The sequence below is a fragment of the Xiphophorus hellerii genome, chromosome 2 (assembly GCF_003331165.1).
Source record: "Xiphophorus hellerii strain 12219 chromosome 2, Xiphophorus_hellerii-4.1, whole genome shotgun sequence".
Taxonomy (NCBI): Eukaryota; Metazoa; Chordata; class Actinopteri; order Cyprinodontiformes; family Poeciliidae; genus Xiphophorus; species Xiphophorus hellerii.
The window spans coordinates 31,261,399-31,405,577 of record NC_045673.1 but is presented as its reverse complement, the minus strand read 5'-3'; the positions used below and the strand labels follow the sequence as shown (position 1 = coordinate 31,405,577).

Here is a 144,179-nt window from a genome sequence, read left to right as displayed (position 1 = left end):
TTCAAGTCCTCCATATGATTAATATAGCCCAATGCCCTTGACTTCAGTGCACGCTCAAACTGGGGGTGAGACATCCGGCAGGTGGCCATTATACCGGTGACTGGGTGCTTGTATGGTTGTCGTACATGGACATGTGGTGATTCCACATAGAACTGCACGAATGTGAGCTTTCCCTCAGCACTGATGAGGTTAAGCAGCGCTTGGTGGATGCTCAACTCCAGGTGGTCCAGATTACTCTGGTAATTGGTGGCCTCGTGGATCCCCAAGACAGAGTACAGGGATCCACGAGGGCCTACCAACTCCTGAAGTCCAAACCTGGAGAAGAGCAGGTGGATATCTCGGTCACATGCTGTAATGCTACAGGCAGTGTGGACCGAGAGACTGGCTACACTATGTGGAGCAACAAACTCAGTGACATCCAAGACATCCTCATCCTTATGACCAAACGCCGTGATGTAAAGAGCAGGCTTCAAAATATCTGTCTCACTTATGCTCTTCATGGCTTTGTCTAATATGTGAAGTATGTAAAACATGTCTCTCTTGAGCACATGGTATTTGCTTGTGTCAGTAGAAATTTGTTTTTGGAGAGTGGGCCTGCCTTTGTCCTTCGGTGATGCACCCTGAAGCTCCCTCTGAAATTCACTGACAATACAGTTAAACATCTCACATGCATAGGTTTCGAAAAGATACCTCTTCTTGAGGCGAGTGTCAGGGTCAGTCAGTGATTGGGGGGTGAAAATAATTGATAAGTGGTAACCACCATCAATGTATGCGATCGTGTACCCAAGGCTGTTTCGCAACGCGCTCAAACCAGCTGGGGTACACTCTTTCAGGTCCACATGCTTTTTGAGAAACATATAACAGTCTTTCAGCATGTGGACCTGAACCTTCGGAAGGAGCAGGTAGTGGAATGGAGCTACGAGTGCCGTCGCATGCTCCAGCTCCACCACTAACCCGTCAGTATCAAACCTGAAGAAGAGATCCTCTTCAGGTTCGCTGACAAAAGTGGGATGAAACGACATCCGGATGTCGGCTGCCAAAAACTCAGACACTGTGGAATACTCGGAAACAGCCTCGCTGAGTGTTCCGGAATTCAGACAGCCAACCTCAGCAATATCACACAGTGAGCTTGCCATCTTCACTTATCAAGTGCCGGAGTGGAAATGAGCAAAAAGGTGAGTGGATGAAAGGTAAGTGAATGTATGTGTAATGTTGTGCAAGATGTTGTTGCTTGTGTGCCTTTTTGTAAAATGAACAAGGTAAATGTATGTGTAATGTAAATGTATGTGGAATATAAATGTATGTGTAATATAACTGTATGTCAAAACTAGTTAAAGCTGTTTTCTTGAGAGCTGTAATGTTCTATGGAAGAGCTGAGTGAATATGCATGTGCACAGGTCGGCTGCTGGATGGCAAATGACACTTTACAATGTGTAGATGTACTTGTGCAAAACACAGACTTCACTGAATGATGTGCACAGTACAGCAGTTAAGTTGTAAATGAAACAGATAACTGAGTGTACTCATAATTAGTAAGTGCAAAGTTATATTACTTACACAAGTTAACAAAGTAATGTAATATGTTGAAATTAAACATGCCCTTTACAAGTTAATAGATATATATTACTTTTTCTCTCTCTACATATGCAAAGTGTTGGACATGTCCAAAATGTCCAAATATTGTCCCCTTACCCAAAATTACTTACTTATGCTAAACCTGAACCCTGGGTCCAACATGTCCAACATGTCCATATGTCCTAAATGTCCAAAAATGTCCAAATATTGTCCCCATCCCTAAATTTGTCACTTATGCTAAACCTGAACCCTGGGTCCAACATGTCCAACATGTCCCCATGTCCAAAATGTCCAAAATGTCCAAAATGTCCAAAAATTGTCCCCATCCCAAAATTAGTCACTTATGCTAAACCTGAACCCTGGGTCCAACATGTCCCCACGTCCAAAATGTCCAAAATGTCCAACATGTCCCCATGTCCAAAATGTCCAAAATGTCCAAAAATTGTCCCTATCCCAAAATTAGTCACTTATGCTAAACCTGAACCCTGGGTCCAAAATGTCCAACATGTCCCCGATGTACAACATGTCCCCATGTCCAAAGATGTCAACTTACCCAAGATTCTTCACTTACCCTAACCAAACCCGGGTTAGAAAGTCTCCCAAAAACCTCTCCGCGGACCACTCTCCAAGCACTCGGGACACTCCAAAACACACTCTGGTAAGGTTCCCACAAGTACCCCAAACTACAACACTTGGAGCAATTTTTACACTTTTTGCAAACTACACCAACCTTGGCAAATGACATGTCTGCGGACTCGGGGGGACCGGGTGAGCACGGAAAACCGACTCCCAGCTCGATCCGACGCTCCTATCGAAACTTGAAAAATCAATGGGAGTCTATGGCAGCTATAGGAAGGGGAGGGGCCAGGGCCACCAAACTCGGTGGACACCTGGAGGGGGTCGACACATGTATACACACCAGGTTTGGTCAGCTTGCCGCTTATACTTTGGAAGTTATCGAGCTTGTCCGAACTCGTCCGATGAATGGGAGTCAATGGCAGCTATGTCTTAGGAAGGGGCCACAGCCACCAAACTTGCAGGGTACGTGGGTCCCCTCAGACGATCTCTCGAGGCCAAGTATGGGCCCCATACCTCAAATACTTTTTGAGTTATCGAGCTTGTCCGAACGCGTTTTCTGGTTTTCATCCTATATCCTAACCCTAACCCTTACCCTAACCCCTTACCCTAACCCTTACCCTAACCCTTACCCTAACCCTAACCCTAACCCTTACCCTTACCCTACCCCTACCCTACCCTACCCTACCCTACCCTAACCCTTACCCTAACCCTTACCCTAACCCTACCCTACCCTACCCTTACCCTAACCCTAACCCTAACCCTAGACGATCTCTCGAGGCCAAGTATGGGCCCCATACCTCAAATACTTTTTGAGTTATCGAGCTTGTCCGAACGCGTTTTCTGGTTTTCATCCTATATCCTAACCCTAACCCTACCCTACCCTACCCTACCCTACCCTACCCTACCCTACCCCTTACCCTAACCCTTACCCTAACCCTTACCCTACCCTTACCCTAACCCTTACCCCTAACCCCTAACCCTAACCCTTACCCTAACCCTAACCCTTACCCTAACCCTCCTAGCGAAACTTGAAAAATCAATGGGAGTCTATGGCAGCTATAGGAAGGGGAGGGGCCAGGGCCACCAAACTCGGTGGAGACCTGGAGGGGGTCGAGACATGTATACACACCGAGTTTGGTGACATGTCATCCTACGGTTCGGAAGTTATGGAGCTTGATCACTTTTTTTTTTGTATGGGTGTCTATGGCAGCTATGTCAACGGAAGGAGCCACAACCACCAAACTTACAGGGTACGTGGACATGTTCCCAAGGACTCTCGAGGCCAAGTATGGGCCCCCTACCTCAAATACTTTTTGACTTATTGAGCTTGATCACACTCATTTTCTGGTTTTCATCCTATATCCTACCCTTACCCTAGATTCTTCACTTAACCTAACCTCACCCAAGATTCTTCACTTACCCTAACCAAACACAAGATTCTTCACTTAACCTAACCTCACAGGAGTAAGAACGTCTCACAAAAACCTCTCCCAGGAACACTCTCCAGGCACTCGGGACACTCCAAAACACACTCTGGTAAGGTTCCCCCAAGTACATATTTTCACAACACTTTGTGCAATTTTCAGGATTTTCACCAACACTGGCCGCACTCAGGGCTACGCCCTGAGCACGGACGAGGCACCTGCCGCACTCAGGGCTACGCCCTGAGCACGGACGAGGCACCTGCCGCACTCAGGGCTTCGCCCTGAGCACGGAAGACACTCCAACAACTCCAATTTTACTTCACCCAGGAACACTCTCCAGGCACTCGGGACACTCCAAAACACACTCTGGTAAGGTTCCCACAAGTACCTATTTTCACAACACTTAGTGCGATTTTCACCATTTTCACACATCCACCAACCCTGGCATATCACACATCCCCGCACTCAGGGCTACGCCCTGAGCACGGAAAACCGACTCCCAGCTCGATCCGACGCTCCTAGCGAAACTTGAAAAATCAATGGGAGTCTATGGCAGCTATAGGAAGGGGAGGGGCCAGGGCCACCAAACTCGGTGGAGACCTGGAGGGGGTCGAGACATGTATACACACCGAGTTTGGTCAGGATGGCACGTGTACTTTTTGACTTACAGAGCTTGCTCACTTTTTTTTTTATATGGGTGTCAATGGCAGCTATGTCAACGGAATGAGCTACAGCCACCAAACTTACAGGGAACCTGGGTCCCCTCCATGGGTCTCTCGAGGCCAAGTATGGGCCCCATACCTCTTTTAGTTTTTGACTTATTGAGCTTGCTCATCCGACTTTTCTGGTTTTCATCCTATATCCTAACCCTAACCCTTACCCTAACCCTAACCCTTACCCTTACCCTAACCCTAACCCTTACCCTAACCCTTACCCTAACCCTAACCCTACCCTAACCCTTACCCTAACCTCTCCCAGGAACACTCTCCAGGCACTCGGGACACTCCAAAACACACTCTGGTAAGGTTCCCACAAGTACCTATTTTCACAACACTTTGGGCAATTTTCAGGATTTTCACCAACACTGGCCGCACTCAGGGCTACGCCCTGAGCACGGACGAGGCACCTGCCGCACTCAGGGCTTCGCCCTGAGCACGGAAGACACTCCAACAACTCCAATTTTACTACACCCAGGAACACTCTCCAGGCACTCGGGACACTCCAAAACACACTCTGGTAAGGTTCCCCCAAGTACATATTTTCACAACACTTTGGGCAATTTTCAGGATTTTCACCAACACTGGCCGCACTCAGGGCTACGCCCTGAGCACGGACGAGGCACCTGCCGCACTCAGGGCTACGCCCTGAGCACGGACGAGGCACCTGCCGCACTCAGGGCTTCGCCCTGAGCACGGAAGACACTCCAACAACTCCAATTTTACTTCACCCAGGAACACTCTCCACGCACTCGGGACACTCCAAAACACACTCTGGTAAGGTTCCCACAAGTACCTATTTTCACAACACTTAGTGCGATTTTTCACCATTTTCACACATCCACCAACCCTGGCATATCACACATCCCCGCACTCAGGGCTACGCCCTGAGCACGGAAAAACCGACTCCCAGCTCGATCCGACGCTCCTAGCGAAACTTGAAAAATCAATGGGAGTCTATGGCAGCTATAGGAAGGGGAGGGGCCAGGGCCACCAAACTCGGTGGAGACCTGGAGGGGGTCGAGACATGTATACACACCGAGTTTGCTCAGCTTGCCGCTTATACTTTGGAAGTTATCGAGCTTGTCCGAACTCGTCCGATGAATGGGAGTCAATGGCAGCTATGTCTTAGGAAGGGGCCACAGCCACCAAACTTGCAGGGTACGTGGGTCCCCTCAGACGATCTCTCGAGGCCAAGTATGGGCCCCATAAGTATTTTACTTTTTGAGTTATCGAGCTTGTCCGAACGCGTTTTCTGGTTTTCATCCTATATCCTAACCCTAACCCCTAACCCTAACCCTAACCCTAACCCTAACCCTAACCCTAACCCCTTACCCTAACCCTAACCCTTACCCTAACCCTAACCCTTACCCTAACCCTAACCCTAACCCTAACCCTAACCCTTACCCTAACCCCTTACCCTAACCCTTACCCTAACCCTTACCCTAACCCTAACCCTAACCCTTACCCTTACCCTACCCCTACCCTACCCTACCCTACCCTACCCTAACCCTTACCCTAACCCTTACCCTAACCCTACCCTACCCTACCCTTACCCTAACCCTAACCCTAACCCTAGAGACGATCTCTCGAGGCCAAGTATGGGCCCCATACCTCAAATACTTTTTGAGTTATCGAGCTTGTCCGAACGCGTTTTCTGGTTTTCATCCTATATCCTAACCCTAACCCTACCCTACCCTACCCTACCCTACCCTACCCTACCCTACCCCTTACCCTAACCCTTACCCTAACCCTTACCCTACCCTTACCCTAACCCTTACCCCTAACCCCTAACCCTAACCCTTACCCTAACCCTAACCCTTACCCCTAACCCTCCTAGCGAAACTTGAAAAATCAATGGGAGTCTATGGCAGCTATAGGAAGGGGAGGGGCCAGGGCCACCAAACTCGGTGGAGACCTGGAGGGGGTCGAGACATGTATACACACCGAGTTTGGTGACATGTCATCCTACGGTTCGGAAGTTATGGAGCTTGATCACTTTTTTTTTTGTATGGGTGTCTATGGCAGCTATGTCAACGGAAGGAGCCACAACCACCAAACTTACAGGGTACGTGGACATGTTCCCAAGGACTCTCGAGGCCAAGTATGGGCCCCCTACCTCAAATACTTTTTGACTTATTGAGCTTGATCACACTCATTTTCTGGTTTTCATCCTATATCCTACCCTTACCCTAGATTCTTCACTTAACCTAACCTCACCCAAGATTCTTCACTTACCCTAACCAAACACAAGATTCTTCACTTAACCTAACCTCACAGGAGTAAGAACGTCTCACAAAAACCTCTCCCAGGAACACTCTCCAGGCACTCGGGACACTCCAAAACACACTCTGGTAAGGTTCCCCCAAGTACATATTTTCACAACACTTTGTGCAATTTTCAGGATTTTCACCAACACTGGCCGCACTCAGGGCTACGCCCTGAGCACGGACGAGGCACCTGCCGCACTCAGGGCTACGCCCTGAGCACGGACGAGGCACCTGCCGCACTCAGGGCTTCGCCCTGAGCACGGAAGACACTCCAACAACTCCAATTTTACTTCACCCAGGAACACTCTCCAGGCACTCGGGACACTCCAAAACACACTCTGGTAAGGTTCCCACAAGTACCTATTTTCACAACACTTAGTGCGATTTTCACCATTTTCACACATCCACCAACCCTGGCATATCACACATCCCCGCACTCAGGCTACGCCCTGAGCACGGAAAAACCGACTCCCAGCTCGATCCGACGCTCCTAGCGAAACTTGAAAAATCAATGGGAGTCTATGGCAGCTATAGGAAGGGGAGGGGCCAGGGCCACCAAACTCGGTGGAGACCTGGAGGGGGTCGAGACATGTATACACACCGAGTTTGGTCAGGATGGCACGTGTACTTTTTGACTTACAGAGCTTGCTCACTTTTTTTTTTATATGGGTGTCAATGGCAGCTATGTCAACGGAATGAGCTACAGCCACCAAACTTACAGGGAACCTGGGTCCCCTCCATGGGTCTCTCGAGGCCAAGTATGGGCCCCATACCTCTTTTAGTTTTTGACTTATTGAGCTTGCTCATCCGACTTTTCTGGTTTTCATCCTATATCCTAACCCTAACCCTTACCCTAACCCTAACCCTTACCCTTACCCTAACCCTAACCCTTACCCTAACCCTTACCCTAACCCTAACCCTACCCTAACCCTTACCCTAACCTCTCCCAGGAACACTCTCCAGGCACTCGGGACACTCCAAAACACACTCTGGTAAGGTTCCCACAAGTACCTATTTTCACAACACTTTGGGCAATTTTCAGGATTTTCACCAACACTGGCCGCACTCAGGGCTACGCCCTGAGCACGGACGAGGCACCTGCCGCACTCAGGGCTTCGCCCTGAGCACGGAAGACACTCCAACAACTCCAATTTTACTACACCCAGGAACACTCTCCAGGCACTCGGGACACTCCAAAACACACTCTGGTAAGGTTCCCCCAAGTACATATTTTCACAACACTTTGGGCAATTTTCAGGATTTTCACCAACACTGGCCGCACTCAGGGCTACGCCCTGAGCACGGACGAGGCACCTGCCGCACTCAGGGCTACGCCCTGAGCACGGACGAGGCACCTGCCGCACTCAGGGCTTCGCCCTGAGCACGGAAGACACTCCAACAACTCCAATTTTACTTCACCCAGGAACACTCTCCACGCACTCGGGACACTCCAAAACACACTCTGGTAAGGTTCCCACAAGTACCTATTTTCACAACACTTAGTGCGATTTTCACCATTTTCACACATCCACCAACCCTGGCATATCACACATCCCCGCACTCAGGGCTACGCCCTGAGCACGGAAAACCGACTCCCAGCTCGATCCGACGCTCCTAGCGAAACTTGAAAAATCAATGGGAGTCTATGGCAGCTATAGGAAGGGGAGGGGCCAGGGCCACCAAACTCGGTGGAGACCTGGAGGGGGTCGAGACATGTATACACACCGAGTTTGCTCAGCTTGCCGCTTATACTTTGGAAGTTATCGAGCTTGTCCGAACTCGTCCGATGAATGGGAGTCAATGGCAGCTATGTCTTAGGAAGGGGCCACAGCCACCAAACTTGCAGGGTACGTGGGTCCCCTCAGACGATCTCTCGAGGCCAAGTATGGGCCCCATAAGTATTTTACTTTTTGAGTTATCGAGCTTGTCCGAACGCGTTTTCTGGTTTTCATCCTATATCCTAACCCTAACCCTAACCCTAACCTACCCTTAACCCTAACCCTAACCCTACCCTACCCTACCCTAACCCCTACCCTAACCCTAACCCTAACCCTAACCCTAACCCTAACCCTACCCTAACCCTAACCCCTAACCCTAACCTAACCCTAACCCTAACCCTAACCCTAACCCTAACCCTAACCCTAACCCTAACCCTAACCCTAACCCTTACCCTACCCTAACCCTAACCCTAACCCTAACCCTTACCCTAACCCTTACCCTAACCCTAACCCTAACACTCTCCACGCACTCGGGACACTCCAAAACACACTCTGGTAAGGTTCCCACAAGTACCTATTTTCACAACACTTAGTGCGATTTTCACCATTTTCACACATCCACCAACCCTGGCATATCACACATCCCCGCACTCAGGGCTACGCCCTGAGCACGGAAAACCGACTCCCAGCTCGATCCGACGCTCCTAGCGAAACTTGAAAAATCAATGGGAGTCTATGGCAGCTATAGGAAGGGGAGGGGCCAGGGCCACCAAACTCGGTGGAGACCTGGAGGGGGTCGAGACATGTATACACACCGAGTTTGGGGAGGATGGCACTTACGGCTTGGGAGCTAAATACGATGAGACGATTTTTCAAATGAATGGGAGTCAATGGCAGCTATGTCAAGGGAATGAGCTACAGCCACCAAACTTACAGGGTACCTGGGCACCCTCCATGGGTCTCTCGAGGCCAAGTATGGGCCCCATACCTCTTTTACTTTTTCAGCCAAATACGATGAGACGACGACTTTTCTGGTTTTCATCCTATATCCCTAGCAAAAGATAACCGTTGGACTCTTTGGTTGTGTCTTTTGAAGACACATAAGCCCCCACGCCACGACAAGGCAGAGTCCATGTGGGGGAAGTTTTTTTTGGGTTTTTTTAGGGTTTTTTTGTTTTTTTGGATTTTTACATTTTATATTTTTTTTGGTTTTTTTTATTTTACGTAAGCTTCTATCTGAAGCAACAAACTAGATTTGAAACAGCATGCAATCTTTCAAGAAACATTAACAAAACACTCACAAATGGTAGAACAAAATAGTTGTAGTAAACAATAACCCACTAATAATCATGCATCATGAGACGCTCTCTTTTCTTTCTGAATGCTTCAGAATTTCGCACAGCAATATCCTGTTCGTGGCATTTTTTCACATACATCTTGTATGCTTCCCTGGAGCTGACATTTTTGTCAAGATTTATGTTTTCTTCCTCAGCAGCAGACCATGTTTGCCAAACTCCAGCTGGATGGGTGCGAGGTTTAGATCTTGCCATTGGCTGAACACCATCTTGGTCTTCAACTTCCTGAACATCTTCGAATGGCTGCTCCTCCACAACCTGCTCTGGTTTTTCACCACACTCTTGGGAGTGACTGGCACTTGTACCCTGTATGGGATGTCCTCCTTCAACTTCCATACGAGGAAGTTAAACACTTTGGGGAGGTTGAACTTTGATTGTATCTGCCACCTTTGGAGAAGTGCCTGACTTACGGTAGGACTGAGGTCTCCCAGCAGAGTTCTCAGTTGGCTGTAATCGACATAGTCCCCCATTCATGATCATGCCGACACAGCTCACGAAAGTCAAGACATTGAGTTGCAGCGTTCCTTTGACTCTCGAAGGAATCCTTTGGAGCACCTTGTCCATCCACAACATACCATGGTCGCGGTATTTCTCCAGATTCCTTGAGTAACTCAAGGAACGACGCTCTATCTCTGTGCAGACCTGAAGGGTGGCTGTTGCGACCTTTGAAAGTTGCACGTTATGGCCCTCAGACTCCAAAACGTAATAATCTCGGGTGTTCCAGAACATTTTTTTGGAGCCACGGATATCGCGGAACTTTATAGCTGGAAAGAACCGCAATCCCTCGCTGAGGAATCCCTCGACCAGGCACTTCTTGACATCCCTTTCGTTCTCCACCATCATCTGACGTGCTCGTCCGAACGTAAGTGGTGCCGGAAAGCTGTCTTTCGTGCTGAGATCTTCACAAAAAACCTCAAGGTCGATGGAACCAGAGAGTCGACCTGGTGGACGTTCACCTTTCAGGTCAGCAAAGGGGATGTCTGAGTTCCTTCGAAAGATGTCACACAGCAGAAGGTGCACAGCCCTGACACCTAGAAGAGCTGGAGTGGCATCTAGGGCCTGGCAAAAGGGAAAGATACGTTCCAGCCGCAATGTCTGGAGTTCGTTACGTGTCCAATGTTGTAACGGAGGAGGTACCTCGCCAGCACTTGCAGCTGAGTGTGGAGCCAACCCTATAAACCCTCGGGTTGTGAGTGAGGCTGTGTGGGTTCACAGTGTTGGTGCCAAGGCTCACACTCAGCTGGAAGTCGGAGGGTGAGAGGGGATGCCCATAGAACAGCTCTTCCAATGCTAACTCAAGCTGGAAGGATTTCCAGCAGGGGTCATACTTTGCAACACCCTCGTTTTTTATAGAAATGTCCCTGAGTTGCTTCACAAAGTGACCAAGGACATTTTGTAGTGTTGATTGGAGGCCGTATTCGAGACCCGTGTCCTTGAAAGGGAGAACCAATGCGTTCTCCTGGAAAAGCTTGTACACTTCCTTCATGCAGAAGCCATCCACGGGATCGATCTCGGATGGAATTTCGCCACTCTCGAATCTACGGACATGCTCTATCCTTAGGCCGAGTTGGGTGACTAATTTCTCTTTCAAGTCCTCCATATGATTAATATAGCCCAATGCCCTTGACTTCAGTGCACGCTCAAACTGGGGGTGAGACATCCGGCAGGTGGCCATTATACCGGTGACTGGGTGCTTGTATGGTTGTCGTACATGGACATGTGGTGATTCCACATAGAACTGCACGAATGTGAGCTTTCCCTCAGCACTGATGAGGTTAAGCAGCGCTTGGTGGATGCTCAACTCCAGGTGGTCCAGATTACTCTGGTAATTGGTGGCCTCGTGGATCCCCAAGACAGAGTACAGGGATCCACGAGGGCCTACCAACTCCTGAAGTCCAAACCTGGAGAAGAGCAGGTGGATATCTCGGTCACATGCTGTAATGCTACAGGCAGTGTGGACCGAGAGACTGGCTACACTATGTGGAGCAACAAACTCAGTGACATCCAAGACATCCTCATCCTTATGACCAAACGCCGTGATGTAAAGAGCAGGCTTCAAAATATCTGTCTCACTTATGCTCTTCATGGCTTTGTCTAATATGTGAAGTATGTAAAACATGTCTCTCTTGAGCACATGGTATTTGCTTGTGTCAGTAGAAATTTGTTTTTGGAGAGTGGGCCTGCCTTTGTCCTTCGGTGATGCACCCTGAAGCTCCCTCTGAAATTCACTGACAATACAGTTAAACATCTCACATGCATAGGTTTCGAAAAGATACCTCTTCTTGAGGCGAGTGTCAGGGTCAGTCAGTGATTGGGGGGTGAAAATAATTGATAAGTGGTAACCACCATCAATGTATGCGATCGTGTACCCAAGGCTGTTTCGCAACGCGCTCAAACCAGCTGGGGTACACTCTTTCAGGTCCACATGCTTTTTGAGAAACATATAACAGTCTTTCAGCATGTGGACCTGAACCTTCGGAAGGAGCAGGTAGTGGAATGGAGCTACGAGTTGCCGTCGCATGCTCCAGCTCCACCACTAACCCGTCAGTATCAAACCTGAAGAAGAGATCCTCTTCAGGTTCGCTGACAAAAGTGGGATGAAACGACATCCGGATGTCGGCTGCCAAAAACTCAGACACTGTGGAATACTCGGAAACAGCCTCGCTGAGTGTTCCGGAATTCAGACAGCCAACCTCAGCAATATCACACAGTGAGCTTGCCATCTTCACTTATCAAGTGCCGGAGTGGAAATGAGCAAAAAGGTGAGTGGATGAAAGGTAAGTGAATGTATGTGTAATGTTGTGCAAGATGTTGTTTGCTTGTGTGCCTTTTTGTAAAATGAACAAGGTAAATGTATGTGTAATGTAAATGTATGTGGAATATAAATGTATGTGTAATATAACTGTATGTCAAAACTAGTTAAAGCTGTTTTCTTGAGAGCTGTAATGTTCTATGGAAGAGCTGAGTGAATATGCATGTGCACAGGTCGGCTGCTGGATGGCAAATGACACTTTACAATGTGTAGATGTACTTGTGCAAAACACAGACTTCACTGAATGATGTGCACAGTACAGCAGTTAAGTTGTAAATGAAACAGATAACTGAGTGTACTCATAATTAGTAAGTGCAAAGTTATATTACTTACACAAGTTAACAAAGTAATGTAATATGTTGAAATTAAACATGCCCTTTACAAGTTAATAGATATATATTACTTTTTCTCTCTCTACATATGCAAAGTGTTGGACATGTCCAAAATGTCCAAATATTGTCCCCTTACCCAAAATTACTTACTTATGCTAAACCTGAACCCTGGGTCCAACATGTCCAACATGTCCATATGTCCTAAATGTCCAAAAATGTCCAAATATTGTCCCCATCCCTAAATTTGTCACTTATGCTAAACCTGAACCCTGGGTCCAACATGTCCAACATGTCCCCATGTCCAAAATGTCCAAAATGTCCAAAATGTCCAAAAATTGTCCCCATCCCAAAATTAGTCACTTATGCTAAACCTGAACCCTGGGTCCAACATGTCCCCACGTCCAAAATGTCCAAAATGTCCAACATGTCCCCATGTCCAAAATGTCCAAAATGTCCAAAAATTGTCCCTATCCCAAAATTAGTCACTTATGCTAAACCTGAACCCTGGGTCCAAAATGTCCAACATGTCCCCGATGTACAACATGTCCCCATGTCCAAAGATGTCAACTTACCCAAGATTCTTCACTTACCCTAACCAAACCCGGGTTAGAAAGTCTCCCAAAAACCTCTCCGCGGACCACTCTCCAAGCACTCGGGACACTCCAAAACACACTCTGGTAAGGTTCCCACAAGTACCCCAAACTACAACACTTGGAGCAATTTTTACACTTTTTGCAAACTACACCAACCTTGGCAAATGACATGTCTGCGGACTCGGGGGGACCGGGTGAGCACGGAAAACCGACTCCCAGCTCGATCCGACGCTCCTATCGAAACTTGAAAAATCAATGGGAGTCTATGGCAGCTATAGGAAGGGGAGGGGCCAGGGCCACCAAACTCGGTGGACACCTGGAGGGGGTCGACACATGTATACACACCAGGTTTGGTCAGCTTGCCGCTTATACTTTGGAAGTTATCGAGCTTGTCCGAACTCGTCCGATGAATGGGAGTCAATGGCAGCTATGTCTTAGGAAGGGGCCACAGCCACCAAACTTGCAGGGTACGTGGGTCCCCTCAGACGATCTCTCGAGGCCAAGTATGGGCCCCATACCTCAAATACTTTTTGAGTTATCGAGCTTGTCCGAACGCGTTTTCTGGTTTTCATCCTATATCCTAACCCTAACCCTTACCCTAACCCCTTACCCTAACCCTTACCCTAACCCTTACCCTAACCCTAACCCTAACCCTTACCCTTACCCTACCCCTACCCTACCCTACCCTACCCTACCCTAACCCTTACCCTAACCCTTACCCTAACCCTACCCTACCCTACCCTTACCCTAACCCTAACCCTAACCCTAGACGATCTCTCGAGGCCAAGTATGGGCCCCATACCTCAAATACTTTTTGAGTTATCGAGCTTGTCCGAACGCGTTTTCTGGTTTCATCCTATATCCTAACCCTAACCCTACCCTACCCTACCCTACCCTACCCTACCCTACCCTACCCCTTACCCTAACCCTTACCCTAACCCTTACCCTACCCTTACCCTAACCCTTACCCCTAACCCCTAACCCTAACCCTTACCCTAACCCTAACCCTTACCCTAACCCTCCTAGCGAAACTTGAAAAATCAATGGGAGTCTATGGCAGCTATAGGAAGGGGAGGGGCCAGGGCCACCAAACTCGGTGGAGACCTGGAGGGGGTCGAGACATGTATACACACCGAGTTTGGTGACATGTCATCCTACGGTTCGGAAGTTATGGAGCTTGATCACTTTTTTTTTTGTATGGGTGTCTATGGCAGCTATGTCAACGGAAGGAGCCACAACCACCAAACTTACAGGGTACGTGGACATGTTCCCAAGGACTCTCGAGGCCAAGTATGGGCCCCCTACCTCAAATACTTTTTGACTTATTGAGCTTGATCACACTCATTTTCTGGTTTTCATCCTATATCCTACCCTTACCCTAGATTCTTCACTTAACCTAACCTCACCCAAGATTCTTCACTTACCCTAACCAAACACAAGATTCTTCACTTAACCTAACCTCACAGGAGTAAGAACGTCTCACAAAAACCTCTCCCAGGAACACTCTCCAGGCACTCGGGACACTCCAAAACACACTCTGGTAAGGTTCCCCCCCAAGTACATATTTTCACAACACTTTGTGCAATTTTCAGGATTTTCACCAACACTGGCCGCACTCAGGGCTACGCCCTGAGCACGGACGAGGCACCTGCCGCACTCAGGGCTACGCCCTGAGCACGGACGAGGCACCTGCCGCACTCAGGGCTTCGCCCTGAGCCCGGAAGACACTCCAACAACTCCAATTTTACTTCACCCAGGAACACTCTCCAGGCACTCGGGACACTCCAAAACACACTCTGGTAAGGTTCCCACAAGTACCTATTTTCACAACACTTAGTGCGATTTTCACCATTTTCACACATCCACCAACCCTGGCATATCACACATCCCCGCACTCAGGGCTACGCCCTGAGCACGGAAAACCGACTCCCAGCTCGATCCGACGCTCCTAGCGAAACTTGAAAAATCAATGGGAGTCTATGGCAGCTATAGGAAGGGGAGGGGCCAGGGCCACCAAACTCGGTGGAGACCTGGAGGGGGTCGAGACATGTATACACACCGAGTTTGGTCAGGATGGCACGTGTACTTTTTGACTTACAGAGCTTGCTCACTTTTTTTTTATATGGGTGTCAATGGCAGCTATGTCAACGGAATGAGCTACAGCCACCCAACTTACAGGGAACCTGGGTCCCCTCCATGGGTCTCTCGAGGCCAAGTATGGGCCCCATACCTCTTTTAGTTTTTGACTTATTGAGCTTGCTCATCCGACTTTTCTGGTTTTCATCCTATATCCTAACCCTAACCCTTACCCTAACCCTAACCGTACCCTTACCCTAACCCTAACCCTTACCCCTAACCCCTTACCCTAACCCTAACCCTACCCCTAACCCTTACCCTAACCTCTCCCAGGAACACTCTCCAGGCACTCGGGACACTCCAAACACACTCTGGTAAGGTTCCCACAAGTACCTATTTTCACAACACTTTGGGCAATTTTCAGGATTTTCACCAACACTGGCCGCACTCAGGGCTACGCCCTCTGAGCACGGACGAGGCACCTGCCGCACTCAGGGCTTCGCCCTGAGCACGGAAGACACTCCAACAACTCCAATTTTACTACACCCAGGAACACTCTCCAGGCACTCGGGACACTCCAAAACACACTCTGGTAAGGTTCCCCCAAGTACATATTTTCACAACACTTTGGGCAATTTTCAGGATTTTCACCAACACTGGCCGCACTCAGGGCTACGCCCTGAGCACGGACGAGGCACCTGCCGCACTCAGGGCTACGCCCTGAGCACGGACGAGGCACCTGCCGCACTCAGGGCTCGCCCTGAGCACGGAAGACACTCCAACAACTCCAATTTTACTTCACCCAGGAACACTCTCCACGCACTCGGGACACTCCAAAACACACTCTGGTAAGGTTCCCACAAGTACCTATTTTCACAACACTTAGTGCGATTTTCACCATTTTCACACATCCACCAACCTGGCATATCACACATCCCCGCACTCAGGGCTACGCCCTGAGCACGGAAAACCGACTCCCAGCTCGATCCGACGCTCCTAGCGAAACTTGAAAAAATCAATGGGAGTCTATGGCAGCTATAGGAAGGGGAGGGGCCAGGGCCCCAAACTCGGTGGAGACCTGGAGGGGGTCGAGACATGTATACACACCGAGTTTGCTCAGCTTGCCGCTTATACTTTGGAAGTTATCGAGCTTGTCCGAACTCGTCCGATGAATGGGAGTCAATGGCAGCTATGTCTTAGGAAGGGGCCACAGCCACCAAACTTGCAGGGTACGTGGGTCCCTCAGACGATCTCTCGAGGCCAAGTATGGGCCCCATAAGTATTTACTTTTTGAGTTATCGAGCTTGTCCGAACGGTTTCTGGGTTCATCCTATCCTAACCCTAACCCTAACCCTAACCTAACCTAACCCTAACCCAAACCCTAACCGACCCGAACCGAACCCGGACCCGAACCGAACCCGACCCGAACACCCGAACCGAACCCGAACCCGGACCCGAACCCTACCCGAACCCGTACCACTAACCCGTACCTAACCCCCAACTAACCCTACCCCTACCCACCTACCCTACCGACCTACCCTAACCCTTACCCTAACCCTTACCCTAACCCTACCCTACCCTACCCTTACCCTAACCCTAACCCTAACCCTAGACGATCTCTCGAGGCCAAGTAGGGCCCCATACCTCAAATACTTTTTGAGTTATCGAGTTGTCCGAACGCGTTTCTGGTTTTCATCCTATATCCTAACCCTAACCCACCCTACCCCCCTACCCGACACCCCCATACCCCTTACCCTAACCCTTACCCTAACCCTTACCCTACCCTTACCCTAACCCTTACCCCTAACCCCTAACCCTAACCCTTACCCTAACCCTAACCCTACCCTAACCCTCCTAGCGAAACTTGAAAAATCAATGGGAGTCTATGGCAGCTATAGGAAGGGGAGGGGCCAGGGCCACCAAACTCGGTGGAGACCTGGAGGGGGTCGAGACATGTATACACACCGAGTTTGGTGACATGTCATCCTACGGTTCGGAAGTTATGGAGCTTGATCACTTTTTTTTTTGTATGGGTGTCTATGGCAGCTATGTCAACGGAAGGAGCCACAACCACCAAACTTACAGGGTACGTGGACATGTTCCCAAGGACTCTCGAGGCCAAGTATGGGCCCCCTACCTCAAATACTTTTGACTTATTGAGCTTGATCACACTCATTTTTGGTTTCATCCTATATCCTACCTTACCCTAGATTCTTCACTTAACCACCTCACCAAGATTCTTCACTTACCCTAACCAAACACAAGATTTTCACTTAACCTAACCTCACAGGAGTAAGAACGTCTCACAAAAAACCTCTCCCAGGAACACTCTCCAGGCACTCGGGACACTCCAAAACACACTTGGTAAGGTTCCCCAAGTACATATTTTCACAACACTTTGTGCAATTTTCAGGATTTTCACCAACACTGGCCGCACTCAGGGCTACGCCCTGAGCACGGACGAGGCACCTGCCGCACTCAGGGCTACGCCCTGCGCACGGACGAGGCACCTGCCGCACTCAGGGCTTCGCCCTGAGCACGGAAGACACTCTCCAACAACTCCAATTTTTACTTCACCCAGGAACACTCTCCAGGCACTCGGGACACTCCAAAACACACTCTGGTAAGGTTCCCACAAGTACCTATTTCACAACACTTAGTGCGATTTTCACCATTTTCACACATCCACCAACCCTGGCATATCACACATCCCGCACTCAGGGCTACGCCCTGAGCACGGAAAACCGACTCCCAGTCGATCGACGACGCTCCTAGCGAAACTTGAAAAAATCAATGGGAGTCTATGGCAGCTATAGGAAGGGAGGGGCCAGGGCCACCAAACTCGGTGGAGACCTGGAGGGGGTCGAGACATGTATACACACCGAGTTTGGTCAGGATGGCACGTGTACTTTTTGACTTACAGAGCTTGCTCACTTTTTTTTTTATATGGGTGTCAATGGCAGCTATGTCAACGGAATGAGCTACAGCCACCAAACTTACAGGGAACCTGGGTCCCCTCCATGGTCTCTCGAGGCCAAGTATGGGCCCCATACCTCTTTAGTTTTTGACTTATTGAGCTTGCTCATCCGACTTTTCTGGTTTCATCCTATATATAACCTAACCCTACCGACCCTAACCCCTTACACCCCCTAACCCGAACCCTTACCCTAACCCTTAACCCTAACCCTAACCCTAACCCTTACCCTAACCTCTCCCAGGAACACTCTCCAGGCACTCGGGACACTCCAAAACACTCTGGTAAGGTTCCCACAAGTACCATTTTCACAACACTTTGGGCAATTTCAGGATTTTCACCAACACTGGCCGCACTCAGGGCTACGCCTGAGCACGGACGAGGCACCTGCCGCACTCAGGGCTTCGCCCTGAGCACGGAAGACACTCCAACAACTCCAATTTTACTACACCCAGGAACCACTCTCCAGGCACTCGGGACATCCAAAACACACTCTGGTAAGGTTCCCCCAAGTACATATTTTCACAACACTTGGGCAATTTTCAGGATTTTCACCAACACTGGCGCACTCAGGGCTACGCCTGAGCACGGACGAGGCACCTGCCGCACTCAGGGCTACGCCTGAGCACGGACGAGGCACCTGCCGCACTCAGGGCTTCGCCCTGAGCACGGAAGACACTCCAACAAACTCCAATTTTACTTCACCCAGGAACACTCTCCACGCACTCGGGACACTCCAAAACACACTCTGGTAAGGTTCCCACAAGTACCTATTTTCACAACACTTAGTGCGTTTTCACCATTTTCACACATCCACCAACCTGGCATATCACACATCCCCGCACTCAGGGCTACGCCTGAGCACGGAAACCGACTCCCAGCTCGATCCGACGCTCCTAGCGAAACTTGAAAAATCAATGGGAGTCTATGGCAGCTATAGGAAGGGGAGGGGCCAGGGCCACCAAACTCGGTGGAGACCTGGAGGGGGTCGAGACATGTATAACACCGAGTTTGCTCAGCTTGCCGCTTATACTTTGGAAGTTATCGAGCTTGTCCGAACTCGTCCGATGAATGGGAGTCAATGGCAGCTATGTCTTAGGAAGGGGCCACAGCCACCAAACTTGCAGGGTACGTGGGTCCCCTCAGACGATCTCTCGAGCCAAGTATGGGCCCCATAAGTATTTTACTTTTTGAGTTATCGAGCTTGTCCGAACGCGTTTCTGGTTTTCATCCTATATCCTAACCCTAACCCTAACCCTAAACCCTAACCTTACCCTAACCCTAACCCTAACCCTACCCTAACCCTAACCCTAACCCTGATTGGAGGCCGTATTCGAGACCCGTGTCCTGAAAGGGAGAACCAATGCGTTCTCCTGGAAAAGCTTGTACACTTCCTTCATGCAGAAGCCATCCACGGGATCGATCTCGGATGGAATTTCGCCACTCTCGAATCTACGGACATGCTCTATCCTTAGGCCGAGTTGGGTGACTAATTTCTCTTTCAAGTCCTCCATATGATTAATATAGCCCAATGCCCTTGACTTCAAGTGCACGCTCAAACTGGGGTGAGACATCCGGCAGGTGGCCATTATACCGGTGACTGGGTGCTTGTATGGTTGTCGTACATGGACATGTGGTGATTCCACATAGACTGCACGAATGTGAGCTTTCCCTCAGCACTGATGAGGTTAAGCAGCGCTTGGTGGATGCTCAAACTCCAGGTGGTCCAGATTACTCTGGTAATTGGTGGCCTCGTGGATCCCAAGACAGAGTACAGGGATCACGAGGGCCTACCAACTCCTGAAGTCCAAACCTGGAAGAGGCAGGTGGATATCTCGGTCACATGCTGTAATGCTACAGGCAGTGTGGACCGAGAGACTGGCTACACTATGTGGAGCAACAAACTCAGTGACATCCAAGACATCCGAATCCTTATGACCAAACGCCGTGATGTAAAGAGCAGGCTTCAAAATATCTGTCTCACTTATGCTCTTCATGGCTTTGTCTAATATGTGAAGTATGTAAAACATGTCTCTCTTGAGCACATGGTATTTGCTGTGTCAGTAGAAATTTGTTTTTGGAGAGTGGGCCTGCCTTTGTCCTTCGGTGATGCACCCTGAAGCTCCCTCTGAAATTCACTGACAATACAGTTAAACATCTCACATGCATAGGTTTCGAAAAGATACCTCTTCTTGAGGCGAGTGTCAGGGTCAGTCAGTGATTGGGGGGTGAAAATAATTGATAAGTGGTAACCACCATCAATGTATGCGATCGTTGTACCCAAGGCTGTTTCGCAACGCGCTCAAACCAGCTGGGGTACACTCTTTCAGGTCCACATGCTTTTGAGAAACATATAACAGTCTTTCAGCATGTGGACCTGAACCTTCGGAAGGAGCAGGTAGTGGAATGGAGCTACGAGTGCCGTCGCATGCTCCAGCTCCACCACAACCCGTCAGTATCAAAACCTGAAGAAGAGATCCTCTTCAGGTTCGCTGACAAAAGTGGGATGAAACGACATCCGGATGTCGGCTGCCAAAAACTCAGACACTGTGGAATACTCGGAAACAGCCTCGCTGAGTGTTCCGGAATTCAGACAGCCAACTCAGCAATATCACACAGTGAGCTTGCCATCTTCACTATCAAGTGCCGGAGTGGAAATGAGCAAAAAGGTGAGTGGGATGAAAGGTAAGTGAATGTATGGTAATGTTGTGCAAGATGTGTTTGCTTGTGTGCCTTTTTGTAAAATGAACAAGGTAAATGTATGTGTAATGTAAATGTATGTGGAAATAAATTATGTGTAATATAACTGTATGTCAAAACTAGTTAAAGCTGTTTTCTTGAGAGCTTGTAATGTTCTATGGAAGAGCTGAGTGAATATGCATGTGCACAGGTCGGCTGCTGGATGGCAAATGACACTTTACAATGTGTAGATGTACTTGTGCAAAACACAGACTTCACTGAATGATGTGCACAGTACAGCAGTAAGTTGTAAATGAAACAGATAACTGAGTGTACTCATAATTAGTAGTGCAAAGTTATTATTACTTAACAAGTTAACAAAGTAATGTAATATGTTGAAATTAAACATGCCCTTTACAAGTTAATAGATATATTACTTTTTCTCTCTCTACATATGCAAAGTGTTGGACATGTCCAAAATGTCCAAATATTGTCCCTTACCCAAAAAACTTACTTATGCTAAACTGAACCTGGGTCAACATGTCCAACATGTCCATATGTCCTAAATGTCCAAAAATGTCCAAATTGTCCCATCCCTAAATTGTCACTTATGCTAAACCTGAACCCTGGGTCCAACATGTCCAACATGTCCCCATGTCCAAAATGTCCAAAATGTCCAAAATGTCCAAAAATTGTCCCCATCCCAAAATTAGTCACTTATGCTAAAACCTGAACCCTGGGTCCAACATGTCCCCACGTCCAAAATGTCCAAAATGTCCAACATGTCCCCATGTCCAAAATGTCCAAAATGTCCAAAAATTGTCCTATCCCAAAATTAGTCACTTATGCTAAACCTGAACCTGGGTCAAAATGTCCAACATGTCCCCGATGTACAACATGTCCCCATGTCCAAAGATGTCAACTTACCCAAGATCTTCACTTACTAACCAAACCGGTTAGAAAGTCTCCCAAAAACCTCTCGCGGACCACTCTCCAAGCATCGGGACATCCAAAACACACTCTGTTATCTCAGAGAGAGTGAAAAAGTGACAATATGTGAATTTTCAGCACTACACTCAATTTTCAGCCTTATTAGCTTTGGAACAGCATAGAAATGCTGAGATGCAGTAGTTCTGGTGGTTTGAAGCTGGAACCAAGTCTAAATTTTGAGTTTCATGAGTATTGAATGTAAAAGACCAAAAACGCTTTATCTCAGCGAGAGATGTGAAAAAGTGACAATATGTGAATTTTCAGTACTGCGTTCAATTTTCAGCCTTATAAGCTTTGGAACAGCATAGAAATGCTGAGATGCAGTAGTTCTGGTGGTTTGAAGCTGGAACCAAGTCTAAATTTTGAGTTTCATGAGTTTTGAATGTTAGAGACCAAAAACGCTTTATCTCAGCGAGAGATGTGAAAAAGTGACAATATGTGAATTTTCAGCACTGCGTTCAATTTTCAGCCTTATTAGCTTTGGAACAGCATAGAAATGCTGAGATGCAGTAGTTCTGGTGGTTTGAAGCTGGAACCAAGTCTAAATTATGAGTTTCATGAGTTTTGAATGTAAAAGACAAAAAAGGCTTTATCTCAGCGAGAGAAGTGAAAAAGTGACAATATGTGAATTTTCAGCACTGCGTTCAATTTTCAGCCTTATTACCTTTGGAACAGCATAGAAATGCTGAGATGCAGTAGTTCTGGTGGTTTGAAGCTGGAACCAAGTCTAAATTTTGAGTTTCATGAGTTTTGAATGTAAAAGACAAAAAACGCTTTATCTCAGCGAGAGAAGTGAAAAAGTGACAATATGTGATTCTTCAGCACTACACTCAATTTTCAGCCTTATTACCTTTGGAACAGCATAGAAATGCTGAGATGCAGTAGTTCTGGTGGTTTGAAGCTGGAACCAAGTCTAAATTTTGAGTTTCATGAGTTTTGAATGTTAGAGACCAAAAAAGCTTTTTCTCGACGAGAGAAATGAAAAAGTGACAATATGTGATTTTTAAGCGCTACGCTCAATTTTCAGCCTTACTGGCTTTGGAACAGCATAGAAATGCTGAGATGCAGTAGTTCTGGTGGTTTGAAGCTGGAACCAAGTCTAAATTTTGAGTTTCATGAGTTTTGAATGTAAAAGACCAAAAACGCTTTATCTCAGCGAGAGAAGTGAAAAAGTGACAATATGTGAATTTTCAGCACTGCGTTCAATTTTCAGACTTATAAGCTTTGGAACAGCATAGAAATGCTGAGATGCAGTAGTTCTGGTGGTTTGAAGCTGGAACCAAGTCTAAATTATGAGTTTCATGAGTTTTGAATGTTAGAGACCAAAAACGCTTTATCTCAGCGAGAGAAGTGAAAAAGTGACAATATGTGATTTTTCAGCACTACACTCAATTTTCATCCTTATTACCTTTGGAACAGCATAGAAATGCTGAGATGCAGTAGTTCTGGTGGTTTGAAGCTGGAACCAAGTCTAAATTTTGAGTTTCATGAGTTTTGAATGTTAGAGACCAAAAAAGCGTTTTCTCGACGAGAGAAATGAAAAAGTGACAATATGTGATTTTTCAGCGCTACGCTCAATTTTCAGCCTTACTGGCTTTGGAACAGCATAGAAATGCTGAGATGCAGTAGTTCTGGTGGTTTGAAGCTGGAACCAAGTCTAAATTTTGAGTTTCATGAGTTTTGAATGTTAGAGACCAAAAAAGCATTTTCTCGGCGAGAAAAATAAAAAAGTGACAATATGTGAATTTTCAGCACTACGCTCAATTTTCAGCCTTATTAGCTTTGGAACAGCATAGAAATGCTGAGATGCAGTAGTTCTGGTGGTTTGAAGCTGGAACCAAGTCTAAATTTTGAGTTTCATGAGTTTTGAATGTAAAAGACCAAAAACGCTTTAACTCAGCGAGAGAAGTGAAAAAGTGACAATATGTGAATTTTCAGCACTGCGTTCAATTTTCAGACTTATAAGCTTTGGAACAGCATAGAAATGCTGAGATGCAGTAGTTCTGGTGGTTTGAAGCTGGAACCAGGTCTAAATTTTGAGTTTCATGAGTTTTGAATGTTAGAGACCAAAAAAGCGTTTTCACAGCGAGAGAAGTGAAAAAGTGACAATATGTGAATTTTCAGCACTGCGTTCAATTTTCAGCCTTATTAGCTTTGGAACAGCATAGAAATGCTGAGATGCAGTAGTTCTGGTGGTTTGAAGCTGGAACCAAGTCTAAATTTTGAGTTTCATGAGTTTTGAATGTTAGAGACCAAAAAAGCGTTTTCTCGACGAGAGAAATGAAAAAGTGACAATATGTGAATTTTCAGCACTGCGTTCAATTTTCAGCCTTATTAGCTTTGGAACAGCATAGAAATGCTGAGATGCAGTAGTTCTGGTGGTTTGAAGCTGGAACCAAGTCTAAATTATGAGTTTCATGAGTTTTGAATGTAAAAGACAAAAAAGGCTTTATCTCAGCGAGAGAAGTGAAAAAGTGACAATATGTGAATTTTCAGCACTACACTCAATTTTCAGCCTTATTAGCTTTGGAACAGCATAGAAATGCTGAGATGCAGTAGTTCTGGTGGTTTGAAGCTGGAACCAAGTCTAAATTTTGAGTTTCATGAGTTTTGAATGTTAGAGACCAAAAACGCTTTATCTCAGCGAGAGATGTGAAAAAGTGACAATATGTGAATTTTCAGCACTGCGTTCAATTTTCAGCCTTATTAGCTTTGGAACAGCATAGGAATGCTGAGATGCAGTAGTTCTGGTGGTTTGAAGCTGGAACCAAGTCTAAATTATGAGTTTCATGAGTTTTGAATGTAAAAGACAAAAAAGGCTTTATCTCAGCGAGAGAAGTGAAAAAGTGACAATATGTGAATTTTCAGCACTGCGTTCAATTTTCAGCCTTATTAGCTTTGGAACAGCATAGAAATGCTGAGATGCAGTAGTTCTGGTGGTTTGAAGCTGGAACCAAGTCTAAATTTTGAGTTTCATGAGTTTTGAATGTTAGAGACCAAAAAAGCGTTTTCTCGACGAGAGAAATGAAAAAGTGACAATATGTGATTTTTAAGCGCTACGCTCAATTTTCAGCTTTACTGGCTTTGGAACAGCATAGAAATGCTGAGATGCAGTAGTTCTGGTGGTTTGAAGCTGGAACCAAGTCTAAATTTTGAGTTTCATGAGTTTTGAATGTTAGAGACCAAAAAAGCATTTTCTCGGCGAGAAAAATAAAAAAGTGACAATATGTGAATTTTCAGCACTACGCTCAATTTTCAGCCTTATTAGCTTTGGAACAGCATAGAAATGCTGAGATGCAGTAGTTCTGGTGGTTTGAAGCTGGAACCAAGTCTAAATTTTGAGTTTCATGAGTATTGAATGTAAAAGACCAAAAACGCTTTATCTCAGCGAGAGATGTGAAAAAGTGACAATATGTGAATTTTCAGTACTGCGTTCAATTTTCAGCCTTATAAGCTTTGGAACAGCATAGAAATGCTGAGATGCAGTAGTTCTGGTGGTTTGAAGCTGGAACCAAGTCTAAATTATGAGTTTCATGAGTTTTGAATGTAAAAGACAAAAAACGCTTTATCTCAGCGAGAGAAGTGAAAAAGTGACAATATGTGAATTTTCAGCACTGCGTTCAATTTTCAGCCTTATTAGCTTTGGAACAGCATAGAAATGCTGAGATGCAGTAGTTCTGGTGGTTTGAAGCTGGAACCAAGTTTAATTTTGAGTTTCATGAGTTTTGAATGTAAAAGACAAAAAACGCTTTATCTCAGCGAGAGAAGTGAAAAAGTGACAATATGTGATTTTTCAGCACTACACTCAATTTTCATCCTTATTACCTTTGGAACAGCATAGAAATGCTGAGATGCAGTAGTTCTGGTGGTCTGAAGCTGGAACCAAGTCTAAATTTTGAGTTTCATGAGTTTTGAATGTAAAAGACCAAAAACGCTTTAACTCAGCGAGAGAAGTGAAAAAGTGACAATATGTGAATTTTCAGCACTGCGTTCAATTTTCAGACTTATAAGCTTTGGAACAGCATAGAAATGCTGAGATGCAGTAGTTCTGGTGGTTTGAAGCTGGAACCAGGTCTAAATTTTGAGTTTCATGAGTTTTGAATGTTAGAGACCAAAAAATCGTTTTCACAGCGAGAGAAGTGAAAAAGTGACAATATGTGAATTTTCAGCACTGCGTTCAATTTTCAGCCTTATAAGCTTTGGAACAGCATAGAAATGCTGAGATGCAGTAGTTCTGGTGGTTTGAAGCTGGAACCAAGTCTAAATTTTGAGTTTCATGAGTTTTGAATGTTAGAGACCAAAAACGCGTTTTCTCGACGAGAGAAATGAAAAAGTGACAATATGTGAATTTTCAGCACTGCGTTCAATTTTCAGCCTTATTAGCTTTGGAACAGCATAGAAATGCTGAGATGCAGTAGTTCTGGTGGTTTGAAGCTGGAACCAAGTCTAAATTATGAGTTTCATGAGTTTTGAATGTAAAAGACAAAAAAGGCTTTATCTGAGCGAGAGAAGTGAAAAAGTGACAATATGTGAATTTGCAGCACTGCGTTCAATTTTCAGCCTTATTAGCTTTGGAACAGCATAGAAATGCTGAGATGCAGTAGTTCTGGTGGTTTGAAGCTGGAACCAAATCTAAATTTTGAGTTTCATGAGTTTTGAATGTAAAAGACCAAAAAAGCGTTTTCACAGCGAGAGAAGTGAAAAAGTGACAATATGTGAATTTTCAGCACTGCGTTCAATTTTCAGCCTTAATAGCTCTGGAACAGCATAGAAATGCTGAGGTCCCTAAATTTAATTTCATTTGGTCAACAAAGCCCTCACACATCCATGCTTCTCGGCCTAGACGCCGAGAAGGCATTCGATCGGGTGGATTGGTTGTTCCTGAAGCAGGTTCTATTGAAGATGGGCTTTAATGAAAACTTTATCAGTTGGTTTGGGGTGCTGTACTCCAGTCCAACCTCTAGAGTATGCGCTAATGGTTATATGTCAGAAAGTTTCCCCTTAAAAAGAGGATCTCATCAGGGTTGCTGCCTTTCACCGATCCTGTTTGCTATCAGTATAGAACCACTAGCAGGATTAGTAAGAACAGACTCATCAATTCTAGGCATATCAGATAAAATCAGGACTCACAAACTATCACTGTATGCTGATGACATCATTCTGTATATAAGAGACCCAATAACTTCTATACCAAATATTTTAAAATGTTTGAAGGACTTTGGTGTGGTCTCAGGATATAAAGTTAATGAATCAAAGTCAGAGGCCATGATGCTAAGAGGCTCCTGGCCCGCAGAACTATCCAAATCAGTGAATTTCAACTGGTTACCTAACGGATTTCGATATTTGGGAATCAATATTACCACGGATGTTTCCAAATTATATAAGGCAAATTTTGGGAAGCTATTGGACCAAATTCAAAAAGACTTAGTTAGATGGGATATTTTACCGCTTTCCTTTATTGGAAGGATTGAATCAATCAGAATGAATATTCTCCCTAGATTGTTGTTCCTATTTGCGTTCCAACGACAAAATTAAATAAAATGCAAAAAATGATTTGTACATTTATTTGGCAGAAGAGAAAGGCCAGAATAAAACTTACTCAATTGACCAGTGGTAAACCTTATGGAGGTCTTAATGTACCAAATTTATGGATGAAAAGCACTCAAAGGACTTTAAACATGATTAGAAAAAATATGAAAGCTCCTCAATCTATATCCAGAGATTCAAAAATTTTGGATATAATAGACTTTAAACCAGGACGACACGATCCAGGATTTCGAACCTGGCAAAGCAAGAACTTAATTTTTATTGATGACTTGTTTGAAGGGGAGATTCTGAAATCTTTTAGCCAGATTAAGGAGAAGTATGGATTGAGCACATCTGATTTTTATAGATATTTACAGTTGCGAAGTTACCTGATGTCCCACACCAAATGGTCCCTTCTTAAGTCACGACCTACTGATTTAGAATTATTCTTTATAAAGATCACCAAAGAAAAAAAATCTAATAATACTGTGTCGAATTTATACAAATGCTTACAATCATGTCTGTCGACGGGATCTCCTGGGATAAAAGAAAGATGGGAACTAAAAATGAATGTTGTGATTGAAGATGAAGAGTGGGAGCAAGTGTGTGTAACTGGACATAAACTAACAGTCCAACATGGAAAGAATTTTATTGGAAAATAATCGTTAGATATTTCAAAACTCCATATATTATTTCCAAATTTGATCAAGCTAAATCAAATTTGTGCTGGAGACAGTGCGGACTAGTTGGAGATCACACTCATGTCTTTTGGGATTGCCCAAAGATTAAGAAATTTGGGGAGGGAATTAGAGAGGAAATTTCAAATATTTTGCACACTTATATTGATTGGAACCCCCGGATCTTTGTTCTGGGAATTCCCCCAAATAATTTAAGTAAAGAAGAACAGTACTTGTTTGGAATCCTTGTTCTCATAGCCAAAAAAATGATAACAGTATGTTGGTATAAACTTTTACCCCCTACTGTAAATCAATGGAAAGAGAAACTAGTGAACGTTTATACGATGGAGAAAATAACAGCAAAATTAAACTTGTCCACTGACTTATTTAAGAAAAGATGGAACCCTTTGAAGACATATTTCCAATTAATATTGTAGTAAGTAAGATAAATGTAAACACACAGGCACATATTTTATAGGTAGATTTAACACATATCTCCGTTATGATAAAGACAAAAGTCACTCGAGTAAGATTTTTCCTTTATTTCATCCCCCATGTAAAAAATCCTGGATTTCAGCTCGCCGACTTGTTTGGTTGTTGTTGTTCAACTGTTTGTCTGGTTGTATTGGAAATTGTTGTTTCTGACTTATTGTATTAATCATTGATTTTGAATATTGATCTGATAAAATAAAGTCTTTGTTCAAAAAAAAAAACAGAAATGCTGAGATGCAGTAGTTCTGGTGGTTTGAAGCTGGAACCAAGTCTAAATTTTGAGTTTCATGAGTTTTGAATGTTAGAGACCAAAAAAGCGTTTTCTCGGCGAGAGAAGTGAAAAAGTGACAATATGTGAATTTTCAGCACTACACTCAATTTTCAGCCTTATTAGCTTTGGAACAGCATAGAAATGCTGAGATGCAGTAGTTCTGGTGGTTTGAAGCTGGGACCAAGTATAAATTTTGAGTTTCATGAATTTTGAATGTTAGAGACCAAAAACGCTTTATCTCAGCGAGAGAAGTGAAAAAGTGACAATATGTGAATTTTCGGCACTGCGTTCAATTTTCAGCCTTATTAGCTTTGGAACAGCATAGAAATGCCGAGAAGCAGTAGTTCTGGTTGTTTGAAGCTGGAACCAAGTCTAAATTTTGAGTTTCATGAGCTTTGAAAGTTTACCGGTAGTCTCTCTGGCCTCCTCTTGTAGTTGAAAGATGTTACAAGCTTTTGACTATCGCCTGTACATTTGACAGAAGTTTTATAGTCCTTGTGTTTGCTGCCTCTAGGTTTGTCTCTTTGGATTTACGAGTAGAATCAGTTCCGCTGTTTCTCCTCTTGTGGATCCTACCTGCAAGTTACCTTCCTGCCCTGCCGTTCCGCATTTCTCCAGCCTGCTCCATCAGACCCATGGCTCTCTGTGTCACCACCCTCCTGGCACTGGTCTAAGGAACCACCATCAATTATTCTCCACACAGGACTGGCCATCTTTTCCTTCATGCCTCACTCTGAATCATTCTAAAATAAGCTCTGTCTTATTTCATCCCTGATCATTTGTTAACTCCACTCATTCCAGACGCCACCAATCACGTGACCTTTCCCATTGTCCAGAAGGATCAAGGTCTGTCAGTAGTTTATTTCTTTGAAAATAAAACCAATTCTTTAATTGGACTCTGATTCTGCATGTGGGTCAGAAGGTTAAATCCAAACATGTCATTATTATGCTATAGCCATTAGTTGAAAATGGTCTCATTATCGTTTATGAAAATAACTTCTCTGACAATTTTTTATCCAGCAAAACTTATTGTGACAGTCATCAATATAAATTTTGCTGGACAATAAATTGTTCCAGAAGTTATTTCCATAAACGATAATGTTTTAAAACCATTGTAAACTAATATGGTGACTACAGCATAATGATGCTAAAACACATTCCCAAAGATCAATAAACTTTAAATTCTAATGTATATTTAATACTAAAACCGGAATACATTTTAAATGTCCAAGATATATTCAAATGTCTTCTTCCTGTTAGGACCAGAAGAAGAGGACTTCTTCCCTTGGTCCTCCACTCAGCAGCTTCTTCTCAGTTGGATTTTTTTTGTCAACACAACAGTATAGTAAATGTTGATGAAAATAATTCATCTTTATTTGTGTATGAGTAGTGGGAGAGTTTCATCAGGTGTCCCACAACAGCTTGATGGAATCAGACACCGGTACTGTCAGTAATGAGCCTAATGGGTTGCCGGTGTGTCGCTACGACTCACTCATCTGAGGCGCCATTGCTGGGGGAGATTTGAGATCAAACAGCCTAAAAATGGCCTCACCTGTTAAGTTTGAGTCACTATGTCACACTGAGCCAATGGACAAGAGAGGAGACGCAGAGAACTTCTCCTGCTGAGCAGATTTGAGAGAAGAAAATGAGGATTTAACTCAACCATCCTGATGAGAAGCTGCTTTCAGACCCAGATGAACTCCGTTCATCCATTCCTGGTTCCCTTCATTCATCCATCCTGGTTCCCTCCCTTCATCCATTAATTATTATTTTTTTCTCTCCATTCATCATCCTGGTTCCCTTCATTCATCCATCCAGCCATCCTGGTTAATGTTTCCTTTCTGGCTTTATTTGATCATGTAGAGCTGTTGGTGTGATTTTATGCATTTGATTGTTTGAATAAATTCTGGTTGATTGTGAAGTTGTACAGTGACTATTGTCTTTGTGGTTTCACTTTTACACATGACATTATCGGACCTGGGGGAGACGAGATAACTAGCAATAGGTAGAAAAATGTCTCGTTTTCAACAACGGGTAGTACCGACAGATAGCCGTAGCTATCTATCCGTGTTACAAGAAGAAAATCTGACGAGGTAGCACAGATAGTCAGAATACCGGGTCTGCCTGTACAGGGCATGTTGTGTCACCGGCCCATGGTGAGGAGGAGGGGGGCGTATCTATGCCCTATAGATGATCAAATTATGGGCAAGAATATTTTTTCCCCAACATACACTTGTCTGTGAATAAAAATGTAGGTCTGATGTTGAAGTTTCTATTTATTTTTCATAACTGTCCTCGCAATAGTGGAAAAAGCCTCCTCGCCTCTAAACACAGAAATACGTCTGCTGAAGAGAAAACTTCTGACTTTGACTTGATCAGGGTGACCCAGTGCTGAACTAAATGTGTGTCAGAAGGCCTGCTTGTGCCCCTCAACAATAATATTTAGCTAAATATAATTTAGCTAAACTAGTCTGGTTGCCCTCTGTCTCATGACCCTGAGGATTCTCAGTTCCTCTGCCTGAAAAAAACAACCTCCAAAAGGACATTCAAGGGAATCAAGGATAAAAGGGGCGTATTACACCTCACTGAAACATTTGAAATCTGTTTCTGCAAAAAAGTAACTGCCAGTATCTCTTCTTTTGTTTTAAATCTTGCTCTATTTTTATCATTTGCCTTACTGTTACGTATTTGTCTTTATAGTCTTAGCCCTATGTTTTGTATCTTTATTTCCTACCTATGTTGCAATGTTCCTTGTATCTCAATGAGTCTTTGTATACTGTTTGTTTAATAATAATAACAATAATAAAGGACAAAAGGGGCAGGGACTCAAGCAGGGACAGATCTAGAAAAATATTTATAGGGTGGCAAGAGGGGAGCAAGGATTTTTCAGGGGTGGCAGCATTTAGCTTACACAGACCTATCACTGAAATTACACCTCACTGAAACATTTGAAATCTGTTTATGTGTGGCAGTATGCCCTGTGGGCTTTGAACGCACCACACAAGTGCCTGAATTTAATTGGTTGTGGCGCTGTCTGTATATAAAGGGCCCTCCCTCACCTGGTAGACATCATGTTTTCCTTCCGGTTCAGACCTCGCTGTTTGCTAGCGCTGCACGCCAGCCGCATAGCCTACTAATGCGCGCTTGAATGATGCGCTTAACGACACTCTAATCACTGGTCGAGCCTTCTTGTGGTAAGAAGCTTCTCACACCCTTAATATCTATTAGCCTAGCATTAGCTCAGCTTTACCTGTATACCCAGGCGGTCCGTACAAGCTGCCCGATTCTCCTCCCTGCCAGAGGCACTACATAGAGCTCAGTGGTAAGTGAAAAGCTCATTTTTTCGTATGCTTCCAGATTCTATTTTGACATGTATGTTTGATAGACGCTGCTGTTTGTCCTTGGCCGGCTGCTTGCCGGTTGTCCTGTTGTTCCTGGCTGACGGTCCGCCTGATACTTTGGTTATCCATCGTCGGCTGCCTACCAGTCGCCCTGGTTTTGGCCGGTTGCTCACCGCAGTGAAGTTAGTTTCAAGTTGGATATTCGATATTCGAGCTCCGCGGAGTAAGCGGCGTTTAGCTCAAGGTTGATCCGATTTATGAACGCTACTGTCGGCCAGCGGTTCTCCACCGCTCCCGGCCGCAGCGCCCGAAGGTTCACTTAGGGACTATCAACAAATTACCGAACCAAACATTCCTGTCAAAGAAATGTTAATAAATGCCTTGAATTGTAAGCAACTAACTAATTGTCAGTGCTAATTCATGCTTTTACATGAGCCAAAATAGCATCTATAAAATTTTAAAGTCATATACAATATTTTCAATAATTTTAATATTAAATAATATAATGTTTTCTTCAATAGCTTCCAGGTCATTTGACCTATTGACTCAAAATCACTTTGAAATAATTATACTAGTCTCTTTAGATGAGGCACAGTCATTTGTTTTCCATTTTAAATCATTTTCCATTTTTTAGGAATTTTTTTCTTCAAAATTGAGTGTTTTTCTTCAATAGCTTCCAGGTCATGTGACCTATTGACTCAAAATCACTTTGAAATAATTATACTAGTCTCTTTAGATGAGGCACAGTCATTTGTTTTCCATTTTAAATCATTTTCAATTTTTAAAGAATTTATTTCATCAAAATTGAGAGTTTTTCTTCAATAGCTTCCAGGTCATGTGACCTATTGACTCAAAATCACTTTGAAATAATTCTAATAGTCTCTTTAGATGAGGCACAGTCATTTGTTTTCCATTTTAAATCATTTTCAATTTTTAATTAATTTATTTCATCAAAATTAAGTGTTTTTCTTCAATAGCTTCCAGGTCATGTGACCTATTGACTCAAAATCACTTTGAAATAATTCTAATAGTCTCTTTAGATGAGGCACAGTCATTTGTTTTCCATTTTTAGCCATTTTCCATTTTTTAGGAATTTTTTTCTTCAAAATTGAGGGTTTTTCTTCAATAGCTTCCAGGTCATGTGACCTATTGACTCAAAATCACTTTGGAATAATTCTAATAGTCTCTTTAGATGAGGCACAGTCATTTGTTTTCCATTTTAAATCATTTTCAATTTTTAATTAATTTTTTTCATCAAAATTGAGTGTTTTTCTTCAATAGCTACCAGGTCATGTGACCTATTGACTCAAAATCACTTTGAAATAATTTTAATAGTCTCTTTAGATGAGGCACAGTCATTTGTTTTCCATTTTAAATCATTTTCAATTTTTAAAGAATTTATTTCATCAAAATTGAGAGTTTTTCTTCAATAGCTTCCAGGTCATGTGACCTATTGACTCAAAATCACTTTGGAATAATTATACTAGTCCCTATAGATGAGGCACAGACATTTATTTATGTTTTATGTTTTTATTTTATAATTTTTAGGAATCTTTTCCTTAAAGTTTAAGATTGTTGCTCAATAGCTTTCAGATAACGTCATAAAATTACTTATCAATTTGAAATGATTCCAGTACACTTTATACATCACACATAGCATCAATGCCACACAAACATATTACATTTTCATTTTCCACAGATATTTTCAAAACGTATTTCGAACAATAATGAACACAGTTTCTAGTTTTCAGATTAACTACACAATACACATTTCCAACTGCCTGTTTTTTTCTTTTGAAATTCTGTGCTCTTCATATTTATGCACAGGGCATGGTACCATCGGTCACAGTTGTCACACTGGATCTGTTCACAAATACAAGAAAATATACATGTTTAGCAGTATTGAACTTACTCATCTCCTGTCACACAGTTTGGTGTTTAATTGCTTGTCATTTATTATATAAAACATTTCATGGCTCCCAAGAGTCATTTCCTGTGTCTAATTCTGAATTTTACATTGACAACTCTTGATTTCTCACCCAGTCTGTCATTCCAGGGCCAGACCCCGGGGCTTTGTATGCAGCGCACATCGCACACCAACAGTGGTCATCAAATACTGTAATCAAGAAGAATATACAGCATATTCAAACAAGATAGATCGATATATATATATATAACAAAATAGCTAATTATTTCAGAAAATTAATTTAAAATTATTAATACTTGGAGATTATATAAAATACATTTGTAAACTAAAGTAAATTTTCTAAATTATCAATGTTGCATATCGTTTAGATATCTTTGTCTGTTTGGATTGGCACTGTTGGTGGTTTATATTTTGTGAAATGGAATTTGCATTTTGTAATTTTTTTTTTTTTTTATTGACCTCACGGGCTGCAGGAGCTAATGAGGGCAGACTCTATATAAGTTGAAAGAGTCATTGAAACAGTGAATTAATTGAACTGTCAAGATGTGCTTGTCACAAAGAAATCAAAACTTAGTGTTCCCCAGCGAAAGCAGCGAGGTCTGTTTAGTTTTGTTATCTTTATTGGTTAAGTTCATGTTTTGTATTACAATGTTTGTATATGTTTTAGTTTTCACATTTATTGAGGTTATTGTGGTGACTTTGATGATGGTGGTTGATCTTAATCAAATAAAATAAAAAACCTTAAATTCACCAGTCAAGACTGGTTCAGTAATGTAAGAGCTGGGGAGATTCTGCAATATATATGTGTGTATGTTTATGTATTGTAAGTCGAAATGCACATGGTATACCTGATGCATCAAGGATTTGAAGAGCGAGAGTTCTTCTTTCACTTTTCATTGCCTTTTTTGTTGTGTCAAAATCTACATCTGGCATCAGAGGGAAGGCTTCCATCAGTGCTTTTGCCATCTAAAGAAAAAAAAAGTTTTTAAAGACTTTTTTTATGGCATTATAATGCATCAGACTTAAAACATTCATGTGGACATATATAGTGTACCCACATATACTAAAACAGGTATGTTTGTTAGTACAGATACCTGTAGTGAAACATCTAAATGTTTCAACATTTAGAAGATGATGAAAGAACTGTAATTACAAATACTGTGTGGCATGTTGCACTGACCCCAGTTATGGGCTACTGTTGGGGGAGTCTGTATTCCTCCAAGTGAATACACACTCTTTCCACAATTCCGAAAGCCCATTTTAACTAACCAGAGAGACTGTATTTGATGATAGACAACTTTTCTCTATAATAATTACACAGTATCCACACTTGTATAACAAAAAACATGAACTCATTAATTTACTTTGACTACAATAACTCCACAGCTGCTTCCGTCTTGTTGAATAGGGTGGCGCATTGTCCCCCCTTTCCATTGGATCCCAACCCAGTCTGTTTTTCCATGGCATGTCCTTCTCATTTTGAAGTATTCTCTGGATAACAAACAAAATGATTTGTGTAAGAGCAATTGTATTCTGTAATTCCACTCATAAGACAACTCACGCTTTCCTCTTATCAGTTTCTGTTAACAATGTTAAGTTTATTGAAATTAATATTTACATAAACATTTAAATTAATAGAAATATTTTTTACATAATATATTTTGAAAAAATTTTATGGATAATATATTTCAATAATATATTCAGAAATCTGAATGTCACATACATTCAGATTTTTAACTCAATCTCTATGTGGTCACTTTGCAAATTTATTAATTTTTAATACATTTTAAAAATTTATTAGAGCTTTATTTACTGTATTCTTTTAGCTGCCTTTTGGGAGTCCACAAGCTCAGATGATACTTGTGCAGGATCTATTAGGAATACAGTTCTGGCTTCTGCATTGATGTACTAAAACAGATCAACAAAGTAAAGGGGCATAACAAAGAAAAATTTCATTAAAACTAATGTGAATATGTCATGCTCTATCCAAACCATAAAATGAAAAAATATTGATTATAGACAAAAAATCACAAACCAGCAACTTCCAGTGATTGTTGTTCACAAGGACAAATGACAGAACTGCTTCATAGTTGTCAAAGTTTACCTGAAATGGCATTAAAAATGTTCAAAAATTAAATGTTAACATAAAGACAAACTTTAAGCACATGTCTCGCAATTAATCTTTTCCCACATGTCAGTATTTACTTTTACTGACAATTTTGCTTTTCAATGAGAAGGTGTTTTAAAATTTATAATTAATTTAGATCGCAAACAAATGTCTGTGCCTCATCTAAAGAGACTATTAGAATTATTTCAAAGTGATTTTGACTCAATAGGTCACATGACCTGGAAGCTATTGAATAAAAACCCTCAATTTTGAAGAAAAAAATTCCTAAAAAATGGAAAATGGCTAAAAATGGAAAACAAATGACTGTGCCTCATCTATACAGACTGGTAGAACAATTTCAAAGTGATTTTGACTCAATAGGTCACATGACCTGGAAGCTATTGAAGAAAAACACTCAATTTTGATGAAAAAAATTAATTAAAAATTGAAAATGATTTAAAATGGAAAACAAATGACTGTGCCTCATCTAAAGAGACTAGTATAATTATTCCAAAGTGATTTTGAGTCAATAGGTCACATGACCTGGAAGCTATTGAAGAAAACATTATATTTCTTTGACAGGAATGTTAGGTTCAGTAATTTGTTGATAGTCCCTAAGTGAACCTTCGGGCGCTGCGGCCGGGAGCGGTGGAGAACCGCTGGCCGAGAGTAGCGTTCCGAAATCGGATCAACTTTCAGCTAAACGTCGGTTACTCCGCGGAGCTCGGGCCGGGAGCGGTGGAGAACCGCTGGCCGACAGTAGCGTTCATAAATCGGATCAACCTTGAGCTAAACGCCGCTTACTCCGCGGAGCTCGAATATCGAATATCCAACTTGAAACTAACTTCACTGCGGTTTCATGCTCGCCGTCCTGGTCGGCGTAAGCTGGCTCCTGTCCCTCGTCCAGCGTGGCTGATTCGGGCTGGTTTGTGACCAGCTGGTTCTGATCCTTCTGGTGCTGCTCTGGGCGGCGTCTGCTGCGGCGTGGCGGTTCGACCCAGGACAGGGTCTTAGTTTGGACTATTGCTATAGGCTTGATTTGTCATGAACTGAACTGTATAATTATGAAATGTATGTAATATGAATGTCTCCTTTATTTTGACAGGAACGGCCGGCTCGTGGTGTTGGTGGTGGACTTTCTGGGTGGTGGTACTCTTTCTGGTTTGGTGCATGATTTTCTTTTGTTCTTTTTGTTTGTTTTTTGCTGTGTTTCTTTTGTAGGTAACCTCCCTGATTTGCACTGCCATCTTCGAGTTGAGCCATAACTGTGGTTTTAAATTGGTATATTTCTGATTAACAATTGTGTAATAAATAAAATTAATGAATTGGGTGAGATTGTCTTAAGCCTCTCTGTAGCGGGCCTGTGTGCCTTATGGGTAACTTTTTAAGTAGAATTATTGCAACCTTACATTTATTAAATTAATGGTCGTAAATTCAAGTTGCCCATTTGAATCACACTGGTACTGTCACATATGCAAAAAAAGTTACTGCCAGTATTGAATAAGAATTCACTGAATTCATATGTATTACAGGATTGGACAGCGCATATTAATTGCTATGTGATGCATTGTGTCCATCATGTGCGCCATCATTTATTATCAGATATATCTATTAAATACGATTTAAAATAAAGCTGAGTAAACTAATGTTTGCTACATAAATTCTCCTTCATACAAATCTATAAACGGTTTCTGTTAGTTCTGTCAAGATGCAAGAAAGAGCAAATTTCTTTACTATTGCTCAATCGTTTTATTTTAACTATGCTGTAGGAGCCGTAGTTTGATGACTGTTATAAATATCGCCAGAACAGAGGTAATTAGTTCAGTTTCTGTCGCTTGTTTAACTTTTAAGAATTGCAGCAGTGCGCCACAATAGAGGCGCAATTAAGCTGATAAACAGGTGAACAACAAAACTAGACAAAACCACTTCTATTCAGCTGGTTCTCGTTCTCTGTGTCGGCATTACAGTTGCCATGGCAACCGACAGCTCAATGAGCAGATAAAGCGGAGATTACGTTCAATCCTATCAGGGGAATCAATTGCTGGGTGACGCGCATGACGTGCGAAATTCAGATGGAGGGCCGGAAGGGGATTTCTCTGGTTCAAAACAAAGTAAAATAAGATAAGAGATAAGATAGATCTTTATTGTCATTGTCACAAGGACAACGAAATTTAAAAGGTGCCATCAGACAGTGCATATGCTTAAAAACAAAAAATAACTCTCACAACTCACACACAATGTAAGAATTAACAAATAACTGGTAAAAAAAAAACTAATAAATAAGAACAGTCACATTCTCACATACATCATTTATGATGATTAATGGTTGTTTTTGATTGCATTTAGTTTTGTTATTGCTATCGGGTAAAAACCGTCTCTGAGACGGTTGGTTCTTGTTCTGATTGCTCTGTATCTTCTGCCTGAAGGCAGCAGTGTGAACAGAGAATGTCCGGGGTGAGAAGTGTCCTTTGTGATGTGTTGTGCTTTTCTTAGACAGCGGTCGCTGTGCAGGTCCTCCAGTGAGGGGAGAGGGCAGCCAGTGATTCTTTTGGGCTGTATTCACAACCCTTTGGAGAGCTTTCCTTTGAGCTGTAGTGCTGCTGTTATACCATACGCAGATACAGTAAGTCAGTATGTTCTCTGTGGAGCACTTGTAGAAGGACACCAGCAGCTTCTCCTTGATGTTGTTCCTCCTGAGAACCCTCAGGAAGTACAGTCTTTGCTGGGCCTTTTTTATCAGCTCGAAGGTGTTCGTGTTCCATGTGAGGCCCTGCTCAATGTGGACCCCCAGGAAACAGAAATCAGCTACCCTCTCCACACATTTTCCCCCAATGGTTAGTGGTGTAATGTCCGTTTTATTCCTCCTGTAATCTATTATGAGTTCTTTTGTCTTTGAGTTGTTGAGGAGCAGATTGTTCTCCCTGCACCACTGCAACAGCCGCCTCACCTCACCCCTGTAGGCGGACTCGTCGCCTCCTGAGATGAGCCCCACCACTGTGGTGTCATCAGCAAACTTGATGATGGTGTTGCTGTGGTGGGCAGAGGTGCAGTCGTATGTGTACAGACAATAGAGCAGGGGGCTCAGCACACAGCCCTGTGGAGAGCCAGTACTAAGGCTGAGGGCAGTGGATGTATGTTTTCCCACCCTAACTCTCTGCTGTCGGTTGGTCAGTAAGCTCAGAATCCACATGCAGGTGGAGTGAGGGAGACCCAGGTCGAGTTGACCACGAAATTGACCACGACGAGTACGCTAATGGCCTAAATAGGCTGAAACAGATGAGGCATCTCGAAAAAATATGCGTATATTTAGGATATGATCCGTATTATCTCGGTAAAAAAAAAAAGACTTATTTTATAATCTTGAGGATTTACCTGCATCAAGGCGATCTACATAACTAACTATCTGGAGCTGCAGACCTCATATTATACAACGAGCCAGGATAAAGTTTTCAAAAACCTGGAGAATACAATTATTTAGTTTCATTTTGGGTCAACCATTTAAGATCAAAAGAAGCATTAAATGACTGTCAACTTGTTTCTGACGGGTGAGTAGTGAATTGTGTTATTTTAAGTAATTAGTCTATGATAACGACGCTAACAACAAACTAACCCATGTTATTTCTATGAGCTTAGACAGGCACGTGCAGGGGAAGTGCGGGCGAGGGGGGCTTGAGCCCCTGCCCTTTTTATCCTTTTTATCCTAGTGCCCTTTTTGAGTTTTTTTTTTTTTTCAAAAAAAAAATTTTTATTTTTATTTTTAATCTGTATATCAGAAGGCCTGTTTCTGCCCCTTAGCAATAATATTTAGCTAAATATAATAATTTAGTAAAAATAAACTAGTCTGCCTGCCCTCAGTCTAATAATGACTCTCAGAGCCTCCATGTTGTTCAGACACCGGGTCTGTTGAGAATTTGTTTTGGGTTTAAGCAGGATTTGCTTAGGACTTATTATTTGGGATATTATAATTTAATATAAGTAACAATTTTAGTTGCAGTTGTTTCATAAATCTAGTTAGCATTTGATAGTATCTGGTTCAAAACTAACTATTGTGGACCTTTAACAGAATGGACTCTATATCCCATGATGCTTTAGAACTAGTAGAAGAAGAACTTGAGGTTAGAGGAAGAAGTGAACTTAGGACCCTTGGTTTCCGAGAAAAGAGCTATGTTAGCTGAATGCCTACACTCTGTCGTATATCATTATGTATGATTCGTTCATCTTTTTTTTATTCACTAAAGTTAATCTGAATAATCCATCTGACTCCTTTTCGTCTTTGAATTAGTCGAATATACAACAGGGTCCATGGTGAGGAGGAGGTGGCTCTGTGTCCTCTATCAAATTATGGGCAAGAATATTTTTTCATACACTGGTTTGTGAATAAAAACGTAGGTCTGATGTTGACGTTAGAAAAACTGTTTCTATTTATATTTTTATAATAGTCCTTGCAAAACCTGCCTCGCCCCTAAACACAAATGCTGCAGAGAAAACTTCTGACTGTGCTTCTCCTTAACGTTTCTACCAGGCGGTTTAAAGCTGCTGCTGACAGGATCTGGGCTGGAGGTTCACGGCTGTAAATAGAACTTATTGCAGAACCTCAAGTGTTAAAGGAAGATTCGGCCCAGAGCATTTAGAGTTCACAAAATAAACATCAGAGAAAATATTGTAGCAATAATTAGAACCGCAGCAAAAAGCCAAACATGCCACAATGAAATGAATCAAAATGTCCCCAAAGCATTGGGGGACAGATAGGGGCCACCGGGGGATTCCAGATAGATTCCAGAGATGCGCATCGCAGCAGCTGTTCATGCAGGGCCGGCCCAAGGTAAATATGGGGCCTTAGACAGAACCAGCCTCCCTCCGGAACCCGTCTTACTAAGAACCTCAGCATCGCTGTGAGAGGGAGACCAGGTTTATTGGCAGAGTTTAAAATCAATTATTGGTTATTTGCTGTGATGCATTTGTGACCAAACACAAAGATTACACCATATTGTAGCCATGGTAACACAACAATCAAACTATCAAGATGATTCTTTAAACTTTTACAAAGTAAACTTCCTAATTAAATCCTAAATGTACTATTTATTTTTCTCAGCTGATGCATTAAATAATCTAAACCAGATTACCAGATTAAACCATTTCTAGGGGCCCCTGAGTGTGTGGAGGCCCCTGAATGTCTGGAGGCCCCTGAGTGTGTGGAGGCCCCTGAATGTCTGGAGGCCCCTGAATTGCCCCTACCAGCAGTTACTGAGTTTTCTTTGCCTTAATATCCCAGTCTTATAATTCTAGGTCTTAGAGGTGCTAACATCAAACTATTATATAGAGTTAACTCCTTTGAGTTTTTTGATCTATAAATCAGTCTGCAGCCAGGTTGTTATAGAGGTTAAATAGATATTATTAGGGCTTCATTAGTAAAATGGCAGCAATTTTGCTTATTTCATAACTTTATAACCAGAGACCTACTCTCCTCTGGTCTGTTTAACAGCTACAGTCTCAGATCAGCTCAGCCCTCCAGGACTGTCAGCAGCAGAAACAGCAACTTTATACTTGTTGGGGAAAATATACACTATATTTGCTTTGCATTTCCCCGCATGATGGCAGTGATATAGTAGGATCCAATTAGATTCTTGATTAATATGGGTTGTTGCTATGTTGTACGGAGTTTTTGTTCAATGTGCCCCTTTTTTAAATTTGAGCCCCTGCCTCTCCATAGGTCTCTGCATGGCCCTGAGCTTAGATCTCCTGGTATTTATTTAGCTTATGTAAACCTAAATTCATACTGGAGTTGTATGTTAATGATGAGTCGTTGTAGGACACTGGATTCAGGTCCAGTGTAGGTCAACGATTAGCAGCGATCTACAGAAACCTCATGTTCGTGTCTAGCCATGAATATAGCTTGTGTATGGCTGGGTAGGTTATTTTTAGTTTTAGTTTTTTTTTTTTTTTTTTTTGGCATGAAAGTCCCACTGAATAAACATTTTTAGCTGTAGATTTTTGATCCACTTTTCTCCTCTTTTTTCAGTAAGTTTTTAAAATTTAACTCCCTTGTGACCAACTACCTTCGAAACACGAAAATAATGTTTATCTTTCTCTCTATTAGAACGGTTGGAACAACCGTACAGGACACAGACTTTAGGCATTTTGATGCTGGATCAACACAAATAAATGGGCTGCATTTAGTTCCGGCCCTCCATCTACATTGGGTGACGTCAGTGCTACATAATCTGAAACCCAGCAATTCCAAAAACAAACATTTCCCACACAAAAAAGTACGCAAAAACACCAAAACAGAACAGTCTGTTACATTATGTTGTCAGGCTTGATGTTTATATTGTGATTATTAATATATTTTCGCCTGAACACAGCGGCAGTTGATTAACTGATTTAAACATCTGCTCTACTGATGACTGATGCCTTGGTGTGTGGGTTGTCCCACAAACTTTTTCCTCACTTGTTAAATGTGAAACCTTTTAACCTTATTATCTATGGCTGTCATAGAACCCTATGACAGCCATAGATATTGCGTCCTTTTTTCAGATTCTTTGCATGATTGTAGTATTTTTCTGACCACCGATATTCCTGACTCAATGGATAGCAATGGCGCGTGTGTGGCGCACGATAAATCACGTAATGGTAAATGGACTGAACTTATATAGCGCTTTTCCAGTCATTTTTGACCACTCAAAGCGCTTTACACTAGAGTCACATTCACCCAGTCGCACTCACAAGCACACACACATTTATACACCGATACGCAGATCGGTAGGCAATTTGTCCATTCCAGTAATATACATCCATCCATATATATAAATGCTGCTGCTTCAGTGCTCTGTCCTTCTCTCTCACATGCCACTTAGCAGTAGGTGTCAGGTTACATTGTGTTGCATTCTATGTTGTCGGGAAAAATAGATTCATGCGCTTACTGTCCGATTTGCCATAACTATTTATTATGCTTTGGTTGTTTTTTTCTTTGGCTAAATGTGGATTGTATAGCTTATTTCGTCTAAGTTTATATTTAGAGTTTCAAATCTTCTATCTTAAAGTCGTGGTTTGTGTTTCCATTTTTAAGTGGCTGTTTGGTTTCCTTGTGCGCATGCGCATCGGAGGAATTTCCTGCCTGTTCGAAACCAGGGGAGGGAAAGCAGTTATTTCGTGTAGCCGTAAGTTGTCCTTTTTTTATTGTCATTGTAGTTTCCAGGGTTTCAGGGAAACATAAAGTTTACATGGAAACATATTCTAAAATGGTTTAATACTGGATAAGCTTACACATTCGTCAACGAGCGTGGGTGAGACCAAACTCGGTTTAAAAATCATCATGTTTTGCTTTGCAAGAGTTACCGATAAGCCAGCATTGGATAATAACCGTACTTCATTTAGTTTATTATTTTTGACAAACTATTCTTACTTACGGCCCTAGATTTCTTTTCTGATTCAAAATGCGGCTTTAATGGGGATTTGTTGGGTCTTTTTAGTCTCGGATTTCACTGCTTCAATAATAGGCATATTTACATTGAAACGTGTTCCAATCTGTATGTGATAATTTACCGAAGCCAACTGTATCGTTTTTGCAGTTTAGTGACGTTTTGTCACTAAACATGACTAAACGCCGTGTTTACTTTTAGAGAACATTATGAGCCAGCAGCAATTCAGGGGAAAAGCTCTGGAGAAGCTTAAAGCAAGGATAGCTTCTAAAAACAAGATAAGTGAACTTTCTGTTTACTGCAGAACATCTTACAGCGGTAAAGCTAGCCGCCTTTTCGAAAATGACAGTAAAGTCAGACCGCACTCGACTTTCACGTGCGCGACGGTGTTATAGATTAACTTGTGGCTAAATTAACTGGTTGAAACCTATGCGCACCGCAGATGTTTCTAAATTGTAGGTGGCTGTGTTGATGCCGGTTGAAAAATACTACTTGTGTGACAAAACCGTCTTCAAAACTTTACTATAAATCCCATTTGAAGCAAATATGTTTAATGTTGCACGTGAAAATTATGTTTCAAAACAAGTTTCTACAGAGCAGCATTCAGTGCGCTTCGAAAACACCGCATTGGAGCAAAACCAGATCAATGAGTAACACGACAATTCCATTCACATTCAGGTTCACCAGAATAAATTAATTTCATCTCATGAACAGCCACAATGTAAACCTAAGTGGAAGGTTTCTGCTTTTTGTAACCAGCACTGATCAGAAAAACATTGGAATTGACTCTCAAGTATCTGTAATGTGAGTTACTTAACACTTCTAGCCTAGTGTTTTTGGCTCAGATCCTGCAATGCAACCTCACTGTTTCTGAACTTTTTTTTTTAGCGACACTACCCACAGGAAGTGTCGCTAAACAATGAGGTTGGTGTCATCATATTTAATAAAATTTAAATGACATACCTGATGGTGTTGCTTGTGGCGTTTATGTGTCCAAATAGAGAGAGGAATATAAAGTAATGTCGATAAGTTATACTGTAATAAAATCTAATCTAAATGATATCAAGTTAACAGCCAATGTTGTAGTTGGTGGTGATATCCAAATTGACAAAACAAAATTATAATAATAAACATTGTCAGATACCAACAGATTATGAGCCATATCTACAGTATTTGTCTGTGTTCTCTACTGGGAAACAGTTTGCAGGCTAGTGACGAGGGGAAATAAACTTAAAAACAAAACGAGCCGCATTAAGACCTGAATTAACTAGTGACAGTCAAACGGGGTCCTCAAAGCAGATGTTTGTAAAAATTTAGGTGGCTGTGTCGTTTCCTGATCAAAACGCGACAAACGTAAATAAACGGATTAGAAAATGTCTATGATCTCTTCAAAACAATAATAATTCTTTGTATGTGAAGGAATATTCAAGAATATATTGAAATATCATTAAAATATACTACACTTCAAGAGGAGACTGTGCTAAACTATAAGAATTTGTACCCAGCATTGTTGGAGTACTGACGATTATTTTACATCTTCTCGGTCTTATATTGACTGACATGTTCTGCAAAGATGTCAATAAATCTAAACAGTTCTGATATCATGAAAACTAATTCCTGGCTCATTTAATGGAAACCATATTATTTCGTTTACACCTTAACTGGGCTGCAGACGCAAAGCTGTGCAATTTAGTAATTTTACAATATCCTTACAGTGAAGAAGGTCTTGGAAATAAGCTGGGGCTATGCCATTTATAGCTTTAAAAACCAATAGGAGAATTTTAAAATAAATCCGATAAGAAACTGGCAGGCAATGCAGAGAAGCCAATATTGGTGCTACATGCTCTCGTTTTTTGGGTTTCAGCTAAGAGTATAGCTATTGGATTAGTGAAGCTATTGGATCAGTGAAGGCATTAATGGCTTGGACAATGCCTATACAAGACAAATTACACAAATATTGGCCCAAAATATGGGATGGCTGATGTATCAGTTGACCTCTACTGATCTCCAGGTTTTATTTTATCGAACTTGTTCTACCTCAACGGAGCAGTTGTGGATGGCAAGTAAAAGAAGCCTCTTTTTGCCCTCCAGCAATGTGCGCATGCATAAAATTTCTGGATGTAAACAATAACATTTAATGTTTCCACAATATATGTATAAATGTGTGTGTGTATTTCTACATAAAAGACCTTTAGTTTTAGTATTGTGTGGATAATGCTAATATAATGTTTGCTCTGGATGAGAAATTTCTTTATTTTTTTTGTGGTTTTCATCCCAGGTCACCATAACATCATGATCGTGTATGTTATGTCAGAGGGGTCGGGGCCAGGCTCCCAGGTACCATCACACCTGACCAGGATTCCCATGGCTCTTCTCTGCCCAAACACTAACTGCAACAACAAAACAGTCAAGGTTTGTTTGAGTCACCATTTGACTTATTTTCTACCTCCACTAGCAGTGAAAACCTCAGAAGTTGATTAAGATTTACTTTCCTGGTCACTGCTTTAGAGCTGGGTTATGTAATCGTTTTAAAAGATGTTGTTGTTTTTTTTTTACATATCTGTTAAAATTGTCTGAGAGTATATTATAAGACCCATAATCCAGTTCTTCTGCCTTTTCCCAATGCTAACTACAGAAATAAACAACTTTGGTCAGAAATAACCAGTCAGAGCCTAGAGCAGGGGTGTCAAACTCCAGTCCTCGAGGGCCGCAGTCCTGCAACTTTTAGATGTGCCTCTGCTGCACCACACCTGAACAGAATAATTAGGTCATTAAGGCTCTGGAGAACTGATCTACACAAGCAGGAGGTAATGAAGCCATTTCATTCCAGTGTTTTGTACCTGTGGCACATCTAAAAACTGCAGGACTGCGGCCCTCGAGGCCTGGAGTTTGACACCCCTGGCCTAGAGGAAGGTCTTAACTCTGTCAACCAAGCTCTTGTACACGCTGCTCACACTCTCCCCTTGATCTCTGCTAACTATCTAAAGGTGCTAGTTGGCATTCTATATTCTGCCACCAGGAATTATCAGTTTAGTTAGAATTACCAATGATGATGACCGATAAAGGATTTTCCTGAAATGTTTAAGTTGTTTGCATTTAGCAGCGTGTACATGAGGTTGAATGTCAGCACAAAGACCATCCTCCTGGCTCTGATTGGTTGTTTTGACCAGCAGTGGTGCCTTTCTTCAGACATCAATAGTATCACTGGGGGGAGGTGGAGGAGATTGATCTTTTCACAGGTTATCTGTATCATACATGTGAAATTTTTTTTATTATAAAAATTATCCCAGCTTTTAGCTGTCCCAGTGAAGTAATCACATTGAGGGGAAGTAAGTTTCAGGCTATGAGTTGGAAAATTCAACCCAAAGCTTCCACATACAAATAGCACAAAGTCACTGCTAGTTTTGGGATTTGAAGGATAATGGGCTCTAAAGTGTATTAAGGTTTGAACCGACAGCGCTGTGGTATGTTGTTCTGATCTGTGCATGTTTTCTTCTTTCTTGATTAAAATGCGGAGTTGATAACACTAAAGCAAGAGAATGATTGCTGTCTCTCTCTTATTTCATTTCCACAAGCTACCTGACATCCCTGCATGTTTCTCTGATGTTAATACCAGCTGACAAGTTCTAACTGGAGTTTCTGACTAGCTCTAGTAAGAACCAATCATGTTTGAGTATTTATTATAGTGTGTTTTCTTTTCAAGGGTGAAGTGATTCATAAAGGGCCACTTGTGACGGTATCAACTGGTGACTTGATCCTGAAAACCATCATTCATGGTAACCATTTCATTAGCATCTCTCTTATTCACCACAGTTAGTCCCCTTATAGAAGAAAGTAGTTGATGGAAGCCATGGCCCACATAGAAGTCATTGGTCAGGGGAGGTTGTCAGCTTGGTTCCAGCCTCTGATCTGTCAACTGGTGTGCCAGTAAAACTTGAAAATAACTATGTTCCTGATATTAACCCCACACCTCCTGGTGCGCACTGTTGGTCAACTGGCTTAAAATTTGTTCCTACAGGAATGACAAATCCCTTTGCCTGGAAATATATTGGGCCATGAAACAATGTTGAAACTAAAGCCTGACACAAATCACAAAGGACTTGAACATGTCAGTCTGTACCAAGGAAGGTGTTACACAGCTCTCACAACCGTCCAACTACTGCAGACATTCACACACCTAAAGAAACAACCTACACAGATGTAAATAACTAGAAGCAACTTCCTCATATGAACCTAGATACATACACACTATTATAACAGCTCATTTCTATAGCTTTGGGTATGTAACTGTTATAAAAGATGTTTTTTTTTTTTACATATTTGTTAAAATTGTCTTAATGTCCTGAGAGTATATTATAAGACCCATAATCGAGTTCTTCTGCCTTTTCCCAGTGCATCAAAAGGTTTAGAAATGCATCACCCAAAAGTGTTCATACCACTGGAAGATTAAACTGTAAAGTAAATAGACTAGATCCAGATTATCATCAATGACATCAGACAGTTTGCAGAGAAAGCGGGTCATGTATTCACAAAGAATCCCCAGACTAAAAGTAGTTACTAGTGGCATAATTTTAGGAGAAATATTAGAATCTTTGGAATTCTAAGATTTGTGACTGTCCAACATAAAATTATGAACAAGTCCCCCTGAGGGCATTTTCAGTTATTTACAGATTCTGAAAGTGCTTTCCAAAGATCTCAAACACCTGTAAATCAAAAAAAAAAGAAAAAAAGAAGAAGATATGGCCATTTCAGTGTTGACACTCAGAAAATGACATTTCAGAGAAATCAACTCTGAAAGTTTCTCCCCAAACCTGCTGAGCAACTTTGGGGGGGTTAACCAAGGCTGACTGTCAGCTAACGGTGAGAACCAAATCTTCAGGATCCATTCACTTCAAAAAGACCCATTTTTGACATTTACATTTTTCTAAGAAAAAGAAATTTTATCCATAATACAGTTTTTAAGTGAAATTGACAAAAAAATATTTCTTCAAATGTTGCAAATTATAACCACTGTATTTTCTTTAAAAAAAAAAAGATTATGTATTTTCATAAATTACAACATTTCAAAATATAAGTGTCAAATACCATTGTTGTTCTTTATTACAAGTGCTGTATGCATTAATAACATTTTAGGGCTATTTGTAATTTAAAAGCATAATAAAAGAAAAATAGACTGGAGTTGCTTTGGCAGAAACATAAATCTTCTTCTGCACCATGTTGTGGTCTGGCTGTTGAACCATAACAAAGGAAAGCAATCCCTAGGATAACTTAAAATTAGATTTATTTAACAAAATCATGGTTGGCTGGAGAAGAGAGGGCAAGAAGTGGGAGAAAGGAAAGAGAGTGACAAAAAGAGAGAGAATGGATGGGACAAGTGAGACAAAAACAGAAAATGAGCGGAGCAAGTGAAAAACAGTGGTGCATCTTAAGCTGGATCTCAAGTTGTTCTGGAGTCACTGGACAGCTGCCTCCATTTACAATCAGCACCAATTAAGAGCTCTGAAACGGAGATTACGGAGAGACCCAGAGAAAAATAATCACTACGCAGAAGGACTTGCCTCATCTAGTTAGAAATGTATATTTCTAGAAGTTTATAGCTTTGTTTCATTTTTCAACAAGGAGGTGAGCTTTTGTCTTTATCATAGAGTCGTCTGTGAACTTGAGCTCTTGTGGAATTGAACAATGCTTAAATACATGCTGGAGGATTTCTAATCTGACTGGGGAACAACTTTTTTTCCCTCAAATCAGCAGAAGAAACAACAAATTTAGGATGATTATACACTGTTTTCTTTCAGCCTGCAGAAAGCCTGATGTAAATAATTATTTTATTTGAGGTATTACAGGTACTAGATGCAGTTAGTCAGCATGGGTTGCACCACCTTGTTACCTCGGCACAGCCACAGCAGTACAGTCGCTTTCCAGGCAGGCCTAGGTCTGTGTCCCTGTGACATACTACATATTTTAATAGTGTTCTAATGTGATATACAAATAAACCTGACTTACCTTGAAATATATTTATTGATTTGATCTCTTTTTTTTTTATTCTATTTTTTCAGAAGAAGATGCCATGCAGAGTGTTGACTGCCAGAGAATGTCCATAAACCTGATAATTTTTGGAGCATTAGCTGAGAGCGTCAGCCACAGAGTCAACCCAGGGGTATGTTTGTGTAATAATCTAGCCTCATGCCACCCAGGTCTATTAAAGCAGGACACTGTGACACTGTCATCTCTGATATCAACAGGTCCAGTTCAGAATGTTAGCCAGGGACTGGAGAACTGGATGCTTAAAGCTGTACTAAAGGACATGCTCAACCAAAAAGAACTTCATTTTATGTTTTAAGACATGTTGTGGGCTTGGTTCAAAGAGATATTTTAATGGAGAAGTGAAAAGGTCCTGCATGTAGTCTGTTGGCCAGGAGATCTGGTACTGTGTTTCAGAGTTCCCAAGGGAACTTTGACATGTATCCGGCACTTTCACACAAAGTGCTGGATCTGGGTACCCATGTGCAGAAAAATGTCCATGCAACCTCAGCAGATTACATGGATGGCAGCAGGCCAATATGCAGTATTATCAACCATGGCTAAACTGTGACAGAACCCCTCGGGTGGAGTCTGGGACCCCACAATGTCCACATTAACATGATCAAAATGTCTTTCTGACATTGGGCAATGGTTTCTAACCCAAACCATTGTCTTGAGTGGCTCCTGGTAAAGTTTAGATCAGACCCTATAAAAATCCGACCTGGCCCAAGCACATATCCAGGCTGATAAAACCAAACTAAATTACTGCATTTACAGACCTGAGTCCAAAGTAAGTATTGTTATATTAGCTTAAATTGCTAGACCTCTTCTAACTTAGTAGTGGAACTTTTGTTTTTTGATTTTGCTTAGTGTCTTACAACTCCATTCTGTCACTTGTGTGATTAAGAGGAGCAGAGCAGAGCGAGGCCATGTGTACATGCAGTGTGCTGCTCTTGATGCAGTCTTAACATCTGCACCTTGCATTCTTTCTTTCTTCAACAGAGTGAACCGCCTCCTTCTCTATTTAGACTGTAATTAACACATCTTTATGCCGAGCATTCTCGTTTAGTTCCCTCTGTATTGTACGCATTAGAGGCTTATTAAAAATGTGTCATAGAAGTCCAACTCGATCCAATCATCAAGCTTGTAATTTTGGTTTGGGTTGGGTTCAGGTGTAGAGCAGTTAGATGCTCTTGAGATGGTTCATGCCTGTGTGGGAAGGCTATGAACTGTGTCAAAAGACCACCAAGAACAACTGACTGACCCAAATTCACTGAAATCACTGAGCAGGTCAAGAGAATATCCTAAAGCTGCAGTGACGGACCTGAAGGTCCTGGTTGCCACTCTGCAGACAAGGAGCCTGGATTGTGGGTCCAAACTCCGACAAATGGATCTGGTGAAGGCAATCAGCCACTGGGTTGGATTTCAGTTCTCACTACAAATATTGTCTCAAGACACTTCAGAAAAAAATCTCAATTTAGGCCTGTTTGCGGTTTGCTGGAAAATCCTTGGTAAACCCAGAAGCTAATGTCAGGGGTTTTTGGTCCACCCTTCCAAGAGGAAAGGGAAGTGGTGATTGGCTTCTGTAAACGGTTCACTGCTCTAACCATTGCGTCACGCAACAGCTCCACAGTAGAGTTTTGTTATTATTATCCAGTATCTCAGTTCTGCCATAAGCTGCTTTTTACTGGCTTTAACAATCACATCAATATATTACCAACTCCAACATGTTTTATTTAAGGAAAGGCATTAACCAAAGCCTGAAGATGGTTCCAAATTTGAAAGACAATCTGTGATTGAAGTATCTAATTTATTCTTGAGCAAATCGGTTTGACTGATTAAAGTTAAGCCTTCAAACCATAATAGTTTTATTTAACTGTCTTATCTGAGATCTGGAGAGTATTATATTTGAAAATTAATAATTTGCTTATATTCATTCATTGTAGAAATGTGCTATACACATTTGAACATTTTAGAATCAAACTAACATTTCTTTTTTACTATATAACAGCCTTTACAACAAAGGTCGAAGAATAATACAGACATCAGGAGTAAAACATGGCTAAAAAACAAACTTCGGCATTGGTTGTTTTCTTTGCTGCTCTGTGCTTCAAGGTATTACGGTTGCTAGGTAACATAAGTTACGCTGAGGTGGAGGTTCCTCCTCAGGCTAGACCTTCAGCTAGCGGAAGGCTAGACCTGTCCGTATTCACAGCTTTTCTCTTCTGGTCTTCAATATTCGCGGCCTGCAAATGACCCGTCCTACATACACCGGGTACTTCGAAGGATGCAGCCCCTGAATTTGGACACAGCTATTGAGAAAGTCAAGTGCTCCTCTCACCCAGAGATCTGGGAGGCGCAGGCACGTGCACGGAGGAGACTTGAGCCCTTGCCCTTTTTATCTTTTCAACCTTGATGCCCTTAGTGCCCTTTTTGAGTTTTGTTTTTTTTGTTTTCCAATTTTAATTTTTTTTGTGTCAGGAGGTCTACTTATGGACCTCAACCATAATATTTAGTTAAGTATAATAATTTAGCAAAATAAATTACTCTGGCTGCTCTTAATAATGACTGAGGATTCTCAGTTTCACCGCCTCCATTTTGTTATGACACCTATTGGAACCACAGCTCTCGGGATTCCAGGGAGCGGGGTGGGAGCAGGGTGGGAGCAGGCTGGAAGTGCTTATGCTAAAAACATTGGGTCGGCCGGGTCTGACTGTGCAGTGCAAAAAGGGCTTCAGTCTGCCTTAAACAGAACCACCAGCGCGCACCTGAACTTCTGGCTGAGTTCCGTGGTCTCAATGGTGATGCTTGTTCTCTGAAGAACCTCTGAGGCCAGAACCAGCCCAGCTGCATTGAGACTGAGGTTAAATTGCATAGAGATTAACTCTAACTGGTTACATGACTCACTTGTGATGGCTGTGGTTATACTGGTTTTAATTAAAGACTATCAGGGTAAGAGGGGCTGAATATAAATACATGCCAAGTAGGCCTGTCACGATAACAAATTTTGCTGAACGATTAATTGTCTCAAAAATTATTGCGATAAAGGATAATATTGTTTGAAGACCTTTTTACACTGATGTAATGGAAATGACGTAATAATGCATGTGATTTCCTGCCAAAGATAGATGCTTTATTTTCAAAAGAACACTTAACACTGGAACTGATAAACAAAATAAACAAAACAACCAAAAACAAAAATAAAATGGATTCTCAGTCTCCATTAACAAAAAATGTACTTGAATAAAGACTAAACAACATAAAGCCAAAGTGGAAATAAATACTGCATTCAACCAAAAGAGTGCAGATTATGAAGTCTCTATTTAATTAGATTTAAATAGAGAAAATGGGCACATCCGACTACCTGATGCAATAGTTCACACTACACGGTTTTTTTGCCCCTATTTTTCCCCTTATGACAATCTTAGAACGCCAGCCGTTCTAAGATTGTCGCTTACGATTTCGTAACCGATCATCCTGTAGTGTTTGGTGTGTTACGGAAGATCAGGGGTGCTCAATACGTCGACCGCGGGAAGGTTTTGAGTTGATCTCGGCAGTAGGTGACAAACTGAACGCCGCCAGGACGATGAGACCAGCACTTCCTCTTCTGACAGGCTTATCAAAATATTCACTAAGATCCTAAATGTTTGTAGCTTCATTAAAGAATAATATATATTTTTTAAATCAACAAAACTTGTTAAAATTTATATTCTCAGTAATTATTTTTTCAACAAGGTGTTGCGCAATTCAGTGCGTTTCAGTTCCATTAACAAATAAAAAAGGCAACTCAAAGACCGACTGACTAGCAGAGCAGGTGTTTAAATTAGCTAATCAACCAATAATCGAGAAATAAACATCAACGTTCATCATTGAACGTGACTTTACTGTTGTCTCACAAGTTACATATCAATGCACTGGCAGATAACCTCTAGGTAACTCAGTAGCTAGGGGAGTGGTTCCGCTGAAGTAAATAGATCCACTTTATATACTACACTCCTCCCCTTTTAGATTAATGCTACATAACTAAAGTAACACATAACATTGCCAATGCATTAAACACAATTTGTTATCCAGTTGACAAATATTGGAACTCTTTTTTTTTTTTAGTCCATAAGTGAAACTCATAAATCCAATCTTTTTGGGGGTGCCCTGAGTCGTAAAGGATTACGCCTGGGAACCTGTGGGGTGCTCTCGGTAGGGGGCACTTCCTCTACAACTGTGGGTGTCACTGTACTGGGTTCAGAGTTGGTTTCAGGATCAGGTGGACGTGCTGGTTGCTCCGGTGTCTTTGGTTGAGCATTCAACAGTTGATCCACATGACGTCTCCAGGTATGCTCTCCAGTGTCCACCTCGTACATCAGAGGGCCGCTCCTAGTGATTATCTTTCCAGGCGTCCACTTTTCCCCTCGGTAGTCACGTGCCAGGACCTGCTGTCCCACATCAAAGCTCCTTGGCGGTTCACTCGAAAAGCTGCTGAACTGTTTGTTCTGCACTTCTTTTCTCAGGTTTGGCTTTAGAAGGTCAATGCAAGATCTGAGCGGTCTGTTCATAAACAGCATTGCAGGTGTCTGATTAGTTGCTGCATGGACAGAATTGTGGTACACCAGGAGGAAATTGTCAATTTTGTGTTGAAGAGAGATGTCTTCTTTTGTCATTGCTTTTATGAACTTTTTGAATGTTTGTACAAACCGTTCTGCTAACCCGTTTGTTGCTGGATGGTGAGATGCTGACTTTAAATGCTTGATACCATTCTTTTTCATGAAGTCTTGGAATTCTTCAGAAGTATACTGTGGGCCATTGTCACTCACAATTTGCTCAGGTAGGCCATTCCTGGCGAAGATGGTTCTCAGAATAGAGATAGTCTTTTCTGATGTTGTTGATTTCATTGGGACTACTTCTGGCCATTTTGAGTGAGCGTCCACAGCTATGAGAAACATAGAGTTCATGAACGGACCAGCAAAATCAATGTGCACTCTCTGCCAGGGTACAGACGGCCATTCCCACGGATGTAGGGGAGCCTGTGGTGGTGCGTTTTGAACGCTCAGACATCCTGGGCAGGTTTTGGTGATGTCCTCAATCTGTTTATCTATCCCTGGCCACCATATGTAGCTACGGGCCAGACTTTTCATCTTCACCGTACCTACGTGAGCCTCATGCAGACTGTCCAACACTCTGGTGCGAAGCTTGGAGGGCACTACCACACGTGATCCACACATCAAGGTTCCCTTGCAGACTTGACAGCTGATCATGTCTTGCTGAAAACTCAGGAAAGTATGGATTCCCATGGGCAGGCCAGCCTTGTACTGTGATGTCATACACCTTGGAAAGTGTTGGGTCATTCCTCGTTTCTTTTCATATCAGGACATTTGTAACTGGCAGCTGATCTACCAGTGTTGTGTGGAACATTTCTGCCAGGTCACCCTTTGATGGTAGTTCCTCCACAGATGTTGACAGCGGGAGGCGTGACAAACCATCAGCATTGCAGTGTTGTTTAGTCCCCTTGAACTCGATGTCATATGAGTGTGCTCCTAAGAACAGGGCCCATCGCTGTAGTCGCGCAGCTGACATCACTGGGACTCCTTTTCGTGGATTGAATATTGACACTAGGGGCTGATGATCAGTCACTAAGGTAAACCTTCGGCCATAGAGGTAATGGTGGAACTTTTTGATACCCCATACTAGACTAAGGGCCTCCCTGTCTATCTGTGCATAATTGCATTCGGCACTTGACAGGGACCTTGAAGCGAATGCAATTGGGCGTTCAAGTCCATTATCCATCTTGTGCGACAGGACTGCGCCAATCCCGTAAGGGGACGAGTCACATGCTAGATGGATGGGTCTGGATGGATCATAGTGGGTAAGTAGCTCGTCAGATGTTATTAGTCTTTTTGTTTTTGTGAATGCCTTTTCACATTTTTCTGACCAATGCCATTCCACTCCTGTCTGTAGCAGCGCATTTAGTGGATACAGCACTGAGGCAAGGTTTGGTAGAAACTTGTGGTAATAGTTGACGAGACCCAGGTACGATCTGAGTTGTGACACATTTTCAGGTTTAGGTGCTTTCAGCACTGCCTCAATTTTCTCTTGTGACTTGTGTAAGCCGTGCTTGTCAATGACATGTCCTCAGTATGACATTTCACTTTTGAAAAACTCACATTTCTCTCTCTTTGCCCGTAGGCCATACTCACTCAGTCTGGTGAGTACTTTGCTCAGGTTTTGGAAGTGATCATCATCATCTTTTCCTGTTATGATAATATCGTCCAGGTAGCATTGTGTTCCAGGTATATCCTGGAGCACCTGATCCATGGCTCTTTGCCAGATGGCTGGGGCTGAAGCAACACCAAACACAAGACGATTGTATTGGTAAAGTCCCTTATGAGTGTTGATGGTTAGAAACCTTTTGCTTGACTCCTCCACTTCCATCTGGAGATAGGCCTGTGACAAGTCTATCTTTGAAAACTTCTCCCCACCAGCCAATGATGAGAAGGTGTCCTCTATTCTTGGAAGAGGGTACTGCACTGTGCGCAACACCGGGTTGATGCTCACTTTGAAGTCCCCACATATGCACACTTCACTTTTTCCTTTCTTCATCACAGGAACAATGGGCGTAGCCCAGTCACTCCAGTCAACTTTTGAGAGAATGCTGGATGCCTCCAAGCTTTTAGTTCAGCGTCTATCTTGGGACATAGGGCATACGGCACCTGGCGCGCCTTGTGGAATCTCGGGTTGGCATCTTTGTCAAGTTCAATTTTTGCTTTTAGGTGCTTTAGTTTGCCAATGCCTTTCTCGAACACGTGTGCATTAGCCTCCAATAACTGTAGCAATCTCTGCTCAGGCCTACGGGTGGAGCTCTTGAGACCTGTTGAGATATTCAGGGCTTTTATTGCATGCCAGTCAAGCCGAATTCTTCTCAGCCATTCATGCCCTAGTAGCTCTGGGCCTGTGGTTTTCAGGACATAGAGCTCTAGCTTGTGTGTTTGGTCACCATAGACCACATCCACTTTAAGTTTCCCTTTTGGTGACACTTTTTCACCTGTGTAGGTTTTTAACATCACTGGTGTCTTTTTCAGTGGTAAGTGGGAGAACAGCCTGTCATAATCGGTTTCGGAGATCACTGACAAAGCTGAACCTGTGTCCAGTTCCATCTTTAGTTTCACTCCAGACACTGTAGTCGTGACCCATATTATTTTTCTGTCTTCTTCAGTTATGCTATGCAACTCTAAGCATGACAGGTCATCATCCTCACTGCTGTTTGTGTTGTCAGAATGTTCTGTAACTTTGTGCATTTCATTGCTTTGGCCTTTGATTTAGGTTTAAAACCTTTGTTCTTTCCAGATTTTTCTTTTTGGGTATTTGTTTGGTCTGATTTGCATGCTCTTTCTATGTGGCCTTGTTTGTGGCATTTCCTACATGTCTTTTCTTTGAACCAGCAGTCGTTTGCTTTGTGTGAGGATTTACCACACCTGTAGCATTTTTGCTTTTTTCCATCCAAGGACATTTGATGCACTTCGTTTTCTAAGCTTTTCTTCTGTAGCTCTGATTCACCCTTAGCTGCTGTTTCCATTGAGATAGCTAGCTTGAGTGCTTTCTTCAAATCTAGCTCTTTTTCGGACAGTAGCCTTTTTTGTGTGCTCGTACAGTGCATGCCACATACCAATCGATCTCTCAAGGCATCGTCAAGTCCCGTTTTAAAGTCACAATGCTGCGAGAGTTTGCGCAGTTCGGTCATATACTCAGATATGCTTTCAAATTTCGTTTGATTCCTCTTATGAAATCTGAATCTTTCCGCTATTACTAGTGGTGCGGGACTCAAGTGCTTCTGCAAAGTATCAACAATGTCTTTATATGACTTGCTCGACGGTTTAGCAGGGCTCAGGAGATTACAGAGTAGACTGTAAGTGTTAGAGATTTTTTGGTATTATCATTTTATTCTTACTTTAGGTCACATTCAGCCTATAGATCATTGTGATTTTCTGTTTAAAGTGTTCTCTTCCTTACGTGTGTATGGAGGTCACTACTGTCGGTTCAACTTTACGCACCTCCTAATTTAGTAACTACCTGTGAACAGTCGTATTTTGTTTTATTGACAGTACTGACCGAGATTTGAACCGGGCTCAGACCTTTGATCAGATATCACATCTGGAACTGGGTTGTCAGATGTTTGGGTTAGAAGCTTTATGACCTCTGTTGTTTTCCTGACTGCCCCCTTGCCTGTTCTTCTTTGACAATAAAAACAGGAGCTCATGTGAGAGCCGATCAGAATGCTCTGTGGATTGTTCGGAGGAAGAATTGGCAGAGTGTTCTCCTTTTGCAAAAGCTCTACATAAAATTCATATACGTTGTCTGTGGTTCTTTCTTTTATTTAGGTTCGAAAGGAAAATACCTATCAGTAAGTTTTAGCTCCCATTAGACTGAGGAGGACGGAACTTTTTTTTTCTTCCTCGATATCATTAGCGTCGCAGTACAACTCCACTCGCTCTATGTATGATTCCCAGTCTTCACTTGAACTATCAAACTCCTCCACTTTTCCAACGTGAGCCATTTTGGACATGGAATTCAGATATTATCCGTTTATCCTTTCACTGTGTGCTATGCACTGTTACTCACGTATCCTTTGCTAGGTTTTGTTTTGTCTCCTGCTTTATTTCGTCCTTTTCTCCTTCCCTCCGGTATAAATTTTCACTTCGTGCAGTTGTTTAGGGTCCAGATTCCTCGTCGCCAATTTGTTGTGTCTTTACTCCAACATAGTACATTATATTTAAATAAAGGAACGTGACTTTACTGTTGTCTCACAAGTTACATATCAATGCACTGGCGGATAACCTCTAGATAACTCAGTAGCTAGGGGAGTGGTTCCGCTGAAGTAAATAGATCCACTTTATATACTACAATTAAAATGACATCGACAGTTTTAATTTATCGTACGATTAATTGATTTATTGTTTATCGCGACAGGCCTAATGCCAAGCAATGTTCCCTCTAATTTTTCATGTGTCTGGGCATACACACAAGCTTCCTGAGTACACTGAGGACCACTGTGGGCATCATCGGATGTGCATACCGTGGCCACACACCAGTATTACACCTGTTATAAATCTGGATCGTAGCAAGTTGCATGGCTTATTAAAAGAATCAGATTACATCAGCAATCTTCATTTGTTTGCTTTTAATATGAGTGATTTGCCCCACTTAAAATGAAAAAACAAAAACATTGCTATTCATGAGATGCGTAGTATGTTATAAGTAAGAGTCCTGCTTTAGCCAGGGTGAGAAATGAGACATTATACCTGTCAGACATAATGATAGGTATTTTGTTTACCTAAATACAAAGAAAGAACCACAGACAACGTTTATGAGTTTTCAACCAAGCTTCTGCAGAAGGAGAAAACATAGCAAACCACTTCTCCAAGGTGTTTACCATGCGTTATGACTCCCTGCAGCAGAGCCTGTCTTTTTATTAAGCAGGAGAAAGAAGGGAGTCAAGAGTGAAATGTGGGAGAGTGATAAATCAAAGAATGACTATTCTGAAACAAGGAAGAACTACATTCTACACACAAGCAGTTTAAGGAGTATCCCAAGATAAGAAGCAGCTGCACCTTCAAGGTTTAGGGAAAAAGCAAGTTTTGTCTTTCACACGGTTTAACAAATTCCTCCTCTCTGTGGTGTGAATACTAAACCTTTAAATGAAAAACAAACTGGTAACTACTTATGTAAGAATGATAACAAAACATAATTATTCTAACACATAACTTTTTGTTCAGATTAAAACGTTCACATTTTGCACAATGAAAAATTGTGCAAACTGAATCTTGTGATACAGTATAAATTCTTGTAAAATATTTAATTTCACAGTTTTTTTACGAATGCCCTTCTCACTTCGCCAGTGGTTGTACACTTTGCCCAGGTTGATGGCTCCATCTGCTTCCTTCTTTGACTTTATGCGCACCAGCTGGTCCAAATGTGCCACTTTCGATGATTTTGACGATTTCTGGATGCTGTTTTGATATGATTCATTAAACTAAATCCCCTTTCACAATCAGTACTGGGTGTTTGAAATATAGCACAAATATCCACGAGCTGTGAGATCTCCTTTAGCTCCTCACATCTAAGTGCTGCATCACCATATCTGAGAATGTGCTGACTGACCCCTGCTTAAGTTTTTGCTTCATTATGTACTTGAATTCAGCATATTGACTGTTAATGGACTCCATAGTCTGGAATGGTGGGGGAGAATGGCCTCATACTTCTTTGCCAGTGTACAAATGTCTGCTGATCCATAGTCAGAGCTCAATGCTTCAATGTCAAATGCAGACCATTCCTTTAATTCATCCTCTGAAAAACGAGCATCAATGTGATCACAGAGCTTACTAATAAAAAGAGTAATCTCACCAGTATTTCTGCCATCACCTGATGAGGTCCCCATTGCCTCCTTGACACGGTCACTCCACTGTACACTGTACTATTCTTCTATTTGCACAAACTTCGACAGCCATTTAATCTTAAAAGAAGCAAATTTCTTTTTTACTTTGGCTTGGTGAGTGGATGTCTCACTGCCCGTTCGCTTAGACATGATAAGGTGTTAGCTTTCGCGTCTCTTAACTCTGCCGCACTATTCTTACCTAGCTAATCTGCATGGTTCCACAGCGCATTTGACCAAGGCACATACACACAATAGCATTGGCTGCGTAGCGAAAGTGAACTGTATTGTATCATTGGCTGGACACCTGTTACTCGCAAAGTAATACAGAAAAAATGTTATTGGTCCATAGTCAAAACTGATGTCTGAGCTCAATGTCCAATATACGTTGGACTTTATGTTATGCGCTACATAAATGTTCTTGTGCACGGAGAATATGCGAGCCATGCGCGATTGCGCAGGCACGCAGCTTGGAGGGAACATTGATGCCAAGCCAGGTCTTCCTTTAGAAAAATTGTTGCTCTGTTTTTTTCTAACCCTTCACAGTTATGCATTTTGTTATTTTGGTCTGACACATAAGTAAAATGCATATAAAATACCATTAAAATGCCTGGAGCTCTTTGGTTGTAATGTGACAAAAATCGAAAGTGTTCAATATGCTGTATGCTTCAAAGAGGATGAGTCCCTCTGCTCCTAGGACACAGTGAGTCAGATCCTGTCCTCTCTGCTGCCACCATGTGGGTCAGGTGAGCCAACACTGCACCTTTTGTGTCTTCAGCAGTGGAACATGAAGCTGTGTCAATCTCAGTGAGGCACATTATTGTCGTCCAAGCCGCTGCTGAACCACAGATATCTCTGATCAAATGTCTTCCAGGTTGAACTTCTTCGTTGAGCTTGAGGTCAGCTTACAGGTCGAACATGAGACAACATTCAGTTGTCAAAGCGTCTCATCGTCCATCCCTTCATAAGTTCAAGGCTTCACAGGTCCAAGGCTTCACTTTTCCAAGGCTTCATATGAGGCTTCATAAGTCCAAGGCTTCATTTGAGGCTGGACCAACTGGTGACTGAGATCAAATGTCTTCCAGGTTGAGTTTCTCTGTTCAGCTTGAGGTCAGAATGCAGGTCCAACATGACAACCTTCAGTTGTCAAAACGTCTGATCATCCATGCCTTCGTACCTCCAAGGCTTCATACATCCAGGGCTTCACAGATCCATGTCTTGAGTTCGTCCCCTCTAGGAATCTGGTTGTAGTTTCCTGTTGTTTTTTGTTCTGTTTCAGGACGTACTCTGGGTGTCTGGCTTCACTGTGGGGAAATCTCCAACAGCGAATAAGGACAAGCTCCACCCCTGTAACTTGCTGCTGTCAGGAGAGGATGCATGCATCTATGTAAGGATGTTGACTATCCTCACCTGTCCAAATGTCTTCCACTCTGGATCTAACACTGCACACATTCCAGGCTCGTGAACTCTGGTGTGTGTGTTTGTTTCCGGTATTTTATTGGCACAAACTCTTCTCCTGACGTTATCTCCAGATTTCCAAGCAGAGACCTCCTGAGCCCAGATCCTCATTGGCCAGCAGGGGGAGCTCCTTGACTCCTGCTGAGGTGAGTCAGGAGTGGCTGTAAAAGCTAAATACTGTAGTGTCTTCTCTCTCTCTTTCTCTCTCTTTCGCTATTTCTCTCTCTCTGTCTCCCTCTCTGTCTGTGTATATGTATTATCAGTGACGTGCGGTTTTTCACTTTGCTGTGGAGTGTAGCACAAAAGTAATAATATCTACATTTCCAAGTTTCTTTGAGTTAACAGAATTGTGCTATGACGGCAGCGTGGCTATGGATGACATGTAAAAGTATAGTCTTTTTGCCCTCCAGCGTTGTGCACATGCGCAACATTTCCATATGTAAACAATAACATGCAAGGTGTTTATATTTGTGAATTTGATTAAGTCAGTGCCTCACCAGCTATGAACCTCAACGCATGTCACTGAAATATGTATATGTGTACATATATGTATATGTGTGTATGTATATGTCTGTTTCTAAATTAATGAATGAGAATGAGGACAGACTCCCAGGTAATGGGCTGCTAGTTGTGTACTGCTTTGTGTTTCCTCTCAGGATCTCAGGACCCCTAGAGCTCCTAGGTACACATACGTGCGGCTGGATGAGCTGAAGAACATGGCGGTGGTGAATGTCTATGGAGTGGTGGTGTTCTTCAAGCAACCATTTAAGAGCCGTGGCACAGGTCAGTGTCCCAGTGCAACTCAGAATGACTTCTAGACCAAAAGTTAACACCTGATGATCTGTAACATCAGAAATGAAGAACTACTTCAACAGAACTAATATAATCATCATTAGGAGAGAAAAGTTTCTCTCAGAGCCTGCTGCTACATGTTGATGTGCAGATGATCAGTACATCCTGGTCATCCTTATCATGACCAGGATGTACTGGTCATGCTGTTTTCTATGTAATAATCCAGTTTAGAAAACAAATCTTTTAAATAAACGGAGGAGCATATTCCATCTTTAGCTGCTGGCTATTCTTTCTGCTGCTCCTGTTAGCATCTTTCCTTGGATAAAAGTTGAGCGGTTCCCCAGACTTGGCAACAAGTTGAATGGTTTGTGATTATATCTTAGCTTTTATTGATACATAAGAACCTTTCTCTCTGGAGGTTAGATGATGACATAAGATAGAAACTAAATAAATTTTAAAAACAAGAATTGGTTTCTTGAAATTACTGTGGATTGTTTTTAATCCATGCAGGGTCAAAATTATACACACAGGGACATCTCAAGAAATTAGGTTGCTATGAAAAAGTTTAATATATGTCTTCTGGTCATTTCAGAAATTGAAACTCATATTCTTATAACATTGTCATGCAAGGTCATATATTCCAAGCCTGTTTCTGTTTTAATTTTCATGATAATAATAATTAGGGTTCCAAGACCGCTGAAGTGAGCGGATGGCCCATGCAAGGCATGGCTGTTCGCCTGCTCCCAGTGGGAGTAGGAAGCCCTATTATTTTTGCTCTATTTTTCCATTATTTCTTATTACTTTTCTCCGCTGAAATTCATACTGCAACCTATCCCCTGGAACTTATTACTACTTTTATTTGGTGTTCAGATTCAGGACCCACAACGCTACTCAGATACACATATTCAGGCATAGGTAGCGCTATGGTAAAAAAAAACATATTTCATCTTACAACTCCATAACATCAAGTCCTATTGTCAAAATTGATGTGGGCAATATTTCTTAGAACGATTCTCCAACAGATGAGCCACTATGCAAAAGCTTATGGTCTGAATAATTTCTCTCCAGAGAACCAATCTTACTCCTTGGGATCAACTCTGAGCCCAATCAAACCTAGCACAATATATGCTAAGGAAAAATCAAAAAATAGGTATTGTGGCAGAGGTTTTTTTTTTCCCAATTACACTCAATGTGAGATGGGCTTTTGTGTGTTTTTTGGGTCAGTTCAGGTTCTGTCTCTGGAACTGTCCCCTGGAGGCCATTTTGCCCATCCTGTTGTTGAATCATGAATTCCAACCCTAACACTAGGATAGCTCAGTTTTCGAGTCCTTCCCATATCGGCTCACCAGGGCCAAAAGGCCGGAGTCCACCCTGACGACTCTGATGGCTCAAATTAGCATCCCTTCTTCAATTGTAAATGTGGTCGTTGACCGTCAGGCCAGAAGGTAGGAATGTGAATAGTCCATGTTGGGGGTGGGTGCAATCTATGATGGAGGCAGCTCTACAGTAGACTCTCCTGTAGGTAGTGCTCTTCAGTTTAGTTTTGAAGCATACATGAAGTGTTTTTGGAGAGATGTGACCTTTTGCAGCTGATCCATGATGTTGTGCTGCATTATCCAGGTCATTTTGCCAAATGTACATAGAGTTTGCAAAACATACAATCTGTTTCAAGAAATGTGCAAAGGTTTTTCTAAAAGAAATTAGTAATGTTTCTCTTTGAAATAAAGCTAAGAGGGTATAAAATGACAGTTTAGAAAGAGCAGCATGCACAGCGTGGTTGAGACTGAGGATACCACCAAAAGGAAGCCAAACACGGTCACAGATTACAACAAAACAAAGTGTGGTGTGGATGTGATGGACCAAATGGTGCGGGAGTACAGCGTGCGTGCAGGAACACGGAGATGGCCAGTTGCGGTGTTCTACAACCTGATTGACATGGCAGCACTGAATGCACATGTGCTTTATCAGGCATGCACTGGGGTGAAGGAGAGACGGGTAGACTTCCTTGTTGAACTTGCTAAAGAGTTGGGTAACTCTCATGTGAATGAGAAGAAGGCACACAAGGAGAAACTGCTTCGGGAACAACCTTCCACACCCAGCCCAGGCAAAAGGGCGAAGTGTCAGGTCAACCAGCGAACATTTTTCTCCTCAAACATTGTCCTGAGCCGTATGCAACGAAATTTCGTTCTTTATACACCCTGTGCATTGAAAATGACAACAAAGTCAGTCTAAGTCGAAGTCGAAGTCTAAGTCTATTGTGCAACTGTGAGATGCGTTGAGGCCATTACCAGGGTACTGAAAAGGTAATGGCCCTATTTACTGAACAAAAGCACCTGCTAGATAAAATCCTTCAGGCCAGTTGGACTATCGAAGCCGAAATAGGTATACGTCAAAGTGGACTAACTTGAGCTATTCTAGTTTAAGCCTAACCCTGGGGTTTTCTGTGACCTCCAGGATTCATTGACACTCTCTTCTCTTCCATGTTTGGATCCTGGCTGTTCCTGTGGTCTGTAGCCAGTCTGTAAGGCCGATAGCAGTCAGTGACTTTTCCTCTGATCTGCTTTTGAATTTCTTGAGATTGGAGCCTGATGTCAGTTGGGCATCTGCCAAGCCTGGCAAAAATCAGGACATTATGTGGCTTGTAAAATAAAAAACAATCTTATTAATCACAGTTAATTTATTATTTTTAATAAGGAGTGTTATATTTTTATATAGGGTCAACTTGGTCTGGAGAGCTTTTTTTTCTTCATTATTTAAAAGTTATTATTTCTTCAGGTTGTCGTTGCTCGGTATTACTGTGTTTGTTGGTGTGAACCGTTTCAGTGGGACAAAAACTAAAAGCTGCTTTTAGTTTCTGTCACACAGTGTGACAGAGCTGAGCTGCAGCTTATCAGACTTCTATCTCCACAGATTACTGCTCCAGCCTGAAGATCACCGATCAGACTGAGCATAAGATTGGCTGCACCATCTTCTGTGAGAACCTGGAGGACCACCCCAGAATCTTTCAGACCGGAGACATTGTCCGTATGCACAGAGTCAAGGTCTGCAGATGACTGTTTTCCATCAAATGAATGCTCACAAACAGTCTCAGGTGCATACTGTCTTACCTTGACAGTCTACACATGAGACCGACTCCGAGATATGAACTATAGTGGGTACAGAAAAGTCAAAGAAGTCCATATTACTACTCATGAATGTACAGAAAAAACAAAAATGTAGATATTTTCACTATTTCAAAAAGAAAACTGGAAATATCACATGGTAAAGTATTCAGACCCTTTGCTCAGTATTGAGTAGATGCACCCTTGTGAGCCAGTACAGCCACAAGTCTTCTTGGGAATGATGCAACAAATTTTCATTACCTGGATTTGGGGATCCTCTGCCATTCTTCCTTGCAGATCCTCTCCAGTTCCATCAGGTTGGTTGGTAAACGTTGGTGAAGCCTTTTTCAGGCCTGTGCAGTGGATAAGAACAGCTGGGTGTCATCAGCAAAGCAATGGAAATAGGAGTTAAATTTATGGAAGATATTGCCAAGGGGGAGAAGGTAGTTGATAAAAAGAAGGGGTCCCAGGACAGAGCCCTGGGGCACACCTAAAGTCATGGGGGAAAGATGGGATTTAAATGATTTAAGTTGAATGAACTGAGTGTGGCCACAGAGATATGACTGAAACCAATCGAGGGGTATGTGTGTGATACCGATGGAAGAGTCTGTGGAATAGGATTGTGTGAGAGATGGTATCGAAGTCTGCACTGAGGATCAAGAAGGATGAGAAGAGAAAGTAAACCAGAGTTTACTGCCACAAGGAGAGTGTTTAGACACTACACCGCCTCTAAATGGTACGGTCGTTGTCCGCCTTGGCCAGATTCGCTTTCCATTAGCAAATCCAGCACGGCGTAGCCCGGCTGTTGTCAGATTTCAGTACCTGCTTCAGGTGTTCAACTAGCAGGACCTATTGAGGTACGGCACCGAAGCGATTTGATTGACACCTGTCTTCTTTTGCTGATTGGCTTGTGATTTACGTCACTGAAAACTCTAAAACAACCGCTAATGCCGCGCCCCCACAAAATTCTGCCCTGGGTGGTTGCCCATGTCACCCATATCAGAAACCGCCACTGGCTGCAGACATCAGCGGAAAATTGAACACAACTGCTCACGAGAACGCCCCACAACAATAAGGAACAGACCATATAAATGGAAATGCTCACTAACTGAACCGCACCGAGGAAGACCACGACTGTACCTGTTATAGGTAGGCTAGTGCAGTGTTTCCCAACCCTGGTCCTCAAGGCACACTGTCCTACATGTTTTAGAGGTTTCCTTGTGTTAATGTGCCTGATTCAACTGATTGCAGTTCAACAAATGCCTGTTAATCAGTCATCAATTGAAATCAGCTGGACTGAAGCAAGGAAATACCTAAAACATGAAGGGCAGTGTACCTTGAGGACCAGGGTTGGGAAACACTCTGAGTGGAGCAAATCCTGTGCTGTAATCAAGGTGAAAACCAGATTGGAATTGTTCATAAAGACTATTCTTGATTAAATGGAAATGAAGTTGAGAGGCAACTGTTTTTTCTAGAATTTTGGAGATGAATGGAAGGTTAGAAATAGGGTGGAGATTATTGAAATTGTTTGGATCCAATTCAGGTTTTTTAAGGATATTAGTAACAACTGCAGTTTTGAAGGCAATAGCTCCAGAAGAAAGAAGAGCAAGTGATGGTAGAAACAATTAGGAGAAGTGAATAAAGACAGTTTTACAAGAATTGTTGGGAAATGATCTAATGAACATGTGGAGAACTTAGATTTCTGAATAAGGTCGATGTTAGGTTTATAATCTCCAAAAAGATCACAAGGACACAAAGACTTGTCTTTTGCAAAATGTGAGAAGCATGTCAGATCTCACTGTTCAGTCAACTTCAACTTGTTAACTCAAACGAGAGCTGGCAACCCTTCAATATTTAATCTCTTCAGAACATAGACGTTGCCGTCACAGTAATAATTCAACAGCACAGGCAAGTACAATCAATGCATTCCACACATGACAGTCTTTTAAGACAACTTGCAAGTCAGGCATTTTACAAAGGATTTTTTTCAGGTCTCTTATCCTGCCACAGCTGCGGAAACATCTGCACATTGTCTGGAAACTTCTTTAGGAAAAAACATCTTGCAGAAGTACAAAAACACAGCAGATATATCAGTAAATAAATGGTAAAAAGTATCAGTATTTCCATCAGCATCTATTTCAGAGGCTCGATGGAGGAAGCTGAAAGGTAGAAAATTGCAGACAGAGGGGAGCAGGTTCATAGAAAAAAGAGGTAGGAAATGCAGGATGAAGTTGCTGTTGAATTTTCCTGATTTTATTGTCAACAAAGTATTTGAGAAAACTAGAGATGTCATCTGAACAGAAGTCTGAGGGAAAAGAATTGGGGGGATGAAAGATATTGTTTAACAGTGAATACAGGGTCTTGGTGTTACTTTTGCTAGAAGAAATTATGCCAGAGTAGTAAGCAGATTTTGTTTGAGAGATTAAAGTCTTGCAATGTAGTATGTGCGTAATGTACATGTCCTTGTGCGTGGTGCAGACCAAAGTTTTTAAATAGTGGTTCCAATAGAGCTTTGGAACTTGACATCACTACTGTAGATGTAGTCTGTAGCGTGGTGGCTGATGGAATATGAGCGCCGTCTTGAAGGGCCATAAACTTAACCGACAAAAACGACTTTCTCGTAGATTCTTTGAATCTGAGTTACTTAAAATAATTTTGCAATGGTACGAACTTGCTGAGTTATTGGATGTAATGTCCAATCACACGACCGAAACGATAAAAAGATGGAAAACAGACAATCGTTTCACTGTTTTCCTGCCTGGAAACAACGCAAGGGGTCTAAGGTATCGGAGCTAACAAAAAGAAGATTGTCAGGTTCATTTATCCGAAACACTTTCAAACAGACAAAAAAAGAAGAGAGAGACAAGTGATTAAGTTTTACTTGAGGAGAGAAAGAGAGGACAGTGTATTTGTTACAGTCTCCAAACTCTCTCTGAGGTTCCTCTCTTTCTACTCCTCTTTTATTAGAATCAGAGAGCCCTGGTTACATTAGTTAGCAGCTGCTGGAAGGGCTGAGGCAAACAAAAGTCCAACTGCTAACACACACTCATAAATCTTTTCAATACAATGGAATCTCCTGTCTTAGTGCATGTGAGGTCTCAAGCCCAGTTCCCGTGTCTCTGGGTCACAAGCTTTGACCTTTAGCCTTTGGGTGTTTTTCTTGTCAGGCCAGCTCTTAGTTTTGTCTCCAGAGTGGCTGGTATCTGCTTCCTATTTGGCACGCTTATCAGCTTCCTGCAGACATCTCTGACAAAAACACACATTCCAGAAGAAAACAAAAGAATCTCATCAAAGTTAATAATGAGTATATATATATCTGGTATAGTATTTACAATTTTAACAATTCCCCCCTGAATACACCAGAAAATATACATATTTAGATATACTCAAATTCTCTACCACCACTTCTCTTTGGATTTTTAGCTGAAAGATCACATTTAAGAGCTCAAACATTATTACACTCAAAGGAAAGATGCTAATTTAACACATGTAATCATTCAGACAGGCAGATGTTCTCCACAATGTCATCATCAGTGTCAGCGTCAGAAGAAAATTGTAGTCCTAACGGGTACATTTGGGCTCTGCAGTCTTCCATGGGGGAAATTGCTGTAGTAATTAATCTGTTTAGCTAAGAACACAGACATAGAATACAACAACATCCACATAAAGGAAGAACAGCAGCAAATACTGCAATGGAAACCAAGACAGAGGAGACGAGAGACCGATATTTTTCAAACGCATCCATCCATGAGTCGCACATGGACGTGTCCACTCCTGGGTGGTCTTTCATCTTCCCATTCAGGGTGTTATTTTACCTTTGTTTACCTTTGCTGTGGCGCATTACAGCCGGTGTAGTTTCTAAACGTTGGACTAATTACCTCGTTCATTTGTGAGTACACGTCATTTATCAGAAACATCAAATAGAACAAATATATTTCATAAAATTTTAACAAACAAATGGCTTCTACCGTGGTAATTATGTGAAATTAAATTAATTATATCCCAACTTCAGAAGATTTGCCTTTACCTTTACAGAGCTCTTTGGTTCCTCCTATCAGTCTGTAGCTTCTCATATTGAGGTCATCAAACCAAATTTCAGATCTACCATAACTGACAGACATCTGCTGGCCTCAGGTTTGCAACCAGCTTGTGACTGAGAAACCAGTAACCTCCTCCCAGATGATGACATGAACTTGTTGGTTCCTCTGTCCATTGTAGTAGTTGATATATTGAGAAAATCCGGTAGAAATGATGCACTAATCGTGTCATGTTTACATAGAAACAACACGCCGCAAGGCTTTGTTTGTGAGACTTGCGGTCACGTGGGTCGGTTGTGGGCGGAGCTTGGTAAGGTCCATGGGATCAGACATGTTCTGCAAAAATTTGTTTTTTTAATAAGAGGTAAATTCATAAGTAATATAATATTGGTTTACCTGCCCCATCATCCCTCCTGTTGAGACATGTGTAACACCACGACTCAATATAGCTGCCCATTTATATAGTTTTTTTGGTAGGATTGGTTTAGTCTCTAGTCATAAATAGATGTCCTCTTTTAATTTTGCCCCTTTCTTTTCCGACATCTGCTTTTCTAATTCAGGGCTTTGCTGTTGCATATCTCTTAAGTATATTTTTGTGTATAAGAGTTTGTTCTTCTATATCTAACACTTTTATTTCTGCTGATGCTGCCTCTTCTGCTATTCGATCAGCTAACCTATTTCCATTAAAGACCACATTGGTACCTGTTGTGTGTGCTGCACACTTACAAACTGTTAGTTTAGCTAGCTGTTGTATTGCTTGTAGGAGATCTGTTACTCAGTACTTGAGGACAGTTTTTTCTTTATAATCACACTCATTCACACCAACATGAAAAGTGACAAACAAAAACACAAAACTATTGGTCAGATTTGCAGTCAGTCAAAATTAAATCAGTCACAAATTTTCAGTCTGTCCTCATCTTATTTCTTTACTCAAATTGTTTATCAAATTTTACTGAAGGTTCAGGAATTTTCCAATGTTTTGTTAACAATATTTTTAATGTTTTAATATTTAACTCTAGTCTTCAGGATCCTGTTTTAAATAACGTGCATTTTTAAAAATAGATATCTTAAACTTATGTCAGGATCTAGCAACAACCAATAATTTTCTGCTGCTGAAACTTCACCAATTTCAATAAAATGTAGATTCTTTTTTAGAATCAAACTCTAAATTGACTGTTCGATTTAAATGCAACAAATACTTTATGGTCTACAAACACTGCAGTGTCAATAATTTTCAACACTTAGAGATATTTAATTTAATTCCAAACAAATTCCTTCAATAAGGAAAAAACCTAAGTGTCTGCTGGTTTCCAAAACTTATAAATAGTCCGGAGACGTTTACTTTTCAGGACTGTTCTAATATTTTTCATCGATAACAATTTTTATTTTTATTGTTTTTATTTATTTTTAATCACTAATTGTTTTGTGTTAAAAATAACTTCCCTTCTTCTTAAAAGGAAATTAACACAATCATTTATTTCAACATAATTTGAACCTTCAAGATGACTCTATTTTTCCAAAACATTCCATATGTGTCTCTAAAACCCATCATTCGGTTATAATCTTTAATGTTTTTTTCTAGTTGGTGGAATTCCGTGGCATAATGTATTAGCTCATTGCAGAACTTAAATGTTTACAGCTTCACTTCACAGTTTCCTAATCTATAGCTTCTGTTCAGGACTCAGAGGTAACCAGAACAACCTTAGAGAACTTCTCTAATATTGAGCATTAAGACATCTCTAAAGACATTCTTTGTTGGCTTGATAATTCCTATATGGGAACAGGTTAGTTAGCAAGTAGTCTTCATTGCAGTGGCAGTAAGTGCATAATTCTGTGTTGTTTTTAAAAAAAATAAAAAATGATGTACCTTTTCTCTCGTCATTGTATAATTTGAGCCACTTTAGCTGCGTGTCAGCCCACTGCATAGTTTGAGTAACACTAACTGTGTCCACTTCCACTAAGTGCTTCCTCACCCACAATCCTTCCACAAAGGGGAAGGAAGCCTTTGAGAAGTGCATTCCTAAGTTTATTGATCCCAGTGCTGGAGCCGTGGAACCAAGCAAGCAGCCCTCTTCTCATCAAAACCTAAATTGAGGTATTAAGCTGGATAATGTCCAGGTCGACAAATTAACACTGCTTGTCCACCTCTCCGGATGTCCACTCAAGGGTTCACAATACCAAATTATTATTTTCTATGCAGTTGTGAAACATTTAAAACTTCCCATATTACTTCATTACTCATAAATCATTTGCTTACTCAAACAAATAAACATAAAGCATATTAAGGCCTGTAACGTCTCTCATATACTCAAACAATTCACCCTGAGGAGGAGATGATTTTATGGCAGGAAAAAGAGCTGATAAGGATTTCAGGAGAAACTCCTAATTCTTCTGCTTTCCTGGTTTCCTCTAAAAGTCCAAGGATGGAAAACATACACATGTGGAGGCTGATCTGTTTCTCCATTAGGGTTTGGCACTTGTATCATGGGATATGTTTCAGTTTAATCTAATTTTAAAATTGGGGGTCTTCTGTTACTTGACTTCTAAGGTTATAACTCTTTTTTTATTTCTTATATTTATTTGCAACACTCTCTGCCTTCCTCCTTTTGTTCCCACTAAGCTGCTCTCTTCTTTCTGTGATTGTTTTTAACCATGTCCCACTACAGTTTGATATTGGTTCTCTACAAGTAGTTCCGTATGCACCAGTGTCGCACAAGAAAGTGATTTTTTTCCCCATTAACCAATAGGGTTATTTCAGGTTTAATGTTATCTATTGATAGCAAATCTTGTAAATTTAACAAAACTTCCTTTGTTTGATCAATTTCATTCACTTCATCTAATTTGCGATGTGATGTCTCATTATGTGACTCTGGTGCACTCAGAGCTGATCCTAGTTATACTGAGGTGTGGTATTTTTCTGGCCAGTCTCTGGCCAGATGTCCTTCTTTTCCACAACACCAACACCCTGAAATATTTTATCTAAAATGTTTCTCTACCTTCTCCTCCTCTTCTGCCTCTATGGTTAGGGCCTCTCCCCCTAAAACCTCCTTTTGATAAAATGTTCCTGCTGTAGCTCCTTTTTTCTTCTTTTCTTTTATTATCTTCTCAGCATGGAGGGAAATAATTAATTTCCCTCCATGCTGTATGTTCATTAGGTGAACATACTCACCTAATGTTCCAGTTCTTGATCCTATGTAATATTTGGTCACCCATGTTCTTATAGCATCTTTAGATCCTGCATGCAAAGCATTTTTTAACTGCTGTCTATAGGGTCCATTTTCATCATTATTCTCTTCCAACCCGCTATGAGCCTTGAAAATAGCTGTCATTCTGATTCTGTATTCTTCAAATTGTTCATCATCCTCTTGGTTTGTCCCTACCTATTTCTATATAATTTGCTCTTCTTCAGAATCTCTGGATAGTTCTGTTTGCTAAACCTAATACCCGGTTTATTAGTTCCTGCAAATCATGGGCTCGTGGTCTGTTGTCTTCTTATAACCACTGCGGTTTCATTATCTTTCTTTCTGTGAAACATTAACTGTTTGTTCTTGTCCTTTAATTTAGTCACCTTCTTCTATCCCTGTCTCATCTTCCTTCCTATAAAATATAAATTATTTTTTATGTTCACATTCCTGGCTGTCCTTTTTCTCCCCTTCAACTTCCTTCTTCCCTCTTTTAGCTATATCCATCCAATATTAAGCATCATCATACCTATTTTCCTTCCTAGCTTTTGAAACATTTTTTGTTTTATTTATTTTATTTTTTATTTTTCTGTAGCTCCGTTATTTTCTGTGAATTTAATCTACCATCAAACCCATACCTTTTTATCCATTTTTCGAAATGTTTAACTTTATCGGGGTCTTGATTTTTTGGGGTTTTTTTCAATGAACTTCCAATTTTTACCCTTCAGCATCTGTGCAGCATATGTGTGATCCTACAGATAACTGTAGTTGAATTGTCAGTTATTCCAATCAACATTTTATTATAGTAGAACAACCATGACATTGTAATTTCAAAGAGGTTATCAGTTACAAAGCTGAAGTTGAGTTTTGATTGTAGCTTCTAATTTGGGAATTGGTTAAAGGCATATTTCATCTACTTCCTTGAGCATCTGTGATCTACTTATTTAAATAAAAATAATCAAGGTTTGTTTAACCTGCTGTCCTCAAGGAGGCACTACAGGTGCACCAAAGGCAATAAACACCTTGGACTCACATGCACTAACTATTTGTGTATGTGTGTATATAAATGTAATTGATTTAATATTACAAGTGTCCCCATATATATGGATGGATGGAAATTTAGGTTTCCACCCATCCATTTTCTAACACGCTTATTGCGAGGGGCGCTGGTGTCTATCTCAATGGGTAGCATATTTAGGTTTATATTGTACATATTTCATACATTTGAACTGTTCTAACTGGATTTTCTTTCATTGTACATGTGTAAAATGACAAATTCTAAGTCTTTCTGTGGTGTTGTTAGACTAGCTCAAAGGAAGTAAAAATGAGCTGGAATTGCCATTTAACCAATTCAAACTTGTAGCTTTGTAAATCAGTTAAACACGTATCAGTTAGTACTTTAAAAATAACGCAATCACACTTTTTAATACTTATACCAAACAACATTCTGATTGATTGTAAAAGAATGTACATTAAAAATTTATATCAAATAAAGGAGCCAAGAACTTACCTTTGTTCGTACCACAACATATTCACAATCTGGGTGGTAAAAAATGTCCAAATCGTGTACCTACCCATTCGTAAACTGGACATGTCCCTCCATTGACTTCTAATTCTTAAAATGATTTGCGGTATAAGCAGTGACATCACAGACCAGGTACATATCTGGGAATGTCAATGGAGGCAAATGATCAGGGTCTCTGCTCCAATTTTTTATTTGAAACGGGTTGACATTTCCAATTTTAGCACATTTTTCCATGTTTCGTTTTTGTCATCTGGGAGAAGTCCACTTAGTTTCAAACTGCTTTTCAACGTTATGGAAGAGGATATAGCTGTAACACAATAAAAACACCAGAATAAAGTTTGTTTTGGTCTGTGGCCTTCAAATCTGCTACTATTCCAATTCAATCTTCGTTTCATTCAAATTCAATCTTCGTCTCAGTCTGGGAGTCTTTCATGTGTTTTTTGGCAAACTCTGTGTTGGCTGTCATATGTCTGGCACTGAGAAGAGGCTTCCGTCGGGCCATTCTGCCATATAACCTCAACTGGTGGAAGGCTGCAGTGATAGTTGACTTTGTGGGACTGTCTCCCATCTTTCTACTGCATCTCCAGAGCTCAGCCACCGTGATCTCTGGGCTCTTCTACCACTATTCTTCAGTTTGGCTGAACAGCCAGATTGAACAATCTCCCACGATTCTCCCATGATTGTTCAGTTTGGCTGAACAACCAGGTCTAGGAAGAGTTCTTGTCGTCCCAAACTCCCTTCCATTTAAGGATTACGGAGGCCGTTGTGCTCTTAGGAACCTCAAGTCCTGCAGAAATTCTTTTGTCTTTGGCCAGATCTGTGCCTTACCACAATTCTGTCTCTGAGCTCCTGGGGTAGTTCCTTCAACTTCATGATTCTCATTTGCTCTGACATGCACTGAGCTAGGAGGTCTTATAGACAGGTGTGCGCCTTTCCGATCAATTTAATTAATCACAGCTGGACTTCAATGAAGTAGAACCATCTCAAGGAGGATCAGAGGAAATGGACACCATGTGAGTTAAATATGAGTGTCCCAGCAAAAGATCTGAATACTTATGACAATGTGATATTTCAGGGTTTTTTAGGATAAATTTGCAAAAAATTCTAAATTTCTTTTATTTTCTGTCAAGATGGGATGCTGAGTATACATTCATGAGAAATAATCTGAACATTTTTGATATTAGCAAATGGCTGCAATGAAACTAAGAGTGAAACATTTAAAGGAGTCTGAATACTTTCTGTTCTTTTCTGCACAGGTGCACCCCTACAACAACTCCCTCACGTTAGTCAACACGTTCGGATTCTCTGTGGTGACATTTAGCGGCACAGTTGGTGGAGGTATGGAGCCTCGGACATCTAGTAAAAGCTTCCAGTTGGACGAAGACGACCGGCGCACCGTAGAGGAGCTGCGGGCCTGGGCTGCCTGCCAGGCTCTGCTTTCCTCAGTCTCTGCTGCTGTCCCTCTGTCTGCCGTCCAGCCTAACACCTACTTTGACCTCATCTGCCAGCTGCTGGCCAAAGCCTCCATTGACTCCACCTGCACACTGCTCAGGGTAAGGGGAAGTTTGATTATTTATGACATAACTCCCACTCTTCAACATGTTAGAAAGGCAGACATGGATTCATTTAGCGGAACTCTGAGAGCTTCATTTGATTTGGGACAGATGAGACAAATAAGCCTTACTGGTTTCCTGTCTCCTAGGTCTGGGATGGAACCAGATGTCCTCACGCTCTGCTGAAAGTCATTGTTGAGCCAAACAGCACAGAAGGGCCATCTTCTTTCTCCAAATACAAAGAGAGCCACATTGCAAACGTCCTTGTGTACGACAACCACGTGGAGTTTTCCAAACACCTAAAGGTCAGAGTTCAGAGCGTTATCTCTGGGAATTTTTCCACTTGAGTTAATAGCTACATCCACTGCTAACTTTCCCCAGAACATTTCAGTGTCACTTATGTGTCTTCTAAAGTGTGGAGACACAAAGGTTGGTGTTAAAAAAATATTCGCATTTGGCAAGTTTTGCAAAACCTGCAAATGTTTACTGCTTCTAAAGACAGTCCAAGTGCTTAAAAAAACACCCAGCGTGTTTTTCTAATAAGTTTATGTTTTTGGTGTCCGTACGATGACCCGTTTCAAAAACCCCCGGAATGTAATGTCACAAATCAACAGGCTACTCCACCCTGCAAAGCCGCTTTTCAAAGATGTATGATTATATAATTGCGCATCTGTTTGCTGCCATTTTCAGGTGCTAGTGTAAACATTTACTAGCAGCAGTTTATTTGGATTTAAAGTGACAAGAGGCTAAAACATAATAAAAAGAACTCAATTGGAAGAACTGACCAGACTGAAATCTCACTATCTAAGAATGATTTTGTGCATAAAATGTAGTGAATGTGTTTTGTAGCCCATCCTTACTTATTCAAGGAAGCATAATAAGTCACCTTTAAATGTTTGAAGGTGACTTGCTTGGTGACAACCAAACAAGGTTGTCAGCCTGGCAACAACTCACAAGACAATGCTATCTGGCAAACGCAATCAGATTTCTGATTGGTCAGAGAGATTTCAGACCTTGTCTTCATAAGGTTTTAACATAAATGTTCTGTTACTATACTGGCCATGAACTGTATCAAGTACCAATGTCAAGGTTGGTGTTAAAGTTATGCTTCAAAACTGATCAAATTTTAAATAGTATCCTTCTTCTGGTTTAATCCTTCTATTTACTCTGATTGGATGTGGCTGCACACTGCTGGTCAGCTGGCTAAAAGACCCCTCACTGTTCAGCCAGCATCCATCTGGAGCAGCAAAGAAAGCAGGAAGAAGGAAATGTTTGTGTCCTTTGCCTGCAAGGTCAGACAACCTGTAATTGTCACAAATAAGTCTAACCTGACAATTCACAAAATACCAGCTCCTTAACCCGCTGCTGCAGCCAACTTAGCCAAACTTAGCTCCGAGTTGTCTTACAGGGCATCTCTGTTGTCTCCTCCCTGCTTCTTATGCATCTCATTGCAGCATGAACATTTAGCGCAGGTTCAAAAGATGAAATGCTCAAGGCTTCACATTTAGTTTCCCTCTGTTCTTGTCCTCTGTTCAGTACAAATGTTTTTAAAGGCTTTGTTGTAGATGTATTCCATAGCAGAGAAATAAATGAGGTAGAAGTCTAGGGGTTATGGTTAGGATGGTGACTTATCTGAAAAGTGCCTCGCCCTCAAGACAACATTTGTTGAGATTTGACGCTTTATGAATTAACTTGAGTTCCTGTTTTCAGTGGTTTGGTCATTTCAAGAAATTCGAATATTATCAAAAATGTTTTTTATTTCAGTAAGTTCTTTAAAAACTGAAACTAATTAATAATTTTTGACTCAGAGTGATGAAAGGTTTTCCCCAGTTTATTATAAGCCTGGGGGCCTGCCAGGCTTTACTTCCCCTCCACCCCACTACCTTCCAGGCTAGGCTAAGCGTTGCTTGTTCTTGTTTTTCGAATTGTTTTTCTTTCTTTTTTTTTAATAAGCTGGACTGCTAACATCTTTGCTAAGCTGAGCGTTTCACTGGCAGAGGCGAATTATTCCTAAAAGAAGGATTTATAGTTGATGCACTTAATGGACCAATCACATTGCTGGCACCTCCGTGCTGTCTCAGGTACTGTTTGCTTGATCTCTGAAGTTTACCTCAGCGCGTATTGAAGCGCCTCCTTTCACTCAAATCAGACACAGGCTGACCTGTATGGATATTTACATCAACCCCATGTGAGAAATTGTGTTTCTTTGCAGAATTTTTCATCAAGGTAGGAGTCAAGTTTGAGACTCGGCGCATTAGCTCTGCTTGTGCAGGTCTATGATATAGTATGTAGTTACACTTTCATAGGTGCGTGTTGAGTGTGCAGTGAGGATGAGATATCTTTGTGAACAAAGAATTATGTGCGGAGATTAAACTCACAGCAATAATTTTTTTTAACATTTTTTAAAAAACAATAAAAATATCTGATTAATGCAATTAATTCTTTCATGTTAACATCCACATTCAACCCTGGAAAGGCTACATAAGCTGCAGAGTCGTTTGGACAATATACTTTTAACAATGCATTTGCTGTTACTAATGCCAAAGAAGTGAACCATAAAAAGGTTGACTTTTTATGGCTGACTCCATAAAAAGATTATACTTTGGGACAACGTATAATCCCAAATCTTAGATTTTGTTCTTCAAACTGTATTTTCAGTTGATTCAAACCAATAAAAAGCTGTTGAGAAGAAAAGTCACATTACATGGGGTCGTATCCTTTATCCAGCCCTCATCTGGCAGGACTGTGCTTGTAGGGAAATTAATTAGTATGGATGGTGTTAAGATTGGATCAGCAGTGGGAGATCAGAGAGTGTTTGGCCTCATAGCTCTGCAGAAACAAGATAAAAAGATTTTAATCTGTGTGTGTGACTTAGGGGGCTGTGTCTCCAACAGTCCCTAAGCTCAGCAACGATGATGAAGTTTCAATAATATTGTCCAAAATAGGGAACACTGCAAAAGGTTATCCAGCCATTTAGGTCCAGGTCCTGGCTGCTCCATGTCTTACTTGGGCTTGGTTAGTCTTTGTTTTCTTTACAGCATCAATAATGTAACTGTAGCTACTAGCTACAATCAGAGGCTCAACAGGCCTCTCCCACCATTAAAACGGCTCCACTGTGTTGGTCTGATAAAGTCACATTTCTGGTTAAAGAGGCATTGTAAAGAAGAATGTTATTGTGTCTGTAGTATGATATAGATGCTGTGTCACAGAAGATAAATAACAGCAGCATAAAGCCATTTTTGTTTTGTATACACTAAATATGATATCACACAGAGGCATCAGACACTTTCCTGCATTAGGACCCGTATTTATCTTGTCAGCATTCAATGAGGACTCTTATGTATAGAGGATGTGTTGTGATCCTGTGGTTTGTTTCACTTGCAGAGCCCCACATGAACCTTGATAGAGTGCATGCATCGTGAAATTTTCAAGATAACTGAACAATTTCAATAAAAACCTGCTTGGTTAAAACTGGGTCTTTGCTAAAAATAAAACTACAGAGGCTAAAGGTTGCATTTTCCTAAATTTTGCAGCTACTGCAATAAAAGTTATATTTATCTACAAGTCCTAACACATCTTTACCAGGGTGCCTGTACAGTATAGGTCTTAGGTTTTAATAGACAGTTGAGCTCCATGTCCGACAGATTAGTTATTGAATTCCTACATTCCCTGCTTACTTGAATGATTGTCATAATTACACAAGAGAGACACAATTATTGTCATGTTTCCCCTCACTGTGTCATCTTGGGCAGCTTCCACCTGTTATTTCCTGTTTAGAACTCCTAGTCTAGAGTGCTTTTCTCCACATCACAGACTGTTTTAAGAGGCACTTGACTCTCTTTCCTGTGAAATGAGAACAGCTCTGGGGGAAATGAGGCTCATGGTTCTCAAATTAAATCAAATTATTCAAAGAGTTATTGTAGACAGTGATGGCTGTTGGCAGGAAATGTAGATTTATTTGTATGTAGTGGTCTGTATTACAGCCAATCTGAAGAGGCCTCTGTGACTAAAGACACTGTTTTTCTAAGACAGTCTCATAAAGAGTATGGTCAAGTTTGTCCATAATCTTCTTGATCCTATGAAGAATCCTTCTTTGCATAATCATCTCCAAAGGTTCCACAGTCGTCCCGAGAACAGAACCAGCCTTCCTTATCAGGTTGTTAGCCTTTTCAGGTCACTGGCTCTGATGCTGCTGCCTCAACAGATGTCGGCAGAAGAGATGACACTCTCAACAACAGATTTATAGAAGATCTGCAGCACTTTCCTGCAAACCTCGAAGTAGGGATGTTCGATATGGCATAAAATTCATATTACAATACCCAGACAGCCCAATATGAGTGAAACAACACTGAAACAATGTCAGGCAGAAATATTGAATCTACATTGAAGCATGATATTGAAACGAAATTGAGAGTGGTCAGTAACTTACATGTTGAATCAATGTTAGGGTTTCAACCATAACTGACACTATGTCAATGTTGATTTAACCATCATTGACTGTGAATCTGCGTGCAGATTTGTGTTGATGTTACATTGAATCAGTTAGGAATCAAATGTTGGTTCAACCATCATCTGATTGTGGATCTGCATGCACATTTGCGTTGATTTTACTTTGAATCAGCAAGGTATCAATGTTGATTCAACCATCATCTAAATGTGTATCTGCATGTACAGTACATTTGTGTTGATTTTACCTTGAATCAATGTTAGGAAACAATACTGATTGAACCATCATCTGTATGTGGATCTACATGGACATTTGGGTTGATTTTATATTGAATGAAAGCTAAGGAATCAATGTTGATTCATGTAATTTTTTTGGTCTGATAGTTCTACATCATACCATTAAAACAGGGGTGCCCAAAGTCGGTCCTCGAGGGCTGGCATCCTGCGTGTTTTAGTTCTCTAGCGCAGTATATATACTTATATATTTAATTATTATTTTTTCTTTCTCTCACTCTGCTTGAGTATTTGACAATTAATTAATTTTATTTTTCTTGATTGATATGTTGGAAGTGCACTTTAACTTTAAATCGATTAGTTTGAAATATGATACTTTTTGTTTTATTTTATTTACATTATGCTTAATTTAACTTGATTGAAATATTTGTCTAATTATTAGGAATCTAATTATTGTATTTGCATTTAGTATGCATAAACTAGATGCTTAAATTTAATAATTATTTCCTTTGTATTTGTACATAATTGTTTTTTGATAAAACACTTAATGGGTTTTCTGACCTTTTAGGTCGGGTTTTTTTTTCCCCCTGTTGGATCAGATCCTCATCTGGATTGAAAGATGGCGAGCTAGGAATGGACTATGGACTTTATGATTTGGAAATCAATTTATTCTGAGTCAATTCTCATGTGTCTCATCGTGTTGCTGTAATTCTCTGTTTTTTATTCAAATCACTTAATACATATTCACCAAAACTAAAAGCACTACTTCCTGTTCTTTTCACACCTCAGGCTCCTTAAAAGGACACTCTTCTGATGCTGCTTTTGTAGTCGCTGTTAGCTGCCTAGCCAATAAGTGTTACATACTGAATTGCTTATTAGCCTCTAAAGCCAGTGACGGGCACCTGAGGACGGCAGACGACCATTAGTCATGTCCACTGTTAAGGAAATAAGTAAATCTTACCTAAGGTGAAACGCTGAGTCAATCAAGAACGAATCAAAATGCATTTTGATTATTATTTTATTAAGAAATTAAGCAAAGAATATGAGCAATGACCCCCCTGGCTAGACCAGGGAAGTGAAGAAAAGTTGAAGGTACATCGCTTTTAATATCCACCAGCCCTCTTAAAAAGATTGGAGCAAAAGGGAGTATCTCACCAGTTTCTGTTTACTTCACAACTCTGGTATTTTCACCTGCAGACTTTGACCCTGGATGGTTCAAACCCAAGTCAGAAACACCCTTTATTTTGTGTTTCCAGCAAGCTGCCTCCAACATGAAAGGTGCTTTATAGATAAAATTGCTTGCTTGATTGATTGATTGAAATAAAAACAAAGTTTTGACACAACAGCTCCTCCCTTTGATTCTATGGAAGATCACCTTATAAAAAATTTTGCTCTACTAGGAGATACATACCTGCTGACTATAAGTAAATAAAACGTTGTAACATAAAAAAAATTACAAAGTAAAAGAAAGAAAAAACTTAAGGAAAATGAAATCCTTTAGAAAAGGGGCATACTTCAAAGAGAGTTAACAGTAAAAAATAATTAATGCAATATATATAAAATAAATACATCATAATAAGAAGAAGTTGAGGATTAAGAAATTAACACAGGCAATTTGTTCAGGAGTTTCTTCAGGTTCCAATAAAAACATATTCTAGCAAACTAAAGGAGACTCGGGTACAACAAGTAAACATGTTGTTTTACTGTTTCAAAATTCAACAAAGTTGCACTATATGGAATCTGCAAGTGATGAAGAAAGAAAAAAAAATGTTTAAGGCACAAATAAAGTTTTTTCTTAAAGGAACAAATGCACACATCCTAAATGGTCTACAAGAAAACATTTAACACGTAAGCACTCTGACTGGAACTAATACGACACAGAAAGTTAAGAAAACTAATATCACAACTAAACTTAATTTTAAAGTAAGTAGTTCCAACTATATTTTATTAAATTATTCATACTCCATCAAGTAATCCTCATCAGAATCAACCCCCTGCGATACTTCAACACTTTGATGCAAACAGAACAGAGACCTCTACTGAAAAAGCTTCATCAGCTTCCAGGAGATGATCAGGGAAAACACAAAGAAACATACCTGTGGTTTAAGATATGATATTCCAAATCAGATACTCCTATCCAACCTGCAATAACTGTCCAATTTGGAATTGGTATGACCATGAAGGTGATCTTCCCATCTCTGACAACACATCTGTTGAACACACAAACCGCACCAATCTTGGTGGGAGCATCAAAGGTCAGCATCAGTCACTGATAATGACTGATGGTCATTATCAATGACATAATTGATAATGTATAGTTGTAAACTGATGTAAACTTGTATAGTTTATAATGACTATAAACTATGCAAGTTTATAGTCATTATAAACCCTATTAGAAAAAATGATAAGTCAGTTCATCCAAATTAGTCTCTAAATAGGGTTTTTTTTGTTTTGTTTTTTTCAATACTTCCTTTCATATAGTCAAACAATTCACCCTGACGAGGATATTGCGTTCTGGAACCACTTAGACCCATTCTTCCTGAATTGGGTAGAATATCCTCTTTAGACTGCAAACGTCTTCGCAGACGTCAAACGTCCAACAAATCAGCTTTGTGGTCGCTCTGCCTCTTAATCCTCTAAGAGGGGCCTTTATTTCTGATAAAGGTCTTTAGGATTCTCTAAAAGTTTAAAGTGGAACTTTAACCCGGTTTGGGACTCGAACCCAAACAAGTGGGGGGGACTCTAACCCACCTTATATATATATGTGTATATATATATATATATTGTGTATATATATACAGTATATAGTTTTATTTCTTTTTTTCCTGGGACTTTAACCCGACCTTTCCTTTTAATACCGTCAATCTTTATTCCCCAGGGTGAAAGGTTTATCGGATTCTTTACTATTTTAGATTTTATAATTTAGAATTTGCAAAGTTAATTTGTTAGCCTGAGTTGAGTATCCCACCTGATAACAGTGGTTTTGAGTTTGTTGATCCTAGCACTGGAGCCATGGAGCCGACCAACAGCCCTCTTCTCTCTCAAATCCTAAATGAGGTTTGAGGCTGGAGTCTAGTCCAGATTGGCCAATCACTGTTTGTCGACGTCCTCGGATGTCCAGTCGAGGGATTCGGGTCACGGCACCAAATTGATGTGGATAAAACTATTTTACCAAGCACTGTCAGGTAAAATCACTCAATCAGTTTTATTCATATATTGTGCACAATGCAGAGAGCTTGTAGGACAATCAATAATGAAGCAGGTCTGGATGAAAAGCTCTGCCAGGCAGAGACAACACATGAGTTTTATACCAAGGATAAGGAATTCAAAATAAGGGGCGAGACTGTCTGGTTCTGATGCAGCTGTAGAAAACAACTCCCAGCCATGTACATGTAACCCAAATGGTTCTTTTGGTGAGAGTTCACAAGCATTTCATATAACATGATCAGCAGATGTTAACTTGTAGTAATTTTCCACCACAGTCCCTTGTAGTGTTTCTAGCTAAGTTTATGCCTTGTTATTTTTTACTCTAGGTTTAGTTATTTATTTAGTGTCAATCTACTTCTGCCCTTCCTTAGTGCTTCTAGTCATTCTAGTTTGAGTATTCTGTGTTCTTTATCAGTTCAGTCTTATTCCTGTCAGTTCCTTCATAGTTTCTCCTTGTGTATCTGTCTCACTAGTTTTATTATGTTTCTTCAGTGTTAGAATTATTTTCTGCTTCCCTGTTTTCTATCTCTCTCTCCATCCTCACTCTTGCTCCAACTACTCACACCCAAAATCAATTAGATCACCAGTCCAGGTCTATTCTTCACACTTTTTACCTCACAGCTTATAAACTCCTCATTCTCTGTCACCAATCATCAAACCTTCACCACATGCTCGGCCCACTTTGTCACATGCCTTTTGTTCTTTCTTGTTAAAACATTAGCTTTGTTTTGTATTCTTATTAATATCATGTAACTGAAGTGTTTTATAGACTAGTGTGTTCAGCAGAGGTGTGACCAAGTCACTGTGTTGCAAGTCTCAAGTAAGTCTCAAGTCTCTGTCCTCAAGTCCGAGTCAAGTCTCAAGTAAAGACAGGCAAAAGTCGAGTCAAGTCTCAAGTCAGGAACCTTGAATTTCAAGTCATTTCGAGTCGTTTTTATTTTTTTTATAATTTGCAATTATACATAAAATTCAAATATTAGACCATTTGTTCTTTTTAAAATATGTATTTGAGGTTCATTTGTGATCCTCTTATTCATCTGGTATTCTTCAAATCTGTCAGAAGTAAACAGATGTCAGAAAATAAATTACAGCCATTCATGAATTACATTTGACTTCAGTTTACTCCTTCTATTCATAAATAAACATCAACACTACAACAATCATAGTTTTCAAAAAATGAAATAAGTATAAATGAAGTTATCACAAGTAAACTCAGGAAGGTCTGGTGCATTTATTTTTCTGCTTTTATTTCTAAGTATGTTAGTTTCAGTCCTCCGTAAATATGGGACAGATATTCTAAACACAAAATTTATTTGGGACAGTCACTGTATTTGGTCTTTTTTTTTTTTTTCCCAGCAAAGCTATACTACTTGGAAATGGGTTCTGTGCGACATGTGACAGTCACGCCGGTCAGTGCATTAAGTCAAAAACAGTTGACTTAATGCACTGACTGCAGTAAACAATATATTGTCAATATAATTTCCCAACGTAGATGTCTTCAAATACACCAACCATCCTTAGATGATACTAGACCCGGCTCATCATCATGATGGGACAGAGAGACTCTGTTCCCTGTGTTCAGGTCCAGAATCTGCTTTCTGTTCCGGAGCCCCGCTCACTATCCACTGGCTTCCTGAGCTAACACGGTGCACATTATTTGTGGAGGCATTTGAAGGACCGGATTTATGGTAAATCATCACCAATTTAACCCGGAGTACACATGCTAACACGAAGTTAGCTAAAGTCAGCTATCTTACAGCAAAAGAAAAATGCCACCTACCGATCTCTGTGAAGCTTCAAATGCCGGACAAAGTTGGACGTCGTGGCATCTCCATCCGATATTCTCTTCTTGCATGTTTTACAAGTTGCAGTTCGTTTTTTAGTCGAAAGTTCATAACCTACATAGCCAAAAGAAATTACTCGCGGAAGCATATTCGAGCGGTTATTTCGTATTTCGTTCCCTGAGCTCTGTAGCTTTGCCGCGGTTTTTTAAACGTCCAAATCCTGTTAATTTGATTGGTTGTGCTGCAGCTACGTACACATACATACATAAGGAGAGAGGAAAAACATAGTGACGGTCTGCGCATATTGATACGGAATGAGTGAAATTAATTAATGACGCCACTTTATAAATAATGTGTTTTAAATTTTAAGACTTTGAGTAAAAAATATCAAGTCTTTTCAAGTAAACAGCTTCAAGTCGAGTCAAGTCCCAAGTCAATGGCATGAAAGTCAAAGTCAAGTCCGAGTCTTTGAGCATTTTTTCAAGTCAAGTCTCAAGTCGTGATTTTAACGACTCGAGTCTGACTCGAGTCCAAGTCATGTGACTCGAGTCCCCACCTCTGGTGTTCAGCTTAATTTGTTTAATTTTTCACAAGAAAAATTCCTATTAACAGCAGAGTTAGAGAACCTAAAGATCACAAAATTTCACCAAAGCCTATTTTAACACTGAAATTTGTCTCAGTTGTTGTCTGACCAATCTCTAAGACAGTGTTATCAATCACTAAAATTTAATCAAGCAAAATCCAAGTTTTTACTGTATAGTCGACACCATAACATTAAAATTTAAACATAAACTTGCTGATGCTGGCATTTCTTATTTAAAATTTCACTCCTGTGGCTATGAATGAACTGAATTACTTCCTCAGTTGTTGCAAAGTTTAAGTTATGTATTTATGTTCATAATACATTCATGTATTTTTATGTTATTCATAATTTATTTTCCTATTTCTGATAAGGATGAGAATCTAAAACTCTTTGAGTTAATTCTTTAAACTCTTTTCTTTGCCTTTTCCAAAGTCTTTACATTTTTTATGTCTATACTGTTATTTTTATGATCCATTTCACTTGCTTCTGTAACATTATATTAAATTTTACTCACTTGGAAAATCTGTCCCAGCATTCCTTAGTTTGTCCCGTATACCTGATCCTCCAGGACTGGAGGAGGTCTGACCTTTTCTCCGAGCCTCAGGCTCGACTGTGCACAGCTTCAAACTCTGTCAGCTCCTACATCCAGTCCCGTGGGATTCTGGGCGTTTGACTCAGAAATGAAAATTTCAAATATTAGGAAACTTAATTATAAAAATCCTCACTAAGACAGAAATTCCAAGAATGATTTTAAATTATCTTCCTGGATGCTGCTTCCACTGAACACATAGATCGCTCCACTGACAATGACAGACAGGTTGTGCTCAACAACTCGCACACAGACATTTTCACATTTATTTGTTTAAAACCTGTCAAATTAATATGTTTTCCCGTTTCTTTCTGTTATTTAGACTTAAATTTGCATCTAAGATTTACCAAAAACGTTTGTCACCCATTTTTTTTTAGACTGGCCAAGCAGGAAAGTGTGGAACCGAACAGACTCCCATGTTTAAAATGCAGGTGGATTAGCTGGCCAAACATCTGTCAATGTCAAATTTATTTATATAGCACTTTAAAACCAGGTGTAAAACAGCACCAAAGTGCTGTACAAGAACTACAATAACACAAATTGATACAGAGCATCAAAACACTACTTCAAATAAATGCCAAAGAATAAAAATGAGTTTTGAGAAGCGATTTAAAATGATCCAGGCTGTGGGCAGATCTAATTTGGAAAGGTAAATTGTTCCATAGAATAGGAGCAACAACAGAAAAAGCCCAATCTCCTTTCCTCTTAAGTCGGTTCCAAGGAACTTTCAGTAATAGCTGATAATTTGATCGTAGGGTTCTGGACAAAGACTGAAATTTTAAAAGGTCCCGAAGATAAGGGGGAGCTAACCCATTTAAAACTTTATAAGTTAATTAAAGAATCTAGAAATCTATTCGATAAAAGACGGGTAGCCAGTGTAAAGAGGGCAGTATGGGCCTTATATGATCATGCTTCCTGGATCCTGTAAGAAGCCGTGCTGCTGCGTTCTGGATCATTTGGAGTCGCTGCATCTGTGATTTATCCATGCCTCTATATAATAAATTGCAATAATCCAAACGAGATGTAATGAAGGCATGGATAGGTCCTTCAAAGTCCTTAAAACAAAAATAAGATTTAACTTTTGCTAAAACCGGCAGGTGATAAAAACTTGATTTAACGACAGAGCTAACTTGTTTATCTAGCTTTAAACAGCTATCAAAAGTAAAACCAAGATTCCTAGCAGAGGTCTGACAAAACCGAGCTAAGGAACCAAGAATCACATCTGGATTTGTAGTGTGAAGACTTTGACCAAATAATATAACTTGAGTTTTACTTTGATTGAGGTGAAGAAAGTTTTGTTCCATCCAAGATTTGACTTCAGCTAAGCAATCTATCAATAGCTGAAGAGATTCATTTTTACCATTTTGTAGTTTAAGGGGCATATAAATCTGGACGTTATCCGCAAAGCAATGAAAAGAAACGTTAAATTTATGGAAAATCTGACCAAGAGGCAATAAATATAAGATAAACAAAATGGGACCTAAAATTGAGCCTTGGGGAATGCCATACTTTAAAGGTTTGGCCCTGTCGTGGAAAAAAACTATTTCCAAGCACTGTTCAGGTAAAATCACTCAATCCGGTTTATTCATATATTGTGCACAATACAGAGAGCTTGTAGGACAATCAGTAATGAAGCAGGTCTGGATGAAAGCTCTGCCAGGCAGAGACGACACATGAGTTTTATACAAAGGGATAAGGAATCCTAAGCATGGGAAACAGACTGGTTCCCATGCAGCTTTGAAAAACAACGTCCAACCTTGTACATGTAACCAAAATAGTTTAACTTGGTGGGAATATACAAGAACTTAGAATAAACATATAGCAATACAACTAGCAGGTGTGACCTTACTTTAATTTTTCCACTACAGGCCCCAGAACAGCATTGGTCAAGATGAACTGAGAAAGTTCTGTTTTCTAAATAAGATTTAAACCATTCAAATACTGTGCCTCTCAGGGCATCACAATGTTTTAATCTATATAAGAGAATCTGATGATCTACAGTGTCCACAGTTTAACCACAAATGTTTAAGAATTGATGGGACACAACCTGACTGCAATGAGGCATTTATCACCATTAAGATAAATAGGCCAGAAGTGAGAAAAATGTCTTTTATCAGACGAGTAGGAAGACAATCCAAAGGATAATTTGATGACCGCAGATGCTTAATAACCGAGGTCAGTTCATCTAAAGAAACTGGTTGAAAATGCTCCAGAATAGATATGCACTGCGGCATTTCTTGGGAATCTAAATCTACCAGGGTATTCGAGCCTCTAAGAGCTACAATTTTTTCTGTGAAAAACTTAGAGAACGCCTCACAAAGTACAACAGAGGCTAAAGGGCCAGATGTAATCGAGGGATTAACAATTCTATCCAGGACATTAAAAAGGACTTGAAGCCTATGCCTATTTGGAGATTAATGAAATATTTAGATTTTGCTAATTTAACATTATTCTGATAATGAAATACAGTACAGACCAAAAGTTTGGACACACCTTTTAATTCAATGAGTTTCCTTTATTTTCATGACTATTGACATTGTAGAATCACACTGAAGGCATCAAAACTATGAATAACACATGTGGAAATATGCACTAAACAAAAAAATGTAAAACAACTGAAAATACCCCTTATATTCTAGTTTCTTCAAAGTAGCAACCTTTTGCTGTGATTACTGCTTTGCACACACTCTGCATTTTCTTGATGAGCTTCAAGAGGTAGTCACCTGAAATGGTTTTCACTTCATAGGTGTGCCCTGTCAGGTTAATAAGTGGGATTTATTGCCTTATAAATAGTCATGAAAATAAAGAAAACCCATTTTAATTAGAAGGTGTGTCCAAACTTTTGGTCTGTACTGTATACTCTTTCAAAATTTCAAACAAAACCTGCAATTTATCTTTTTTCCACCTCCTTTCAGCACACCTACAGTACATTCCCGTCTGAGTGCACGAGTGGTTTCATTAAGCCACGACTTTAAAAGTTTCTTTTTATATTTTTCAAATTAGTGCATTTGAGCATGCGTTGTTAAAATTTAGAATAAGAGCTTCAATATCAAGATTGCTATCAGTAGGGAACGTAGTATTATAAAGGACTGCATATAGTTGAAGAGCAGTATCAGAGTTTATAGTACGAGAACGTAGGGGTTTAGTATTGTTTGTATCCACAGATGATGAAATATTAATAGAAAATAAAATGGGCAAATTATCAGAAATACATTTCTGAAGGATTTCAATGTTATCCGAACAAAGCCCATGTGATAACACCAAATCCAGAGTATGTCCCTTTAAGTGTGTTGGCCCAACCACAGATTGTGTGAAATGGAATGAATCAGTCAAGTCCAAAAAGTCCTTCACCAGAAGTTTATCTGGGCAGCATACATGTATGTATATTAAAATCACCTATAATTAAAATATGATCATACTCTAAGGTGATCCATGCCATAAGTTCTGAAAATTCATGAATAAAGTCCTTGTTGAACTTTGGCGGATGGTAGACCACCACACACAGAATTGGTTCAGTTAATTTCACTTCAGAAACTTGGAGCTCAAAACTGGATAATGAATTTATAGATGATTGTTGACAGTGGAAACTGGATTTAAAAATGGTAGCCAGACCTCCACCTTTGCCAGTCAACTGGGAAGAATTTATAAAAGCACAGTTCTGAGGTAGAAGCTCAGAGAACGGGAACAACTGACCTTCTTGTAGCCAATTTTCTGTGATGAATAAAATATCCAAATCCCGAGAAGTAAACAGATCATGTAGCATGAAGGTCTTGTTAGCTAAAGACCTAGCATTAATAGAATAGAATAGAATAGAATAGAAGTACTTTATTCATCCCAGCAGGGAAATTACTTCGCAGTTACAGCATAGAGACAAGACACAATAACAACTACCACTGAGTAGTAGTTGTAGATAAAATAAAAAATAAAAATAAAATATAAAATGCTATGAATTGTAAAAATATAAAATGCTGTTAATATAAAAAGCAACTTAGAGCAGTCCTTGCAAAGATTTAAAAAAATGCAGATATGTATATGTAAAAATATTTACAGCAAGTGTGCCACAGTGCAGTTGTGCAAAATTGGACTGATTAGTGCAGAACAATGATTTAGCTTTTATTGTACAGTGAGATGGCATGTGGCAGGAAGGATTTCCTGTATCTGTCCCTACGGCAGCGGAGCTGGAGCAGTCTATGTGAGAAGGTGCTCCGCTGTCTGTCCACTATGTGGTGGAGAGGGTGCTGTTTATTGTCCATAATAGACAGAACCTTCTTCACTGTCCTCCTCTCCACCACAGTTTCCAGGGACTCTAGCCTTAGTCCCAGTACAGAGCCAGCTTTCCTGATGATTTTGTCCAGTCTATTAGAGTCGCTGGCTCTGATGCTGCTTTCCCAACACACAGCAGCAAAGAAGATGGCACCGGCAACAACACTGTGATAAAAGGTCTCCAACATCTTGCTGCACACATTGAAGGATCTCAGCTTCCTTAAAAAATAGTCTGCTCATCCCATTCTTGCACACAGCATCAGTGTTAGGTGCCCAGTCCAGTCTGTTGCCGATTACAACTCCCAGGTATTTGTAATCCTCCACCTCCTCCACCACTTCCCCTTTGATCTTCAGTGGCCGTGAAGATGTCTTCTTCCTTCTGAAGTCAATCACCATCTCTCTGGTCTTACTAATGTTGAGCCTCAGGTGATTCTGCTCAGACCACTCCACAAAGCTGTCCACCAGTGTCCTGTACTCCCCCTCCTCTCCATCCCCTATGCACCCGACAACCGCTGAGTCATCAGAAAACTTCTGTAGGTGACATGACTCAGAGTTGTACTGGAAATCAGTGGTGTACAGGGTGAAGAGAAAGGGAGAAAGCACAGTTCCCTGTGGAGCTCCTACGTCACTGACCACCACATCAGACAGGACACTGCCCAGACGGACAAACTGTGGCCTGCCTGTCAAGTAGTCAGTAACCCAGGAGATCACTGAGTCGTTGACACCCATCCTCCGCAGCTTCTCACCCAGTAGCAGAGGCTGGATGGTGTTGAAGGCACTGGAGAAATCAAAGAATGTGTTTCTCACAGTGTCTCCTCCACCATCCAGGTGCGAAAGTGCTCGTTGCAGCAGGAAGATGATGGCATCGTCCACTCCTAAGTGGGGCTTGTAGGCAAATTGCAGGGGGTCTAGAAACGTCCTCACCCGAGGCCTCAGCTGGGCAAGGACCAGTCTCTCCATGACCTTCATCACATGAGATGTGAGAGCAACTGGTCTGTAGTCCTCTGGGTCGGATGGCCTTGGCTTCTTGGGAACAGGAACCACATGTGATGTCTTCCACCGCAGCGGGACTCTCTCCAGCCTCAAGCTCAGGTCGTACATGTGTGCCAGTACAGGGGACAGCTGGCCGGAGCAGGTCTTCAGGATCCGTGTTGTAATGCCATCAGGCCTGCAGCCTTCCCCTGGTGTATTCGCTCCAACTGTCTCTTAACCTGGCCTGTAGTCACCGTTAGCTGGGGGTAGGTGTTGTTGTCTGCAGTGGAGATGGGGGAGGAAGAGGGGATGGGGGGCTGAAGGAGCGGTGGTGTGGAGGAGAATGCCGGTAGGTGGTTTGAACAACTTGGGGCAGTGTGGATGTGTGGGGGGATGGTGGTGGTAGGGGAGTAGCAGGAGGTGAGCTAAACCTGTTGAAAAACTGGTTGAACTGGTTTGCTCTATCCAGACTCCCAGATGTCTGTGTGTCCTTCCCCTTCATCCCAGCGATGTGCTTCATTCCTTTCCACACATCTTTCACACTGTTCTGCTCGAGTTTAGACTCAAGCTTCCTCCTGTAGTTGTCCTTGCATGTCCTCAGTGTCTCTCTGAGTTCACGCTGAACTCTCCTCTGCCCTTCCTTATCTCCAGACCTGAAAGCCATCTTCTTTTTGTTTAGAAGTGCCTTCAGGTAACTGGTAATCCAGGGTTTGTTGTTGGAGAAGCAGCGCACGGTCCGGGCTAGCATGACAGTGTCCTCACAGTATCTGATGTAGTCCGTGATGCAGTCAGACATGTTGTCGATGTCCTCCCCATGAGGCCCACAGAGCACATCCCAGTCTGTCGACCCAAAGCAGTCCTGCAGTGCCTCAGCTGCCTCCTGTGTCCACCTCCTCACCGCCCTGATGCGCACAGGCTGCCTACTCACTAGAGGGACATACTTGGGAGTCATCCTTACCAAGATGTGGTCCGACCTGCCAAGGGGGGGCAGGGCTGTGGCGCTGTATGCATCTTTGGCATTAGCATACAGGAGATCCAGCATTTTGTTTTCCCTGGTGGAACAGTCAACATACTGCTGGAAGTTGTGTAGAGTTTTGTCCAATGAGGCATGGTTAAAGTCACCTGTGATGACCATGAAGGCGTCTGGGTGTTGAGTCTGGAGTTTGGCTGCGGTAGAGCTGATGACGTCACAGGCCACCGCTGCATCAGCTGATGGGGGAATGTAAACAGCGATCAAAATGGCGGACGTAAACTCCCTCGGTAAATAATACGGCCGCATTCCCACAGCCAGAAGTTCAATGTCCGGGCTACAAATCTGTTCCTTCACGTTAACATGACCGGGATTACACCACCTCTCACTCACATAAAGTGCAATCCCGCCGCCCTTCTTCTTCCGACTCTTGGAAAAGTCCCTGTCCCCCCGCACCAAGGAAAATCCAGGGACCTCCACGCTGTAGTCCGGAATAAGCGAGTGTAGCCAGGTTTCCGTGAAGCAGAAGACACTGCACTCCCTGTACTCCTTCTGGGTCCTAACCAGTGCCGTGAGTTCGTCCGTCTTATTCCCCAAAGACCTCACGTTCCCCACAATAATCGCCGGTACCGCTGGTTTGTGCCGTCTCCTCTTCTCCCTCCGTTTAACTCCAGACCTGCAGCCCCGTCGTCTCCTCCGTAACTCCTCTGGGACCACAGGCCTGTCTCCGGGCAGCAGCAGAGGCTTACACAGCGCAATCAGCTGTTCACGCGAGTAAACAATGCCGCTACTCCGTTCTGCGAGGTTCTCCGTAACAAAGAGTAGAAAAAGTAGCAGAAGAACGCGGAGAACAGCAACAGAACCACATCCAGCCATTGTGGAAAGCTTAACTGATGGTCTATGGGTTCTTTAAGCACAGATCCTTAATCGGTTACAGCAAATATACACAGATTAACACACACGACGGGAGCTGTGTCTGCAAGCAGCCAGCTGTGCCGGTGCCAAAAAAAAAAAAAAAAAAGCAAGGCCAAGCAGATGGTTGATGGTGCATCAGCACAAGTTGAAGACGAAACATAGTTCAACCGCTTGAGGTTTCCATAATCCACATTCCTCTTTTGATCCCGAAACCATCGATGATAGAAAATCTCCACCGCGTCCATTCAAGAGTAGCACATCCCAGGAACAATGGGGTGAATCCAGCGGCGTCGTACATTCAGGAAACGTGGACACCATCCAAGTCAAGAGCCGCATCAACGGCGAAGAAATGCCAAATAAGCTTTAATCCTCACCGCCAGTCCTCCACGTTTACCACGTTTTCGACGTAAACACCTTTCCGGAATCAGATGTGGACAATTCAGCAGCTCAGTAGGGATGTCAGAGATGAACTGGAAGCCTTGGTTTTTCGGACCCAGACCATATCCAAATTGTAGATCTACCAAAGTTTTAATGCCCAGAAGTGCTTGACAGTCGTAAACAATTAAGACACTGGAGTCATAACAGCATAAATGTACAAAGAGAGCAAAAATAACAAAGTAGAGAGAGCGAGTTGGACGGCGTGCCGAATACACTGGCGCCATCTTCATCTGCACCGTTCCACAAATTTCCAGATCTCCAGAATTTAGTTAGGAATGTCCGCTTGTGCAAGCAAGGGATCTAGTAAAGCATGGCAGGCAGTCAGGCTTATAATACACTGGGGAAAGCACTGCAGTCTTAGTTATTGAATCTAATTTATTACTTACTTTGTGTGCTATGAAATTTCTAACTTCTATATCTTTCTTATGTATTTCCAGATTCTTTCATTTTGAAACATAATCATCATTGCACCAACATATCAGAGATCTAATTTGTGCGGCCCAGAAGTATCCCTTGAGGCCTGATAAAAACAAAATAAAAATCTGCTCGCAAACTGTAGCTACACTGGTTGTATTTGTCAAGTTGTCTAAATCTTAAATGTAAGCCTATACATAAAAGAAAAAGAAACACAGTGCTTTGGCTTTGCTAACACTACAACAAGAAAACAAGGACCAAGTGTAAATGCCCATTCCATTGTTTGTGCTGTTTGTGGGTTGCTACCCATGGTGCCCACTGGGGGCGCTGTGGGTTGGTTCACTCTGAGTTGGCGCCTTCATTTGAGGTGGAGAATGAGAGGAAGTGTTGCTAGTCGGTCAGAGCTTTGGGCGGGAATATCCCACGGACAGGAGGAGGAGGATGTTCTTCATCTTTGTGACTCTGGGTTAGCGCACTTTCTTCAGAGAAGGCTAGAGGCAGCACTGCACGGACTTTGCCGCCGTGGACTTTGCAGCCCTTGGACAGCGGAGCGAGGTACATGCTTAGAACAGCATTAGTTTGTGAAGTTAGCGTTTTTTTTTTATGTAATGTATTCGTGTTTTGTGTCTTTTCCTTTAGTTTTCACGGTGTATTTGGAGCACGGTGTATTTCAGTGCTATTCAGCAAACTTGGCTGTGAAAGAAGCAAATACAAAGCTACTACACCCGTCGAAGCTCTCTGTGTTTTCTTGGGTCTGAGGGACTGCTACACCAAGGTTATCACATTTCACAGGTCAGGAAAAGGTTTTAATTAAAACAAAAGCGAGGGAGAGGGAAGCAGGTCAGTTATATTAGCTTGACTTTAACAACCTTAACACGTAGATGTTGTGCTATGCAGTTGGGTTTGTTTTGGTTCAGTTAAAATAAGGAGACTCACACACTCACAGATCAGGGTTTCCCCCACAAAACTTGCTAAGCCTGGTGGTCGGGGAGCCGAGGCGGTTGAAATGCCAGTGAAATGCTATTTAGATGCACAATTAATCTTTAAAAAACAAATAAAAAAATGCTATTAAAATGAATATCAATTATCTGCACTTCTGTTTAATCTAAATTAATTAAACGGCTCCATCAGGCCCCCAGGACTTCAGGGGCCCCATCAATGCTAATATTGTAACACTGACCAAAGATATGTAAATATAACATTTGTTTATTGAGATTATCAATGCTGCTAAATTTGATTTAATGGTTTAAGCGTACATAAATTTAAAATATTACAGTGTTTAACATTTAAATGTAAAATTTTAAGCAGCTGGCATTACTTTGTAAAAGTTCAAAGAACAATCTTCATAGTTGGATTGTTTTGTTATCACAAATACAATCTGATTCTACGAGTTGAAGTTTGAGCTCTGTCTGTTCACAAATACAAATCAGTAAACTGCAATTATAATTTATTGCTTTTTAGATTGGCCAATTAAACTACATCCTCTCTCCCAGATTTCACTACATGTAACAAAGAAGCTGTTAGTGGTACTGATAATTTTAGCAGGAAAAGGGGCCCCTAACTCAAATTCTGCTCAAGGCCTCATACAGCTTTGGACCAACCCTGTGTGATGCGCTAAATCCACTGCACTGTGCGGAGAGATGCGGAAAAGACGGGAGATTTAATTTAATACTGCTAATGTGGTTTTAGTAGCTCTTCAATTTCGAGTCTGTTAAGTTTTTAATAAACAGGAACTGTTTTTGTTTGCTCAACTTTATGGGAAACGTTTTTCAGATCTTAGCGCGGAGCGTGCATTAACTCTGGCTTACTAAGCATTTGATATGGTTTGGTGCATCTTGTAAATAATACTAAAATAATTACAAAATAATATAAAACCAGAGATAGGGTGCGAAAGCTCCTCACTGGGCTTAACCTGCATGATGAGTGGTTAGCGTTGCTTCGTTAACTACTAACGCACCTGCCAACCGTGACCACATACATAAACTTTACAGGGAAGACAGAGTCACACGCTGGGCAGTGTGTTGAGATGTAAACACCCCACATAATTCTTTGTTCACAAAGATAATTTAATCTCACTGCTCCCTCAATGTGCATCTCTTAAAGCGCGACTTTATTCCTGTGGTTCAGATAGAATAGAATAGAATAGAATTCAACTTTATTGTCATTGCACTGTCACAAGTACAAGCAACTAGATGTAGTTTGCGTCTATCCAGAAGTGCTTTACGAGATATAAATATTTATTTACAGATGTACAAGACTATGTATGTATGGACTATAAGGGGTTATAGCAAGAGATATAGATATTATGTATAAATATAAATATGGGAGCTATATGCACAGATTATACAGAATATACAAGAATGTTAGGGAATGGATTATAGCTAAATAATGGCAGATAAAATTTACAGGTTGTATGTGTGTGTGAAGAAAACAGTCTGTGATGTGTGTGTGTGTGAGGATAGTCCATGTGTTATTGTTGTATGAGAGGATAGGGGAGTACAGTCCTTATAGTTTATGTTTTATGTCAGGAGACGTTCAAAAGCGTGACAGCTGTGGGAAAGAAGCTGTTCCGGTGCCTGGTGCTTCTGGTCCTTAGGCTTCTGTAACGCCTCCCAGAGGGCAGGAGGGAAAAGAGTGTGTGCGCTGGGTGAGTGGAGTCCTTTGTGATTTTCCCAGCCCTTTTCAAACACCGCTTCCTGTAGATGTCCTTGATGGCAGGGAGCGGCGCCCCGGCGATATACTGGGCAGTTTTCACCACCCTCTGCAGCGCCTGCCGGTCGGAGACAGAGCAGTTCCCGTACCAAGCTGTAATACAGTTGGTGAGGATGCTCTCAATGGTGCAGCGGTAGACGTTCGTGAGGATCTCTGAGGACAGGTGGTTCTTCCTCAGGGTCCTCATGAAGAAGAGGCGCTGATGCGCCTTCTTAATGAGTTTGGAGCAGCTGGTCGTCCAAGTCAGATTCTCGGAGATGTGGACTCCCAGGAACTTAAAGGTGTCCACACGCTCCACCACTGTCCCCTTAATGTGGATGGGTGGATGTGGGTCAGCGTTCCTCCTGAAGTCCACAATAAGCTCCTTGGTCTTCTCGGTGTTCAGCTGCAGGTTGTTTTTGTCGCACCACTCAGCCAGACGGTCTACCTCCTCCCTGTAAGCGGCCTTGTCATTATCTCTGATGAGGCCGATCACCGTGGTGTCGTCTGCGAACTTGATGATGGCGTTAGAGCCATGGACAGGTCTGCAGTCGTAGGTGAAGAGGGAGTAGAGGAAGGGACTCATCACACAGCCTTGTGGGAGTAGAGGAAGGGACTCATCACACAGCCTTGTGGCACTCCGGTGTTTATGATGATGGTGGATGAGAAGTGGTTGTCCAGCCGGACATGTTGAGGTCGACTGGTCAGGAAGTCGAGCAACCAGTTACACATGAGTGGACTGATGCCGAGGTCTGTGAGTTTGGTAATGAGTTGTGATGGGATGACAGTGTTGAATGCTGGAATGCTGAACTAAAATCTAAGAACAGCAGTCTGGCGTAAGTGTTCTTACTGTCCAGGTGAGAAAGGACAGAGTGCAGCGCTATAGAAACTGCATCCTATGTGCTCCTGTTCTGCCTGTATGCAAATTGGTGGGGGTCTAGTGCGGGGGGGAGACAGGATCTGAGGTGTGCTAGGACCAGCCGCTCCAAGCACTTGGTAATGATGGGGGTAAGGGCTACCGGGCGGTAGTCATTGAGTCTGGTTGGGTTGGGATTCTTGGGGATTGGGACGATGGAGGTAGACTTGAAGCAGGTCGGTACCACAGCGCGGGCCAGGGACAGGTTGAAGATGTCCGTCAGCACTCCTGCCAGCTCCCCAGAGCACGTTCTGAGGACACGTCCAGGTATGCCATCAGGACCCGCAGCTTTGTGGGATTTAATCCTGCTCAGAGCCGCTCCTACATCAGTGGGGAGGAAAGTCAGTGGCTGTTGGCCTGGGGTGGTAGCTGCTTTGGTTGCAGTTGTGGTATTCCCTCTCTCAAAACGAGCATAGAAGTTGTTAAGTTCGTTGAGGAAGGAGACATCAGTAGAAGCGGGGGTGGTATTGGGGTTCTTGTAGTCTGTGAGAATCTGAAGGCCTTGCCACATACGTTGGGGGTTGGCGTTAGAAAAATGATCCTCCACCTTCCTTTTGTAGTGGTGTTTGGCCTTCTTGATTCCCTTCTTCAGCTCAGCCCTGGCTGCACTGTAAGTCTGTGCATCCCCTGACCTGAAGGCGATGTTGCGGGCCTTCAGCAGGAGACGAACGTCTCGGTTCATCCAGGGTTTCTGGTTGGGGTACATGGTAATGCGTTTGCAGGTGGTGACACGTTCTATGGTGGTGGAAATATGGTTCAGTACAGATGAGGCGTACTGATCCAAGTCTGTATGGTGGAAAATAGTCCAATCTGTATTCCTGAACCGGTCCTGGAGCACAGCGTCTGAGCCCTCTGGCCACACCTTTACTGTCCTCACGGTAGGTTTCACACGTTGGATGAGGGGTAAGTACCGAGGTGTGAGGAACAGGGAGAGATGGTCTGATTGTCCGATGTTGGGGAGGGGTGTCACATTGTAGGCTCCAGCCAGATTGGAGTAGACATGGTCCAGGGTCTTGTCTCCTCTGGTGTGGCAGGAGACATGTTGGTGGAATCTGGGAAGAACTGTCTTCAAGTTGGAGTGATTGAAATCACCTGCAACAATAAAAGCAGCCTCGGGGTATTTGGTTTGGTGTTTGCTAATAGCCACATAGAGTTCTTTCATGGCTAGCTTGGAATTAGCATCCGGGCGGGTGTACACAGCAGTGAGGATGATCGAGGTGAATTCCCTTGGGAGGTAATAAGGTCTGCATTTGACCATTAAAAACTCCACATTCTGTGAGCAGTGACTCTCGGTAGTAGCAGAGTCTGTGCACCAAGCTTTGTTAATATAAATGCACAAACCTCCGCCTCTGGTCTTGCCGGAGTCATCTGCTGTCCTGTCGGCTCAGTGTGTGTGGCATCCACTTAGCTGGATAGCTCAACCAGAGCTAACGCAGTGTACCTTTATGTGGAGTTCGCGGCTCGCCAAAGAAAAATAATTCCACACTGTGTCCAGTTTGAGTGAAAGGAGGCGCATGCGATCCGTGCTGAGGTAAACTGTTTCCGAGATCAAGTTGCGGCAGTGCGGGATCCAACTCCACTTGTGTGATTGGTCCGCTCTCCTGGCTTTAAATGCATAAACTACAAATTTATCTTTTAGGAATAGATTAGTTAAACGCTCAGAGTAACAGAGCCGCTTGCAATACGGATTAAATAATAATAATAAAAAAAACTTTTTTTATATTTTTTTTTGGATTATTAATTTTTCTAAAAACAAACAACGCTTGGCCTGGCGGGGCTAGTAAACCCTGCAGATCATCAGTAGAGCAGGTGTTTAAATTAGCTAGTCACCCCCTATGAGGGGCCATTTAGGACAAAAACTATGTTTTGTCTCTCACACACTACTACAGACTCTTACACACTCACAAAATATTAAAATTGTGCATATACACTACTAAAATATCACACGCATACAATTTTTCTCTCTCACGCATACACAAAATACTAAAATTGCGCACATACACTACTAAAATATCACACATGCATACAATATTTTTTTCTCACACTTTCCCTTTCCGAGTCCTGGACTCCGGACTGCACGTTTTGCAGCGCGTCATTCTTTGTCTGTCAGCGAACAGGTATGTTGAGATCTGGCTTACGGCACCAAGATGATAGGTATTTTCTCAACCTACATAAAAAGAACCACAGACAATGTTTATTATTATTCAGCCAAGCTTTTGCAAAAGGAGAAGACACAGCGAGCCTCTTCTACAAGCTACTCACCCATGTGTTCTGATAACCTTCCATTGGAGCTTGTCTCTTATTTTCAGAGAAGGGAGAGATAAAAAGAAAAGGCAAGTTTTGTCTCTACACACAGGTCATCCAGTCCTTTCTCATGGGAGCGTTTTCTCACAAGGGCAGGGGGAACATTCTATTTGTTAGAGATAATCATGCTACAGAGACATTCTGTAAATGTGAGTCAAAAGTTTCAACATAGCATGTAAAACTACTAACATAATAATTCTAACATTTCCGTCCTGTTTATTATTCTTACATAGTGTGAACTACCTAAAATCTAAGAAAAAGACACAAGCTATAGAAAAAATTTAATGTATAAAGAAAATGGCAAGAAGCCAAATGCATTTCTTCATCACTAATATCACTTGTTTTCACATTTTCAGTATAGGAGCAGGTGATTTAATCTGTTTATTAATTACAGGACATCGTCATGTTATCCTTCTTTCAGTTCATCTTTATCCATCTGGAACGGCATGTAGTCCTCATCTGTGTCAGAGGTTCCCCTGACCTGCTGATAGCTGATTATGGCAGTGTTAAACATCTTTAGCATCATGCTACAAATACATGGAATGATGTAGCTTGTGAAATGACAGGACAGTCAGGATAGGTGTCCCAATCTTAACAGCAGCTGCCACCAGGGTCCAGAGGTGAGCCAGGAAAGAAAGTCAAAAGGTTGTGATCCATGTGTTCCACTTTCCACATAGTGTTAAGTTCCTCCAGGTCGTGCAAAGCGTCATAAATGGTTCCACCAGTTCCGGTTTCATCAGGGATGAATGTGCAGCACGTCGAGCCAATGATTTTGCAAACCCCTCCCTGTGAGGAAGTCCAGTACAACACGGTTTTGCAGAACCATGCTTCTCAGTTCGATCAGCTCTGTCGTGGTGCCGTTTGCTATTTGGTGTGTGTTGTTGATGAGTCGCAGCAGGGGGTACCTGTTGATTTCCACATGGACTTGTACTTCACCTATTCCCACCCCTGGAAATAGACCTTGAATTACCTTTTCTCTGCTGCCCCAGATCTTGAATTCCCAAGGAACTCCAGTCTCTGTAGTAAGGTCACCCCATCTTTTGACTTCTGGCATAACTGAGCGCTTGGAGCGGGAAGATGGAACTTGGTGTGCTTTTCTGATGAATGCAACCGGGCTGGTTAGGGGGATTAAAGCACATAAACCTCCCTGACTTCTTGGCAAGGCTACGTAAGCCTCATGTCCACACAGGAAGTACCAGTCATTGTGTGCGATTATTTGTCTCCTGGCACTGTAGTGAGTCCTGTTTTGTCTTCCTCTTGTCTGCTGGGTGATGTTAAATCTCCTCTCCTGGAGCAGGTTCCGACAGTCTGAGGCATTGCAGCCTTTGGTCGACCTCTGGGCCTTGCAGTCGGTGCAATTGAAGAACCTCAGGGTCTTTTCACAGAATTCGTAGACTTTGCTACACAAGTTCTGTGGGACCATTCCCAATGGTGCGGTTCTGTTGTACACACAGTTTCTGAGAGATCTTGGCTTGGCCAAGGAAATTATTTTTGGCAGCTTCAACGACGACTGGGGAAATGGAAGCATGTCAGTCATAGGAGAACAGTTCAGTTCATCTAAAGGTCTTTGGGTGGGGGTTGCTCTCAAGGAGTGGGATAGAATAATTCCTTTTACTCCACTCGTTCCTTCCTCCTGAGAAGCTGTGTCCTGGGTGTGTACTCAGGCCATAGAGACACATCTGCTTTTCATCGGAGATGTTCCCTGGTCAGAGTCCTGAGTTGTGTGTAGCATAGGGCAGCTGCGCACAGACGTAGCAATTGGTTTCGTTTCCCTTGTGTGCGGTCCTGTTCATCATTTGCCACCACAGATTGGTACTGTAGTCGTGTGGATGGGTCTGGAGGGGGGACATGTCTGCTTCTTTCTTTGTCCTGCTGAAGGTGAGATTGCTCTTCCTCCAAAACAGTAAGCATGCTGCAGTCACAACACAGCAGAGGACCCACCTGGCATGTGAGAGCCCCATTGCTGCTCAGAATACAAAGATGTCAGCACTCCCAGGCTAGCAGAGTGAGGTTTAACTGGTTTCTTCACTGACTTTGAGACGAACCACCCTAAACGATGGAACCCCTTTGAAGTCAGGCTTCACCACCACTCTGGATTAGGGGTCTAACACTCTGCAGCTTACAGTGACTGAAATGTATCCAGCTGGATCTTTCAACGATCTTCACTGCGGTTGGCGTGGTTATCAGCACTTGGAACGGTCCTTTCCACCGTGGGCTGGCCTAGTTCTTTCTTTTGATGGCTTTAATGTAGACCCAGTCTCTTGGCTTGATGGAAGTGGTTTCCTTTGGAGGACGAAAGTCAGAGGGCAGTAAATTTGCATTTGACACTTTCAGAGTCCTGATCATATAATCTGCTAACGTTTGTTCTTCATCTGCTTTCTGTAAATCTGGAGAGAACATTGGCAATCTGTAAGCTCTCCCATGAATAATTTCAAAAGGTGTTAAACCAGCTGTTGTAGGGGTAATTCTCATATAAAGCTTTACCAAATCCAAACATTCTGGCCATGGCCTGCCAGTTGTTTCCATGCATTTTCTCAATCTGCTTTTCACAGTTCCATTTGTTCTTTCCACTAGGCCTGCACTCTGAGGGTGGTAGGCACAGTGGTTTTTCAATGTCATTCCTAAGTGAGTAGCCATGTTTTGTATCACCTGGCTTACAAAATGTGGCCCATTGTCACTGATTACAGTGACATTAGTGCCATGTGTTGGAATAATAGTTTTACATATAGCTTTTGCTATATGTAAAACTAGAACTAGAGCATCTGGTGTTAGAGCATCTGCATGCTTTGCTGGAACTATTTCAACCCATTTAGAAAATGCATCAATCATTACCAAGCAGTATTTATATGGTCCATTTTGTGTGAGTTCAATAAAATCCATGTGCATTGTCTGAAATGGATAAGAGGATTTTGGGAAACTTCCTCTTTTCGGTCTCATGTTTCCTTGAGGGTTATGTTTAACACAGATAAAACATGTTCTGCAAAATATATTTTTTAATAAGAATAAGAGGTAAACCCATAAGTAGTGTAATATTGGTGTACCTATCTCACCATCCCTCCTGTTGAGACATATGACCCACTATGACTCAATATGGCTGCCCATTTATATAGGTTTTTTGGTAGGATTAGTTTATTCTCTGGTCATACATAGATGTCATCGTTTAATTTTGCCCCTTTTTTTCCCACATCTACTTTTCTAATTCAGGTCTTTGCTGTTGCATGTCTCTAAGTATCTTTTTGTCTATAATAGTTTGTTCTTCTATGGCTAACACTTTTATTTCTGCTGATGATGCTCCTTTTGCTATTTGATCAGCTAACCTGTTTCTATTAGAGACCTCATTGGTACCTGTTGTGTTTGCTGCACACTTACAAACTGCTAATTTGGCTTGGAGTTGTATTGCTTGAGGAGATATGTTAGCAAAGAGGCATTTTGTTACAGGTTTACCTGTGGATGTTTGTCAAATTCATCAAGGTGGAATACTTCTGTTTTACTCCTGCCAAATGGCCTTAGTTGGCCCTTCTGCAGAACACTGTTCTTACTCTTTCTAAATAAAAATGACTATCCTGAAGTTAAACCAAAATCTCAAATCCTTTAATTCAATATTTCTTTATAAATTTAATGATCATCAATCAATCAAAAATAGATTAAAGGTTTTAAACTTTAGTCTAGAAAATCTTACTTTTATTCACAATCACCAGTTTGGAGTAACTGGTTACATCTACTAGGTTGGCTTAAAATATAAAAATTTCAACTGACAATGTAATTTTTTAAATATTAAATGATTAATAATTTAATCAATTACTCAGTTCTTGAGTACAGTTTGTTCTCATAATTACACACTCATTCACACCAACATGAAAAGCGACACAAACAGAAACACAAAACAACTGGTCAAATTTGCTGTCAGTCAAAATTTCATCAGTCACAAATTTGCAGTCTGTCCTGATTGTGTTTCTTTTTTCTCAAATTGTTTATCAAATTTTACTGAAGCTTCAGGAATTTTCCAAAGTTTTGTTAACATTTTAAATGTTTTAATATTTAACTCTAGTCTTCAGGATCCTGTTTTATGTAACGTGCGCATTTAAAAAGAGATATCTCAGACTTATGTTAGAATCCAGCAACAACTGAATTTTCTACTGCTGAAACACTTCACCAATTTCAATAAAATGTAGATTGTTTTATAGAATTAAACTCTAAATTAACTGTTCAATTTAAATGCAACAAATACTTCATGGTCTACGAACACTGAAGTGTCAATAAATTTCAAGACTTTGAGGTATTTAATTTAATTTCAACCCTTTTTTTATTTTCAGTGAGACATCTCTCCACTGGCTTTCTTTCTTTGAAGGTGTAGAAATGCTAAAAACCACCCACTATCTTCCCTTAGATAGTTACTTTCTTTTTTAGGCGAGAAAAAAGAATAAAAACACAAACTACAGTATCTTCCGATAGTTATTTTCTTTACGTTCTCTCTTGGAGGTGACAAAAAAGAGTAAAAACACCCACTATCTGCCTTTTAGATAGTTACTTTCTTCCCTTAAAGGTGGAAAAAGATTAAAAACACCTACTTGTTTCCCATAATTTTAGTACTCTGCGATTTAGCTCAATATGATCTGTTATTTTGTGCTTTGTCACGGAAAGTGCACTACTCGTTCGCCTATTTTCCCCTGGAGTTCTAAAAACTATGTTTTTGCCCGGTACCCCACTTAGGATTCTAATTCTAGAACTTAAGGACAATAAGTTGTCCTTTCAGAGAACTCAGCACCACTCACACTTCACACTCGCACTCATACAAAAATTCCCTGCCGGCTTGAGGTTCCTTATGGGGACCTCATCCAAGGGGGAGGACTCTAATCCTGCACCCCCTTTTTCCCTAGCGCTTGGAGTCGAATCCCAATTAATAGTGCTTTTCCACTCACGTTTCTGTTGGTTTGTTTTTTCCTTTCGGATCTTGTCAATCCGCTGTTGGCAGACAAAGTCTGACCAAGGACGCTGTCCCAGCGAAGAATTTACTCCCCGGGACTTTTTTTGTCTGAGTTCTGGACTCCGGACTTGCACGTTTTGCAGCGCGTCATTCTTCGTCTGTCAGCGAATGGGTATGTTGAGATCTGGGTTACGGCACCAAGATGATAGGTATTTTCTCAACCTACATAAAAAGAACCACAGACAACGTTTATTATTCTTCAGCCAAGCTTTTGCGAAAGGAGAAGACACCGCGAGCCGCTTCTACAAGCTACTGACCCATGTGTTCTGACAACCTTCTGTTGGAGCTTGTCTTTTATTTTCAGAGAAGGGAGAGATAAAAAGAAAAAGCAAGTTTTGTCTCTACACACAAATCCAGTCCTGTCTCATGGGAGCGATTTCTCACAAGGCTGGGGGGAACATTCTGTTTGTTAGAGATAATCATGCTACAGAGACATTCTGTAAATGTGAGTCATAAGTTTCAACATAATATGTAAAATTACTAATGTAAGAGTGATAACAACACATAATTCTGACACATACAGACATACTATTCTGAATGATTTGTTGAAAATGTATGTGTGTGTGTGCGTGTGTGTGCGTGTGTGTGTGAACTAACACTAGGCTGAATGAATGAATGAATGGGATGAGACTTGTATTTGTGTGAAAGAATAATTTTTTGAATGTATGAGATGGACTCATTTTTTTGAATGTGTGAGAGCTGTCACGGAAGAGGCGGGGCATAATTTGGAGATCAGATCGCGCACAGTGAAGTGATCACAGTGAAGTTAGCTTCAAGTTGGATATTGGCTCTCCATGGTGTAAGGGGCATTTAGCTCAAGGTTGATCCGAGAGTTGGAACATGAGTGACAAATACTTATTAAAAATCTTCAGTGCTACAGCCAAAAAATTGATCACTCGGAAATGGCTTCAACCCAACCCACCAATGCTAAAGAACTGGCTGGAACTGGTGGACGAAACCCACAAAATGGAAAAGTTAACGTTCATGCTGAGACTACAATCGGACCTTTACAAAAAGAGATGGAGCAAATGGACTAGATTTCTAGAAAACAATAACTGAATCAGGTTACTTATACTGTCACTTTAATTGCTGCTCAAAAACCCAAAGATTGGGATGTAAATTTGTATGCTGTTTTTCATCCTGTATCTGTTTCATCTTTGACGGAATGTAAGTGTAATGGTCTCGCTATGGTGTCTTGAACCAACGCTAACCATCAGCCAAACTCCTTTCACACGAGTCAGGATTTGTCAGCTCCTCTTTATTTTTCATGTAGAACGGAGTGAAACTGCAAACACAAACAACTCAGAATAAGCTCAAAACAGCTAATAGAAATGTTTCAGATACAGTTACATAAGTACAAAACAACGCTATGTAATGGCCTAAAGTATCTTAACGGCCTGCTAGCAATGGCGTAGCAACAATCGACTCGCTGACATTTATCTTCAGAACCAACATAAATTCAATAGACAACTCACTCGGCCTTACACGTTAACACAAACGCCCATTCTGAACTATAAGATGTCACTTACAGGCATTGCCTTGAAGAAACCGAACACATAAGCCACATAAAAGTAAAGCATTTCCCCTTTCCCAAAACATCCAGTAGATGGCAGCAATGTGCCATACAAAATAAAGCACCCACAGTTCTCAGTTTACAAGACAACTTACAGGACACATTCAGCCTAGTGTTAGTTCACACACAGACATACATTTTTGACCTATCATTCAGAATAGTATGTCTGTATGCTTTGTGTGTATGTGTGTGTGTGATATTTTAGTAGTGTGTGTATGCAATTTTAGTCTTGTGTGTGTGCGAGAGAAAAAAATGCATGTGCATGCAATATTTCATTAGTTTATATGTGCAATCTTAGTTTTTTGTGTGCATATGAGAAAAAATTTGTATGTGCGTGTGATATTTTAATAGTGAATATGCAAAATTTTAGTATTTTGTCTGTGAGAGAGAAGAATTGTATGCGTGTGTGATATTTTAGTAGTGTATATGCGCAATTTTAATATTTTGTGAGTGTTTATGAGTCTTTCGTAGTATGTAAGAGACAGAACACAGTTTTTGTCCTAAATGGCCCCTAGGTCAGTCAGTGTATTTGTAGTCACTCGGTTGTTATGGCAATGGATCTGTGTGTGGCAAAGCAGACACGGAACAAGAAAAAAATTAAAATACAAGTGACTTTGAATTGTTCTTCATCGGTTTTTCTACATTATTTCCCCAGATTCCTGCACAAAGGATAGAAATACTTGGAAACCCCTGATTTTACACCGTGTTCCAAATTATTGTGCAAATTGGGTTTAAGTGTCATAAAGATTTAATTTTTTGTTGTGCTATTACATTTATAGATGGTATTGTTTGTCAGGGCTCTTTGAATCACTATAATTAATTTCAGAGAACTGGATTGATTAGTTTGTCTGGTGAGCTCAATTAAAGGGAATCTACTTAAGAAGGATGTTCCACATTATTAAGCAGGCCACAGGTTTCAAACAATATGGGAAAGAGGAAGGATCTCTGCTGCTGAAAAGAATCAGATAGTGTAGTGCCGTATGACAAGGTATGAAAACAATAGATATTTAACGAAAACTGAAGCGTTATTGTACTGTGAAGAGATTTGTGGCTGATTCAGAACAAAGATGGGTTTGTACAGATAAAGGCATAATGAGGAAGGTTTCTGTTAGACAAATTCATTGGATTAAGAGAGCAGCTGTTAAAATGCCCTTACAAAACAGCAAACAGTTATTTGAAGCTGCTGGTGCCTCTGGAACCTCAAGGTGGAGGATCCTCCAGAGGCTTGCGGTGCATGAACCTACTATTCGGCCACTCCTAACCAGTGCTCACAAGCAGAAATGGTCGCAGTGGGCCCTACTGTACATGAAGATTAATTTTCAAACAACCTTTTTCACTGATGACTGCTGTGCAACCCTGGATGGTCCAGATGGACACAGTAGTGGATTGGTGGTGGATGGCCACCAAATCCCAACACGGCTGTGACATCAGCAAGGAGGTGGTGGAGTAATTTTTTGGGCCGCAATCATGGGGAGAGAGCTGGTCGGCCCTTTCAGAGTCCCTGAAGGTGTGAAAATGACCTCAGCAATGTATATGCACTTTCTGACTGATCACTTTCTTTCATGGTTCAAAAAGAAGAGCCGTACATTCAGTAGCAAAGTCATCTTCATGCATGACAATGCACCATCTCATGCTGCAAGGATGTGGTATCACTGTGTCATTGGCTGCTATGGGCATAAAAGGAGAGAAACTCGTGGTGTGGTCACCATCCTCCTCTGACCTCTGACCTCAACCCTATTAAGAACCTTTGGAGTTTCCTCAAGCAGAAGATCTGAGGGTGGAATGCAGTTCATATCAAAACAGCAGCTCTGGGAAGGTATTCTGACATCCTGCAAAGAAATTCAAGCAGAAACAGTCCACAAACTCACAAGTTAAATGAATTCAAGAATTGTGCAGGTTATATCAAAGAAGGGGTCCTATGTTAACATGTAACTCGGTCTGTTAAGATGTTTTTTATTGAAATAGCTTTTGATTTTAGTACATGTGACCACTTAATGCTGCAGATTCAAAGAATTACCGTTTGCAGTTCTTTATAATCCATAAAATGTTTAGAAAATCTGCTGTGCATAATAATTTGGAACAGTGTATTTTGAGTTTTTTATTTTTGATAAAAATACTGTTCTCATGGGGAGCTTTGTTCAGTAAAATCTGATTTATACTGTGAGAGTTCATGACTTGAAAATTATATTGACCATCATTTGCTTTGACCATTTAAGAAAATCTGAGAAAATATCACTTGCATAATAATTTGGAACACGTTGTAAGTGACTGTGCAGTTGAGCCGATGCTGGGTAGCTAACCTACACTTGCATTTGGTGCATCTTTAAGGTCATTCAATCCTGCCAGCTACCGCACACAAGCATGGCCAGAGCCCTCTGCTACGGAAGATGCAAAGAAAAAGCAGAAAAGTAGGAGTGGTAAGAAAAACTTTGGAGGCATTCAGTTTGTTAATCCTGTTTTTAATTTAAGTTATTCTTTTTTGGTTCAAATTAGTTTAAAATGTGTAACTGCATAATGACCATCCAAGTAGATAAATGTTATGTTGTTGGTTGTTCAATTTTGGATGAATAGTATCTTTAAGTATCTTTAATTTTAAAGGTCTTATGGTATATATTTTTTTGTTGTTGTTAGGTTGAGCACAGTTCACTATAATCCCATAAAGAAAACATAAGTCAACTATGTTAATAAATATTATGGAGCATAACGCATAATGATGACCCCTTCACATTTCTGCCTGCCCCCTCATGTATCCATGTCTAGAACAGGCCCTGATTTGAAAACAAAAATCTCTTAGCCTGGCTATAAAACTCTATCATACTTGCTTTATTGACCTCTGCTGCCGTTTTTCTTTTCACTGGCAAACTTCTCTATCTCTCCTTTATGATGGTAGTTATATTTCAAAACATCTGCTTATATCCTCCGCTCCGTTTTTTTGTTGTTTTGTTCAGCTCCGTTTACAACAGTGCTGAGTAGGCCACATCTACTAGCTTGAACAGGCAGCATGTTGATTAGTCTGAACACTGCTGTCACCTAGTGACCAGAGGCTTGTTTATCAGTTAAGCATGAATAGCTGCTAAGCTGTTATTTATGCTTAATTGACACCTCGCCACACCCACATGCCCCACTATTTGAGAAGTACTGACTTAACCTGATACATAGCAAAAGCTGTTACCATCATTATACACAAATCCCCTGTTTGATTTTTAGAAACATTCACATGTGAATTTTATGAGGGAAGCACTCATAAAGTAACCAATTTCTGATCTCCAGTTTTTGTAAAGCCTTGCCCTACCAATGTTTTTCTTGAAGATGTACAGTATATACAAAAAATAAAGGAACAGCACTGAAGATCCTATTTTCTAACTTTGTTGAGTAGTCAAGCATATTAGAAGCAGAGGTGATGTGACCATGCTGTCAGTTAGGAGACGCTTTGAACTGTTTTTTTTCCAGTCCAATATCATCAATGCATACAGGAAAGGCTCTTGGTTATGACAGCCTTCCCTAGTTTGTAGAATTAACTATCTTTTAATGTGAAGTTTGTTGTGATTTGTTTCACTTGGCCTCTCTTGGAAATAGTAATTCAGGGAGGAGGTGAATGATTATCTGTCTCATTTTCTGCTGTCACGACATTGTTGTGGAAAAAAATTAATCACCAGATAATAAAACAAAAACAATGATACTCTGCCTCCAACAGGCAGAGTCAACACATAGGTCTATACCAAGGATAAGGGATCCAAAACATGGAATAGACAGTCTAGTTCCAATGCAGCTGCAGGAAAAAAAAAATCCAACCTTGTGTGTAACCCAAGCAGGTTCTTTTGGTGAGATTTTGCAAACATTAGCAGATGTTATCTTATAATAACATCTGCTAATCCTCATCACAACATAATGAGGATTTTAACAAATATGGAAATGTTATGTACTGTGGCTTTAACAGTGGATTTAAAGAAGTTACAGCTTAGGGAAAATTTCCTTCCTGGTCATCTTTTTCTGCTTTCCATCAATAATGCCTTGCAAAGTGTGAAATATGGAAGAGACTGTGTCAGGGAGGCTGTCGGATAAAACCACTGCTGATGTCAGTGGATATTTAAGGAGAGTGACTGAGGATGGAGTTCTTCTGAGTTGTGCCTGGAACAGCCTCTTAATCTGTCAATGCAAATTCTTAATTAAGTAAATAAACACTTGTTAATTTCATTCTCTAACTTTTTACTTTCATTTCATTTCTTAGAAGGCATCATTTGAAGCATTTTGATTCACAGCTGGTCCAAAATACTAGCACTCATTCTGCAGGCCTCACAGTTCAGTCTGTCTCAGTGTTACTACAACTGTTTTTTTCCCCAGAAGTACTGGGCTGATCTCACTCTAGACTATTACATTCAAAACTAAAAATGCTTTTAGTGAAGGAGTTAGTGGATGAAGCTACCTGTTCAGTTCCAGGTGACTTACTCACAGAGTCCACTTTTCAAGGCAAACGTTATCAAACTAGTTTCTGGTCTACTGGACCGATGGTTCCTCCTGTAATCTGAGTCACATGTTATGTCACATGTAAAATCACATCTGGACCTTTGAGCATAAAGTGTGAGAAGAACCACTCAAGTTTGTCTACTTCACTGTAAGTCCTGGGCCAATAGATAACGGGGGAGCCATGCTACGGTTCTAGCTGGTAACTCAGGTTTTTGCTTCTATCTCTAACAAAGGGATAGAACTCTGGACTTACTCTTCCCTGTGTTGAACTGATCCCTCTTTCCTGTCAGCCTGGTGCCTTTTTGAGAATCTATAACCTCCGAGCAATCCCGGGATCCAGTAGAGTGCCGGGCCTCACTAGCACCCAGCCTGTGGAGTCGGATCATCTGGCCTTCCACCTCCACGGAGGAACGTCATACGGGAGAGGCATTCGGCTTCTGCCAGAAAACAGCCCAGATGTGCAGGAACTCAGGAGGTTTGTTTGTGCCACTTGTCTGACAAGACAGAACCTGTCAAACACTTGGTTCCTTCAAATCCTGTGAAGGTTTTTTGAAATTAAAAGGGTCAGTTCTATACAGAGACATAATGAAATCATCATAGCTAACTTGCACCCATGGAAGAGATTTATTTATTTATTTACATTATTATTATTAGATCAACGAGAAGAAACTGATCTAATAATTTATTTTAGTTATTAGACTACAAGAGTCTAATGACTAGATTAGATTGTTATCTAGAGTCTACATAAACTCTGAAAAAGGACTTTAATATTCTACTGAACACTATGGGAAAGTTAAAAATGAAGTTATTTTTCAGTGGTCCAATTCCATCACCTCAATGGGGAGACGAAAAACACTCCAGGCTGGACATGATAAACAAATGGCTGATTAAAAGCTGCTCTGCCAGCTCAGTGACCTTCATTGATAACTTCTGGATCTATTGGCAGCGCTTTCACCTTTTTGGAAGAGGCGGACGCAATCTTAATAAACATGGGATAAAGCTACTCACTGCAAATCTTTTTCATTTTATCAACAAGGACAGCAACGTGATCATCACTTCAGAAGAACAGGCTCAAGGATTTCTGACTAGGAAGAAACCCTCGGCTTATCAGGAACAAAAACAAGCTGATACAACATCGACTGAAGACAGAGTGACTGGTTCCCTTCCTCCTTCTCCCCTCCCTCTCTGCTCACCCACTTATTCACAGGATTCACAACATACACATGAAGAAATGTCTTCTGGACCGGAGTTTCTTAAATTTACAGATGGAATCAATCAACAGGTTGTACTTCACCTCTTTTGAGTATCTTGGAATTGAGGTTAAAGGCCACAAACGAACTTTGACAGTAACTCTATACAAAACTCCAACATTTGTGGAAAATTTCTTTACTGACTTGAATGAACTTCTACCACTTATATGTATTGATTATGATTGTTTAATAATTGTTGGTGATTTCAACATTCATGTTGACAACCCCCAAGACAGAGGGGCAAAAAAGCTCGCTAATATTTTAGAGACTTTTGGTCTAACACAACATGTCAAACAAGCAACACACACTCAAGGACACACACTGGACCTGGTTATCAGTAAGGGTGTGAATATTTCCAATGTCTCTGTAACTGATGTCGCATTGTCGGATCACTTCGCTGTTATCTTTGAAAGTTCTTTATCTTTTAACCCACTTGGACAAACAGCAACCATCACAAAACGTTCTCTCACTGAAAACACAGCAGAAACTTTTAATCAAATCTACTCTTCTTCCTTACCCTTAAGCTGTAATGACGTAGATAAGTTGGTAAATGATTTTCAGTCTAAAGTCTCAGATATTATTGATTCCATTGCCCCAATTAAAATGAAGGTTGTGTCTGGTAAAAAGAAATCTCCATGGAGAAATACACAAACAGTTAGATCTGCAAGACAACCAGAACGAAAATGGCGTAAAACTCAACTCCACGTTCATTGTGACATCTATAAAGAAAGACTACGTAACTATCATTTAACACTAAAACATGCAAGAGAGGCTTTCTTTGCAGATGTCATAAACAAAAACATTAACAATGCTCGAGCTTTATTTGCAACAGTTGACAGAATCACAAACCCTCCTGTGACGTTACCGCCTGAATTCCAATGTATTGCCGCCTGCAACCAGTTTTCCAGCTTCTTTTCAGAGAAAATTAAAAAAATCAGAGGATTAATCTGTACATCCACTATAAAGTCAGTACCAATGCTGTGCCCAAACAAAACAAATACAGGAAAAATGACCCAATTGCAACTACTTAATTATAAAACCCTACAGGAAATTATAAGTCAACTAAGCTCCAGTTCCTGCTGTCTGGATGTTTTACCCACACATTTCTTTAAGAAAGTCCTGCCTGTTATTGCTTCTGACCTGATCCAAATAGTAAACTCATCGCTCTCATCAGGCGTTTTGCCCCAGGCTTTGAAAACAACAGTAATCAAACCACTTATAAAAAAGAACAATCTGGACAAATCACTAATGCAGAATTACAGGCCGATCTCCAACCTCCCATTCATCAGCAAAGTTATTGAAAAAGCTGTGTGTAAACAATTAACTAGCTTCCTAACAATAACCAACCGCTTTGACTCCTTCCAGTCTGGTTTTCGTGCTCACCACAGCACAGAGACCGCCCTCGTAAAAGTGTTCAATGACATCCATATAAATACGAACTGTGGGAGAACCACAGTGCTGGTTCTGTTGGACCTCAGTGCAGCTTTTGACACTGTTGACCCTGACATATTACTGAATCGAATGGAGAGTTGGGTCAGACTCTCCGGTCCAGTGCTTACCTGGTTTGAATCTTACATAAAGAACAGGGATTTCTTTGTTTCAATTGAAAACTTTTCATCAAAGAGGTCAAAGGTCACATGTGGGGTACCCCAAGGTTCAATCCTAGGGCCCCTTTTATTCAATATTTATATGCTCCCACTAGCTCAGGTTATAACAGGAAATAATATTAGCTACCATAACTATGCAGATGGCACACAGCTCTACATTACGATGTCACCAGGTGACTCAGAGCCCATCCAATCACTGAACAGATGCTTAGAGCAGATAAATGTGTGGATGTGCCAAAACTTTCTCCAGCTGAACAGAAACAAAACTGAAGTTATTATTTTTGGACCTAAAGAGGAACGATCTAGAGTCAATGCACAACTTCAGTTATTACAACTGAAAACCAGCGATCAGGCCCGAAACCTGGGAGTAGTGATGGACTCTGACCTGAACCTCCAGAGCCACATAAAGACAGTTACAAAGTTGGCCTTCTATCACCTGAAGAACATTTCCAGGATTAAGGGACTAATGTCTCAGCAAGATCTAGAGAAACTCATCCATGCGGTCATCTTCAGTCGTATTGATTATTGCAACAGCGTCTTCACAGGTCTGTCCAACAAATCAATCAAACAGCTGCAGCTGATCCAGAATGCTGCTGCTCGCGTTCTCACTAAAACCAGGAAGACAGAGCACATAACACCAGTTTTAAAGTCCCTACACTGGCTCCCTGTAGCTCAAAGAATAGACTTTAAAATACTGTTGTTAGTTTACAAATCACTGAACGGCTTAGCACCACAATACATTAAAGATCTGCTGTTGTTGTATCAACCTTCCAGACCTCTCAGGTCTTCCGGTTCTGGTCTGCTCTGCATCCCCAGAACCAGAACCAAACGAGGAGAAGCAGCTTTCAGCATCTATGCACCACAAATTTGGAACAAATTTCCAGAAAGCTGTAAAACAGCTGAAACACTGACTTCTTTTAAATCTCAACTAAAAACCCACCTGTTTAGAATTGTATTTGAAATGTAATCAATTACAAATTTATTGATGGAACTTTACTTAATGCTGTGTTTTGATTGTTGATTCTATGTCGCATTGTGTTTCTGTGTTTGTAATGATGTAAAGCACTTTGAAATGCCTTGCTGCTGAAATGTGCTATACAAATAAAATTTGATTGATTGATTGATTGATAAACTGGGGAAACACAGTCTGCAACACCTGAAATTTTAAGCTTCAGGGCTTCTTTATTAGCATCACATTAGGGGAGAAAATTTAATCAGTTTTTTTGTATTTGATGCTGAACACTGTTTGACAAACAAAGGCTTTGACTGTTTATACTGTCCTTCAAATATGTCAGCCCACTGTAGCCATTTCATAAAAAGGTAAACTATTAATATGATTCCAAGTCCTTTGTTGGACAGAGGAGGGATTCAAAATGTTTTTAATATTTCTGTCGCCTCTTCATTACAGTCAGCTCTCATTTACTAATATATGTGACCCCCATATAGCCAAGATCACACAGGTCACAACTTATGAAGGGTATTATAATCTATGACCATACTGCACAGTCTAATAATGGCAGAGTTCAAACTAAACAATAAGATAAGATAAATCTTTATTGTCATTGTCACAAGAACAACAAAATTTAAATTTAATGCAGAGAAATACTTGCTATCTGGCCCTGCTGTCAAAGATTATGATGAGTCACAGAAAATGATGTATTTATGGTAAAATAGCTGAGTTAGGGTTAAAGAAGCTTACTCTTAGATGTATCTGCGCTAACAGATACTTGCTGGTCTAAGAAATAATACATAATAGTACAATAACTGTGCTAGACTGACGATCTGTCCAGGGTGACCTCATCTCTAGCCTATTGACCGCTGGAGAGAGGCACCATGGGGGAAATGTATTATTTGGTTGGACAAATATTAAATTTCGTCCAAGGATGCACGTTTGCTTTGATTATGTCATTATGTCTCAAAATTAACCCTTTGGATCTTGCAAAACTTTCACAGAATATAGAGAAAGTAAATGAGGATTCCTTTTTATTCCTCCATGTCCCCTTGTGCACCCTGCAAATGTTTTTACTATTTTTGTAATTTTCATTCTGATTTCCTTCTGATTGTGTTGCCTATGAATGGATCTATAGAAATCAACCCAATCCTTTGCTTTGATCTTGTTTGGATGCTGTTAGAGCCATGGAGGTGTTCTTAGACCACCAAGAAGAAGAAGTTTCTGAGCTGAACGACTCTGAGCTGCTGGAGGTCTGGAGCACTCCACCAGAGTTTATAGGTATGAAAGATACCTAAAAGTCAGACCCCTGAAAGTTAAACCTTTGAAGATCAGACCCCAGAAGGTCACATCTCTGAAGGTCATAGGGAGGAGCAGCAGAAGCTGCTGATGTTTGAACTATCCTTATAATTATGGCGTAGTAATAGAGCTTCTGTTTGTGATTTTAATGGATTCAATATTTAGTACAGAATTAGTCTTTGTTTTCTTTGTTAATGATGGCCGTCACACTCAATAATTTCCGTCTCTGTTTCTGTTTCAGATGGCGATGTGGTGGACTGTAGAACTGGTATGAAGATGAAATATTACAGCAGTAAACTTTGGTTCTGGAGTTTGGAGTTTGGTTCTGAAATAGTGTAGAATAATTTTTAGACAAATCAACGAGTGAAGTTGCATGACAAAAGAGGAAACTCTGTTAAGGTGTGTGTCATGTTACTACCACAGCATTTCAGAAAACAGTCAGTCATGGTGGTGGCAGTGTGATGGTGTGGGACTGCCACACCATCACACACACTGTGTGTCTGAACTGAAACAGAAAGCAGAGATCCACAGAGATGGAGAGCAGTCACCAGTCCACAGTCTGCCAGGCTGGTTTGGTTTTTCTCCCTATTAAAGGAAACCATCATTTGAAAAGAGTTTTTTTTTTGTATTTCTTCATGTTACCTTGGCCTGAAGTTAAAACACCTTTGATGATCTGAACATTGAGACCAGAGGTCGCGCTAGACTTTTTTGTCTGTCATTTTGACTGATGTAGTCAAAAATATTCTGTCATATTCTATTCTATTCTAATATTATTATAATGTCTATTATGTTGCATTTAACTTTTAACGCTCTAGATCCCACCACTCATCTATCAAACACATGAACATATCTAACCTTTTCTCTGCAGTGATAAAAACTACTGACAGGGGGCGTGCCGTGGTGGTGTGGTGGTTAGCGCGACCCGTATTTGGAGGCCTTGGGTCCTCGATGCGGCCGTCGCGGGTTCGACTCCCGAACCCGGCGACATTTGCCGCATGTCTTCCTCCCTCTCCTTCCCCGTTTCCTGTCAGCCTACTATCATATGAGGGACACTAGAACCCACGAAAGACCCCCTGGAGGGGTAAAAAAAAAAAAAAAAACTACTCACAGAACAATGAAATCAATCGAATCCACTTAAATTATGAGACCCCAGAGACGGTTCACCTGCACTCTTTAACCAGACGCGCTCCAGAACTTCCTGCCCATAACTCTTCAGTGTGCTGTCAGCTACCAGTCAGATGCATTAAATTCAGTGTCTGTGTCAGAGATTATATTCAGAAGGGATGCTTTTTTTGATTGATGTAACTACCTCTGGAATTAACTTGAAAGTGAAAGTTGAAAGTGACTTGCTTGTCTGCACTAAATAGGGATGTGAATTGTAATCTGTCAAAACGACGGACAGACTTAAAATTTTTCTGTCTATTATAAAAAAAATACAGATCAAATACGAAAAATATTAAATTAACGTGACCCCTGCTTGACACACAGAAACAAACTGCAGAAATCTGCCAGGAGTAAAAACATTTGACTAAAGAAGGATCGATGTCCTCAGCTTGGCTCCAGTTTTTTGGGAACAAACTTTGGAGGATTCATAATGAAAGCCTTTATGGAGTGTATTTTCCTGTTTTGCAGAGCGGTGCTGTGACCACCAACTGCAGCTGGTGACTCTGCTCTGTTTTGCAGAGCGGTGCTGTGACCACCAACTGCAGCTGGTGACTCTGACCCAGGTGAAGCAGAGTGCTGATGGCCAGACTCACCATGTTCGAGCCCAGATAGTCTCTTATGAGCCCCGCCAGCTGCACCGCGCCCTCAAACTCTTCTGCTGCAGCTGTTCAGCAATGTAGGTCCACACACTGCGGCCGGGTGCTGACCCGTCTGCTGCTAAATGCTCCAATCACAGCTCACTTCCCAGGTCCTCCGATCAGCACCAGAAGCAGCTCCACTTGTTTCTGTGAAATCACTAAATCATCACCTCAGCTGATCTTTCATTCTGCCAGCACATGAGCTACATTTGCTACATTTATGGATAATTATGTAGATGGACAGAATAAATGTGAATAACCTATCCTCCATAGAGGTCAGTCTGCTCAAAACATTCCATATTTAAAGTCACCTGTCAGCAGGCAGAAAGGCATGTGTTGTCCAGTCTTTAAGAGCCCAGCTGTGTTTTAACAAATGTCATACAAGGCAGAAAACAGGAAATAATGGAAGATTTGAACCCACCAAACAGCAGATTGAACCACTTCACTCATCTAAACACGCTGGTGTGTGCAGAACTGACAGGCTGTAAAACAAAGAACTTGAACTTAGCAGGACACATTTAAACTAGTATTAAACTAGTGCAGTTTAATACTGCACTAGTTAAGCGTTGATCCGTTGCTGCTTAGTCATGATGCCCTGAGCAGCTAACGTTGTACCTGTTCATTGCGTGTAAAGTTAATCCCAGAGATCATCTTGTGGTCCAAATTCCAAATTTGTTCCAGTCTGATGAACCATTTGTGAACAAAATCCATTTATTCCATGGTACATGGCAACAGTGTTAACAATGACTCTGCCACAGCAGTCAAAAACTTGTATGCCCTTCTGGGTTCAACACCTGTCCATATACTGGAGCCGACAGCCCCATCTAGTGACCAAAAAACAAAAATACACATATTTGGCTCCAATACCCTGTTAACCATAGTGCTGTCCAAATTCAGATTGCAATGCTGCTAAGTATACTATAATATAATATCCATCCATCCATTTTCTGTTCACCCTTTGTCAATAATGGGGTCGGGAGGGTTGCCGGTGCCTATCTCCAGCTACGTTCCGGGCGGAGAACGTAGCTGGGCGTACCCTGTCCAGGTACGCCCTGGACAGGGCGTACCTGGACAGGGTACGCCCTGTGTAGGTACGCCCTGCGTACCCTGTGTACGCAGGGCGTACCCTGCGTACACAGGGTACGCAGGGTACCCTGGACAGGGTACCCTGTGTACCCTGTCCAGGTACCCTGTACCAGGGGTACAGGGTCCAGGTGCACCTGGACCCTGTCCAGGGTCCAGGTACACCTGGACAGGGTGTACCTGGACAGGTACACCCTGTCCAGGTACGCCCTGGACAGGGTGTACCTCGCCCTGTCCAGGGCGAGGTACACCCTGGACAGGTCGCCAGTCTGTCGCAGGGCAACACAGAGACATACAGAACAAACAACCATGCACACACACTCACACCTAGGGAGAATTTTAGAGAGACCAATTAACCTGACAGTCATGTTTTTGGACTGTGGGAGGAAGCCGGAGTACCCGGAGAGAACCCACGCATGCACGGGGAGAAAATGCAAACTCCATGCAGAAAGACCCCGGCCGGGAATCGAACCCAGGACCTTCTTGCTGCAAGGCAACAGTGCTACCAACTGCGCCACTGTGCAGCCCCTATATAATATTATTATATTATATAGGGATCAGGAGTGTATTCACTCCTGATCAAAATCTTAAGACCAGTCAAAAAATTGCAAGAATTTGCATTTTGCACTATTGGATCTTAAGAAGGTTCTAAGTAGAGCTTCACAATGTTTAAAGAAGAAATCAGCGTAAGAGACAAAACCTTTTGAGCGGGGAATTAACTGAAAACTGCATTTATACTCAAACATGATTTTTTCAGCTGATCAAAAGTTTAAGACCATAGCTCAAAAAAACCCGAAAACCCCCCAAAACAGAAACAAAGTGTCAAAAAAAAGGACTCAGTAATGAGTAGCTCCACCATTCTTGTTGATGACTTCAAACAATCGTTTAGGCATGCTTGATGCCAGTGTTTCCAGGAGGCTAGTGGGAACGTTGCTCCAAGTGTTGAATATGGCTTCACGAAGGGCATCCACTGTCTGGAACTGATGTCCATTTTTGTAAACTTCCCTTGCCATCCATCCCCAAATGTTCTCAATTGGGTTTAGATCCGGGGAACATGCAGGATGGTCCAAAAGAGTGATGTTATTCTCTTGGAAGAACTCCTTTGTCAGGCGGGCATTGTGAACTGCAGCATTGTCCTGTTGAAAAACCCAATCATTACCACACAGACGAGGGCCCTCAGTCATGAGGGATGCCCGCTGCAACATCTCCACATAGCCAGCTGCTGTTTGACGCCCCTGCACAACCTGAAGCTCCATTGTTCCATTGAAGGAAAACGCACCCCAAATCATGATGGCGCCCCCACCACTGTGCCGTGTAGAAAACATCTCAGGTGGGATCTCCCTGTCATGCCAGTAACGTTGGAAGCCATCAGGACCATCAAGGTTAAATTTTTTCTCATCAGAGAAGACAACTTTCTTCCACCTTTCAATGTCCCATGTTTGGTGCACCCTTGCAAAGTCCAAACGGGCAATTCTGTGGCGTTGAAGAAGACGTGGCCTTTGAAGACGTTTTTTGTTTCTGAAGCCCTTCTCTCGCAGATGCCGTCTGATGGTTATTGGGCTGCAGTCAGCACCAGTAATGGCCTTAATTTGGGTAGAGGATCGTCCCGTGTCTTGACGGACAGCCAATCGGATCCTGCGGCTCAGAGCTGGTGAAATTTTTTTGGGTCTACCACTTGACTTTTTTGTTCCATAACCCTCAGGATCGTTTAAAAAATGCAAAATGACTGTCTTACTGCATCCAACCTCAGCAGCGATGGCACGTTGTGAGAGGCCTTGCTTATGCAGCTCAACAATCCTACCACGTTCAAAGTCAGTGAGCTTTTTTGCTTTTGCCATCAGGAGGTCTTGACAGTGTAAAGACTTCACAGAAAATGACATGGAATCCAGATGTTTGCACAGCTTTTGGCTTTTAAAGACTATGGTCTTAAACTTTTGATCAGCTGAAAAAATCATGTTTGAGTGTAAAGGCAGTTTTCAGACAATTCCCTGCTCAAATGTTCTTGTCTCTTGCACTGATTTGTCCTTACACTAGAAGTACTAGGTTTTTGATTTCTCCCCATACTTACTGATACAGGGCCAAAAGACCCTGAGTCCAAACTGACGACTCTGATGGCTCAAATTAGCATCCATTCATCCATTCTTCTATTTTTCTATTCTTCTATTGTACATGTGGTCGTTGACCGTCAGGCCAGAAGGTAGGAGTGTGAATAGTCCATGTTGGGGGTGGGTATCTATGATACCAACAGGAGATCAGATCTCCTGCAGGTAATGCTCTTCAGTCTAGTTTTGAAGCATACATGAAGTTTTTTTGGAGAGATGTGACCTTTTGCAGCTGATGTTGTGCTGCATTATCCAGTCGAAGTCTAAGTCTAAGGAACAATTGTGCAACTGTGAGATGCGTTGAGGCCATTACCAGGGTACTTAAGGGTACTTATAATCCTTCAGGCCATTTGGACAATCTCTAGACTGCATAGGATCTGATGACTGATAAGCTCTACTTAGAACCTTCTTAAGATTCAATGGTGCAAAATGCTAATTCTTGCAATTTTTGGACTGGTCTTAAGATTTTGATCAGGAGTGTATAATATATTATTTAGTGTTTTGCACAAACTAAGTCTGTGTCATTGTAATGTCCTGGTTGCTGCATTCCTGCACTATTCTGCTCAATTCAAATCTCACTTCACAGCTCAGTCTGGCCTTACTCCCATTGAAGTGGATTCCCTTTGGTAGATTTTCTACTGGACCAATCAGCGAACAGAAGAAGTTGTGGACGATAACGTGACGTCTGCATTGTTTTAGAATTGTAGTCTGCCTGTAGTTTTCCTGTAGTGAAGGAAGCAGTTCAGTCCATGACTGGGGGATTCTGGACCCCTCAGAACCCTCCAGGATTTCCACCCATGAGGTGAACATGTGGACATATGAACATGAGGACATGTGAATAGGATGAATGATGAACATGAGCAACAGGTGACCATGTGGCTTGGTGAACATGTTGACAGATGGACATGTGGGCAAGTGAAGGGTTGCACAAGTGGATAGGTGAACATGAGGACATGTGGGCAGGAGGAATTATGGACATGAGGACAGGTGCACATATGGATAAGAGAAAATGTGGACAGTGGACATATAAAGAGGTGGACAGGAGAAATGATGGATGGTGCGGTCAGGTCCAGAAGAGCCCAGCCCCTCTTCTCTTACCATCGCATAATAACAGACAGGTGGACAGGTGGAATGATGGACATGAGCATAGGTAAACATGTGGACAGGAGGAATGATGGACATGTGGGTAGGTGAATATGTGGACATGTGGACATATAAACAGGTCAACATATGGACAGGTGAACATATGAATAGGCGGAATGATGGACATGTGGATGGGTGCACATGTCAATCGGTGGACATGTGGACAGATGCACATGTGAAAATGAGAACAGGTGGACATGTGAACAGGAGGAATGATGGACAGGTGAACATGTGAACTTTCGAGATTATTCTTTTTATCTAAGCCTCTATCTAAGCTAAGCCCTAATGAGAGCGTTCCCAGGTGTGTCACTTCCTTTTACCTTAGCCTTACTCTTTCCATATACTGTACATGCGGGGACATATGTGTGCGTCTGGGTAAATACGAGCATGCAAGAAGCTAAAAAAGTAGAGGAAAACACAGAATTGTTTATTTTAACAGGACATATACACACGTGGAAAGGGGGACATGCGGACATCAGGACAGGTGGACAGGAGTAATTATAGACAGGTGAACATGTGGACAAAGCCTCTTAGAGCAAAGTGCTCTGTTAGGACAATTTGGAACAGTGAGACAAGACAGAGTCTGGGCTTGGTCACAAGCAGCTTAGATAAAATCTAGTTATTTCATATTTATTTAGGATTTTAAAGAAACGTTTAGACAATGAGCTAAACATATCGTAAAGGATCTCATGTTTAAAAGCACAATGAACTAGATTCTGTCAGCCGATTCAAACCGCCCATCATTAGGCCCCCACCATGAGCCTGTAGCGCCCTCCTGAGGGCAGACATGTAATGAAGAGAATCTGCTCAAGTATTCCTTCCCGGACTTATGAATATCCTTCCTTTCTTTCTTGTCCTTTGAGTAAACAGTGGAAGCAGAGCTTTCTGTGCTCCTCCCACTTTCCTTCCTGCTATTGACAGAGAGTTGCTATAAACATCAGCCTAAATTTCCTTGTACATTCAAAGGAAATTAATTTATAAGCAGAACAGCAGTTCTGCAACGTGTTGTGAATTGGCGCTATAGAGATAAAGTGTGCTGTTCTGTGTGAGAATGAAAGCTCCACTGTGTTCCCAGTAAGGACGTCCCAGATGAAGAGCTGCTGGCCAGGATCTTCTCTGAAGCAACCCGACGTCCTACAGCCTGTACTCCTCCTCCATGGGCGCTGTCTGGACATATGGACCTACCAGGAGACGCCTCAGCATCCCAACAGCACTCTCCCAGTGTTCACCTGTCCACCAAGCTCATGACGGAGGGCAAAACCGAGCAGCTCATCTTCCTCATGGGTAACAGTCAAGACCAGGAAATGTCTGCAACTTCCTTCAGCGTCTTTTTGTTTTTAAGATGAAATCTTTTAAACTTTGTGGTTTTTCTTCTCATCAGATCTGCAACAAAGGAAATGATGTTTTCATTTTAATCCCTCCCTCCCTCCTTCCAGGGTGCTCTCTGGAGGAGACACAGCACCTGTCATCTGCCTACCCCAACGTTGTTCCAGTGGCGCCATCTTGTGGCCAGCTGGCCCTGCTGGACCTGACCGCACCTTTCCTGTTCAGAGGAGCAAACAGACACTATGGGTAACAGCCCAGCCCCTCTACTCTTAGCATCACATAATAACAGAACCAAAACCCAAACAGTCCCACCAGTGTGTTAGGGACAGCATCTCTGACAGCTGTGCGTGTGTTGCAGGTGTAAGTGGTGCTCTGAGGCTGCAGTGAGGGAGCCGAGTGCTGCAGGAGTGGAGCAGATCGATGAGACGATAATCGCAGAGAGTGAGACATGCTTCACTACTTCCTGTAGTTGAAGATGAGAGAGAAAACAGTAACCATAGTAACAGGCTTTATAAGTTAAAGAAAGAACAACTGAATGTTTAATGGATTAAAATTTCCAAACAAAACCAGGTTATGGTTATATGTCACTCAGCATTAACTTCTTATGGTAATAAATAGTCTGAACTGGTACAGCACTCAATCTGATCCAGAGGACCCCAGAGCACACACACGCACCTATGGTGTTGAGCTACTGGCTGTAGCCCTAGCTGCCTTGGGCCAGTCTGACCCCCACCAGCAGGTGAGGCCAGGTGGGTGAAGTCTCTTGTCCAACACACCATGATGGAGTTGAAAAGAATGGGAATCAAACCTTCAGCCTGATGAACTCCTACCTCCTGAGTTTCCAATCACCTTAATTACATCCTAATTGGACTGTCATCATTTGAGTTTTCAAAAGTCTGACAAAATCTCAACTACTGTATTTTCCGCACTATAAGGCGCACCACATTATAAGGCGCACCTTCAATGAATGGCCTATTTTAAAACTTTTTTCATATATAAGGCCCACCGCATTATAAGGCGCATGGAATAGACGCTACAGTAGAGGCAGGGGTTACGTTATGCATCCATTAGATGGAACTGCGCTAAAGGGAATGTCAACAAAACAGTCAGATAGGTCAGTCAAACTTTATTAATAGATTACAAACCAGCGTTCTGACAACTCTGTTCATTCCCAAAATGAATAAACAGCTGTTTGATTATTTTCCCCGAGGTAAAGTAAATGACATAGTATTTTCGTGACACAGTTTATCTTTTAACAACAGCAAGGTATAACATATAGTGGAGGGGAACTTTTCCTCGATTCAATAAACACGTAAAAAACAGTCTGATACTGTTACGGTAAATCAAACGTTAGTGCAATCACAATATATATCCACTTCCGCACCATTGATTCGTTCATGTTAAATTCTCTCGCTGCTGCTCTATTCCCGTGTTCTACTGCGTGACTGATCGCCTTGAGCTTAAACTCTGCGTCGTAAGCGTCTCTTAATAGGAGCCATTTTGGGGTCTTTACACAAAACCCAGTGTGCACCGCACGCTTTTTCTTCTACAGGGGAAAATGAAGTTGGCAGCTCCTTTCCCCCGTTTCTTCTTCTACGGGGGAAAATGAAGTCGGCAGCTGTTTACCGTAGTTGCGAGACCTGTTGTGGCTCAATATTGGTCCATATATAAGGCGCACCGGATTATAAGGCGCACTGTTGGCTTTTGAGAAAATTGAAGGTTTTTAGGTGCGCCTTATAGTGCGGAAAATACAGTATATTAATATAAAAACAAAAAAGTGAAACATTTTTCACTCCAGACTGGTAAAAACCAGCCCCATGTCCAGCACTTTGCTTCAACAGGGTCTGGGTCTTGACTGTTAAGAAGTCATTGCTTCCTGCAAGTGTGGACTATGTTGAGCTTTTAAATTTTACCCAATCACTAACTGGGATGTAATGCGCCAGTTCCGCACTATGAATTTTATCAGAAATTGGCTGCACTGTAAACAGCCATCCTCCTCTGCTGACCCTCCAAACAGCGAATAGACTTCTCCTTCAATTTGCTCATTGGCCAGATGGAAAATCTACCTGAGGGAATCCAGGTGAATGGAAGAAAGGCTAGACTGATATGTGAATCAATATTTGAATTGAGCTGAATTGCATAAGAAGACAACAGCCACACTAGGAAAAATCCATTCTGACCTGGAAACTGCAAGGATCGCCAGAGTGAGTGCAATGAGAGCATAGCTGGAGTCTGGATTTCCTGCGGCTGGCTGGCTGGCTGGCTGGCTGGCTGGCTGGCTGTTAAAGACAAATTTACCTCCTTAACGTGACTGCGGTCGCCTTCTGTCTGTTTGCTTGTGTTCTGCAGCCCTCGGCGTGCAGCCGCTGCAGCTGGTCTTGCTGTTGAAATTGCAGCTGCAGGATGCCACGGACACTCTGGACGTCTACCTATGGAGACATGCCGTGAGTTTCTGATTTTCATGCCCTGGTCAGTCAGGCAGGTAAAGTCTGAGCTGGAACATCTGACTGCAATATGAGAACAGCTGTGTTCATGCAGGAGTTAGAGCCTGTGTGTTTACCAAGGCTAGGTACAGCCTGGACGGGTCGCCCATGACATCACCTTCACTAAAGTGGAACTACAAAATCTCATCTCAATAATGACCTGGTTTGTGAGTGGATCCTCATTTAGTCATCCAGCCTCTCTGTTTCTAAGGGCTATTTACTAACCTGCTGAGGTTCTGTGTTCGTTTATAAGAGGATATGTTGTGTGTGTGTGTTTATATTTTCACATTTAGAAAAAGTCTTGCCCATGCAGAACTTGGGACAAAATAGTGGTGCACATTTAATACGGGAGACTTGGAATCAACAGCATAGGAACCATTGTTCCATAACCTGATGATGGGAGTATTAGAATGATGCACTCTGAACTGAGATATTTCCAGACAGCAGAGAAGCAGTCAGTAGGGATGTTGAAACAGCACTGTGAAGGACATATCTTCTTTTCAACTCCAGCTCCTCACAGCTGAGGACAACAGGACACAAAGATGGATGTCATTAATATTTTTGATGAACATATTCTTGTAGTTCAGACATTTTCCCCTTTGTGCACCACCCAGGTCCGCTTACCAGTTTCAGAACCCAACCAAATCACTACCCTCTCTAAGGGGAGTTAGCCCGCCTTAATCAGTTTTTATTTATGTGTTACTGTTGCCAGTCTTGTATGTTCTGGCTATGTAAGGATGCAGCAGTGTGCATGTGAGCAGATAAAAGAGATAGAAGAAAACACAGAATTATTTTTTCCTAACAATATATTAATTCATTTTGGTGGCTTTTCAGTCATCAGACCAGGAACTTTACACAGCAGTGTTCTTTATTCTGGTTCTTATCTGATTCTGTTTACTTTGTATTATTTAGTGTTTTTCATCTGAAAACTGGCTGAAAAAATTGACTGAAAAATGATGAAAGATTGTTTGATCTTTGAAACTGTAGACTGTCCCCAGTTACAGAAACTTGGCCCCTCTAGACAGATCAGTGGTTTGTTTTAAAAGCATCAGTTTCCTGTCTGCACCCTTATCAGCTGACAGCTCAGAATTGCTGGCTTACTAACTAAACTGCGTTGCTTCTGTCTTCAGGAGCTTTTCTTCAATGTGGCAGCAACAGATATCTCAACCAATCAGGAGGCTCAAAACAGCATTCATCAGACCATGGATACACTTTGTCCAGCGGAAGGCAGCATAGGTATGTAATGGGACCAACAACCCAGCTCTGCTCTGAGTCCATGAAGGCCTGTGGCACTGAGAGAAATCAGTGGCAGAATGTATCCCACAGTCTGTCTGTCTCAGCACCTTCACAGTCGCCTCATGACTCTTCCTGTCCAGTCCAGGGTTCAGGTGACCTTAATGACGTCTCACATGTATTACAGGTGAGCGGCCATGGCTCGACCTGTGTCTCATGGCGTACCAGACAGAGGGTGAGGAGAGGCAGAGCCAGACCTGCTACCAGATCTGCAATACTGTGGTCATCAAACCCTGCTGTAAAAGTCTGGACAATGCACAATGAAGCACAATGGACCCGTCTGGACTGGACTGGACCTGAAGCACAGCACCTAACATTCAAACACATCAAGTGTTCTGTCTTCTGAGCTGCTTGGTGGGAAACCTGTTCCGTGCGCTGATGGGATGCTTTCTGTTTGTTTCCATCCCAAAGTTGTCTCCACCATTCACCATAGTAATGTAATGATTTTCTAAATAAAAGTATAATCAGTAAGCTTGAATCAGATATTTTATTGGTGGTCATAATGTTCTGGCTTATCAGTGTGGCTATAAGTTAAAACTGATCACAGGGTCAGGGGTCATGTTGGAGGAGAGCTCACCTATATGGAGTCTTCACTTTCTTCTCTGTGAGGACAAAACCAGACTGGAGCAGATTGAACAGGTGAGATGTTATGGGATGATCAAACTATTTGGAAAAAGAATAGAACTTTCAGAAGTTTCTCTTTATGAATAGGACCAGTTATAAAGTATGTAAAAAAAATGCAGGAAAGTATTTGTTATCCATTATTTTATATCTAAAATACAATAAGGATATTCTTCAATGTAGTATAATTCTCTCTAAAGTGACTTATTGACATGGTTACTCTTTATTGCACAGAAACTGATTCTGATTCTATTGAGGGTGCCACAACTCTTGTCCTTTCCATAATCAGGGTTATCACTGCCACTGTTTTCTGCAAGATAAACAGAATTAATAGGGGAAGTTTGACGGATGTTTGCTCCTCCCTCTCCCTCCCTACTCTTAGTAATCTTCCACCTCGGTCCCCTCCCTCACCCCAGACTCTCTCCTTCCCTTGCCGGGCCTTTTTCTCTGCCTCAGAGCTTCGTGAGGTGGAACTTTTCAAACTTCGGGGCTCTTCAGTCGTACGAGCGGTGGCCTTGGTGTCAGCACATCGGCTCCCCGCACAGATCCTAGTCTGCCCGGGAGTCGGGAGTGGACCCTGGTAGCGCTGCTCATATTCCTAGAAGCTCAAGACCTCTTTGACCTGACAGCACAGTCTTGAGATGGACCGAGCAAAGTGGCGCTGCCCGACCCCCCCCTCTGTTTAAGCCGAACCACCATGCTGCCTCAGCGGCTCCTCTGCTTGCTGCTGTGGAGTAACATCGGTGCCGCTCCGCTCCGCCGGCACCAAGGCTCGCGTCCCGGTCCTCATAATGAAGCTACCACCCCCGAGAGGAATGCGCTGAGCAGGTCGTGGCCCCCCCAAATACCCAGCCGTGTAGCCGTGTTTCCCCCGCTGGGCCCGGAACTAGCCAAGCTACAAGGAGCGCTGCGCCAACTCTCTGTGCGTAAACGTTCTGCACTACATGGACATTTACGCACACAGGAGAGCATGCGAAAAACCCAATGTACTGTGGAAGTAGGGCTAAAAAAAAACGGGCAAGGACTTAAATGCGGAATCAGAACCGATGAGAAGGATCCGAGGTCCAATCAGAACCGGAGGAGGCGAAGCGAGCCGCTGTTGGAGGCACCGGTCGCTATGGCGCAGGAGCGGGAACCCCCTTTCCCATTGATATTCAACAGCAGCAACTATGAGGAGGAGGTGGATTACTCCCTGCCGGACACTCCTGACACCACGCCGTTTGGACCAGGGAACCCGCGGACCAGACGCAAGCAGATGAAGAACCCATTTTATCCCCTCACTGCCGCGTCCTACGGAGCCTGGGCGGTGCTGCTGGTGGCCGCATTCATCTTCAGCGTAGGCATCATCGGGAACGTGGCACTCATGTGTATTGTGTGCCACAACTACTACATGAGGAGCATCTCCAATTCCCTGCTGGCAAACCTTGCGCTCTGGGATTTCATCGTTGTCTTCTTCTGCCTGCCACTCGTGGTTTTCCACGAGCTCACCAAGAACTGGCTGCTGGGAGAGTTCTCCTGCAGGATCGTCCCCTACCTGGAGGTGAGAGGCTGGTTGAAGGGCTTTCTACTGCTGAGCGTAATCATGCTCAATGTTAAATCAATACAGGCCAGGCGTGCTGTGTAGGATTACTAGTGTGTCAGCAGATTGTCCTCCTGAGCTGTGGATCTCTGCAGCTCATCCAAAGTCTCCATGCTCTCCTGTCAGTCCAGGTGAATGTCCATGTACTGGTAGGTCTTCAGCTGGTCCATCCTGTCTCCATGTCCAGATGAAGGATTGATTGATCAGAACTCTGGGATGTTGTTGTAGAACCTAACTCTGCTTTAAACTCTGCCTGACCTCCTGCCGGATTCCCTGGTTGATGCTTGATCTTAAAGAACCTCTGAGGCCAGAACCAGACCAGCTGCATTTAGACTGAGGTTCATCTGCACACAGATGGAGTTTTTTTTCTACTGTGGTGAATCCTGAAGTCAAGTCTTGCTGGATTTTATTTGGGGGAATCAAAATAAATGGCTATGGATATAAAGACTATGTTTTTCTGATCTTTATCTGTTAGGAAGGTGAAAATAATACATCATGTTTCCTCCACTTAATAATTCTGACCTATGTTGGTCCCAATGAAATACTGACATTTGAGGTTAGAATGTGACAACTGGAAAAGTATGAGGAATTGAAAACTTTTTTAAAGCTCTCCATGTCACACCCAAATCACATCCAACTGATTTCACTCTGCTTCAGGAGTAGAAAGTCAATAGTTTTTGATTTGATGCTATTAATCCACCATAGTTCTCAAGTTAGGGATGAACAGAGTTCCTTAATTTTGGGAGATTAGTGATCGGCTGATACTTACTGTAGATGTGAAGCCAATCTCATCCACTGATCTTATCTACCTCAGCAAAGGTCTAAAAATCAGCTATTGTCCTATGTTGCTCTGCTGTGGGGGAGGTTTGACTGATATACCCACCAGGTCATGTCTGCATCTTTGCAGTTATCAATAGTCATCCCACTGTTACCAACTTTCTTGCTATATTTAGCAAGATTTCACACAAAAATGGTATGAGCCAAAATCGGAATAGGCAGATCATTCCAGAAAACTGCAATTGGTGGAACTCTATTTATACTCTTACAAAATTCTGATTTACCTTTTTTGCAGTTCAATCGTTTCTATCTTTATGCACCACCCAGGCCCATTTACCAGTTTCAGGACCCGACCAGAATCCCTCAGTGTTATTACTGAGTTGTTCTGGTGAAGCCCAGTTCTGCAGTTGAAACCGTAAAAGGGTGTATGGTTTCAGGACCAGTTTTCAGGTCCTGAAACTGGTAAATGGGCCTGAGTGGTGCATAGAGATAAAAATGATTGAACTGCAACAACTTGGGGCTTGTCTGAGCCGGTTTTCGGGCTCCTGAGACCAGAACGTGGTGACCAAAAATGGAGCTTTTTGGTGTGTACACAACTTAACTGGTAGGCAGAATGTTTTTTTTTGTTTGTTTGTTTTTTTTTTGCTTTCGGTTTGTTTACAAAACGTCTGACTGCAAAGCTCGATTGTTGTTTCTGGCCTGTCACCTATTTCTGGCCTTCAAATTTTTGACAATATCAGGGGGACATTCACTTAGTCTTTATTGTGTAAAACCCGTGGTTAAGTTGTTACTTAATTCTGTTAAGACAGAAACCGATCAGTTCACAAAAAAATAGACCCCTCCCGTTTGACGGGTCGTACCCTGGTGAAATTTAGAAATAGCATGTGGTTTTTGGGTCTAATGGAATATAACATAGCATTGTGCATGGGAAACTGAGTTTCTGACAAGATCAATGAGTACTCATGATTAGTAAATTGTTGTTTAGGCCTATGGGCTGGGGGTTGTGGTTAAAACTCCGGAAAAGGGCTCATATCACCCAATGCAAAAAATATCCCCCTCCTGTTTACTCAATTTGAGGAGCGGTTCGTCCCTGGAGAAATTTAGAGTAGTGTCTAGTTTTGGGTCTAACAGAAAAATCAAACGTGTTGTGCACAGGTGATTTTTAATACATATACATATATTTTTTATTACATTATACAATACTATTTTTCTTGTTTATTCCCTCTCTTCTTTTTATTGTTATTGTTTATATTCTTTGCATATATCTTATTATTATTATTTTATGTCCCATTCTGTATGTAAGGCATTGAGACCTGATTGAACCCACAGACTCTTGGTGGATTGATCAGGTCTCAGTGGAATGAATTTGGTTCTGGTGTTTTGCGGGCTGAAACCTGTTAACTGGGCCTGAAGCTTTTGCCCGGGCCAGCCAGAACAGTGTGTTGTGAAAATAAGAAGGAATTCACATGGACGGCCTTGTGAAACCAGGTGTGAGCATGAATGTATCTGATAATCATTACTTCCCTGAAAAATAAATATACTAAGTATGTTAAATCCTAGCATACTTGAGCATACTTGAAGCTAGACTAATCACCAGTATACTTGAAGTGTGTTATTTTGGAACAACTAATTTTGTACTTAGTGCATTTTAATAGTAAAATGTAATTGTAGAAAATCACAATTTAAAGTGTACAAAGTGCTATCACATGCTTTTTTGGAACAACTGAATTTATGTAATGTAAACGTGCTTGATTAGTATATCTTAAGTGTACTATTTTTGTGATCAAATTACATTTAAAATATATTTAGAAAGACTTCCAGCATTACATATTTTATATATCAGTGGTGTGATCACAGTATGCTCCAATTACACTTTCGGTTTACAATAATTGCTAATGAAGTACACTTTTTAGTTACTTATCAATGTCTTTTGTTATTTTTCTTTGCCACTTTGTACATTACATGCTTCATAAACACTACAGTACTGCAAACATACCAGGTAATTTACGCAGAAGGATAAATTACAACACACTTTAAAGATTTAAAAAATTACATTGTGCATTTAATATATTCACAATGCTACAATGCTAATATACTACCAGAGAATTGCACAAATTATCAATATATTAAAAGTTTACAGACAATATGCTAAATAAAAATTAGCACAATAAAACAATAGGTACACTTTAGAAAAATATTTCACCAAGGACAGAGTATTATTTTAATACAATGTATTACTCTATTCCAGTATTACTCCAGACAAACTGATGTTTATCCTTCCTAAGAACAGTGAGGATCAATGACGGAACAGTCCCATTCACTGCGCCACGGCAGTTTACAGAAACCTACAAAAAAAGAATAAAACAGTAGCGTAATTAAACAAGGAAAGCACTTGTATTTTAAAGAGTAGAGAAAAAAGGCAAAGAAAAAAGTAAGACTTCCAATTTTAAGATGTTGTGGACTCGCTATGTATGTTGCATCATCAGAACTTATGATGATTGGGATCGGATGCCTGGGGTGAAAAAACATTTTTGGGCGACTTCTTTGCCTGTATATGTTAGAAGTAGTAAAAAGTAGTCAGCAATATCATAAAATCAGTTGATGTTGGTATTAACTATAAAGTTGTTTTACTACTTAAGGGAGACAAACTACCTTAAAAGCTTTCCATCCATCCATGATCTGAACATGTTGATCCTTGCAGGGTGGTAAGGGGGGCTGGTGGTACCCATCTCCAGCAGTCATCAAATGAGAGGGGGAGTTCACCCTGGATCACACCAGTCCATCACAGGGCCCTGAAAGCTAACAATGAATAAAATGTATGAAAGAGAAATGGTAGATTAACAAGGGGAATAAATTCTGTCCAATTATTTTTACAACAAATTATGTTTATTAAGCATTTAGAGTTTGAAATACACCAGTTTTTGTTGTTAAAAATGTAGCAAGCTGGGCGTGCCGTGGTGGCGTAGGGGATAGCGCGACCCATATTTGGAGGCCTTGAGTCCTCGACACGGCCATCGCGGGTTCGATTCCCGGACCCGACGACATTTCCCGCATGTCTTCCCCCCTCTGGTGGGAAGACACCAGAGGGGGGCAGGAAACATGCCCGTTTCCTGTCAGCCTACTATCATATAAGGGACACTAGAGCCCACAAAAGACCCCCTGGAGGGGTAAAAAAAATATAGCAAGCTGCTCAGTGTAAGAAAAAACAACAAGCCTTACACCATCAAGACGATGTGGAGGTTCATCCTCAGAACTGGTGTGGTGATCTGGTGGAGCCATGGACTCTTCTGAGACAGGAAAGTCTTTAGGTTTTTCATCTTGATTTGCTTAAACTGCAAAAATATGTTGAAGATAAAAACAATTATGAAAGAGTGATAACAGTCTCACAATATCAAAGTCTCTTTGGCATACTGAGCTTAATTAAAACCAAATTAAGTTTATGAAGAAAACTACAGTATATTAAGTCACAACACACAGAGCCTCCATGCAGTTATAACATGAAGCTGAATGATTCTGATAATAATCATAAAAATAACAATAAAATTGATAAAAATTACTATTTCTGAAACCAACGTTAAGTTTGCCTTTAAGTATTGCACTGTTTATAATTAAACGAAGATAATTAAGCATTTTGAAGCAAACTTACCACCAGTTCCACTATAAGGATTGTTATTTTTTTTTTATTCTTTGCCATTTTAACAACATAGAATTATTAAGGCACCTAAAAAGGCATACTTCATTAGCCTAAAGTAAACACTGAGATGCAATTTAAATATACTGAAATATCAATATATTTAATGATTTTAAAGTAAGCTTCAAGTGAATTTTAAAATAATCCACTTTGAGCATATATTTTAAAATATATACAAAAAATCTTTAATAGCATATTGTTTCACTGGTACACTTGAGAAAATACATATTTTGTTCACTTAAAGTATATTTTTATTTAATATATTTCTTAAGTGTATTGTGGTACAATCATATCTAAGTGTGTTAAAGTTACAATGCCAAAATTGGTACAAGCATGCTGTAAGTATACTTCATATATATTTATATGTAGTACACTTAATACTTAGTATACTTAAAATGTACTTACACAAATGTACATTTGAAATATACTAAAGTATTTTTTTTTCACTAGGGTTTTCTAGCAACCAGCAGCACTACTTAGTAATGAGAAAAAGGTAATTAATTTAAATCTAACTAAAATAATGAGACAGCAAACTGAACACCTTTAAAAGCTGGTGCCAACATACATACATGTGGTGAGGAAGCATACAAGAGAACTGCCAACTCCGACACAAAGATGAACATGGCAACAGCAGTGTGCATGTAAGCAGATAAGAGATAGAGGAAAACACAGAATCCATAACACGTTCTTGTAACTGAACGCAGCATGAATAAATATTATTCACCAAAGTGAGGAATTCCCATCATTTTAAAGGAGGCACACACACTAACCCAAAAGAAGGCAGGAGTGGCTGAGGTTGAGGGTGTGTTATCAAACATGTCATATCTTGACACACTAACACTGCAGCACATGTTTGCTTCAACTCAACAATTCTCCCTCTGCTGTCTGTCAGGTTGAAGTAAAAGTCTGCGCCGATTCTAATATTGGTGTGCTCCATTTCTTTGCTCATGCTCTTTCACTTTTCATAAAGAATTTATGAAAGGAGTCTGTTTTTATGAATGCTGTAAGGGTTCATTTGTATAGTTATTAAAACCACTTTTAGATTATTCTCAGTCATTCTCCTGCCTATACTTGCCCACCCTGTCAGGCATGCTTAGCTTGATGAAGGTTACTTTGACAGCTGCAGCCAGATATTTAGAGGTTCTGCACATAAAGATCCCAGGAGAAGAAGTTGGATCCAGTTTCACATCTAAATCTAAATGAAAGGAGGGCTTATTTATCTGATTAAGGTCACATCACACTGTGAAAAACCTTCTGCATGTGTTACAATCTGCTCACCCACCAGACTGGGGAGTGGGATTAGTGAGCCCCCTCTCAGACTGAGATTAGACCTTGACCACAGGACTGTCTGCATCACTGTAAACAGTGTTAAGCTCCTCTAAATAGGCTCTATTTATAATTTAGCTTCAATGCAACAATGTCTTCTCGACATAAACACACACTCAATCCTTCATCACTAAAAGGGTTGAAATCTTGTTCCAGGAAACTCAGAACAGCAGCAGCAACATACTCTGAATTTCTTTGAATAAAACAGGCAGAAGTAACGTACCAACCACCACAGATTCTGTTAGACATCACTAACACTCTCGTTTGTTGTCTGAGTTCAAACAAATAATTTCAAATGGGTTCAACTGAAACTAGAAACATGGAAACTATTTTAATCAGAAATCTGTGACTTGTAGAGGTTTGAACCAATTGTTCACAAGAAATATTTCAATTCAGGTTATTTCTATAACAACACATTACATCAAGAAACTTCACAAAAAATCAGTTCAATCATAGACAGATTCCAAGTCAATCATATATATTTTAATTTGCTTCTAGTTATGCATCAAGTTTATTTTATTATTGAGACTGGTTAAAAATGTACGTACTCAAGAAACCCAGCAGATTGATAGAGTCGATAACTTGCAGCATTCACTTCTCCTGTGTTGCATTTCCTTTGTTTTCTTCATCATCATATGAGAAGGAGCTGCAGCCCTTAGTGCTGCTGGATCTTCATCACCTACAGGTAACAGGGTCGAAACTGAGGGCAGAAGGCAGGCCTAAAACACGCAGACACGGTAGCACAGATAATCTTAAAGTTCAACCCATTCAACCCACTGTCCTCTAACTGAACCAGAGGGAGTCAATAAAAAGGTAAACTGAACAGGGAATCTGGGAGTTCATTAAACTAGTAAAAAGTTATCTTACACATTTTTTGCCTGTAATTTGACACACTTTCCAAAACTTTCAGATTATAAGAGCCATTCAGAGAAGGACTTGCTGTTGTTTCTTTGGATCGCTGTTTTTCTGCCTAAAACAAGTGAGTTTGAGCTTCATATGACCAACTAATGCGCAGAAATTCTCCTTCAGGATTTTTCTGCTTCGCCTGTGGGAATGCATGTTGCCTTCCAGCATGGTGTCAATTGTCTTCATGGATGTGTGGGTACTCTGGCTTCCTCCCACAGTGCAAAAACATGACTGTTACATTCATTGGTTTCTGTGAATTGTCCTTAGACCTGAGTGTGAAGGGGTGTGTGTTGCCTGTGACGACCTGGTCAGGCTCTTCCTAAGAGTAGTCTGCTAAAGATCAACAGTCATGGTTCCATCAATAGGAGAGTGACTATTAATGAGTGCGATCCGTGGGAGCTAATTTAACTCCGGCTGATAATAAATTAGCCTATGGAATGAATGAATGACTGTTGGACGAAGGTTGTTAATCCCAGGTGAATCTCCTTGCATAAATTCTGCTAAAAAGGTACTTTATGAATTCTGCTGTGGGCTGCAGCTGGATTGGGTGCTCTCACTCCTTCTGAGAGAAGTACTGGACACAACACCACTTAATCCACTTCAGTAATGACTCAGTGCTTGCAGGATTAGTCAACAACACTTGAAGGCTCTGGGCACTCTGGGGAGACTCTTGTGGGCTCCTCCTACATCTCACCAGGTTGTTTAGACTGTGCGTTGTGTTACTCCTGCTCTCAGCAAACACTTCATCTTCGCTTGGTGGATTTTCAGGCCATGCAAGTTCTTGCAGACTACCACATGAACACTGCTTGCTCATAGTCAGTAGTCCTTTTCCTGCGTCTGCTACTGTTATGTCCATCAATCTGAAGCTCGTCCTTTCCATTGAGTTCATCATAGCTTTATTTGGGTGTCTTCCTTTCAGTGGACACAGAATGGGTCACCACTGGAGCTGTCTCTCCGAGCTGTCATTGACATTCCAGTAGTCACCACCCTATTTGTGGTTTCATCCAGTCTTTCTCCACATGTCACTGATGTCTCACAGAGTTCATGTGCGAATACATCCACTGATAAATCTGGACACATCATCAGTGATGGAGCAAGTTCCTGTTCAAACTGGCTATTCGGCTTTAGATCTTATCCAGCCTGCTGTGGTTTCTGTTTATACCTGAGGGACTGATATGCTACAGTCCTAATTAAAAATAGGAAGATTTAGACTTGTCATTTTGATTGTGTAAAATAATTAAATTCTAAATCACTGTCACTAAAGAAATAAGTGTTCTAAGGTGCCTCTCTGTTCTCAGAAACTTGACTTAAAAATATCTAAATAACCAAAGTATTCCACTCATAAACCTGGCGCATAATGTGAGGATGCTTTACTGAAATAAAATACTGGATTGCAAAGGAGCAGTCTGTAGATTAATAGAGATGACCTTCGGCATTCTAAATGATTTCACAAAAATATAGTAAGTTTTTCTTTGTGTTGATCCTGATTCAACTGTTCTCACAGTCAGCAGCAAAAGTAAAAAAAGGCAAATATTTCTTTGGTAAATACAAGTGAAATTCTGTGTGTGCAAACACTGGTCAGGTGCTAGCTTACTATGTCTAAGATATTTTGTGGCAGGTGCAAAGGTTCATCAGATCAGGGTAAGTGTTGTGATGTTCATGGATTGGTGTTTATATCACTTAACATTCTGCTTTTGCTCTTCTCCCAGGTGGCGTCTCTCGGGGTCACCACCTTCACACTGTGCGCTCTGTGCATCGACCGTTTTCGTGCAGCCACCAATGTGAAGATGTACTATGAGATGATTGAGAATTGGGCATCTACCACGGCCAAGCTGGCAGTCATTTGGGTTGGAGCGTTGCTGCTGGCTTTACCTGAGCTGCTCATCCGACAGCTGGTGACAGAGGACAGTGACGCCCCCGATGTGACGCCCTATGAACATTGTGCGGTTCAGATCTCAACTGAGCTCCCAGACACTCTGTACGTCCTGGGGCTGACCTATGACAGTGCACGCCTCTGGTGGTACTTTGGCTGCTACTTCTGCCTGCCAACGCTGTTCACCATCTGCAGCTCATTGGTCACTGCCAGAAAGATCCTTCATGCTGAGCGAGCTTGTGTACGAGGGAGCAAGAAGCAAATCCAGCTGGAAAGCCAGATGAACTGTGCTGTGGTGGCCTTGGCCATCCTTTATGGCTTCTGCATCATCCCTGAGAACATCTGCAACATCATCACAATGTACATGGCGGCTGGCATTCCCAGGGAGACCCTGGACATCCTGCATCTGGTCAGCCAGCTGTTGCTGTTCTGCAAGTCTGCAGGGACCCCTGTGCTGCTGTTCTGTCTGTGCCAACCATTCACCAGAGCCTTTCTGGACTGCTGCTGCTGCTGCTGCGAGGAGTGCAGCCCACCCCACAACAGAGAAGTTGAAAATGAATGTCCCACAGCTGAGCTGGAGCTCTCACCATTTAGCACCATCCACAGAGAGCCCTCCACCTCCACTGCTTACTCTGCTGTGGGGACACACTGTTGAGATCAGCGCTGACTGCATGACTGAACGGCTCCAAGCTGTTTCATTCTGAGACCCCAAATGTTCAACTTGATGCCAGCTGACAGACTCATAACAAAAATGTCTGTCCACTGGTGTTTGCTGAAATCAGTGGTTGAATTCAATAATGGCACAAATATATGAAACCTTTTTTTTTAATAATAGAAGGTTTCTGTTATTTTTTCAAGGTATTGCCATCCTTGTAGCATCATACTTTTTACGTGTCTAATAGCCTACTAGAAGCAATAAATCTCAGAATGTGTAATCTTAAATCATCGCTATGGAAAGACAGCCTACCTGCAGCCTGTTTTGATGTCTTTGAAGAGAAAATATGAAAGGGGCAGTATTAGGTCAAATCAGACTTTTTTGAGCTTTACATCATGTTATAATGTTTTTCCTTATCAAAAACACACCCGGAATGTTGCTTTGAATATTTCATGCCTGTTTGAGTAATCCTTTAATATCTGTGGCAACTGCCTTTGAGACGCATCTCCTCCCTGGAGCTGCAGTCTCCAGCTGAGATTCCCCCTCATCATTTTCTTAAAAGAATCCAGTCAGTATGAGTTAATTTAGTATTGTTACAGCTTTTGCTTGTATTCTTTATTACTTTTTACCAGTCATAACCTCTATATATTTATCAAGGCACAAAAATACTCAATATGGCTGTAAATAAAAGAAGTGTAAAAAGGATTCATTTATGTTAGCATAATAGCTGTTTTCTGATGTTGTAAATGAGCATTTGAATGGATTTGAGTACTTCCATTTTACTTTTACATTGAAATATTGGAAGGTTTTTTTTTTGTCATTTTAAACTTTAGTTTGGATATAAGTAGTACCTTTTTTTCACCAGTGTTTTAGAAAGGAGAAAAGAAATAAACAGGAACACCACTAAAAGAAAAAAATATTGTTTCTTCTGTTTTTGCGACTTTGTAACACTGATTTTTCAGATTATCACGTGAATTTTAGTATCAAAGATAATCCGACGATGAGTTTTGTTATAATGAGTTTACTTACTACAGAAAAAATCTATTAAAACAAACTTGACCTCATACAAAAATAAAATTTGTCTTGTTTTTAAATCATGGATTAACTGGTCTAAGTGATTAACCTTAATCACTTAGACTAAACCTGACAACATAAAATAGGCCAAAAGCTCTAAAAAGACAACGCATCATGCCCTGACCTAAAGTAGTTCATGAACAGATGACAAGGAAACTGAGGGTGATGCAAACTCAGACCTCCTCAAATAGGACAACATGGAGAAAGAGAAGGATGACTCCACCTACTTGGGTGTTCAAGTCATTTCTAGTCAAGCACTAAGGGCTTCTCTAAGCTGGAGATAAAGTATGAGATCCCCTGGCTGATCCCCAAGCAGTGGAACAATCAGCGGCTTACCATTGTCACCCAAACCACAGGTCTGTCTCAGCCACCTCAGTTCCAGCTAAAAATAGATCTCAAGCATTTATTCATAAGATAACGTAAAAATGTGCTGCACAAGCTGAATGCAATCACACTGCATATGAAGCTGAAATCTTGGGATGGATTATGTCACTCAACAGCAATGCCATTTGTTTGTTCTTAGCTGAGTATAGTTCTGACATGCATAAGCAGTCGCCTCATAGGTTTTGGTAACAATTTTCCAGGAGATATAGTGCAATTTGGTGGTGTGAGACCTTAGAGATTCAACAGAGTGGATGTTTCCATTGGCAGCAAGGATGCAGCGTGTCCTCATGGCCAAATATGTTACTCTGTGCCTGATATCCCAGACTCCAATGACAGTTATAACATGAAGTTGAATGATTGTTAGAATAATAATCATAAAAATCACAAAAAAACCTTAGCCACAGTAGCAGCTCGCTGATCCCATGTGGAGAGGGCAACAATATATTTACTAAAACTATCTGTCAAGTACAAAACATTTTCCAAGCCATTCTGGGTGGGCTCTAAGGTGGTATAATCAATGGTCAGAATTTCATTAGGCCAGTAAATGTCCCATGTAGCCATGAGCTTTAGGGTGGACATCCTTTGCCACTTGGCACCTCTCACAAGCCTGGCACCATTGGGCCACATCAGAGGCCATATGACGGCAGTAAAACCGGGACCGTAAGAGTGCCAAAGTTCGCTCCACTCCCTGGTGACCATGGACTTGGGTCAGAACATCCTTAATTAGCACACTTGGCAACACCAACTGGAACACAGCATCACCATCATCGGATCTAAATACCTTTCGATAGAGAACTCCATCTCTCGCGACAAACTGGTCCCACTGCCGGAGCAGAACCAATGTGGGTGGGGACAGCTGGGCCTGCTCCTCTCGACTGGGATGCTGTCCTTTCCTCCAAAACACCAACAAGTCCTGTAAAAGGGGATCAGCCTGCTGCAAAGCACAAAGTTCAGCTGTAGCATGCTGTGGCAAAACTGCAACAACTGCTTGGGTTGCCTCAACCTTTTCAGATCCCAAAGCTTCCTGCAATGCTTTAGGCATAGCTGTACCCGAAAGCATGGCTTTCATATCTGGTGGATCAGGTGGATGCTGACGAGAAAGTGCATCAGCATTTGTATTACACCATCCTGACCGGTACTTGATCTCAAAATCAAAAGAGGCTAGCTGAGCAGCCCACCTCTGTTCAGTGGCAGCCAATTTAGTAGTGGACAAATGTTATCAGTGTATACAATACATTTGTTCCCCAACAGATACTCTCTAAACTTGTCGGTCATGGCCCACTTAAGGGCCAGAAACTCAAGCTTCAGCCAAATTACATGGCTGTAATTTGCTATGTCTCTCTCTGTGGGTCTCAAGCCTCAACTGGCGTAAGCAATCGGTCTCACCTTGCCTGCCTGCATTTGAGAGAGGAATGCTCGCAGGCCACCATGGCTGGTATCAACCTCCAAGATAAATGGTTGAATGAAATCTGTATAGGCTAAGAAAGGTGTTGTTAGCTTAGCCTTCAAGATTTCAAAGCTCTTTTGACATTCATCAGTCCAGCATGCAGCAAGTCCACAATCAGGTTTCTTGCCGGCTTTGGCACCACCACACTGAGTCACAGCTTTATGCAATGGAGCTGCCAGTTTTGCAAAACCTTCCACAAAATGATGGCAAAGCCAAGGAACGACCGAAGTTCTGAGGCTTCAGTGGGAGTTGGCCAATTGGCTACAAATTCAATCTTACTAGGATCTGTAGCAACTCCTTCACCAGAGATCACATGTTCTAAATAACATACCTCTTTTTGAAAGAAGGACCATATAACAAAAAACTAAGAAAAACAGAAGAAACTACAGTAGCTGAGATTACCAAAAATCTGGTGCATTGTCACAACCCAAATGTGCATGTGGATCTACATGTACATTTGTGTTGATTTTATATTGAATGAAAACTAAGGAATCAATGTTGATTCATGTAAATGTTTTGATCCGATAGGTCTACATCATAACACCACTAAAAGTTTCTTCACTGGTGTTAAACACACGATTTTATTGGCAGATGATGGGTATATGTCGTTCAAAATTATCGTACATTAACACATTTCCAAAAATGTGTGTACAAAAGGTTAAAAATGACATAACATTTTATTTAAGAAAATAGGGATAGATCTTTAAACATATTTGACTCCTTTTTGACTGTCAGAACTACATTCTATTGTCTATGTTATACCACAGACATCCAGGAGGTTAAGGCTTGTGCTGTATGAACCAGGGAAACGGTACAAGTTGGGGTAACCCAAGTTTGACTCTGGTTGGCGTCACTTTGGTTCCATGATGCCTTCCTCCCGTTCTGGCGCATAATGAAGCCATTTCTTGACAGTTTCACTGTAGTCCTTAACAATCAGCTTTTTTTCAAACTTCCAAGCAGCAGATGAAAAACACAAAAATAAGAGTGTGGCGCCGGGTAGAAAAATGCTAAACATTTCAATAGTTATGAAAGACATTGAAATATTAAATAGTGTACTGGTTATAGGTCTGAGAACAAACACAAACCATGCGGTTCCCCATGTACACTCGACATTAAATTAATAAGGACACGCTAATGAATATTCATTAATATTTATTTTAAGTTTAGCTGACATTTACCTATCAAGCTGCAGCATAGTGTAGCATTTATGATTCTGCACTCATGTTAAAATGAGGGAATCAATATTTAAAATAAAGGGCTGTTTATCAGAAAACCTAAAGATAAAACTCAGGGAGGTTCAGGATTGATTTAACACACCAGAGACAGAAAAATAGTCCAAAAGGTGATTTGTATTGTAGTTGGAAAAATATTTACAGTATGTACAGTATAAACTTCCATCAAATAACTGGTTCAATCTTCCATAAACCACAAACATTTCCAAATAAGTTGATTAAATTAATAAAAAAATTTCCATATGCTGATAATGATCCCGTACAAGTAGTAATAGTCCAGTTCAGTTTAACGAGTTACCAATCCAAGAATCAACAGACTGAATCAGTCATTAGCAGCTTTTGATCAATGTTTCAGCCAACCTGCCTTACATGTTTTAGGTGTTTCCCTTTTGAAACACCTGGATTGAAGTCAACTTTTGTCTTGTCTGAATTGACCTTCTGCAGTTCTTGATGGTTGCAGAAGGACATGCAATCATCTGAATCAGCTGTTCTGGAACAGAGGCACATATAAGCATATCAGTAAGCACATCATAATAAATAATGAAAAACAAGTGATTCACAATCACAGCAATTTACAGCTCACCTGCAGCAG

The 144,179-nt window shown here is 41.5% G+C and overlaps 4 protein-coding genes and 1 long non-coding RNA gene across 16 annotated transcripts in view; 3 read left to right on the top strand and 2 right to left on the bottom strand.

Moving 5' to 3' along the window:
• LOC116711009 (nuclear pore complex protein Nup160-like) overlaps window positions 1-1,136 on the bottom strand; it is an 18,951-nt gene extending 17,815 nt beyond the window's left edge. Inside the window, 2 exon segments of the mRNA XM_032550380.1 lie at window positions 126-315; window positions 784-1,136. Of these exon segments, the coding sequence (XP_032406271.1) occupies window positions 126-315; window positions 784-1,136 (543 nt within the window).
• Window positions 1,137-32,059: 30,923 nt separating this feature from the next.
• pot1 (protection of telomeres 1 homolog) lies at window positions 32,060-128,500 on the top strand. 12 transcript variants are annotated; one of them, XM_032547166.1, is made up of 23 exons: window positions 32,060-32,253; window positions 32,322-32,381; window positions 37,540-37,600; window positions 43,501-43,591; window positions 46,131-46,264; window positions 47,556-47,628; window positions 49,909-50,009; window positions 61,570-61,677; window positions 61,823-61,894; window positions 62,405-62,531; window positions 65,451-65,581; window positions 75,642-75,938; window positions 76,088-76,243; window positions 111,976-112,160; window positions 116,675-116,772; window positions 117,032-117,058; window positions 118,423-118,630; window positions 123,996-124,204; window positions 124,357-124,492; window positions 124,605-124,687; window positions 126,596-126,690; window positions 127,860-127,965; window positions 128,150-128,500. In XM_032547166.1, exons 4-23 carry the CDS (start codon window positions 43,525-43,527, stop codon window positions 128,284-128,286), a joined length of 2,550 nt encoding a protein of 849 aa, XP_032403057.1. In that variant the 5' UTR covers window positions 32,060-32,253; window positions 32,322-32,381; window positions 37,540-37,600; window positions 43,501-43,524; the 3' UTR covers window positions 128,287-128,500. The 12 variants fall into 12 exon arrangements, 11 of the variants coding, with proteins under 11 accessions (XP_032403057.1, XP_032403065.1, XP_032403073.1 ...); XM_032547174.1 differs by lacking the exon at window positions 37,540-37,600; XM_032547182.1 differs by having other exon boundaries at window positions 32,060-32,381.
• LOC116709128 (uncharacterized) lies at window positions 34,019-36,626 on the bottom strand. Its single transcript, XM_032547484.1, has 6 exons — window positions 36,363-36,626; window positions 36,141-36,235; window positions 35,692-35,818; window positions 35,176-35,293; window positions 34,440-34,516; window positions 34,019-34,263 (listed from the first exon to the last, which is right to left on the bottom strand). The coding sequence occupies exons 1-6, from the start codon at window positions 36,441-36,443 to the stop codon at window positions 34,153-34,155; spliced, it is 609 nt and encodes a 202-aa protein (XP_032403375.1). The 5' UTR covers window positions 36,444-36,626; the 3' UTR covers window positions 34,019-34,152.
• On the top strand, window positions 94,995-95,486 carry LOC116709162 (uncharacterized). Its single transcript, XR_004336827.1, has 2 exons — window positions 94,995-95,308; window positions 95,393-95,486. It is a non-coding gene; the product is annotated as an uncharacterized LOC116709162 (long non-coding RNA).
• A 547-nt stretch (window positions 128,501-129,047) lies between the features above and the next one.
• On the top strand, window positions 129,048-140,365 carry LOC116709030 (prosaposin receptor GPR37-like). The gene is made up of 2 exons (XM_032547267.1): window positions 129,048-130,183; window positions 138,632-140,365. The coding sequence occupies exons 1-2, from the start codon at window positions 129,341-129,343 to the stop codon at window positions 139,448-139,450; spliced, it is 1,662 nt and encodes a 553-aa protein (XP_032403158.1). The 5' UTR covers window positions 129,048-129,340; the 3' UTR covers window positions 139,451-140,365.
• Window positions 140,366-144,179: the final 3,814 nt, after the last annotated feature.

Excerpts from the sequence above, each read along its gene's own strand:
- LOC116709030 (XM_032547267.1), top strand. The coding sequence starts at position 129,341 with ATGCTGCCTCAGCGGCTCCTCTGCTTGCTGCTGTGGAGTAACATCGGT. Across the intron at positions 130,184-138,631 it reads GGATCGTCCCCTACCTGGAG|GTGGCGTCTCTCGGGGTCAC; the intron begins GTGAGAGGCTGG and ends CTCTTCTCCCAG.
- LOC116709128 (XM_032547484.1), bottom strand. The coding sequence starts at position 36,443 with ATGCCATTTCAGGTAAACTTTGACAACTATGAAGCAGTTCTGTCATTT. Across the intron at positions 36,236-36,362 it reads ACAATCACTGGAAGTTGCTG|TACATCAATGCAGAAGCCAG; the intron begins GTTTGTGATTTT and ends GATCTGTTTTAG. Across the intron at positions 35,294-35,691 it reads GTGGAGTTATTGTAGTCAAA|ATGGCAAAAGCACTGATGGA; the intron begins GTAAATTAATGA and ends TTTTTTCTTTAG.
- pot1 (XM_032547142.1), top strand. The coding sequence starts at position 43,381 with ATGCTTTGGTTGTTTTTTTCTTTGGCTAAATGTGGATTGTATAGCTTA. Across the intron at positions 61,895-62,404 it reads GCTCCTTGACTCCTGCTGAG|GATCTCAGGACCCCTAGAGC; the intron begins GTGAGTCAGGAG and ends GTTTCCTCTCAG. Across the intron at positions 75,939-76,087 it reads CCACCTGCACACTGCTCAGG|GTCTGGGATGGAACCAGATG; the intron begins GTAAGGGGAAGT and ends CCTGTCTCCTAG.